Source organism: Rhipicephalus microplus, chromosome 3, assembly GCF_043290135.1.
Source record: "Rhipicephalus microplus isolate Deutch F79 chromosome 3, USDA_Rmic, whole genome shotgun sequence".
Lineage (NCBI taxonomy): Eukaryota > Metazoa > Arthropoda > Arachnida > Ixodida > Ixodidae > Rhipicephalus > Rhipicephalus microplus.
The window spans coordinates 24,321,562-24,465,740 of NC_134702.1; the positions used below are offsets into that span (position 1 = coordinate 24,321,562).

At 46.2% G+C, this 144,179-nt stretch overlaps 3 protein-coding genes and 3 long non-coding RNA genes across 9 annotated transcripts; 4 read left to right on the top strand and 2 right to left on the bottom strand.

Annotated features, from left to right (window-relative positions):
• Nucleotides 1-7,187: 7,187 nt before the first annotated feature.
• Nucleotides 7,188-14,819, top strand: LOC142803640 (uncharacterized). The gene is made up of 2 exons (XR_012894212.1): nucleotides 7,188-13,067; nucleotides 13,236-14,819. It is a non-coding gene; the product is annotated as an uncharacterized LOC142803640 (long non-coding RNA).
• Nucleotides 14,820-15,362: 543 nt separating this feature from the next.
• LOC142803639 (uncharacterized) lies at nucleotides 15,363-17,487 on the bottom strand. The gene is made up of 3 exons (XR_012894211.1): nucleotides 17,113-17,487; nucleotides 16,116-16,267; nucleotides 15,363-15,851 (listed from the first exon to the last, which is right to left on the bottom strand). It is a non-coding gene; the product is annotated as an uncharacterized LOC142803639 (long non-coding RNA).
• Nucleotides 17,488-21,257: 3,770 nt separating this feature from the next.
• On the top strand, nucleotides 21,258-21,581 carry LOC119163348 (uncharacterized). The gene has a single exon (XM_037415331.2). The coding sequence runs from the start codon at nucleotides 21,258-21,260 to the stop codon at nucleotides 21,579-21,581; it is 324 nt and encodes a 107-aa protein (XP_037271228.2).
• A 4,049-nt stretch (nucleotides 21,582-25,630) lies between these two features.
• Nucleotides 25,631-36,942, bottom strand: LOC119180335 (sin3 histone deacetylase corepressor complex component SDS3). Of its 4 annotated transcripts, none has more exons than XM_037431525.2 (11): nucleotides 36,672-36,942; nucleotides 35,134-35,203; nucleotides 33,059-33,206; nucleotides 32,335-32,491; nucleotides 30,801-30,836; nucleotides 28,470-28,565; nucleotides 27,963-28,024; nucleotides 26,996-27,029; nucleotides 26,818-26,902; nucleotides 26,668-26,752; nucleotides 25,631-25,826 (listed from the first exon to the last, which is right to left on the bottom strand). In XM_037431525.2, the coding sequence occupies exons 1-11, from the start codon at nucleotides 36,796-36,798 to the stop codon at nucleotides 25,728-25,730; spliced, it is 999 nt and encodes a 332-aa protein (XP_037287422.1). In that variant the 5' UTR covers nucleotides 36,799-36,942; the 3' UTR covers nucleotides 25,631-25,727. The 4 variants fall into 4 exon arrangements, with proteins under 4 accessions (XP_037287422.1, XP_037287417.1, XP_037287438.1 ...); XM_037431520.2 differs by having other exon boundaries at nucleotides 28,470-28,589; XM_037431541.2 differs by lacking the exon at nucleotides 30,801-30,836.
• Nucleotides 36,943-37,177: 235 nt separating this feature from the next.
• LOC142803641 (serine/arginine-rich splicing factor 1A-like) lies at nucleotides 37,178-54,145 on the top strand. The gene is made up of 4 exons (XM_075889102.1): nucleotides 37,178-37,444; nucleotides 40,999-41,162; nucleotides 41,743-41,915; nucleotides 53,259-54,145. The coding sequence occupies exons 1-4, from the start codon at nucleotides 37,278-37,280 to the stop codon at nucleotides 53,424-53,426; spliced, it is 672 nt and encodes a 223-aa protein (XP_075745217.1). The 5' UTR covers nucleotides 37,178-37,277; the 3' UTR covers nucleotides 53,427-54,145.
• A 262-nt stretch (nucleotides 54,146-54,407) lies between these two features.
• On the top strand, nucleotides 54,408-55,560 carry LOC119180370 (uncharacterized). Its single transcript, XR_005111020.2, has 2 exons — nucleotides 54,408-54,546; nucleotides 55,418-55,560. It is a non-coding gene; the product is annotated as an uncharacterized LOC119180370 (long non-coding RNA).
• The last annotated feature ends 88,619 nt before the right edge of the window (nucleotides 55,561-144,179 follow it).

Here is a 144,179-nt window from a genome sequence, read left to right on the forward strand (position 1 = left end):
GATTTTCTTCTTCATATAAATTTACGTGACATTTTAGTGTACGCCGATGCTGGCAATCTTTCTGGTCATACGAAGGTGTAGGCCTGACATAAGGACACGGAATAAAAGAAGGTTGGTGGGTAAGCGCGCACATGAGCAAGTGTTTAAGATACGAAGGTCGGTGTGTACCCCCTTGCGTGATTGGCGCACCCCGAGTTTATTCCTTTATCCTGCGAACAACGAGTTCAAATTTCTGTCGTCGCAAACAATTAGGGACATTGGACTGACAACTGGAAAGACAGTAATTTGCAAGCTGTGTTGTGTTGGTGCTATGGGCCGATCGGTTTATGCTCGTACAGGAAGCCACGCTTGACGCACATGTGATGTCTGCCTTATAAACTTGAGCGAGCAGCATTGCATTCAAAAAGGAAGGAATGGTTTGGAAAGTGTAAGTGAACAGTTTCCGCTAGTCCGTATGTGTGAGTCGGTGGCCGGTTACTGAACATGACGCAAGTCTGAAGTTGCGCAATTCATTAATGTAGCATAGCTGCAATTGAATGTCCACGTGGTGACATGAAACATCTATTATTGTCTTAAGAGTAAACGCATATCTTTTCTCGCGATTATGAATTGTTGAATAAGGAATGATGCCAAATGCAAGGTTTCGACAATCAGGTGCACTATTCTTTGTCAGGACAGCAACAGCCTCCTTTAGTAGCGTGTGTGTGAACGTTTGCTCACTCTCCCACAACATCTAAACTTGTCTTGACAAGGGCAAGTCCAGTACGTAAATGTCGAATTGTTGGATGCGCCGGCATTCCCTGCTCTACGATGTTTCAGCGGGTCAAGCTTCCATTCTCCCCTGCACTTCCGCTTTCTTCCAGTATGTTATCTTGCGCGTGATTTACGCATTTCAACTGCCCTTTCATCATCAGGAAATGCTGGACGAGAACGACAAGAAGGCTGAATTTTTGAAGGAGCAATTGCAATGCCTGCGTGAGAAAAATCACCGTTGGAAAGAGGTGACCATCAGGCAGGCCATAATGTGGCAAGCTAAATCACCCTGCGGGTACGAAATGTTGCGGAGGTCTGGGTGCCTCACCCTTCCAAGTCGCATGACACTGAAGCGTTACATTGGCTACTGTACTGGAGCAGTTGTTTCGTCGCTAATGAAGCAAAGGCTGCACACGGAAAGCACACACTTGTCCGAACGGGTACGTTACTTCGATCAGAATTATTTACAATATGCACGCGAATAACGAAGGAAGCAGCGCACGCGGCAGTGTTTGACTGATCAAAATACATGCTAGTATAGCCGAATGAAAAGTGATTTAAAGTGAATAAACAGGGACCAGACCTGTGGCAAGGATTACTCGAACGTAAGATGTATTGTTTAAGAGTATACGGCAGTGCGCTATGTTTGCTCTAAACCCTAATCATTTCTGTTAAATTATGGGTCATGTACGGAACAACAAAGAAGGTTATTTATATAATTAACTGTCTCCGCCGATATATAACGCATGTCTGTTAACAGTGAATTCCCCCCCCCCCCCATTTTTTTTGTTAGGAAAAAATGGGCTCTTTGATTGTGGATGAAATGTCTTTAAAGCAAGCACTGACGTACGAAAAAAAAGGAGACAAAGTCCATGGCCTAGTCGAAATGGGAGGCCTAGAAAAAGAAGTGGGCATTCAGAACGAGCTGGCCACACACCTTCTCGCCTTTGTATTTGTAGGCTTATCAACGCACTACACGTAAGTGAATCATCACTTTGTCTATCACTATACGTTTCGCTGTGACTGAAAGACTAACCCCACCTATAGATATAAAAAGAAAACGTTGTCTTTAATTAACCAATGATGTGCTATTCCGCGACCAGGGCTGAAAGTCTGGGGAGGGGCAGGGGGAGTCGTCTTCTATTTTTTAAGGAGGGCTCCCCCCCCCCTTTCCCCCGGCAAGTCAACTTTAGCATTGTGCACTTATTTGACAAGCACTCGAGATGAGCAATTGGCTCTCCTCCTCTCTCCAACGGAGTGAGATTTTAAGCCCAGCTGACACCGACGCTACAGAATACTGCTAATTTTTATCTTTTTCAGGCTACCCGTGGGATATTATTTCACGCAGTCAGTAAAAGGAGACCACCTGCATCAACTAACACTTGAAGTAATTAAGTCCATCGAAGAAGCAGGATTCCAAGTGGTCCGACTTGTAGCTGACAACCACGCTTCGAACAAAAAGATGTTCACCATGTTAGGGAATGGTCGTATGATGCCAGTTGTGCCGTAAGTTGCTAAGTATATATTTTTGCTCTCAGCTCGCATTAAGCTGTGCGCAATGCCTAGTGTAAATATTTTTTTATATGTATTCGCAGTGTGCCCTCAATGTATGCATGGATCGAATCCCAGCTGCGGCTGCTGCTTTTCCGATGGAGGCGGAAATGTTGTAGGCCCGCGTTCTCAGATTTGGGTGCACGTTAAAGAACCCCAGGTGGTCGAAATTTCCGGAGCCCTCCACTACGGCGTCTCTCAAAATCATATGGTGGTTTTGGGACGTTAAACCCCACATATCTATCAATCAATGTATGCACGCGCATGCATGCCGTGTTTGAGTGAAAAAAAAAACAAAAGACTTGGTCGCACAAAAAAAAAAGCCTGTATCAGCATCAGAGCCCCCCCCCCCCCTTCTTTTTTTTTAATCAGCGCTGCCATATAAGAAAGCCGTGTCCATAACAAGATTGCTATCAACAGTACAATCGCTGTAAATAGCCCGTCTTTACAAATCAATTGACGTTACGCGTTTGCGTAATGTATGCGCACCTGCATGCGACTGTATGAATGGGTGAGTATACTTAAAGTTTCGGAAGATTTAAGGTGTAGGTAATCTCAATAAAACACACACACAGACCTGCAGGATCATGGCATGAGTGGAGAAATTTTATAATAAGGTAATAATTAACAACGCACACGTCCTTCGAATGGCTAACATTTACATTACTTTGGTAAAAAACAGAAAACCGTATATGCAACTAATTATTCACACCGCAAACGCCGCCTTTCTCCAATTTATTTATTCATTTTTTTTTGTTGTTGTTGCAGACATCCAATGGATATGAATCGGAGGCTCTTCCTTTCTTTTGACCACTGCCACATCCTGAAAAATCTCCGCAACCAGATGTTGTCCACCAAACGCGTTCTGTTCAACAATGGGCATTACTACAGCCCCACGTATTTGAGAAAGTTGCTGGACATAACAGAAAAACAGTCGTCGTTCAAGCTTGTTCGGAACCTTACGCAGAAGCACGTTTACCCGACGAACTTCGAGAAATTAAGCGTGAAGAGGGCCGTTGAAGTGTTCTCTCCACAGGCATGTATAAGAAAAGGTGTAAACCCATTTAGCGTTAGTGTCACACACTCCCAGATTCTCTGTATTCCTTGTAGACATCACAATGCGTGACGCACACAGGTCATGCAGGAAATGCCTTTTCGTTAGCTGTAAATTATGTATGCTTCCTGCAACCTGTATTACACAAAAAAATACATCTAATTGAGCTAGAATCATGCTCGCAGTTTTCTATCAGTAGTGACGTTTATACTTCTCAAATTCTTTGGCGCGCTCGGGCAAACTTTTATGCGCTAATATTACGCCACAACTCATTTTACATCATATTACGTCAAGTGAATGTTCATGCAGAAGCAGAAAAAATTTTGCAGCTTTTCGTTCAAATGAAGCAGTACAAAAACTGCCTTTTAATAGTAATTCACCGCAAACGATACGTGAATATTCATGTTAGTTTCTGGTTTATTTGTTTGTAGAACCCAAACGGAAGCAAATGGTGAAAATGTAATTCAATACGTATATAACTGCTAACATATTTATCAGTATGGTCACATAAAAACATGCACATGAGCTGCTGCTACTGCTGCTGCTAACAGCGCATGGTTATCTGAACATACAATTTCCCTTTCTTAACGAATGTACCTGCGCGTATTGCTTACCACACAATAATTACGTATCATTAGAGCTTCTATAAATATATGTTCACTAACACAAACTCACTTAAAAGTGCACGTTATTGATGACTGCAGTGCCACTTGTAACTCGTCTCACTTGCTGTATACGAACGTCCAAGCTTAGAAACCTCTCTCTAAATAATTCCGATCATTTTTAATATGTCGCGTCTCCTTGGTTTCTAGGTGACATCGGCCTTACGATACCTCTTACAATACGGCCGCAGATTTGGCATTTTCGGGTTTGAAGACTGCCTGCCAACCATCGAGCTGATGGAAATGATATTTAAATGGTTCACCATACACAACATAAGAAATACAACCTTCCACGTAGTAAGCCGGGACCAAAACAGGATGCCGTTCAGTTCCCCAGATGATGACAGGTACATTCCATTTATCCCGCTAGGTTTCATATTTTCTACAATAAACTGCTTTATTTTCAGGTTGATATGGCTGGAGCAGGAATTTCTGCCCTTTTTCGCAGCATGGAAAGCCGCGGCACCACATAAGAGGGCATTCATATCTCTTGAAACATACGAAGCTCTCCAACTGACCACAATGTCCACAGTACAGTGCACACAATTTCTCATCCGTTCAGGTTTCCTATACGTGTTGACTGCCAAATTCTCCAGTGACCCTGTCGAAGCACTTTTTTCCACCATCAGACAGCTTCAAGGAAGCAACGATCAGACAGACGCCCGTGCTGCGCTTTCATCACTGCAGAAAGTCCTCGTGATGGGAATGATGCACTCATCACCAAGCGGCAGTACAGAGCAAACAACGTCTCCTCTTGGATCGCCCAGTGCAAGGCAGGCGTCGTGCTCCACAGCAGTAAAGCAAGCCGGACAACCTCTGGAAATGCACTCGCTAGTAAACCAGAATCAAGGGTCGTCAGGCGAGTGCGCGGCATCGACATCTGCTACTATAACCCAGACGATGCGGCCACATCTAGAAGCCCTGCAGACTTGCCGTGGTGCGCTTTTCATATCTCGTTGATTCCGTGTAATGGAATGATTTACATTATTTAAAAATTATTACACACCGTCCAACAATTCCCCACTATACGATATTATGCATATATTATAAACTCTGCGCTGCTTACTGTGTTACATGCAAGCCGCGTGAGGCAGCGTTTGCGTCAGTGCACGATGTAGATGAAAACATGCTTCTCAATCAGTTATACTGTGTATGTATGTAACGATAAGTCCATGGTACAAGCAGGTACTATGGCTTACATTTAAAAATATAACATGCTTTCACCAGGCGCCCACACAACTCGACTAACCGACGTCCCTTTCCCGCAATCGGGGAAGAAATTTTCGGCGGTTTTGAATCGCTGTCATAACTGGCACACAGATGATGGCATGGCTCGTTTGCGTTCGCCTTACTCTCTTGAGATGCTGTCCCTTCCTAATCCCGTCGTCTTTCTCTTGCTTCTTCTCCTAGATTTTTTTTTATTTTTAAACGTTTCTCCCTCAGTTTTTTTTATGTTGTTGTTTATACTATTCTCCGGACTTCTTCCCTCCTGTCGTGACAAGCTATAAATCGACGCGGAAAATGTGTAAATATTATTATACCTTGAAAAAGACGGGGCTCTCCCGACGCAAACGTCGGCTGAATGAACAGTTATCTTGATGATATGTGGGGTTTAACGTTCCAAAACCACCATATTATTATGAGAGACACCGTAGTGAAGGGCTCCAGAAATTTCGACCACCTGGGGTTCTTTAACGTGCGCCCAAATCTGAGAACGCGGGCCTACGGCATTTTCACCTCCATCGAAAGTGCAGCCGCCGAAGCCGGGATTCGGTCCCGCGACCTGCGGGTCAGCAGCCGAGTACCTTAGCCACTAGACCACCGCGGTGGGGCAACAGTTGTTATCTGAAAGCGCATTAACATCCATATATATATATATATATATATATATATATATATATATATATATATATATATATATATATATATATATATATATATATATATATACATATATATATATATATATATATATATATATATATATATTTCTCATATTTTGTATACGGACACGTGTCGGTTTAATCATGCATGCTTATCTATATACTGATAAAATTCTTGCACACTTTTCATTTCTACCTTCCCACAGGTGCCCCACAGCCAGGCATAAGGGCCAGCACGCTTGGCCTTATAGCGGGCTTCCTGGTGAAAGCAGCTGAGGATTGCATTACTTGCGACGACTGCATCGGCAAAATCAAGGCTCCCAGCTCATCTGGACCAGCTACTGCTGTGATATTTAATTTAGACAGGGGAGGGCTTTCATACCCAACGATCTCATTTCTTTCCTTTGTGAGCACTCTAGAAAGGGCCGCGGAAGCATTTGCGCCATTGGCCATTTCCAAAAAGAGGCCGATGGCACTTTTTGTGCAAACTGTGCTACCTGCAGTGGCCTTGAACCCTCTTTTCAGCCATAAAGGCGCTACTAGCGAGCACCGAGAAGCCATGGCGCGGCTAGTGTTGCAAAAATTTAGCCGTCCTTTCTTCTCAAACTACGTGCGGGACAAAACAGCCAAAGAAGGAAAGAGAAAGAGAATAGCCGAAAAGCCAAAATCTCGCAAGATTTTAAAAGTTTAGTTGCATGCCTCCATTGTATCATGTACGCGCCCAGAACCTTGCTAGCACATTTTATTGAACTATGACCCAAATGCACGCAGCTCTGTACGCGTACATATGTTTTTCTTTATTGCAGACACAAGCCGTCACTGTGTGCCAGCAAGTAGGATATTCTTCGAAAGTGCAGAAACTTTGTTTGAAACATCAGCTTTAACTGGCATATTGTGGCACGCATAAGTAAAGCGACAAATGTGTTTTGTTTCATTTTGAAGTGCTGTAACATTGCTCGAATCACACGCATACACTCGCCAAATTCTTTTAGCAGAAACCTTGATATCACTTTGAGGGATCTGCTTTTCATTGACAAACGAGTATAATGGCACATTTTCAGCATGTGTACGCGCCCCAACTGCGGGTGTCGCCCTTGGGCGCTATCAATCAAACATAACCACTAGTACAACAAAGGCGGTACTATTCCGCCCTAAAAATAAGTCTGTTAATGAAAACATACATTTCAAGTATGGCGATACTATTATTGAGTTAGTAAATTGTATAAAAATTCTTGGAGTTACATTTTCGAGCAATATGCTTTGAAACGATCGCATTTACAGTGTGCTGGGTCAGTTATCTCGCGTAGAGGGCACGGTGTACAGTGGCAAAACTGTTCTACTATACAAGGTAAAATTCTTACTTTATAAATGACTGTTCTGTTGGCATCTTGCTTATTGTTTCTTGGTATGAAGGACTACGACTAACACGCGCTTACAAAAACTGTACCTGATGCAAAAGACGTATATTAGAATAATTTTTTACTGGTCGTATGATGCTCGCAGAAGTGAATTGTTTCAACAGGCTGGAATACCACCCCTACATCGTCTCTACGATTTTAAGTTAGCATTGGTGGTCAGGCGTCAATTTCAAGAAAGTCGACATTATTTGTACGACCTCTCGAAACTGCAGCCAAATAATTTGTTCGAAACATGACATAAAGAAACATGGAAAATAAAAACTTCGAGAACAAACTACTCCACAGATAGGTTGTTCTACACAGTTTCTACGTTAATTGATAAATATGTGAAAGCTGGCATAGATTTCTTACTCTGTACCCGAACTCAATTGCACGATATACACATGTATAGTTTTCAAGATTTCTTTGCAGTTGCTACATTGTTATCATGGTTGCTATTTTTATTTTTAGAATTTGAACTTGATATTTTTGTAATTGTTGCTTAGATAACATTGCTAACTGTTTGCCAGTGCTGTCGTGCTAAAGGCGTCTGTGGGCCTATGTCAAGCTGCCTCTTTCGAAGAGCAGCTTTTACCTGCCGCTGTCCTTCATCAAACTATTGATGAAAAATAAAACATTATTATTATTATTATTATTATTATTATTATTATTATTATTATTATTATTATTATTATTATTATTATTATTATTATTATTAACTATGCTCGACAAGATGATGATAATGATGACGATAAAAACTTTATTGGGGTCGCAATGTGTTGCCCTCGATAGGCACATCACTGCCTTTACCATATCGTCTCATCGCACGGACATATAAAATCATAGAAACGCGCATCGGCCAGCGCTCCCCGTTCCAGCAGACAAACTCCCGTAGCGAAATTTGACGCACAATTTTTGTTGTGTAGGTCACAGTAAGAGTTAAAGCTTCAATTCCTGTGTCTCTCCTTGATATGCGTCCGTGGGCGTATGTGCATTATTCTCTTCTATCAATTGACTACAAGTGTAACACCTGTCCAGGGCGAGTGTCCAAGGTAAGTGCTCAACAGGGGCACTGCGTTTCACCTGACGCGTCCTAAACAACCTAAAATCAGTTTGATATTCTATTACCAATGAGTACATTATTAGTCAAAAGCTTTATGAATACTAAATTGAAGTTTTTTTAGGCTGGAATGGCAAAAACAACCATGCAGCAAGACATTTCTACGCAAATATACAGCTTTAGAAGTCAATCAACCAGTATAGCCTAACTACTAAAATGTAACACATAGCACACGTTAGCCTTTTCAGCAAAAAACAATCACACGTATAGGCAGTTTGTCACAGAAGCAGACGCATGGTATCAGTCCGTCGCCCTCCTGCCGGCCGCACAGTAGCAGACGAACAGGTTATAGGTAGCGCCACCTACGGCGAGCGATTGAACGAGAGCGGGGACACGCGCTCCCATAGGAACCCCGCTATCTGAACAGGTCAGGAGTGTAGTAGGTCATGGGACGGAGCAGAGGTAGGCACACCGCCGGAGGGATGGCGCGCCGGCGTTCCTTGCAAGGCTGGGGAATGGTGGCCCGCTGTGGCGTCTCGTTGTTGTTGAGACGCAGACTTCGATTTCGCTTGATTGCGTTGCCACAGTCTCACCATGTCGTCGAGGTATTCGTCTTCTGATGGCATAGTGTTTACGTAGGATGAAATCTCCACAGACAGCACTTGGCTTGAGGTAGGATAATAGCCCGTAACCACGTTAGCGGCCGCCATCGCCGGGCTGAGAGCCCTTAGCGAGGCGGCGTTGTAGCCGGGAGTGAAGGATGTCCATCAAGTTGTCAAAACTCGACCCACCTGGACGAAGGTGTTGTCTAGGCGAAGCGGAGAACTTGGCGGTGACGATAAACCCAAGTTTCAGGGGTACCAAGGTGGATGTCCGCAGAAATAGCAGAACACCTACGGAGGCGATGTGGAGTGCGTCTGTCACGGATGGTTGGATGGATGGATATGGCTGTACCCTTTAAATCGGGCGGTGGCTAGCGCCACCAAGCCGTAATACTTAATGAACCCAAAACTATATTTATTTTTTCCCCTTAAAAAGTGAGTTTGAGGATTCGTACTTTGCAGTGAAGAGTTTAATTTTCACTCGTACCTTGACTTTAGCCACCAATCAGATAACCTCCTTCTAGTTAAGTCTACTTGCCCAGTGCTTTGAAAAACTCTGCGCCATCATCCTGAAGTATTGGGTGAAGCCCTTTACAGAACATTATCAAGTGTTCGGCAGTTTCTTCTTCCTCTCCACACGCACTGCATACCGTGTCTACCCCTTCGTATTTGGCTCGATATGTCTTGGTTCGCAGTACTCCCGTCCATGCCTCAAACAGTAGAGAACTACCCCGAGTATTATCATAGATCCTTTCCTTGGCAATTTGCTGCTTAAAAGTTCGATAGATCTCTAGTGCGGACTTCTTAATCATGCCCATTTTTCACATGTCAGTCTCCGTTTCCTTCACTTTCTTCTTAACCGATAGTTCTTTTTGGTTTGGCCACCTGCTGTTTTCTAAGTATTTACCAGTCAATTTCCTGGTTCGCTTCCTCCATATTGTATCGACATTCTTCGTGTACAAGTAGCTGAAAACCTTCCTAGCCCAACGCTCCTCCTTCATTTTTCTCAATCGCTTCTCAAATTTTATCTTGCTGCTAGCTTCCCTGCCCTCAAATGATGTCCATCCCATATCACCTTGTACTCCCTGATTTGGGGTATTCCCGTGAGCTCCTAAAGCAAGCCTACCTATTACACGTTGCTTAATTTCTAATCTTGCTTGAACTTCTGATCTCATGCACAAGACCGCATTGCCGAACGTCAGCCCAGGAACCATGACCCCTTTCCATATTCCTCTCACAACATCATACCTATTGTAATTCCACAGTGCCCTATTTTTCATCACTGCTGCATTCCTGTTACCTTTAGTCGTCACGTATATTTCGTGTTCCCTCAGGTACTCGGTCCCATTGCTTATCCATACGCCCAGATATTTGTATTTATCTGTTATCTCTAGCGTGACCTCCTGTATCCTAAGCTCACTACCTTCGTTGTCATTGAAAATCATGACTGCTGATTTTTCCTTACTGAATCTAAAATCTAACCTATCTCCCTCATTACCGCAGATGTCCATCAATCCCTGCAAATCTTCCTTGTTGTTGGCCATTAGCACTATATCATCTGCGTACATTAATGCTGGTAGTGCCTGATCAATATGTTTTCATTGTTTGACTAAAGAGAGGTTGAAGCCCAGCCCACTTCCCTCTAATTTTGCCTCTAATCCTTGTAGGTACATCATGAATAATAAGGGTGACAGGGGGCACCCCTGCCTAAGCCCCCGTTTTACCTCTGCAGGCTTGGATACCTGTTTTTCCCACTTTATAACTACCTTGTTACCTCTATAGATACCCTTTAAAAGATTAGTGACTACATGTTCCACGCCTAGTGTGTGCAGTATTCCCCACAATTCCTCTTGAACCACGCTATCGTACGCTCCCTTGATATCCAAGAATGCTAGCCACAGGGACCTGTGTTCCTTTTCTGCTATTTCGATGCACTGCGTCAGTGAGAACAGATTGTCTTCCAACCTCCTGTGTTTCCGAAATCCATTCTGCAGTTCCCCCAGCACCCCCTCATCTTCTATCCATGCCTGCAGTCTTTCCTTTATAATCTGCATCGCCAGCCTGTAGACCACTGATGTCACTGTTATAGGACGTACGGTAGTTGTTTATGTCAGCTTTGTCCCCCTTTCCTTTATAGATCATGCTCATCCTGCTAAGTTTCCATTCATCGGGAACTTCACCATCGATTATTATTTTGCTCACTGCCACTCTCAAAGCCTGCTTAGATTTCGGACCTAATGTCTTTATTAGCCTAATTGGAATGCCATCTCGGCCTGTTGATGTACTACTAGGAACCCTTTTCTCAGCCCTTTCCCACCCTCGTTGTGAAAATGGAGCCATTGCACCACTTGATTCGTCCTTGTCTATTGTGTTGCATAAAGTACTTCTTTGTTGAAATTTTTCTGTCACCCTTGTTCTTATATGTCCCCTTCTAGCCTGGCACCTTGGGCTGTAGTTATAAAACTCTGCTCTAGGCTCGTCTCATTTCTTAGGGAGTTTAGATGGTTCCAAAATTTCGCAGCTGCCTTTCTATCTTTTATATGCACTTTTGCCAGCCACTGAGCTCCCTTTCTTCTAATCTTTTCATTGATCAGAAGGGATGCATGCAGCCCTTCTACAGCTTAAAAAAGTTTCCCATTTTCTTTCAACATCATCCGTCGGTTCACCCCGCTGCTTAGCATGTCTGTGTTCCCTAGAGGCTTCCTGACGTTTTGCTATGGCTCTCTTAACTTCCTCATCCCACCAACTTTTGGGTTTGTGTCTTCTTTTCCGGGGTGACTTGTTACGCGTCTTATCAAGCTCTAGCTCAAAGAGTCTAATTAGATTCGTGTATGTCCACACTGTCTTATTATCCTCCGTGATTACTTTCTCAATTTATTTAGTGGCTCTTTCAATTTGCCTTTCTGAATAAAAATTTTCCTGTAGTTGCTCATCTTGTCTCCTTCCCACTTTCACTGCTCTTCCAAAACTTAGTTTGATACGTTTGTGATCACTACCCAGACTTCTGGAGCCACCTTCATCTATGTGCATTCCCCTGAGCTTATCATACATCCTATGTGACATCAGTGCATAATCTATCGTCGACTGCAGCCTTCCTACCTCCCATGTTATTTGCCCTTCACACTTCTCGGTACTGTTGCAAATGATCAAATCAAGCCTTTCACACATATCCATGATCATTTTGCCTGTCGGGTCGGTATACCCATCTATATCTTCTATGTGCGCATTCTTGTCTCCTAGTATAATTATCTACCACCCCCTTTCTGCTGCCTTCTGTTCTATTACAATAGATGCTGCCTTCTGTTCTATTACACCATCGAGCGCTCGCAGCGCCCCCACAGAACACCTACCCCCCCGCGTATTACGCTGTCCTAAGTTTTAGTTTCTTGCTTTGTTTTACAACGTTGCAGCCTGCCTAAGCCAACACTAGTCAGATCCAAATGGCGCCTGTCGCATCTCTCAGAAGATGTTCGCAGAGTTCGTTTTTTCACGGCAGCACTTGTGTGTTTCCGTGCAAAGCATCGTGCTCAAGAGCGAATAATTTTGGAGAAGAGACGAGTTATTATGCGCCAGCTTCAGGACATTGAACTTCAATTAATATCAAACCATTTCAACCTGATCGCTGCAGCGTCTTTGCTGAGCTCAACGCCTCGATCTCGGTGGTGTTTCCGTCGTAGTCAGCACTGGTTTAAAGAAACGCTACCAAATAATGGGGAAGCATACTTCAAAAGGTGCTTTCGCGTCTCGGCTGCCACGTTTCGTTACATTGTGGAGTCGTGTCGTACCGACATGCAGCGGGTGGACACAACGATGAGAAAGGCAATATCAGTGGAAAAAAGAGTAGCCGTCTCACTCTACCGCTTGTTCTCTGCTGCCGAAGACCGCACCATCGCTGAATTGTTCGCGATTGGCCGCTCTACTGTGAACTTGCTCTACAAAGAGTTCTGTACGGCCGTACTGAAAAGCCAACCGACATGGAGGAGCATATGAGGGAATTTTTTGCAGTCACTGGATTCCCACAAGGTGTTGGGGTGCTCGACGGCTGCCACTTTTCAGTGTCACCGCCAAAGAAATATGCTTCGGACTACTACAATTACAAAGGCTGGTAAGTTGGGAAGGCCTGTTTATTGTTCATTAAATTGTCTTTACGTTTCGTGCATTCGTTTATTAACAGTCGATGCTACGTGTTTCAAATGAAATATGTTGGCGTGTGACTGGAAAGTTTTCTGGATAATTAGCAGTACTGACTGCAATATTGCTGTTATATTTGCAGGTATAGCATGATCTTGCTGGCTCTAGTGGACCACCGGTACCGCTTCAGGTGCACAAACGTCGGCTCCCCAGGGCGGTGCCACGACTCGTTTGTGTACGGAAGATCCGTACTCTGCAAAGCTATTGAAAGCGGATCTTTCAAACGCCCAACAGCAACAATCGAAGGAGTTTGTGTGCCTCCAATAGTGCTGTGTGACCAGGCATTTGCTCTATCGCCAAACCTGCAGAAACCATATGCGAATGCACAGCCTGACACACAAGAAAGGGCGTACAACTATAATCTGTCAAAGGACAGAAGGATTGTAGAAAATTCATTTGGCCGTTTGAAAGCCAGGTTTCGTTTCGTTATGAAACGCATGGAGTGCAAGCTCGCCACCACTACCCTGGTTATTAAGGCATGTTGCGTTCTTCATAACATCTGTGAAGGTTTTCAGAAACACGTAGAACCACATTGGGAACAAGAAGTAGCATTGTGGAATGCTGCTTACGAGCAGCCAACTTGTACATCGGACGCGTCTAGCAAAAACGGTGAAGACGTAAGGAAAGCGTTAGCGAAATACTTCTTTGCTAGAACTCAGCAGTGAGTCACAGTCTCGGGTAGCTGAGGTAATCTCGTGCCTGCAGCAGTGAAACTGTTTTTGAAGAATATATGCACCATTTACGGCCTTCATACACTGCATCAAAGCTGTAGTATGTTTGTGTTTGGTACAAAATAATACCTGGAGTTTAATGCCCCAAAACCACGATATGATCGTGAAGAATGCCGTAGTGAAGGGCTCCGAAAATTTAGACCACTTGGTCTGTTGTCAGCTGTTAAAGTGTTTTTTTTAATAACGGCAAGCACATTGCTCACCTGTACTTGCTTCACTGATTTCAAAGCATCACCAAGCACCCCATGTTTTTATTGTTTGCTATTTATGGCACGTTTTTTTACTTCACAAAAGCGTTGAAAGTGTGAGATTAGGCCTTTGTCAGAGGGTGTTTTTTTAATTGCTCCAAATACTCTTCAACCAACTTGTATACCATGCATAATTGTTTTGCTCATAATTTTGTATTTTATAAGGCAAGGTGATTTATCATTATTGTGCTTCAAAAGAAATAAGTAACACAGCAAACTCTATAAGCTTTTACCATTCAAATGGCTTTTTTAAAGTGACACCTATATCCCCTGCACATTTTGGCAGGCGCCTGTGCATTGTATTTTATTTCTCTGTAATATTGTATTCTTTACAGATTATCTTTACAATAATGTGTTATTGTACTATTTCAACAGTTAATGTAAATATATTTTATAGCGAAGTGTGCATTTTTTAAATCCTTGTATATATTTTAATGGTTTATCTCGAACCTTTGTTTTCATTTAGTATACAACCGTTTCCTGTCTTTTAGTCACGTTTGATGCACATTTAGTCCATGTGCATGACCTCAGTGTTCGGTTACTTGCTGCACATATTTATTATGTTTATTCTGACTCACTTGCCAAACGTTAGTCAATCTGCACTTTGTGGCTTTTTTAGTCATTCTCATAGTTCTTATAAAGAAGTGAAAGTTTGATTAGTTGAGTTAATAAAGAGTTGCACAATCACGTGATGTTTTCAGAGTTGTTAAATGTGTTTTATACTGTTTATAGAAATAAAAATGCACAAATTTGTGCATTACAACTTCAATTTAGTGTTGCCCAGTGAGAACTCTCCAGAAGCATACATAAGCGCATTGGTTTCAATATGCCAAGCCTTCGGTTTCTGCACCAGGACATCTTAATTTCTCGGAGGGAAAAGTGCATACTAAACTGCAGTCAGCAAAGCGGTATTTGCTATCAAATGTCAGGGTAACAGCATTAGTGTAGGTGTGAAGGCACCATTAAAAGCACGGTAGGACGACTCTTGGTTATTGCGACATGCAAGGAATCGGTGTGCGAATTTGTCACCGCTTTTATTTCGATTTCTTAAGCTTGATAGATCTCGTTTGCCTACAACAATTTTTTTTGCATTCACTTAGTGATGTAACGTGTAAGTTGCGATTCAGAAGTTTGGAGACTATTAAAACATAGTAGCAGGGCTCTTTTATTAGGCTGCACGGAAATCAGTGCTGCCTAATACTCGTACTGTATCCCTTAAGAAATGCACAATTACAAAGGCAAACTAGTATTTATTGAATAAATCTTTCTTTAAGGCCTCCATTATTCAAGGAACTTCTGAAGAATATCAATCAGCTTTTCTTCTCTTTTAGCTGCTTCCTTCTGAAGCTTCAACTGTTCATTTCGTAGCTCGAGCTCTCGTGCTTTGCACTCTTGCCACATTCCTCTGAACATCTTTTGCTCTTTAACCATTTCCATGATTGCAGAATCGGGGCCAGCTCGTGTCCTTTTTTTTGATGCAGCTGGCTGTGCCGCAGTTGCTCCAGCTTCCGCTGGTGCCGATTCACTGCATTGCGGAAGGCTTTCCACGGCAGGTGCAGCTGTCTCCGCCGGTCCAGTTGCTGCAGTTTGATCTAAATTAGCAGTACTTGAGGCAACGGTGGCACTTGAAGATTCTGGAACTTCTGTCAGCTGCTGCATGTCGGCCTCACTGCCAAGAAGCTCGCTCAATTCATTCCCCGTTTCCATAGTGCGTATGATCTGCGAAAAGTTACATAAGTATTAATAGTAGTGTCACAAAGGCTGGACACACATTAGAGACACCACATTCGTTGCAACTTGCACCAGTGCTCAGGGGAATGAATGTACATGCTGACGAAACAGCAGACAAATACACATTTACGCACATAAAGCAATGCAAACACTGCAATTTTATGTGTGTGATGGTGTCCGTTTGTGCAATGCTTTTTGAAATCGTCGTGGCTCACCAAGTAACCCATCGGCACATATAAGGTAGATACCAACCTGTGAAACGGAGAGGCTTTCGCAGTTGCTTACAACAGCAAGTATAGCGTCATTTACCAGCAGACTCCCAAGGAACTGGTGTATTCGCCAATAAAATGGCCATGTGACCGCACCAGAACCTGTGGTTTTTTTTTTTTTTTTTTGAGAATAATCTGTAATAAACGAAAGTGCAAGCTTAGTAGCAGTGACAGAAGGAAGTTGAAACGATTCTCTGGGCTTGTGTACGACACCACCTTATGACACCAGGCTTTGAACAGTGGAATAGGTTGAATTGTGCATACTGCGTGTGATAATCCAATTCGATAACAGTATCCAATGGCAAGACGACTGCACCAACTTGCACAGAGTCCATTCTTGGTAGTCGCACTATAGAGATAAAAAATCCTAGGTACACAAGGTATGTCTAGAGTTAATGTTTTCACAAGTGGACTTGTATTCTGTAGGATTTTAATTCCTGAGGACAAGTCCGTTTGTTAAAGTGTTGGCTTCAGGAACATCCTGTCTTCCAAGGGGTTTTTTTTTTTTTTCATTGCTTCAAAATTTTATCTCCGACTGAACTTGCCAATAAAGGCACCTGAGAGAGGCCATGAGGACGAGCTATTAACTTATCTATAATGTTGCCCCGGAAAGGCAATACAATCAACGCGGGTACAAATTTGTTTAAGTTGACCACTAAATAGGCATAGCAAGTGTTTTTATGTGGGACACCTAGCCAAATCACACCGAAATGGTCGTAAGGGGCAGAGTTTTTTCGCGCCGTTTTCCGCAAACATTTGGTTGGTTAGAAGTGTGGCAGCTTGGGCTAGTTGGTATGGCATGACGATAGTTATAACGCGAGAACAAAACGACGACACAGGGACAGGGAGTGTCCTTGTCTCTGTGTCGTCGTTTTGTTTTCGCGCTATAACTATCGTCATTTGATTGGTGGCAGCATTGACATGCACGGCGTAAGCTCCTCGGCAGTACACAGGCAGGATATTCAAGTCAAAATGCTCACCTGTACTTGCTTCGCAGATTTTCGATCTTAGTATGTACTTGGGCTCGCGTCCTCACGATGCCGTACCTGGCCAGCGCTTCCGTAATGGCAGAGTAAATTGTGCCATTCCGCTTTTGTCCACGAAGGCCTGAGAGGTGTTCTTCCCAGAGCGTAATCAAAGTCATCGTCTTCTCTAGTCCTCTTCGGTCCAGCTCGCGCGCTCATTGGGACACGTCATCTCTTTTTTTATTTCTTTTTTGTTTAAGCAGAGCGAAATGGCGCGTACGGGTTGGCGGAAGATTGGAAAGCAAAGAATGAAAACTGATGAAAAAAGCAGAGAAAGTCACGGAGAAAGTCACCTTTTTTCTTCCTCCGTGGAGAAAGTAAACTCGATGGCGATGACGATGAAAATACCAGTGTTGCATGCTTGTTTGCCAAAGTTTCGCTAAAATTGACAAGCGTTTTATTATTAATACTTTATTTTCTTTGTATAACGTTCAAAGCACCTTTTTAAGACTTTAGTGCGAATAAAAAACGAGAAATTTTATTTTCAGCTTAATACAATTTGTTTTATATACTTTCAGGTAAATCGCATTTCGCGAGCTGTGTCGTCGAGAGTAGGCATTTCTCAGTCAACCACCTTCCTCCGTGCAGTCAACTGAGTAGCGAAGGCATTTGGTGGCGAATGGCACTCGGATTTTGTTCGCCCGTGTGGCACCGCGCGAATGGCAATAAATCTGAAGGCATTCGGGGGTAAATGCCATTTTTTCTGCCCGTGTGGCATGGGTATTAGTTTTCAGCGGGTACCACTCCGTTCCGTCTGAAGACTCGTATTGGAACACTGCAGATCTTTGTGTGCCTATAGTCGCGACAGTGATGGCCCGCAATAGGTTCTGGCAGATGAAAAGGTTCTTTCATGTTGTTGACAACACTCAGTTGAACGCAGGCGAAAAACTGGGCGAAATTCAGCCGTTTTACAACGAAATCTCCAAGTGTTTCCGCCAGTTAGGAGTGTTCAATGAAAGCCTCAGCATCGACGAGTCAATGGTGCCCTATTATGGCCACCACTCGTGCAAAATGTTTATTCGCAGTAAACCCATTCGATTTGAGTACAAAATATGAATGATGTGCTCTTCGAACTGGGTACCCTATGCGATGGAAATATATTGTGGTAGGAACGAGAAGGACGACAAGACACCTCTCGGGATCAATATGGTATCGATCCAATATGGTATCGATCCTGGAAGCGCCTGAACAGCACGAAGTCTACTTTGACAACTTCTTCACTTCGCACGGCCTCTTGACGAAACTGGCTGACCAGGGCATTCGGGCGACAGGGACTGTGCGAGATACAAGAACCGGTGGTTGTCCACTGAAGAGCTTGAAAAAAATCGAAAAGGAAGAAAGAAGAGTTTTCCACTACAACTAAACACAGTAAATTATTCGTTAAAATATGCCTGGATTCCGTATGAGTGGAAATTAGCTAAAATAGTGCCGATACAAAAAAGACAAGGATTCGGATATGTCATAGAAAACATTCGACCCATTTCTCTTACATCTAATATGGTGAAGCTCATCGAAAGAGTGCTCAATAAAAGAATTCTAATATGGATGGAGGAAAATTCGATATTAAATCCAAATCAAATTGGCTTCAGAACAGATTGTTCAATCTGGTGTGCACACGCAGATTTAGAAAGCCGCATTCAGCTTGCTCGCAAAAAAAGACAACATGCGGCACTAGTGACATTGGATATAGCTAAGGCATACGATAGTGTAGAACATTCAGTATTATTAGACATATTAGAGAGCCACAATCTCCCAAAATATATATTGGCGTGGGTGAGGGAATTTTTGAGAGGAAGAGAGTTCTATTGCTTTAAGGATGGTTGCGCATCGTCAAAGTGCAAACAAACACGTGGTGTCCCCCAAGGCGCTGTATTATCGCCAGTTCTATTTAACATCTTAATGAGCACTATACCGCATTGCCAGGACGTGAAGGTGTTTGTATATGCTGATGATATTGCATTTTTCACGGCACATAGTGACATATATTCTTTATATCAAACGCTACAGAGATATGTCAATATGCTGGAGAGATGGCTAGATGCAGTCTGCATGCCCTTAAATGTAAATAAGAGTGCAGTATTGATATTCCCGTTATCCGATCCCATCTCAATTTCAATATGTTATAAACAAGAGCCCATTCCACAGGTGGAATCTCTTAAATATTTGGGAGTAACTTATAATGCCAACCTAAACTGGACTCCTCACATAGAAAGCATGGCATCTAAAGCACAACGCGCCTTAGGAATTCTTCGTAGACTGAGCAGCCGCCGATATGGTCTACGCAGAAGCACAATGGTGATGATCTATAAAATGTATATGCGACCAATCCTAGAATTCAGGTGCGTATTGTTCTCAGGTGGCCCTGCCTATAAAATAAAGCCTCTGGTTATGCTGGAACGAGAAGCCTTGAGATTGTGTTTAGGACTTCCGAGGTTTGTAAGAAACAATGTTTTGTATCTGGAAGCACGATTACCTACATTACATTGCCGTTTTCGTATCCTAACGGTTCAGACGTTTCTGAAATTTTATAGCTATGCGCCAAGACGATCTGAGTATGATTTTATAAATGACCCAGACAGCTTTTTTCTTGCCCATTGGCCACGCTTTCGAACACCTCAAATTGCTTTTGTCCAGAAACAACTAGATAGGTTAAATGTAAAAATTCGAGATGTGATTGCTGCGCAGGATACAAATCAAATTCTTAAGATTGAATTCGATGAGATTTTTCCCTCTAAGTCCAAATTACAATCCTATAGGGTCTTAAATAGCCGACTGCAGGATTATCTTGCACACGCGGAAACGAATAATATTATAGCCACAGATGCTTCAGTATTGGATGAAAAGACAGGTGTAGGTATATACTCACATTCGCTTGACTGGTCTTTTTCATTAAGATTACCGGATTTCCCCCCAGTTTTCGAAGCTGAGCTGTTGGCAAAAGTTCTAGCGCTGCGAAAGCTACCTTTGAATGCCGCTAATGCGATCATAATAACGGATTCCCTGTCAGTACGTACGTCGATTACGGCGTCAACAAAATCGATGGCCTTAAAGACGCTCCTTATGCTAGTTCCTCCTCAGCTGCAGCTACTGAAATTAGTATGGGTACCCGGTCATTGCGGCTTAGAAGTAAATGAAATCGCCGACTCTCTAGCGCGAGCAGCATTGGAAGGGCCAGTACTATCAGTCCTTCCCGAAGTGGCCACTATAACGGCGACAAGATACAGAAAGCTTGCGCTCAGTGCAGACGCTATGGAAGCAATATTGTCAACACCAGAATTTACTCACTTAAGATTTCCATGGAAAAGTCATTGGTGTCCTACAAAACAGTTGGAAACCATAATAACCAGATTTCGATGTCGTGTCCCCCCGTTAAATTTCTATTCACATAGGGCTGGTCTGGCGATATCACCACTATGCAACTTTTGTTCAGAATTGGAAACAATAGAGCGCTATTTTTTATCATGTCGCCGATACAAATTGCTCAGGAAAACATTCTTAGCCCTCCCATACGCTAGCCTGGGGTTGAATTTCATTATAGAAAACATACTTTCCTTTGGTGCTTACGATCTGGGCTTCAGCCACGAGAACGTTTTCTACGCAGTTTGCAAGTACCTGAATGAAAGTAAAAGAATTAAGCTTTTAATTGCGTGATTTTTAATCATGCAAAAAAAATAATTCCAACGAACACAAGAGCATTGTTTAACCATGCTGATTCTTATTCAAAGTAATGAATAATTGTCTTATCTGCACGAGTGACAAGCAACTATTGCACTCCTTTCATTCTGATTAGGGTGTCTTTTCTTTTTTCTCTTTTTTCTGGTGGGTGGTTTCGATATTAAAAAAAAACCTATTTAATTAAGTCATCGATTCTTGGACAATCCCCCGGAGTGGGTACGAGCCATGTCTGTGGATTCATCATCATCATCATCAAGTGTGATGGGGTAGTCTACGCATGCAGGTGGAATGACAATGCAGTCGTCACAGTTTCTTCTAACCACCTCAGCCGCGAGCCTGTTGGAAGTGCGAAACGCTTCTCACGACGCTCAAACAAAAAGGTGGACATTCCTCAACCATATTTGATAAAAAAATACAATGAGGGCATGGGCGGAGTAGATGTGATGGACCGCCTCCTCGGAAGCTATCGACCGAGACTGAGGAGCAAGAAATGGTGGTGGAACCTTTTCAGCAATGGTTTGAACATGGCTGTCGTCGCAGGATGGCTCCTCCACTGCGAACTTCACAAGGGTAGTGATGCCGCCATGACGCACATCGCCTTTTGGCGGGACGTCACCCTGTCCTTGCTGCAGCTCAAGCAGAAACTCACTGCAAGACCTGGACCCCGGGTTCATCCGAGACATGAGGACAGAAAAACTGATGGCCACTACATCATCTCAACGACTCGGGGAAGGTGCGCGGAATGCTAGAAGAATACAACGAATCAGTGCCAGCAGTGCAAAAAGCGGCTGCACATGCTTTGCCACTTGCCACGGTTTGCGATTTGCTCACTGTAGTACAGCCAGTAGTATGAAAGAAGAAATTTTCGTAAAGTGTTGTTATGAATATTTATACTTTTCAGAGACATCGTATGACGCTAAATATTATTCTTCAGTCATCCTGAATAAGGAAACCCGACTGAAAAGCCAATAAAAGTTGTTCCAAAGAAAATGTGTGTTTTGCATATGGGAAATGCCAACATTCCAAAAATGGAACATGCGAAAAAACATGCTTAGTCATTGTGAATATGGCTGTATTTTTGATCATAGGTAATTTAGAAGGCCAATGCAAATTATCAACATAAATTTTAGTTTGTTTTTTACCGCTCCATAGTGCGGCGTTTAAAAGTTTAACTTGTGCCACCAAGCCTATCACTTATGTTGTCCACACACAATGCAGCAGGCAACCCATGAGGTTAGCAATCATACAAACTTGCAATTATTCTTTAAAGCTTTGCAAACAGCAGCAATAAACTTCTTTGCCACAGCGCTTGAAACTGGAATGAGCAACTGCCTCAATATCTATTGCTGAGCTAGATACATTGATATCCAGAAACTTGGAAAGCCGCAGCACCTTCACTGAAACGGGTTGCCCACGCACATCTCCTGTTGACTTTATTTTTCTTTGTTGTTTTCCATGCACCTTTTATATATAAAATTTCACCAATTTACTGCTATTCTCGTGCTTTCATTCCATGCATACTCCAGTGCTTTTGTGGTATTCACAATTACTGCAAATACTGCGTAGCAAACTGTGCACAGTGCTAACTTTAAGCCAGCCCTCTTTTTATCAATATTTTGCCATTGCCTTACGAGCTATACAGTATACTCTCAGTAAAGGGAACCTGAAAGTACCGGGAAAATATGTTCCATTCAACAGGAGTTCCGTTTACTGAGAGGTAAACCAAGCATTGCAGAGGCAATAGTTCCTTTAAGCAGTAGCTCCGTTTAACAGATTTCAGTCTACTGTATATCTTTCATATGAAAAGGCTGCTTGAATGGCTGTCTCAGTAAATATGTTTATTTACTATTTTTTCGTTCGAAATGTCTTCCCAAACAAAGCATCTGTTGTAATCTAGACCAACAAAGCAGAGTTTGAAGATTGACTTGGCTTGGGTTTCATTACTATATAGGAATAGTGCACGGCACTAATAAATTGTTTTCTAATCCAGATGTATGTGTGGTGTTACATACAAAATATATGCAATTAACTTTTCCAGGAACTATAGATTGCTATAGATTGCACGTAGCATGGTTCCACCTTCAATTCCATGATGTGCTGCCATTATTTGCCTTCCTCTAGTGCCTTTTATCTTAAGGTGCCATTGCCATGTCAAGTAATGCAGCTATTCCAAGTTGAAGCGTGTGATAACACCTATAGAAGGTAGTCAGCAAGTGCTGGTAAAGTACCTGTGTCCTAGTTTGCGTGTTGTCCAAATATGTTGTTGCCTTGATCTGACTTATCCTTTGTATCAGTGCCACACACGTAAACATGTGAACTGTCTGTATCGAGAGACAATAAACTAGATATGTTGGAGAGGTTCTCGGCATGCTTATTTTTATGGTTAAAAAAGTTTTTATCTTATGTTTTCAGAAGTTCACCAATCATTATGAATTGAAGTAGTGTCAATTTTCTAGCACCCAATGAGACTGATTTGCTGTGCCACATTATCAGCTTGACGACACCTGGTACACTTATTGAATTATCTGTATTCGACTTAAATATACATATTCAACTACCTAATATATATATATATATATATATATATATATATATATATATATATATATATGGCACAAATGAAATCATTCATTGCTATTATCGAAATTTGAAAGTTTACTTGTGCAAGGTTTATTGCAGCAATTAACATTCATAAAAAAATAATTTTTATAATTGGGGCTCCTAGGGTTTGCGAACTGATGCCTGGAATGTTACATACAATATTGCTTCTCCCAGTCACTCTCCCGGCACAATATGCAGAGACGGAGAGGAGACTTTATGCATGTATTACGTTTCATTCGGAGATGAAATCTGGCTGAATCGCTGGAAAAGGCTTGCGATCAACCTAGACTTGAGAATAAGCAGGCCGTGGTGAAAATTTAGGGTTGAGAAAGCTTCAATGGAAAACACAGTTTCTAAGCTTAACACTTTGCCATCTTGAAGGTTACACAACTTGACACATCTTGATAAAATATTACAATTGATCTCAATGTGTGGCACTTCAGGTTGTCTAGATTACTGAAGTGTAATGATGCATGCCCAGAACTTGCTTTGCCGAGGAAGGGTGTTGCCAGAAATTTTTTTTCGAGGGTTTCAACCATACCAAACACATTGAACCATGTTTGTGTCTATGTCTGTATGTGTGGATCTGTATATAACATGTGCAAAATTAAAAACTTTTGGGTGTTTTAAGCTCCTAACCACACCTTCCCACTTGGTACAGCACTGTTGTTGATATCGACCTTACCTGGCTCCTGCTCCCCCCCCCCCCCCCTCGTGCTCCTTTCTACATGAAAGCCTCTTGGACAACCCCTGTTACTGATTCGTACTGGTGTCACTGCCGTTGGTTGTTTATGAAAAATCGAAGTCGTCTGTGAGTGAAAATTTGAGATCTAGATGCAAATAAATACAGATAAACTTGCTTATAACGAACTTCCGTATTATGAATTTTTTGATAGAACAACGTTTTTATTTCCTAATGTGCATTTGCACGTGTATTTGCGACCTCTATGTAACAAAGTAACAGTGGGAGACATCCTTGACATAACAAATTTTCACCATGGATTCTAGGAATTTTACCCTGGACTTCGTAATTTTGGCCCGAGCATGCTTCTTCCGCGGTTGCCCCGCCGCGGACAAAGCGCGGGGCGGTGGGGACTCCCACACGAGAGCGAGCACTCATTATTGCATGTGTGGCGGGCAGGCAGGCCTGCATCAGTGATGTTCCGTGCAGGGAATTTTCCCTTTTTCAAGGAATTTTCGCCTGTCATTTTGGCCGAAGGGAAAAGGGGAATCTGTGATATTGCAGGGAATTTAAGGAATAGTTAAAATTCTCCTATGACCACCAATAATTAGCGGTCACAGCGTGCTTTCACCTGCTCTAGTAGGCTCTGGCACATGCACCACGCAAGCATAGCCTTGGAAATTTGTTTCTGATATTTACACGGAGCAAATTCTAGTTCACTATTGGCGTTAGACTTGAAGCCCACAATGTGCAATGTACTCACAGAATACAAAATAATAAAGTCATGCTTTTGGTGAGCGGCAGTGGAGGGGCTAGGCACGATTTCTAAAGTCGCCAGTACGTTAGACACGTGTAAGTATAGTAGGTGTGTGCGTGGATGGGTGAGAAAATAGTACTGTTATGTAGGAAAATATGCTGTAAATTTCATGAACGTTTGCAAGGAAAAATCCCCGAAGTAAGGAATTTCCGTGTCTCTGAATGGTAATTCTTTGACGTAGTACGGAAACACTGCAGGAGTCCTAGAACTTTTTCTAAACAGCAATAAATCTTGTGTCAACTTTGAAATTTTTTATCACAACAATGGTTTACCTTTTTGTGCCTGTCCGGACACGTGAAATGGCTAGTTTGACCTCCATCAACTCCCCCTGCCCCGAATCTTTTCTACTCAGCAAATAGGAAAGCTACACCTCTGAAAGCATCTATGATGCCACTGTAACGAAAGTCTGAGCAAGAGCATCACGTTTCTTTTCAGCCAATCCATGGTGTGCGACATAAAAAGAAATTATTTCAAAGAGACACGCAGGAGGATGTGTGTGACCAGTTAGTACTAAGATAAGTAACAAGTTATGTGACTGGGCCATTGGTGTGAATAGTACATGATGTATTGCATAACAGGCGCTTGTCTTCATTCGTCGCTCCTTTTCTCTTCTCTGTTGTGCAAAGTGCACATTGAAATGAATCGAGCTCTGTTGCTAATGTTGGCATCTGCAAAAAAGACTGACACGGTGACAGTGATTTCTTAAAATGGCAATGTACACTGGTGTTTTATTTTTTGAAATAGGTAAACATATGTGCTATGTACATGAATTTCCATCTGCACCTACACATGATGTCAGCATGCAGACTTCCTTCGCAAGATGACCTTTCCTTTCAGAAGCTGAGACAGATGAATCTTGACCTTGCCGCTGTCGCTTGTTTTCTTCACCCAAAACTGCGCAGTAGAAAGAAAGGAAGCAGTTGGAAGTTAGCATTCCATCCTTTAGTCTTACCGGCTATGCCGTTTCTTTTACAGTGATGCATTGTACCAGTTTAAGCACATGGTCAGTTAATTACAGCAAACGTTCGAGCAGAGCACGGGAATAAAAATAGTACTACCAAAAAAAATTAGAATGAAATATATACGTGCTACAATATAAAAAAACTACCACAAAACAAGCTAAGTAGTGCAGCCTATGCAGCATAGAAACTCTCAATGTTACTACACTTTAGCTGTTCATGTGCAGTAAAGCAATTTTTTTTCTTCAGCATCTAGGGCACAAATCAAAAGGTGTGCACTTCATGAACCCTATGCTGGAGTATATATTTATTTTGCGCAAACTCTATACTGCTCCATCAAACTGCAGGCTGTGTTTATGTATAGTAATAGATAGTATTCACAATAATTAGTTTATTCACAATTAATTTATTCACAATAATGTAGTCAAACCTCGTCAGAGCGAAGTCATGTCCCTCCCCCTGAAAATGCCAACCATGCATCAACATACAGCGTAAAGTATGTAAAATAACATTCTCCTAGATATAAAACAATGCATTTTGTACTATGATTTCCCTAAACAAAGCTGTTGTTTCGGGGGAAGAGAGCACAATCCATGCTGTCTGAAGTCCTTAATGTCACATGAAAACTCGTTGCACTACTGCCAGTGTACGAGCTAAGGCGTATGCAGTGTTTTGGGCAATTAGTCGAAATTAAGTGATGCTAGACTATAGCACATCGTACGAGACAAGATAAAGTGAAAGAAATGACCAAAAACCAGCAGTGTGCCACTACTCACTTCTGACGTGCCCACCCCTGAGATGACACCGAAGAAACGGCCCATATCTTTCGAATCCACGCAAACGGATTGGCCCCTTTGGTAGCTGAAACAAAAAAACAGAGACTGCATTGCAGCTTCATGTTGCTGAATCGTGATTCGAGGTCTCACCATTTCCGCTCGTAAAACAATTTGCCGTCCTCTATTCGGGCTTCAATTGCGTGTGAGCCATGGTCCATGTTTCCGTATTCTTCACCTGCGAAAACAGGCAGAAAAAAAAAAGGCAAGATTAGACATGCTAGCCCAAAGGGACAACGCAGCTGAGAAGCTGCTTGATTTCACAACTCACAATCCAGTCTCTTGCTAAGCGATGGAGCCTTTCCCTGAAAGAAAGCATAAAAATCAACAATTTGTGACAAGCAAATCCCAATTGTGTCAACACTCTACTTTGCTGAACCATACTCCCCCCACCCCTGCCAAGAAGCAAGAAAATTTTGCAAACCCTTCAGCGTGCCACTTAAGAAACAAGGCTCACAAAAGAAAAGTAACTGCTACGGCATTGGTAGGATCACGACTTAGTTCTAGAATCACCTCTAGCATCTCTCACCACTGGTTGCCCCGGAGTATGCACATACTAATACAGATAACAGCAGTCTTGTTGGCATAATGCGAGCAATACTGTTGGAAATTAGCTGACATATCTCTTGCCAAGCCACACAAAACCCTGTCAAAGTGATCGTATCTCCCGATACGACTTCTCAAAGAAAAAAAACCAGCCCAGGAGCTGTTCCAACTAGGTACCATGATCAAGAAGCTGTGGGCTTACCCCCAACCCCGTATTACGCTCCACTCAACACTCTGTCTCGACTCGACAGAAAGTCAATGGCAGCGCCGCCCCTCAACGGAAGTGGCTCCGGCACTTCATTGGCATCCCAGAGCAATTCCTGGGAAGTGTAGAGTTTTCTCCTGTCAAGGGGTGAAGCAGCATTTTACTCGATGGAGTGAAGGAGGCGCTCAACAATATGCGAGCTAGTGTAGGACAGGAATGGAGAAATGCTTGACAAGATCTGTTACAATAACGAAGACTTGATAGCATGGATGAATGTGTGTGAAATTAAAGCTGGCTTTCATGATGGAAGGTTTAAATAGACACTTCTTCAGACTGTGTGCATCGTGTAGATGTAGTAGGTGTAACTGGCTGCAACACATCAACTTGAAGGCAGCAATGACACCATCCCAACAGTATTAGGCAGGGTTGTAAGCCAACGGGAAGAAAGTGTGAGGGTAGCATGAAAGAGAGCTATCACTTTGCATACCTTGCTTAAAATCTTTAGGTCGTCAACTATTTCACCATCGTCCAAGAGGAAGTTAAGCTGAGGTGCCAGCGTTAAGGAGCAATACCACATCATAATAGCACTCAATATAGCACACAGTGATTAACTAAGGATGTGTCTGGCCACCACATATTGATAAAAGCAACACTTTATGAAAAACACCCAAAAGAAGAGAAAGTTGTCATCAAGCAATTGATTAGCAGTACAGCAACTGAAAAGTAGCAATTGAGTATAACTGCAGTACAATATTTCTAGCAGTAATTACTCTGCTGTTGAAACCTATACAAACTTTATAGTAATTTAAGTGAAATGATTGTAACGAACATAGCTCACACGATGACTGCATCATGAACAAGTTAAAATCATGGTCACTATGAAACTTTCTCTCGTACAGCTCGTGCTGTAAAAAGCGCGTGACACAGTTGCATCAATTGAAAAACTGGAAAAATAAAACGAAAACATGTCTAATTAAAGTATTTTAAAGGATATTAGGTGAAGTCTTTCGCCTCTTTTCAGGCATTGGAAGCGGATCGTTAGGTCTTCTGCGTAGTTTTCTCGTTGTCACAGATTTCACCTCCATGGAATCTGCGCACCACGGCAAGCTGGAACCTTAAATGAGACAATTTTAGTGCAGCTGGCAAAGAAATGGCAAGCAAGCAGGCAAACAGAAACAAAAGAAAAGCAAAACTCACAATGCAAAATAATTGAAAGCAAAATTCATGCACTACAAAACCGATATAACATGCACTAAATGGTAACAAGAGCATGAAGCTGGATGTCTTGGTAATACATAACTAATCACTGAATGGTGGACTGAATGGTTACAATAGCAGTGGTGCAGTGCTTAGACAAGCACAAGCTCGACAAGCAGAAAGCATACCATTCGGCACTGGCATAACAACTCATTTTCGCTACAGTTTCAACCAGTTAAAATGCCATGCATAGGTAGTCTTGCATAGAGGTGACAGCAGAGAGCTCAATGTTTGTAACAACTTATGGCTTAGCCAACTTGTACTGTGCGTCTTTTGGACAAGGGCAAAGTCTGGTACGCATTCGATATTGATTAAATTTTCTAGAGCTTTTCCGCATCACACGTTTATGGCCAGACAGCAGCAGTCGTCAACGAATCATTATCTTATGTTCGATTCAGCAAATAGAATGCAAACGTTCGAAAACTAAACAAGAATCTAATATGCACTACTGCTTCAGATATCAGCCCAAAGATAACACTGTAACCACCAGAACAAAATGCAGCCCTACTTATCACACTCCAACATACTCCAAAAATTATTATGACAGCAACTGTAGCACCCAAGTTGATGTCCGTTAAAGGGGTACTGACACAAAATTTCGCGGCTGAGATGGCCTGCGAGATCTATTCTCATGAACATGCATACATCATCTGCAAAATATCAACAGCAAATATAGCTTGGAAGGTATTTTAAATTAATTTTGAAGATTGTGCGAGCGATCGACTCTATCGTACTATTGACACCCTCAAAAGGGACTCTTGAAAAAACTCTACTTCCCTCACGTGACCGCGCTGCTGCAAGTTATGACGTCAGAGCCTCCACTTTTTTATTTGGTCGCGTTTGCTCCAGCAGACTATTACTCGGCAGTTGCTCGCGAGTCCGCGGCACAAGGGTTGGAGGTTCCGTGTTTGCCGACGTTGCCACCTCGTTTGCTTTTCGAAAAACCTTGTTGATGCGAGCCGCGGGAAAGTGCGTTACAGTTATGTGTGCTGACATGGTCGAGCGTTGCACCCAGTGGCTTATTGTTTTTGAAACCCAAACTGACACTGCTCAATAATAACGAGCCTGTAATTAACTATCTGTCACATGCCGCAGAAAACGATGTGCCGGGTTATGGCTGACAGACCCCGAGGAACTTACTGGAGCAAAAAAATGCGAGGCCGAAATTTTTGTGTCAGTACTCCTTTATTATTAACATAGTATCCACCCTCCTTTAGAGAAGACTAACCGCATGAACAGTCATTTCTTTTCAGTCAGATGAGAACACATCGCTCGCATATATAAAATGATTCATCAGTGCCCAGAAGTGCCTGATGGATGAGTTCTGTGGCTGTAAGAATTTTCTTTCGTTCTCATAAAAGTAAAGGTCAACCAAAACCACATAATGAATACTTTAGCACAGTGGATTCTAGCATTCAGTTCACCTACATTCACAGCTGTTCACATACATGTAAATATTTAAAATTACTGAGAAAACCACCAGGCTCAAGTTGTACAATTTTGCTTGTAATGTGGCATATATATTGACGGTGCCAAGTTCAGGTGGGCATTTCAAGGAGAATTGTGCAGATACTCAAGGGGCATTGACAATCGCATTGTCTGACACTTGAAATTTTAGAAATTAGTATGTTGCCAGCGCAACCTGGTGACAATACCATTTTATATTTGCCCTAGCTGCGTCTTTCATAGGTTTAAGGGAACACTAGAGGCAAATATTAAGTCAAAGTTTGATGAAATAGTGATCCAAGAACCTCGCATTGTTACTTTTATGCCAAGAAAGTGCTTACTTTCCAATAAAATCATGTTTTACTTATCCAAAACTCGTTAGCACACTTCAAATTATCCGAATTAGTACTGTCTTTCTGACGTCACTGTTGCCGTGCCTAACGTTGCCCGCATTTACTACGCGGTTGCCAACACTAGAAGCAGCAGAACAAAAGTAGCGGGAGTGACAGCAACAACAATGGCCATTGAAACATTTTCTGCTTGCTTGGTTCAACCGGGCACCGCAAGATGGCACCACCTATCCAGCCTAACCAGGCGAAAACAGAACTTTCGAGCCACTCACGCCATTCCCCATAGCAACGCCAGGAGGTTCTTTTTTCTATGGATCAAACAGAAACAGACAAGCAGCATTTTATTACATATTGCAATGCACGGAATGATCTTTTTTTTTACTGTAGCTAGATTGATTACCAGTGATGTATTGTAGTCGGTCGCTCTCACGTCATTGGTGTCATTTTAAAAATGTCCTACTCGTGGTGCATGTGATGTCATTCATTTATTTTATTTCTCGATTAGTAGAGCACTGCTATTCATTACATTAACATTTTAGACATTTGCAAACATTGATATCTCACTCTGACCAAACATTGATATTTCACTCTGACTTAAATCGTTATTTGCCTATAGTGTCCCTTTAAAGTGCACTCATTGGTGTATGACATGACATAATTTTGTTTCAGATCATGTCTTGTTTATCTTCAGATAGATGAACCTAAACCTGCGATCCCAGTGAGTTTTAGATAATGCAACTATTTAGCAGTACAGCAACAACACTTTTGGCTTTTGTGCATCTCTCAGTGAGTCTCTATTTAGTCATGGTTGTGCTAAATGCATGCAAATGTTGTGGTACAGTCGTACAGTATCTGTTATTACTGCATGCGATAATTATGCTTCACTCAAATGCGCATAAGGACATCATGCTGGGGTAATCAACGCTTTTGGTGTGCACATCGGCCAAGTCACCTGCTCGCACGACGATCGCACCGGCCTACATACCAATGGCACTGGCTTTTAAAAGAGCCCTGCAACACCTTTTTTAAGTTACCACTCAACGACCTTACTGCTGTATGTTGCCTACCACCTAACATCCACAAAAGGTTCTCTAGTTTTAATCAGCCCCGTACATCACAATAAACATTCTCATACTAATCAGAGAGCATAGTTCCTATGCACACCAACTAATGCTAACACTTCTCTTTCGATGACCACAAACACTGACTATGCTGGCGTGATTGATAGTGCAAACAGTAGTCGAATGCACAAAGTGTCTTCTAGCTTCATTGAGGTTTCACAATGTTCAGATGCCACTTCAGGTGCAATAAGACCAGGGATGCCGGTTGTGAGCACCCCATAAAGCAACAAGCTACCTCAGCTTGCGCAACCTTTGCAACTGCCACGATTTAGTTGCTGGACTTGCACAGATTGCGTGTGCGTGCCACCTCTAAGCAGGCCATTTAGAGGAAGAGATTCACATTTCACCCTCTCTCTTATTGGACTCACCGCATTCCTTTTTTACTCAGACGCACTCACTGCGTGATTTCTCTCAACCTTGTAGGCTACCTCCAGCACTGTTGCTATTGCAAGAATGACTGGCTCGAATGTCCACAGTAGCCATGGCTACAGGTCGGCAACATTTTTCTAACTCTGTTCAAACAGTGTTGCGGGGTCCATTTCAAGAGCCAAAGTGCATTGTCACAGCTTTTTGAATCATGCCAGGGAGGCTACATTTCTTTTCAGGCAACATGACAATGACACAGTATACATGCCACTGCCATCGCCTAAATGACAATGACACACAGTGCAGGATGCAAGCCTACCTCCAGTGAGCTCGACGGTGCTCCTCTCCGCTTCTATCGCGCGCCGCTTCTCTTCCAGATCCATTATGAGCGATTCACGCAGGTCTATCTTCTTCTCTTCAAATTCACGAACAGCTGCTTTCTTCTCATGCAAGTATTCTCGCTCCACGCGCTCAACCTAAGATGGAGGATTGCAAGAAAACAAAAGAGAACATTGAAGAGCCAAAGAGTAGATCTAACAATAATTGAGACAAAAGTTTATTTTATGCTTAATTTCCAAGACAGGTTCGTACAAGTGTGCTACTTTTTGCACTGGATCCTGTCAAATTGTGGTACGAAGAGACCATACTTGATATAAGGAGTCACTGAATGCACAAAGTAAACCTGAAATTTTCCCCACCTGTACTAGTGCACAACAAATATGTCATTAAGCTAGTACCACATTTTGTGAAAGCGTAACTACGTAAGACTCCATAATAAAAGTGGCATGATTGCGTACAATAACAACAAAAAAGACAGATTACTGCGTTTCTTCTCGCTACTTCAGGAAATAGCTGTTATCAGAAAATGTATCAAGACGTCCCATGTAGAACTTATTAAACTTAGATCGTGCATTATGCAGTACATCCTTCCAATTTTCTGTGCACTATCCTCAGTACTCGGCAGATCAGAAGACAACAATGTCCAAATCCCGGAAAACACTGCTGCTTGACAAAGGGCACGGTGGCGGCAGACACTGACGCACCTCGTGAGACTGGAACACCTCGTTCAGAAAAAGCCGCTCTTGGTAGAGTTGCTCAATCTTGCGCAAGCGTTTGAGGTACTCGGGGTGTGTTTCCTCCTTGAGCTGTGTTAGCTGTTTCTTCAGCATGGCGAGCTTGTCCCTGTACATTCTGAAAGTAAAATCAGGTCGTCCCAGATCAAACAACTGTCGGGTGTTCAAGCTAGGCATTGCATCAGAAGAACCATGTCACTTGTGATTCAAACGACTTTGCTTGTTCGCCTTAAACAGGGCTAAACAGCCCTGCGAACCCACAACTGTACAACAACATGGACAGACAGCACACAGGTAAGAATGGTAGGACGAGTGCTCGTCCTCAGTGCATTTTAAGACTAATGTGCACAAGCGCTTATAAATGGCTAATAAAAAGAATATTCAAGAGATTTTGCCTGATTCGTGAAATAAGGGTAAGAGAAGCTTGGTGTGTGTGCGCCCAATGTACTGATTTTCTTTCTTAATATATCATTGCACAATGCTCTCTCCTAAATGTTTTGCTGCTCAATGGATTTTTATCTGCACACATAGCAGTACAACATTTCAATTGCTACAGGCAACAACGATGGTCACGCATTCACACCCAGGCATGCGCAGGGTTACGACTCAGAAGGGGGCAATAGTTCACTGCGATGAATTTTCAGCTCCTTTGGTGGGGAACCCTGCAGACGCTTTTGCTCGGTCATTAACAAACACGTTATTAATGAATGACAAATGTGCACTGGGAAACGTGATGATCACTAAAAAACAAGCTACATTTGCTAGAAAAATGCAAATGAGCTCAAACAAAATGCAAAAAGTGACAGGAATATTTTACAAGTGAGTTGGCGAAAAAATAAGCCCAAATCTGCTTACTATAAGTGTAACTGGCCACTCCTATTGAGACCAACATTGACATCAAACTCAAATGTATCGCAGGCATTTCCCAACATTCTCATCAACCAAATGTCCTCTTTCGGTATGCCAGAATAAACAACTTTTAAAAAGATCATTGAACATAAATCACCACTTATAAACTCTTTGTTTTCTTTCCAAACTTCACAGAATTTCTTTAGCAATTTATGATGTTAGGGCACAGCACAGCAACAAAGATAAACGCAAATATGCTTCAAGTTCACCACCTAACGAGAACAAAGCAACTTTCGAGGTGAAAAGCAATACATTAATATATAATACAACAACACGGCCTTCTGTGGAATCACTGTACAAATAATCAGGAACAAAAACGGAAAGCGATGCACTCTGTAAAGTAGCTAAGTAGAAAAAACAAGCCCCGCCGCGATGGTCTAGTGGCTAAGGTACTCGGCTGCTGACCCGCAGGGCGCGGGTTCGAATCCCGGCTGCGGCGGCTGCATTTCCGATGGAGGCGGAAATGTTGTAGGCCCGTGTGCTCAGATTTGGGTGCACGTTAAAGAACCCCAGGTGGTCTGAATTTCCGGAGCCCTCCACTACGGCGTCTCTCATAATCATATAGTGGTTTTGGGACGTTAAACCCCACATATCAATCAAATCAAGTAGAAAAAACAATCGCTCCAATGGACAGGGACCCCTATTGGGAATAATGCAGAATATAAAGCTTTGTGATCTTCCCAACATTTTCTTTTTAGGAAACAAAGATTAATTTACATAAAAGCACAACACTTGCTTGGTTGACTTCTCAAATAAAAATAAGCAGATACTATGGAAAAATGGTGCGTTGCATCTGCAAGGTACTACGAGAAGTAAAAAAATACAAAAAAAACCAAACTGACATATTACATTCATTTTAGTCCACGCAAGCGGTTCTTTCGTGCGCGAACAACCAGCTGACGTTACGCACAGCAACGGCAGCGCCGCGCACGGCGTAAAGTGGCCGACAGTAATGTAGATGCTATGACGTCATCAGCCACGCTCGGCATTTGCGCAGCTGTAAAGAAGCTTCACAGTGTCAAACAGCTGCTCACACCGTCTCGCGTGAGTGCGCTGCGCAATAAAACGGTCGCAGTTAGCACGAGAAACCGTCTCAGCGTTACGAATTTTCTCAAGATGGACACATGCGAGCTTACTGCTCCTTGATTTCGGTGCACTCCTCTTCGCGCTGCTTGACCATGTCCGTCTCGCTTGCATCTTCAGTGTCTGCGGAGGGAAAACAACACGAACCACAATTACACGTCGTCACACCACGAAGTGCTCTGCGGGTCAGACACTGCACGAACGTACTGGACCCTAGCATGCTCAGAAGTTAAAGCTGTCGAGTGAGTGCCGCCGAGTCCACTGGGTTATCGGCTCGATTCTACCTGCAGTCAAATGTTTTACACCGAAGCGTTCGCCAAGTCCTAAACACACTGGTCGACGATTGGAAGCGCAACAATGCACACAAAACTATTAGCCGCCGCGCCTTCCACCAACAGCATGAGTTAGAAAAAACGAAAGTTGAAACCATTTCAAAATTTTTCGACATGGCTCCCGCGGCCACGCTTAGACTGCTTTTTTTTTTTCCTTCGAAGTCGAGATGCATCGGCACTCGGTCAGGCCTGCACATGGGTTGCTGTAATCTCGCGTACCCGGGAAGTAAAAGAGAAGGAAGAATAGACGCGCATGAGGGCGGTCCGTATATTTAGTAATATTTTCCATAATATCCGTATAAATAGCCCATTTTCTATATCTGATCGACACTATGTGTTCCGATTCTGGTAGTACCGAGATCACAGGGCCATCAAGTGTGGCTCGAGATAGTGAATCGGCTATTTCATTCAACCGTATGCCACAGTGTCCCGGGACCCAGACTAACTTCAGGAACTTCACATGAGGTGGAACTAATGTTTGTAATGTCGCTAGAGCTCTTGATTGTTCTGAAGCTGTGAGAGTAGTACAGCACCTAACATACCCCTGGAAACCTCAGTGGAGTCAATCTAAAAAGTTAGAAGTTATTTTAACCAAATTTCGATGCCGTGTCCCTCCATTAAACTTTTACTTGCACAGAGCTGGTCTGGCGATATCCCCCCTGTGTCCATTCTGTGAAGAAACGGAAACAATAGAGCATTACTTTATAACATGTAAAAACTATTCATTAATTAGGAAAAGACTTTTAATTGTTCCTTTTCAAGCAGTAGGTTTAAATTTAACTGCAGATAATGTTCTAAGTTTCGGTGCCTTTAGCTTGGGACATTGCCACAGGAGCGTATTCGATGCTGTATGCAATTTCATTCGAGAATCAAAGCGCATGTCATAATAATGCCTGCTTAAATATATTTCTGACGACACTTGTCTAATTTTGAATGAAATTTGCATATTCATTTGATTGTGACCGGGTGAGATAAGCTCGATTGTCTGGTCTACTCAAAATTTCTGTCTTCCACTGTAGTATTACCTCACCTTTTCTCTTCTTGATTCAATCTTCAATTATTTGTTTAGTTTAATATTCCTTTTTAGTTAATTATTATTTTCTATTTCATCATTAGTTTTTTCATTAAGGATAAACCTTTTAATATATCTCATTTAGGATACTTCTAGATTTCATGGCCAATCCCCCATAGTGGGTATGTGCCAGTGCGAAGGGGCAACAACAACAACAACAACGAGGGCGGTCATTTTGTTTACCCACCTTCGTCCGAATCCCTATCGTCGTGATCGAGTAAGTCGTCGCAGTCGATGCTGTTGTCATCGTAGTCGACGTCGTTGCCGCTTTCTTTATGCATGGATGCGAAATCTGCCAGGTCTTGCAGGTACATTACAACGAGATCACTCCGGGTTTCTAGCTATGTTATTGTTTCGCGGATAGAAACAACCCGTTGCGCAAGAGAACTGATATGCACATGAAGACGAGAAAAAATTAGCAAACTCGCCCGAAACGCTGACCGAAGATCCAAGTTCGACCACGGAACGACAACAAATGCTATCATTGGCTGAAGCAAACTGCGGCACGCAAAAGGTCTGGTGACGTCAATAATCTCAATTTTCCGTTATACGTTAATTAATAAAATGTTTCACTTCAAATTATAACTATTTTTAGCTTTTCTAAAATTGATGTTTAATAGCGAAAGCGTTCATCCGCAGTTTTGTTTTGATTCTAAAGATAATTTTGTTGACAAAGCTCGCGCGTTCTCGTTTATCGCGAGAAAACGCGACGGGGAGGCGACAGTCTTGCGATTGCGCAGCAAAAAACGTCTTCGTGTACTTAGCGTTCCATCGGTGGCAATCCTTCGACATCATGTCTTTCCGAGGAAACGAATGCAGGATCTACGTCGGAAATTTGCCCCCGGACATCAGGAGCAAGGATATTGAGGATTTGTTTTACAAATTCGGCAAGATAACTTTCATCGACTTGAAGAACCGCAGGGGTCCGCCATTCGCTTTTGTTGAATTCGACGACCCCAGGTAAGCGTCCTACGTAATTTTGTAGGCGCGCGCTAGTGCATTAGAATTTGCTTGACTTGGAAGACTGCAGTAAGTGGTAATTAACAGCTTTGTTTTTGCTGCGGGGCGGCACTCGCGCTCATTGAGCTGTTTCAAGGTTTCGGCCCGGGCACCACCCTTGCCCTATTGTTTTGGTGCTCTGGTCTAGCGCTGTTGTCCTAGATATCCATTTATATATTTTGTTTTCCGTGTTGCATTGCTTGGGTAGCTGCCTCTTGTGACTCGCCTTGCTGTCGCAATCTTTACCGCGAATGCGGGGGCTTGCGCGCGTTTACTTCAGAAATGTCGGAACTGTGCCATGACGAAGCTCGTGGAGCACACACAGGCATTTGACTGCTATGTGTGCATTGTAGAAGAACATTGTTTACTGCAGATGTAAGCATATTTTTCGGTTGTAACGCAATTTTGCGCGTCGTCAGACTTGCAGCAGCCTCTAGCGTAACTTTCGCCAGTTCAGACAGATAAAGCGACTGCGTACCACCCCCTTCTATTTGCTATCAGTAGTGGTAGGAGAGCAGTCTTTTTTTCTTTCTGTCTATCGATATAGCTGGACAGCCGCTTTTTGCTGGCTGCAATTACGGAAGATGCCATCGCGGCATTGTTCGCACTGCAAAGAGCGTGGACGGAAGCGCCTTTTATAAAATGAGGGACCCGACATGACTGAGTTGCAGCTGTTGCATTGGACAGCTGGTTTGTTTGGTGTTGGACAACGTGGACAACGGTGATTCGCAACACGAATGACGGCGCATCGAATAGGTGTGGGTCGAGAAAACTAAATTAAGGAGCCGCTCGCTGGGAATGATTCCGACATGCGAAGTGGGGGGGGGGGGGGTATTCTGGGCGAATAAATTTCATTCAATTGCATATTCTAGACCTTGAAGGGCGTAACGAGAAGCTCGTCGCTCCAGTCAATTTGTGCATTTTAGTGACTGGATTACCCAAGGGCGTCACGCGAATAATGCGCGCTTACGAAATCGGTGGGACGCTGGGACTGTACCACATTCTGCTTTGTGAAATACTTTGCAAATACTTTTTCGTCTCAAATGAGAGCCACGATTTGCTGTCTTAAATGGAAATCTCTTCGCAGCTGACCTGTGCATGCGTGCTTGGAAATGGTATGCAATATCGTTGAGAGGCAATGTCTTATGTATCATTAAAGGACGAGTAATCGGCAGCACTGCAGCCCATAGAGTGGTTTTGAACATTCAAGTAGATGTGTTGGCCCATATCAGTTTCCTACATTCTTTGCCGAATGGCATTCTCCTATGACCGTGGGCCTAGGTGTGTCCGAACTATACTGTTCCAGAAGTTCTATCAGCACTGTGGAGGCTACAGGGCGCCCCAGCCAATAGGAAAGGCAATTAGCCCCTCCGCATGTATTCATCTGTGCCGTGTCATCTGCTCGCCTAATTGTCCTTGCGCGCTCATTGCATGTAACATGGATGGTTTATTAACTTTTAAAATATAAGTAAAACTGCCAACCAAGCCATTACACTTCAACTTCAGGAAGTTAGGCATCTCAACTACTTGTGGCTCTACTGAACATCGGTAGATGCTCATGCCAGAAGATAACTTCACTTTGACACTCTTCGTGGCTCTGGCATGACTGCTTCTCCATCGAAGCATTTTCTCAGATCTCTCGCAGCAATGCTTCTTTTGTATCTTTTTTTTGTTTCACCGAAGGAGCATCCGACACGTGTGGAACGCTGCGCGAGGTCGCATGTCTGATAATTGGAGATGCAGCGTTGGTCTGGCGACACAGCCCAAGCCCTGGCCTCTGCGCATTGGGCTTCTCAGATACGGCTACGCAAGCAGCATATCTCGCTAATAACGACCAAACGTACCTGATGCTTCATCCTCAGAGCAAGATGAAACAAATCGATGGCTGATTTCACAATTTATTTGTTGCTGTCAGTGCTGTGGAGATTTAGTGGGAGCAAGTTCAGATAGAATTGGGTGGTCGCTTCTGCATAGGGGCTGCCATGTTGATTTGTAACCATAGTTCCTGCAGGTAAACAGACACAAGTAAATAAATGTGTAGCAACTAAATGCGATGAAGAAAAAAACATATATGTATTGATTTAGCGCAACACACACACCAAGCAAATGCAAATTTTAAACAACCCTGCCATTTTCTAGGCACTTATATATGGAACTACGTTTCACTGTGCATTCGTGTGGCTTTCTTACACCTTGGAGCTTTAGTAGTGCTGAACCAAAGTGGTGAAACGGTAGAGCTGGGTTTTCGATGAAGTGTGTGCATTGCTGACTGAAAGTAGATTATGATCACTTGCCACTGGCAGCGACCACGGCGTTTCTTCATACCACCGAATGTCCCGCATAACGGGCCTGTTTGCAAATAAGTCATATCCATATCCGCACGCAACATAATTGCTCTGGAAGCGCATTGTTGTGTTCCCTTTCATATAGCTGGAAACTATTTTTTTTAGGTACTCGCACTGTTTATCATACATGGACAAACTGAACACACCACAAACATGTAACAGATGTAATGCCAACTTGCTCCTGTATCTGCTCTTGGTAGGTACATTTTGTGGCATTGCACGGAACGGACCCCTTAGCCAAACAAATTATCGTTATAAATTTGCAGTAATGATTACATCACTTTCTGTTGTAACAGTGTTGCCTGATTTGGTAGGGTGTTTCTTATAGGGACAGGAAAGGCAACTAGTCTACGATTGTTGAAAATAGCGGTCCAGAAACCTTGCAGTGTTACATTTGTGCCAAGGAAGGGCTTATTTTGAAACAAAATCTCGTTTCGGTGTCCGCAACGAACTGACTCGCTTCAATTACACGCCTCAATGTAACGTCTCGCGTCGCTGTTGTGCACATTGCCCAGCTGTAATGCACGGCCGCTGACACTATAGTAAAAGGGAAAGTAGCGGGAGCCACAGCATCAACTGTCATTGAACAATTTTTAGCCATGGCCTTCATAATGGCAGGCGTGCTTGGTTTAACTGGGCTCCGCTAGATAGCACAAGCTCTCCAGTTTAACCGGGCGAAAGTTGTACTTTTAAATCAGTCGTGCCATTCCCCATAGTAACGTCTGGCGGTTCTCTTTTTCATGAATCAGAGACGAACAGGCAGCATTTTATTTACATCTCTTGATGCTCGGAAGGTTTTTTATTTAGTCTTTATTCAGTGCAGCTAGATAGATTACTAGTGATTAATTTTATGTGGTTGTCTGAAGTCGTCGAGATCATTTTGAAATTTTCCTACTGCGACGCATGTATCTCGGGCATTTACCTGATTTTATCGGTAAGTAGGGCACTGTGATAACAGTGAGCTTTACCGACGTGAATTATTTGACTTTATTGTCTCTTTAATTTGCGTCTGCTAATATTCTGCACGTCAAGTTAGCACTTCTTTCTCTATCCTTAAACCATGCTTCTTCATTATTGTGCAGTATATCGGTGACATTTTAAGGTGGTCGCACAAACTTCCAGAATACAATCTGATTTTACTTGACCACTTTGCTTATTTTTCTGTGACAGAGATGCAGAGGATGCGGTGCAAGCCCGAGATGGCTATGACTATGATGGCTACCGCTTGCGTGTGGAATTCCCCCGGGGCTCTGCACCCGGGCGAGGCAGCATGGGACCCGGCAGGGGCAGAGGTCCTCCTGCCCGGAGGTCCCAGTACAGAGTTCTTGTTTCAGGTACGTAGGGTTCCTAAGTGCAGCAGTCGTCACACTCAAGTTCCAGGGCCCTCATCTGGCAATCACACCAGATTTCGCCTACGTTTTAGCGTGCTAGCCAGATTTTAAAAATTGGGGCAGTATTTTTTTGCTCTGCCATCCAGTATCTCAAATGTGTTGCTATTTGGAGACTGCAGCTGTGCTGCATTTTACATTATCTGGGCAAGTTGGCTTACTGTACACGCATGATCTAAAATCTGAATAAGTGTTTCATATGTGATGGCGTCAAACTGAATAAACTGTGCGGAAGATTTGAGAAGAGCTTGTTTCATGAACTTGGCTTGCTTGGAATTCCTGCTTAATTTGCCATTTCTGCCTTATAACCTGGTCTATGACCACTAACTGGCTAGGATTTCATTCAGTTCTCTTGAGCAACATTTTTTTTTTACTTGTTACATTGACTCCAAGTTGTAAATGCACCTCATAGTTTCATTTAGTGAGCCTTGACAGTGCTGTTTTGTAGTACTCAACAGGCTTCATACCCGATGCAGTTTTTTTTTTTAGCTGTATGTGAGGAATCTGTATCTGCTTATTTGTGTAGGTTTGCCCCCTAGTGGCAGCTGGCAGGACCTGAAGGATCACATGCGGGAGGCTGGTGATGTTTGCTATGCTGATGTGTTCAAGGATGGTACTGGTGTCGTGGAGTTCCTCCGATATGAGGACATGAAATATGCTGTCAAGAAGCTGGATGACTCGCGCTTTCGGTCCCATGAGGTGAGATAGACTTGTTGGGTTATCAAATGGAGATTCTGTTTGAGTAAAATGCCATTTATAGCAGTTCGGGCTTCTATAGGGACTATTTGTCGCAGAACGGATTATCTTTACAATTGGCTATAGTTGTAAGGGTATTAGTCAACTTGGGAACCACCAGTGCAAAATTTTCATTGTGATAGCCACGAGTAGCATGCAGACATGGCATCAGTAATTAGTAAACTAACTGTACCTAGGTTGAGCTATAGAATAAGACAAGTTCTGGGAAGATAGTCCTGGAGAGAAAAAAAAAAAAAAAATCTTTGAACGGGAGGTGTCGCTGGAGTCAACGTTTTGACTAGTGGTCTTGTTTTTGTCAAGAAACTGGCTCCAGCAACACCCCCTGTTCAAGGTCCTTTCATTTTTCCAAGCTAATGTAATGGACTCCCATTAAACGAGCCCTGCCGCGGTGGTCTAGTGGCTAATGTACTCGGCTGCTGACCCGCAGGTCGCGGAATTGAATCCCGGCTGTGGCGGCTGCATTTCCGATGGAGGTGGAAATGTTGTAGGCCTATGTGCTCGGATTTGGGAACCCCAGGTGGTCGAAATTTCCCGAGCCCTCCACTGCAGCGTCTCTCATATGGTGGTTTTGGGATGTTAAACCTCGCATATCAATCAAATCAATCCCATTAAACGAAACTCGGTTAAACGGAAACGTTGCATAAACGAAACTATCTAGGCACATTTGGTTGGTCTCCTATATATTTATTAAGTTTCAGGTAATCGGAAAATTTTTTATGCTTACATCGGTTAAAAATGGAACTAAAACGGGCAAAAATCCATGAACGGCGAAAGTGCCCACGGCAGTCTTGCAACCATGTAACATAGGCCGAAGATAGCCTAGCCAAGCCAATCCAGCGATCGACGTATCGTCGTAAACTTGAGATGGAACCGAAAAAACAGCAGCACAATGCACTTTCACTCGCAATGATAATAAAAATGATCCAAGAACTTGACCGCAATGGCCTTTTGAAGACGAATATTGCGAAAAAGTTCAATATTCCCAAGTCCACTTTGTCGAGGATACTCAAGAACAATGGGAAGATTGAAGAAGCTGTAAAACTTGGGAACTTTGCTTACGACAGAATGCGGATGAGAACGACAGCATAGAAGGAAATTGAAGATGTTCTTTTCCTCTGGTCCAAGCGAGCGCACAGTGCGAACTTCCCGATCCGCGGCCCTAATTCGGAAGCAAAGGCCAAAAAGATGGCTACTCGGATGATGATCGAGGACTTCTGGTTGAGTGATGCTGGCTGAGCCGTTGTAAAAAGCAGCACGGTTTTGTCTTTCAGACAGTTCCTGGAGAAAGTGCGGCTGTAAACAGAGATTTGTAGCCACTGGCAACAGGGGAGGTTGCAAGAAATTTTGAAAGCCTACGATCAACAGGACGTGTTTAATGTTGATGAAATGAGGTTGTTTTATAAAGCTCTCCCTACTGAGACTCTTGCTTACAAGGGCGAAACCTGTAGGGAGGAAAGCAAAGCAAAGATCGTATTACGGTGCTAGTAGCTGCCAACATAGGTAGCGAAAAGTTGAAGATGTTAGTTGTGGGGAAAGCAAAGCACCCACGCTGCTGCAAAGTTGTGTGCACGCTGCCTGTCACGTACCACGTGAACGGGAAATCTTGGATGACACAAGCAATCTTGGAGACATACATGGTTGCGCGAAGAGGATAGAAGATTTACTCAGCAGAACAGGAAGGTTATTTTTATCGTTGATGAATGCCCTACTCACGGTCAACCGATAGACTCAAATCGATCAGCCTAGAGTTCCTGCCATTAAATGCAACCGCAATCGTTCAATTGTTGGACCAGGGCATAATTCAAAAGCTGAAGGTTCTCTACCACTGCCAAGTCCTTCAGCGAATGCTTCTTTGTGCAGACAACAAAAAGATTACAATGTGGACTCGCTCTCAGCTCATCATTCTAACCAATGCCTATGAATGTGTGAAAGTATCAACTGTGCAAAGGTGCTTCCACCATGCAGGATTTTCTAGACAAGACCTTCCAGATGACAAAGACAACATTGCCGAGGCTGAGGAGGCTGATTATCTCTTCAGTCAGGTGACAGTCATCTTTCACGCGGGTGGACTATGAAACACTTGATGAAAACTTCGCCGCATGCCGCGAGGTTAGTCTTCAGGAACTTGCTGCTGAAGTTCGAGATGAGGACCTGTGCTGAAGTGGTGATGAGATGGTGTGTGTGATCCTGAGCCCATTGTAATGGCGGACAGTGCAGCAAGAGATGCTGTCATCTTGTTGCAGCGCTACTTTGAACACGACGGTGGCACGGATTTCCTGCCCAGCCTTTCGGCCATACAGTCTTACTTTGTGAAAAAATGCTTGAACAAAGCCAACAAAACTGTCATCACTTCTTTTTTTCTGAGTCGGTAATCTTAGCAAAGCTTTTTTTTTTTTTTTTTCTAATCAGCTGTAGTAGTATTGTATACTTCTGTTTTTTTTTTTTTTTTCAGTCAGCAACAGTTGGTGCTTTTGAAATAGTCATGTTTCATTCATTTTGTGGGCTTTGCCTAAATGAAACTTCTCATCAATGGAACAAATTTTCTTGCCCCATCGAGTTCCGTTTAAGAGGAGTCCACTGTATGTACAAAAAGAAATGCAAGATGAAAAGCACCCCCTGACCTGAATGTTGAGCATTTGATCCGTGCTGCAGTGGTCGCATTTTGATGTTGGCCGAATGCTAGAGGCCCGGGCGTCGTCGTCAGTACATGAAGAACAGCAGATCACATTTCTGGAGCCCTCCGCCACATCGTTTCTCATAATTGTATCGTGGTTTTGGCATGTAAAACCCCAAATATGTGTATTATTACTATTATTATTAGTGCTGGATCTACCACAGAATTTCTGTTGTCTTGCCACCATGGGAGAAGCACACTGGCACTGATATTTTTATCGCAAACTTTTTTTTGCCCCGGTCTAAGGCACAGTATTGGCATGTCTTGTGTTCTCTGGGTGACTGTTCACTGGGACAGATCAGATGCCTGGAGGAGATCCTCATCGGATGGGGCAGCCTGCGAAACAGTCTGAAAAACTGGAAACTACTTGCGAAGGGACTTTATCAAAAAGAGTAATTTCCGACTTGTAACTCCAGGACAGCCTCATCAGCAGTCTGTTGCGATTGCTGCGCATGCACCTCAGATGTCCAGTGTGTGCCGCTGACTACACGAGAAGTGGCCCAGTCCTGTGCGATGAATGCCGGTGATTAGGAGGCCTGTTGTTTTTAATGACTGCTTTGGCATTTATTTTAATTTATAAATTATTCATTTTAAAATAAGTTTTTGAAGAACACTTCGACTTAGTGGCCGTTGTGCACCTCTGTGCTTGAGTTCTTGATGTGTAAGTGATATGTTAAAAGAGCATGCTAACAATGTGTAAAATGTACAATTTGGGAAATTATTTTGAAGAAACTTTAGTTATGGCATTATATGGATTGCTCACTCGAAGACTTAAGTAATCAATAAAAACCGTACTAGTGCAACTCGAGGAGCCACAGGGTTCGTACAGGTCCTTGAAATCCTTGAAAACCCTTGAATTTGAAGAATGCATTTTCAAGGCCCTTGAGAAGGTCCCGGATTTTTTCGCCATCCTTGAATATCTTTGAATTTCCTGAGCAGTGCACTCTCACATCGACATTGCGACCTCCTAAATGTGGTACATCAGTGTCAGAACCTGCCAAATTCCCCATTTCTGAAGCACTACGGGCGTTGGTGCACATGATCTCATTTTGCAAAAGTGCATGTGAAAGAAAAAGTTGGTTTGTGGTGAGGGTGAAGCAGTGAATGTGATAGCGAAAAATTACAATGTCACACGAAGAAGGGCAAGCAACCCCATACATGCAACGTGCCGCTCAAGCACGAAGGACGAATGTAAACAAAGCGCACAGGACGAGTGCTGATGAACGACTGCTGTAGCTCGACACTCGAAGCGTGCTGCTTAAACAAACCAAGAACTGTGCTAGAAAAGAACACACATATATCCACAGGATGAGTGTAAATTAACCACTGTCACACTTGTTACTTCTTGGTTGTTGAGCAATGAGCTGCGAGTGTCAACTGCGCACAAGCCGGCACTCTTGATGGGGTGGTGCCATCAAATTTCAAGGTTATAGCGAACATAAGAATATATATTAAGTCACTTCCCTGTTGTACCTAATTGCTCATTCTTCTAATTGAGCCCCATCATGAGTGCGTCCAACACTGACATAGCTCTACAGCAAGGGCAATAAAAGTTCTAGTGACGTCACTCCAGATCTGTAGTCTGCTGAGTGACTTCTGCCCCATACATATCAGCAAAGCATCGCGGCTTCTGCAGGTAGCGGCGTAATTGTTTTGCAGGTGCTTCTGTGGCACATGTGTGTGAGAGCTGACAATACTCAGCATGACGCATGCAAAGCCTTGTGATCACGTGACTAAGTCGGATACACTGCTTTGTACCTGCACAACTTCGTCCCCACAAACAGGAATTGAAAATTGTCCATATTAAAAAGGTGACAAATTATATAGCGAGAATAAATGAATCTTGGTGCGTGTATCGTGCTTATTGGAGCTATAATTTAAGTTTGCAGCAAAGAGCACACAAGCCACTAATATTGTGGCACGACCCTTTAAGGCCTGACTACACATGCGGGTTGAAGGCCATAACTTTTCGACATGACATAGTGCTCTCTCCCCATGGAGAGAGTACGAGAAGTTGTTAATACTATGCTCTTCTTTTTATAATTGTGATATCCATATATTGTAAGTGTAATGAAATTTATCATTTTTGAAAATTTTTAGAGTGAAGAATTCCAGCTTAGCATGCCGCTTTGAGTCCTTGAAGAACTTGCAACAAGTCCTTGAATAGCCTTGAATTTTCGCTTTAGAAACCTGTACGTACCTTGAGCCAGTACAAAAAGCCAAGCTGATCTTCAGTTTCGGAGAGGATTGCATTGTTGGCTCCATAATGCTTCCCCATACAAAGTGGGCATTTTTACGCATGTTGCGAGATGACCTACTCTACTGTACTGTGCACATCCGCAAAATTTTGAGTTCGGACCCTGTCTCTGGTCGGGATATTTCGACAAAGCCATGAGATTATATGCCGTATTTACGCGCTAAATGAACCCCCCCCCCCCCCCCCTTTTTTTTTTTCAGAAAAGTGGACATCAATTTCGGGGGAGGGTTCATTACATGAGAGAGTCCCAAGAGTTAGCAAAAACCTCGCACAACGGTCTTGCTTGTTTTGGCCCACCAAATGCGTGACGAATCTTTTTGTAGCCAGAAGCTCTTGTTTTCTACTGTAACAAACGCACATGGATCGATGCAGATTTGTCCAGCCGCTCTGTTTGCATGCTCGGCCAACTGCAAAACTAAAACTAGATCTGTAGCTAGCGTACCGGCCAAACGTGCACTGCACAGCAGGTGTTTCTGACTTGGTTCCCAACAACAAACCCGAGAACAACGCAGTGTCGGATGGCGGCACACAAATGTCGCTGCATGCACCATCGTTGCGGTGGTGCTTTGCATGGCCCCTAAGGTGTAGGTGCATAGCTTGTTTCTACGCCGCGCGCCCACCATCACGTAGGTCATGCATGTGTTTTTCCTTTGTTCTTGTGCTGCTGTGCTTGCGTAGCGCTATAAACAGAGGTTTCGCCTGCATTTGACAGATGGCGCTCTACCGAAAAAGGCGCGACTTTTAACTTTTGTCGTCCGCATTCACACTACTCTGAACTTTTATTCAACTTTTATTGCATCATTATTTTGGGATACAGTCGAACTCCACTACAACTGAAAATTTGCGATAACCCGTCAGCGGCTCATGGGAGTCAACGCATAAATATTGTCACCGCAACACACTTTTTCTTCAATCGTTCCGCTTCAATGAAATTTTATGATGCAATTATAGGCTCAGCTACTTATTGCTACGCATTAAACCCAATCTTTTATGCGTTCACGAAGTCCAAAATACGCGTTTGCACCACCAGAAACCACCACTGCTCAGCAAGCATCAGAGTTACTGTATATGCTATCTTTAAGTAGCAGAGTTGCGCCACCATCTTCAGAGCGCCGCTCTCTCTGCCTACAGGCAGTCAACACCCCTATTTGCAGAGCGCCATCACGTGGTCATAGGTGGTTTATTTGCACTCTGGAGAAGCCAACGCTGGGTATATTAGGCGGGGTTGGCAATGGCTGTTATTTTCACCGGGCTTCACTAATGTAGCCATCTGAATAGAAATACGGCAGCAAATGCATTCAGTGTTGAATCGTGCTATGTAGAGCCCATGTGATTAGCCTCGTGTGCAGCGGGTGTTGCTATAGAAAGATTAGTGTTCAGTCGGAAGGAATAAACGCTTGGCCATGGTCGTCGGCAGTATTTTCTCTTGGGAATGCAAACCATTGTTGAATCTCGGCTTAGCGAGAATGAGAGCACTGGTCTAGCTTAAATGAGATTAAGTGCTGCTGTGGCTTTAGTGGGGCAAGTGCCTCTTTTTTCTCTGCTGACGCTCATGCACTTTCCTCTCTTTTTTTTTTTAATCTACGGCACTGCAAAACTTGCTCGCTATGAATTAAGCACACATGCAGTAGTGAATACGTTATACATGCGTAGTTGGTCAACGTGTGTCAGCTGCATCTGTCTAAATTTGTCTGGCGGCTGAAACGCTAAAATTAAAGAGAAAATTGAAACTAGAACTATTTGAATCGGCAAGGTGTTGCTGCTAGCGCGTGAATTGAATGCAGCTTTGAAACCTTAAGGAGAAAAAATGTTGGACATGACAGGGTTGTTGAACAACAATTCACATCCATTGTCGTGAGCCGCGATTGTAATACGAGTGTAATATCAGAGCCATGCGTAACGCGGGCGTCGCACGGCCACGCTCGATCGCTATCCAGCTCGCTCTAGTTGAAAACTACAAAGCTTTGACTGGTTAACTCGCACAGTGAACGAATGAACCCAATGCGATGAAAATATTTTATTCCTAAGTGGCTCAATAGCAATCAAGAGTAAAAAATAGTTTTATATTAGGCAATTGGGAAAAACGGCGCTAAAGAAGCCGAAGTAATGTGTGGCCTACTATAAATATACATATGTATCACTAGTTCAAAGAGCTGACACACTTTTTTTATTATTACATATCATGAACGTAAACATAAAATCAAGACTTCCAGGCGTGACGAGAGCAACTGAGTTTTTCTCGTACCTTCATAAGAATCTGAAGGAAAAGAGCGAAGAAAATGAATAAAGCAACGCTAGTACTCAGAAGTGCAAGCACTGCGCCTACGCCGGTGGTGAGTGGCTTTCCCGCAAAACTTTTTTAGATGCCTTTTCAGATTCCGATACTTATCATTATGTTCGCGCTTGGCCAGTGTGGTAGCTAATCAGAGTGGCTATTCATCCACATCATCAACCAAATCAGCTAGCCGTGAGCGATGGATGATAAGAATGGCATAGAATAAAGCAAAAGTCTCCGTTTCACGATACTATGCCTTTATCTCGGCGTTGACACTTTGACGGCGGACAGCTGCTGGTGTTAACGTGTTAAGGGGGGAGGCTACCATCGGATACCAACTTTTTTGTTTATTGAGATATCTTAATGAAATTTTCAGGAAATTTTATAGCAAAAGCATTAGAAGAACTACAAAATTTCATCAAGTTATGTTCACTGGTTTTCAAGTTACAGCAGAATATCAGGGTAGTGCACATGGTTCTCTTATTCCAGGCCTGGAGAACTTTCAAAAGGTGCTGGAACTGTGAAATTAACTATGATTCCCAGATTGATACTCCAGGGGGTAACACTCCAGGGGGTAACAGAGCCCTTTTTTTGAATTTCCTTGCTGAAAAGTTTTAGCAGACCATCAAACTTTGTGTTCGTGATTAGGATATTATCAATCAAATTTTGATTAAATGTAATAAATAACACACACAATATATTGAAAAAATGGGCTTGTCACCCCCTCAGAAATTTATTCATGTACATAATAAAAAAAGACTTATGGAAATCCAATGAGTGGTTCCAGAGATATGGCTGGAATAAGCAGCCTCACTAGCCAAAAAAGTCATTTTGAGAAAACGACGTTTGAAAGTTTTGAGCGCATAGGCAGTTCTAAAATGAACCTGCAGCGTAACTGGAGGTGTCCTTTGGCACTCTCTTTCTTTGCCGCCTTTCCATCTTCTCTAGGGATCGCTTCTTAGCCTTTTTCAAGCGCAGAGAATCTTTCTCGGCTGCCCGTTGAATGGCCAGGTGGCCAGGTGTTAGCCCCACTGATGAAGCTAGCTCTTGGGTGGCCCTGTAGCAGCCAGCATTGTATCTTAGCACTGCATCATGCAGTGCTGTCTCCACAGCAACCAGTGACGCATGCTGCTCTTTGGGCATGAGGGACCACAGCACAGAGTGAGACGACTCTGATGCATTCTGCGTCTTTGCTCCCAGGCAGCGTTGCAGAAGAGAAGCCTGTGAGAGCCTCTCATAAATGGGTAGAAGTGCATCTGCAACATAGCGTGGCAGCTTGTACGAATGCTTCGGAGGTGGAACACCGGTAATCTTGCTGGCATTGTGACGACACCAGGAGTCTGCACCCTCTGGGCACAAGTCGTGGTGCGGCTCCTCATCCGTCGACGTCACATGGTGGTACGATGCCATCACTGCCCGCCGCATTGCAGCCACATCATCGGAATTGTTCCGTAGGGCCCAGCCATAATAATCTGTCAGCTTGTCGATGAGGGCCTTTGTCAGCCTGCCCTTCCCTCCCAAAGCCTTGTCACTTTTCTGCACAAGGTTGCGAAGTGCAGTCCCCATCCTCTTCTGAACGTGGTTCAGGCATTCCTCTTTTGAAATGGGGGACCAGTCCATAAACATTTTCTTGTACAAGGGCAGAGAAGGTGGCACAATCTCCATCAGACACGAGCGTTGTGTAACGGAGGTTGTGCTTCGACAGTGAGCGTGAAAAGAGGATGATAGCTGCCTCAACCTCCATTCTCCTTGATTTAGAGTCGGTGTTTTTCTGGCACACATGATTCTCCAGCCAGCATGCATAGTCTGCGTCTCCAGGCTTTGGCCCTACTTGGCAACCAAGGCACTGATTAGACAGAACAACGGCGTCCAAGATAAGGCCCGTATGGTATTCGATAATTGCCCCGACTCCAATATGGGACGTGTGCCCATGCTTGTGCCATGTTCCATCATAACAAACTGTTATATCCTTGGTGAAATATTGATCCATTTCTTTGTAAGTGGCTTTTACAGCAGAAGCAGATTCTGCATAGAAATTTTCTATGCATTGTGTCTGCGGTTCCCTGAATTTCTTCAGGTGCTTCTGACAGGTCTTGTGATGGAGGCCACGATGGGACACGTTCATCGCTGCCCAAAAGTCGTTGAGAGCTGTTTGTCCCTTGCCTATTTTTGTTGCCATAATGGCTCTTACATTCGCATCAAAGGCCTTTGTGTCATCCTGACGAGATGAACTCCATGAGCTTGAAACTACTCCACAATGCAAGCATACTAGCTCAAGCTTTGCAGCAAGTCCAAGTTGGGTGCCTCCTCGTACCTTCATCCCAATCGCGGTGCACCGGTGGCACGGGGTCCGAGATAGCAGGTCGTCTAGGGCATCCATTTGCACAAGGAAAAATTTTTCGCCTTCACTTGTAGCGGTGGCAGCTTCATGATCGCGCTCCATTGCCTGAAATTTCCGCTCCGTCGCTGGCATAGCGCCAAGTTCTCTTTGCACAGCAGCGCGTTGTTGATCCGGCGCCTCTTTCTCCTCGCACGTCAGGAAACTTGTTCACAAATGCACAGTTGACGACGCGATCGCACTCGAGGCCGACGAAAGAGAAGATGCGGAAGCCACTGTCGATGAGCACGAGACACCAGACGCACTTGTAACGACAAATTCTTGCACCGGCGGAGCAGGAGTCCCGTTGCTAGGCGCGTCGATGCGACCACTCTCTTGCGTAGATGAAGCAGAAGCTGCCCCACAGGTACCGTCGGCGCATGTGCGAGCGGAGAGCCTCGCCGCGCGGACAAGCTTCATAGCTCGCTTCCTTGCACCGAACGATTGTAGCGTCTTCTTTTTCGTTGGGCGCATCGTGAGCAAACACAACAACGGTCTCGTAAAGACGGTTGAAAATCGTCTCGTAAAGACGGTTGAAAATCGTCTCGTAAAGACGGTTGAAAATCGTCTCGTAAAGAAGGTTGAAAATCGTTTCGAAGACAGTTGAATCGTGGAGAGTATGCGAACGGCTGCAACGATACACGGAAGCAAGCGGAACACAAAGACGCCGGACAGAGGAGCAGCAGACGAGCGGCCGCATCGGCCGCATTATGCGCAAGAGCGCTACGTCATCGCGCGCAGCAGCCAATGGCAGTCGCGGGCTCCCCCGCGTCCTTGGGGAGCGCGCGCTTCGCCCAATCCCAGCTGCGCGCCTCAGCCGCGGGAAACTTGAAAGCTCTCGCGAGCCCTCCAATCATGAGCGGCTTGCTCCTCTCCTGCGCTGCCGCCGGCGACGCAGGTGCCGGTGAAAGAGCAAGAATTCACAAACAAAACACCAAAATGGCGGCGCTCCGTCGAGCGGTCGAGAAACTGCGATCACGCCAAGTTGGGGTATTTTGAGCGCTCGCGCGCCGCTTGAGGGCCGCCGCGGCATGTTCTAAACTTTATTTCAAATGGTTTCGCGACGAATTAGACGTTGATATTTACAAAAAAGGTAGTTTATGACACATACTGCCCGAATATGTGGTTTGCCAAAAATCGACTTTTTCGCGATTTTTCGGTTTTCAAAGGCCGCGTCCCCCCTTAATGCAACTGTTTGGTACGTTTATGAATGCGATTGTAGGCGTTGTTTCGGCGTGCTTTTTTGCATCGTGACGCTGCTGGGAAAGATAGGAAGCAGTGGACATTTTTTTGGATTTTGAGAATAAACGTTCCTTTGTTTTGTCAGCTCAGATCAGCTATATATATATATATATATATATATATATATATATATATATATTTATTTATTTATTTATTTCCCTACAACGAAATTTTTTCTGCACCCCATTTGTTTCGTTGTAGCAGGGTTCGACTGTATAATGACTTGAGTTAATGTTTCGATTGTCAATGGCACTGGTGCAAGTGGGTTCATTACGCGAGTAAATACGGTACTTCGGAGAAACATCAGCTGCTTAGAGTAATCTGGAGACCTTTGCTTGCCTAATGACAGCACTGCAGCTAGTGCTACGGCAGTCTACAAGTCTAAGGGAGTTTGTAAGGTGCTGCGACTTACTTGGGCCTGTGTGTGGCGATGTTTTGATGAGCTCCTCAATTCATTTCAGGGTGAAGTGTCGTACATCAGGGTGCGTGAAGACTACAGCAGCCGCTCGCGCAGCCGAAGCCGCAGCTACTCTCCACGCCGCTCTCGTGGTTCTCCCACGTACTCTCCAGCCCGCCGGTCTGGGTCACGAACACCATCACGCTCCCGCTCCTGCTCGCACTCCAACTGAACTGGGAACATTTTGAGGTCTGATGTACGATGGACAGCATTGTGCGCTCCACAGGCAACCTTTCCGACCAGGGTTTTTTTTTTTTTTTTTTTGTGAATCATTGTAGCTTCATTACTTTTGTTTTCTTGCATTGCTGTGGTTGATCCAAAGTGTTGTTGCACTGTGTTAATTTCGGGCCGTAGCATTGGGTACCATCCCATCATTGTTCAAAATCCGGAAGGTCAGCTGTCCGCTGTTAGAAATTTTTTTACTCCAAAGTAGAGTTCCCAGGCAATCATTGATGCTGAGCATTAGCAACTGGCTTCCAGCTTTATTAGAGTAGTCAGAATTAGCACCTGTCATACTAATTCTATGTCCAAATGATTTTCGTGCATATGCATAGATTAATTTTTGTTCTTTATTCAAGTACTGCTTAAATTGTCGCTTTTGTAGTGTGGGAATGTCATTTTTGCATCACCATTTCATTAGCCCACCGTTTTGTGACAAGCCATGTACAGATTGTTTTTCACCTTTATTCTTGTCACCAGAGTAGCGCACATGTAGAAATCGTATGCATACACATGCACTTTCAGCCTGTTCATTTGTATGTTGGCACATCATGCAATCTTAATCGGGTAGCACTTAAGCTTACACCAGCTGCAGCAAAAAGCACATTTCGATATGAGTGTTTGTGGTGTGTTGTTTGCAAAGCAAAAAAAAAAAAAAACTTGTCTTGTGAATGGCGATGCCCATCTCTTGTCTCAATCTGTTTGTCTGTCTAGATGCCACAAAACGGGAGGATGGCACACGTCGCTGAGGATCACTAAAGTGGATATGTTTGCAGACACTCACATTTGGATCGGAGGAGCTTAGCGGGTGGATTGTGAAAAAAAGGTGTGGTGCTGCCCTACCGAGGATTTGGCAAGGCGCACGCGGCAGGAAGGGGAGAAAAACAAAAAACGTTTTGTTCAGTAGAGCAAGCGCTGGTTCGGGGAGCGCAAGAGGAATACGGCGCTGGGAGAAGTGGCTTGCACACAATGGCAGGAGGAGAACACGCCGCGTAGCGCATAGGAAGGAGCAGCACGCATCCTGCACACGGGAGACGGAATTGGCCATCAGGAATTCGGAGCCTCATTTCAGGGTAGGCCCCTCCCTAAACCAACCCCACATTGACGCTCGCCGTCGCGTTGGCTCGTGCGCTCTCACTTGCTCCCCCCTCTTTTTGGAAGGCATCTTACGGCTCTGCCGGGCCAGGCTTGCTTCACTTTGTAATCTGCCATCCTTCATGCTTGTTTTGCCAGAAGACTCGGTAGCCTTATAAAAGATACATGCCCAGGGTGCGAGCGTTCACTAACCTCCTGTTCTCTTTTTCACTGTCTATGCTTATCTAACGAGCCCTGTTGTGCCCTTTTGAAATTGCAAACATCAAGGTGCACTTTCTAGATTAAGGCACAGTATGGTAGTTGACACTAGCTCATTTTCTTATTCAAATAAAGTGTAAGGGTGGCTCAAAGCCCGGCAAAGATCCTGGATTTGAAAAAACAGGCGACTCCTTTGAAGATGAACGACGAGAGTCTGTGGCTCTCTCCTCCCAAGGCTTGGAACAAAGTCCGATGATGTAGTCATTCGGGTGTGAAATGCACATTTTGTTCATCTACAGGGGAGTCGCTGATTTTCATTTTACTTGTTATTAAGGCAGCAATATTATCTTGGGACACATTGCGACAACTTATTTGCAGAGTGCAGTGTTTTAAACATCCGCAGGGTGGTCTCGCTAGCTTACAATTTCCCCCATGCTGCTGTATTAAAACATTTTGTGGCTTTTTGCTGTATCGTGCAAGTGGTGCCTACTGTAGAGCTGTTGTCCCCTACCCAAGCAGTGCAGGAAAGGGAGTTGTACCCCTTTTGTTTTTTATGCACAATTGTGTGAATTTGTTGCGAGGATAGGGGTGGTGGGAGCCGTTCATGCCACTCTGCTTTGCTAACCGTCCTGTCCTGTTTTCTTGCCAAAGGTCTCACTCCTGACGAGGAGGAGGACTGACACGCAGGGGTTCAGGACCTGTTTACACGTGTGTGTGGAATCTGGATCAATAGGAATGGATGGAATTCAGGATTGGATCCACACATGGCAGGATGCAAACAGGTGCCGTAAGAGTTGCGCACAACTGTGGGATGGAATGGTGGGGTGGGCTGTTGTGGCTAGGACTAGATGCAGCTTTGGGATGGTTGGTGGGCTCTTTTTCTGCAGCTTTTTACAGAGAAGTACTGGTATTATAAAGCAGTACTTATAGCATTAGCAGTGTACTCTCACTTAACATTGGGCAATCAAATTTAGGTATACAATCAAGCCTCATAACAGTTACATCTTATGTGAAAACAAGTTCGTGATACCTGAAAATTCGTTATAAAATCTATGTTCCTAACATTATATTTCGAGGCTAGTAGTTTGCATTTGCTCGGTTGTAATCGAGGTTTGAGTGTAGCTTAGAGCTGTTTCTAAACAATCGATGGTCTTGCTTCAGGACGCAGTTTTTTCAGGACTTGTCAGAGGTGAGTATGAACAATGGGGCAGCGTGGGATCAGTGGCAACTTGGAGGTATAGCAATCTAGCCTGTAGACCTTGTGTTATCAGTCGAGCTCATGATTTTGAGGTGGCATTAAAATTGACATCTGGTTTGACTCCTGGCTTCTGTGTTATTTACATGCATACTGTTCACTTCTCTCGAATTTCCCCTTGTGGGTTCGATCCTGGTGGAAATGGTTGCAATTTGATATATGAGTGAAATGCTCGAAGGCGATGTGCCGTCTAATGCTGGTGCAAGTTGGCGAATCGCAGGAGCTTGAATTTATCGGAAGCTCTCCTTGGCAGTGTCTGTGGGTGCGGTGCCTAAGTTGCATTTGAACCAACCAATCTAGAAATATCTGCAGAAGACAGTAGCAATGGCGGCTGCTGCTGCATTTTCGATGGAGGTGAAAATGCTGCAGGCCGGTGTGTTCAGATTTGGGTGCACGTTAAAGAACCCCTGTAGGTCTAAATTTCTGGAGTTCACGATGGTGTCTCGTAAACGTATGGTGGTTTTGGAACGTTAAAGTCCACATATCAATCTGAAGGTAGTGGCAACAAACCAATAGGAGGCAGCAAGGTGTTAATGGCAGAAACAAGGCTGTTATAAATTCTGGCATGTCAACACATTGGAGGCGGGGGGTGCACAATTTGTCTCGCTGGCTGGTTGCCACTGCTACAATAATGAAAGTGGGAACTTGGGCTAATTTCTACCGCGCACTTAGAAATAAGACGAAAGAGCATTCAAAAATTACTTCGTAAATTTTTCATAGTTTTGTCTGTTTATTCCTTGCAGATGTAATGCTGTGGTGGTTGATTCTTGCCATCAAGAAAGTAGGACATCACAATTGCTTTTAATTAGGGAATGTTCTGTGGATAGCATTCAAGGTGCTTGGTATTTTGTCAGTTTTGTGTTTGAGACCAGAGAGGTTACAATGGAGACAGGCACGGGTCATTATCGAACGGTTGCGCATGTGTTGGTGCCAATAGCCTTTTCAAATGATGTTCTAATAGCGTATTTACTTGCATCATTTGCACACTTTTTTCCCGACTTCAAGGCCGTGTGCAAATTACATGTGTATTTCGTAGCACATACGCATTATTGTCATAGTCCTAACGTGTAGTATATACTTTTACAAAAAAAAAATTAATTGGCACTTAAAGGAAGTGTACTTAAAGGATCATCGCTTGCTTTAACCAGTCAGATCCGGTCACGCACGGTCTAGTGGGAATCGCTTTTTGCGAAGTCCGATTGGGAATCGTCGCGGCCGCTGCCACCGCTTTCCCGAAGCGCATGACCCTCGGTTCTGTTCAGCATGTTCGCACGCCCCATTTTCTTGAAGCTCTGTTGACGATGCTGGGAGAAACTTGGTCCCGTGACACGGTGATGCCAGAAGAACTAAGCATCCGCACATAATTGCAAAGGCCTCCTTTAATGGCAGAAAACTTGCATTGGCATGTGCGCACTCTTCTTTCTCGTGCACCGATTGCGCCGGTCGTCACGGTGAAGTACGTCCCCTTCAAGTGCTTTGCGGCGGCACGCTTCCAGTTTTCTTCGACAAAATTTACAACAGCGAGCTTCAGTTTCGCTGTATAAGTAATTACTGTAGCACATCGCAAGGGAACAGTGAAAATGCGTCGGCCAATGGTAAAACCTAAACTTCCGAAATCGACGAAGCGTGCGTTGCAGCACAGACGCAGAGAGCGAGGGGAACACTTGGTGCGACAGGCCCTCGCACGCCTCCGATGCAGAAAGTTGTCCGTGCCTTGACGTGAGCATGCATTCTCGCCTTTGTCACGATGGTAGAGATTGGCAGATGGGTAGGCAAACGCTCGAGCAGTTTCGGCGACCCGTGTAGAATTCTTTTTTCTGCAAGAGCGTGAGCGGACAAAGGAAAGACGAGGATCAGCTGCAGCGTTCGCCATGAACATTGTCAGTGCAAGAGTATGCTCTAATGTGAATATATCCTTATCACTCTCAATTGGTCTGGTTTATTCAAGTTGTGCTGAAACTCGGGATTTCCACGTGCCAGGACTCTGTCTACTGGAAGACAGCATCCCTGAAAGCAGACGGAGGATATTTCCCGTGACAGAGATGTCAGCGATGCAACGGAAAGCCAGGCTGGGACTGAGTTATGCCGACTCATCGAAAGTGTCACTTTCAATGAAGGTGAGCGTTGGAACTCGCAACCACGAGAGGGATCACGAACAGTCTTAAAGAAAAGTGCACGTCATGTCGACAAATGAACACGAGCCTCAATAATGAAGCTAAAAGCACTTTAGAAAGTAACATCACCACTGTAGTGTCACTTACCGAAATGCTGGAAGCGAACAACGCAGAATTGGACAAGCTGAACGAGATGATAGAAGAGTACTTTACTGATGAAAAGTTTGCGGCGGAGTTTGAGGCAGTCGTGAGATACCAAGACGCAGCTAGAGGACCGCTTGGAGAATTAAAGGCTAGAGAGGCACTACTGATACTTGACCAGTATTTGTCCGTGACAGTGCAACCGGCTGCAACACCCATTGTTCAGAAGCTTGACGAGACTCGTGCCTAACATTCCATAAGACTCTCAACACTTCAGCTGCAGACATTCTCTGGAGAAATTTGTAAGTGGCTTGTATTCTAGGAACAATTTAAGGCATCAGTTCACCAGCATGAAGGTCACAAAAAGTGAAATTTCAGTACTTACGGAACTTACTAAGTGGTGTGGCTGCAAAAGCGATCAAGGGCCTACAGGCGACTGAAGAGTTGTGATGATGCCATCGACACCCTCTCAAGCCGTTTCGGGAACAAGCATCTCGTTGTTCAAGAGCACCTACGACGCTTACGAAAGCTGCCGAATATAACGCCCTCCAATGACGTCCTGGGCCCAAGAACTTCATACGATTTCGTCCAATGCCACATAACGCGGATTGAAAAGCCTCAACATTAGTTCGGCTACTTGTGCCGCGATGACAGCCGACATATTGCTCAGGGTTTTACCGGCAGACATCGTGATTGGATACCACCGTGATCGAGCCAGTGGTACGCCAGCTTCCAATGAAGCCCATGATAGCAGCCATGAAATTTCTGCAAGCGAGGACTTGCAAGGTTTGCCCAAGTACCTTCGAAAGGAAGTAGAAAGCCGGGAGTGAAGCGATGAAAGTATTGAAAAGAAATGCAACCGACCTGGAGTCGAATACCTTAGTCTTTTCATCCATTAACAGGAGCAGCACTGTGCACGTCCTCAAAGACAGAACAAGGCGCGTTTCTTGTGTGGTTCAGCGAACCATATTTCAGATGGCTGTACCTACTAAAACAGCAAAGAAGGTACATTGAAGAAGCAGACTTCTGACAATCGCTGTTTTCGTTGTACCGTAGCAGGTCACTGTGCCAAAACGTGTCAAAAGGTAAAATGCCAAGGTCGACATGTGTCTTCAATGTGACCTTACATGGAAGCCCAAATTATCTGAAAATACAAGTAACTCAAGTACAGTCACCACAAACAGCCTTCAAGGAAGTTCATACGCCAGTCTTTGAACAGGGAACACTAAGTGCACCTACATCCGAGGCATAGCAGGCTGTGGTAGCCAATGCACTATCATACAAGATGTGTCTAAGACGCTTGGTTTGAAAGAAATGGTGAAGATTAGCCTGAGCCTCGATCTTTGGACAGACAGGATCTTGCACTGCATCGTGGAACTTTGATAGTGTAGTTAGTACAACAGCACGGAACACTTTATTCAAGCGATTGAGATTCCCTTCATTTGCAATGAAGTAGTAAGGTACCAGTGAATTCATAAGGGAAATCGAACACAGTGACTGCCCCATTGCTGACAAGCTATTTTCCCCAGGAATGGCCACTGCACCTGAAATAAGGTTCTTGGAGCAGATTACTTGTGGAAGTTTGACGGCAGAGATTTGACGCCGCTTCGGTAACAGACTTTCTCTCTTGGTTCTACCTTCGAGTGAATGTTTCAAGGGCCACCCTTCTTCAGTACATAAGTCAATGTAGCCTCACAAGTGAGCGTACGTGTGAACACCTCCAGTGAGGCGACCGATAAGGTTCTATGAAAGTTCTGGGAACTTGAAAGCATTGGAATATTGCCAGAAGACGGCAGCGCAGCCAAACGCAATGCTTTGGTCCTAGAAGAGTTTCACAGAAAACTCATTTGTTGACGGTCGATATGAAGTTGCTCTCTCATGCAAAGCTGACGGCAGAACATTTGACAGTAATAGAGTGGAAGCTTTAAAGAGATGGTTGTGTTTCAAAAAGAAAATGAAGCGTAATAGTGATTTCGCACTGTAATATGAGTCGACCATCAGCACTTTTGTCAAGATGGGACATGCTGAACGGGGGTCCGAAGAACCAGAAGGAGCTAGCTGCCATTGTACGAAGTGAGTCTACAACTACAAGAGTATGTGCGGTGTTCAACACGTCAGCACATGTTCCTAACTACTCTTCACTGAACCAATGCTTAGAAAAAGGTCCCTTTTTTCTGACTCGGTGACTCTTCTCATACGATTCCGGATGAACCGGATGTTTTAACAGCCGATATAGACAAGGCCTTTCTACAGATCGGTATTGGAAAGGAAGGCCAAGATGCTCTGCAGTTTCTCTGGTTCAAAGACGTAAACTACAGCAAATCCTGAACCTGAACTTGAAAAGTGGAGGATGACCAGAGTTCCCTTTGGAACTGCAGCAAGCCCATTTCTACTGAATGCCACTTTGCGACAACACCTGACGTCCATCCAAGGCCTACACTACATTTTAACTACGGCCTACAGCCTAGACTTTAACAGAATCGTACGTGGGTGACCTTCTCATCGGAGCTCCAACAGAGCTTGGAAAATCGACCGAGAAGCTAATGAGATGATGGAATCGGCAGGTATGCATCTCTAAAAATGGGCATCAAACTCAAACTTGCGTACCTCAGCTGTTTGCTGCTACTGAGGAAACCGTTTCTTCATACTGCGTGAAAGTGCTCGGACTTGTATGGAACCCGTCAACAGATGTTATGATGGTTGCAAAGTCGGAGCTTGGCTTCTTGTAGACAGAGCAAAAACCATGCAAGAGGTCTGTGCTGCAACTGGTATTAAGAATATTTGAGCCGATGGGGTTGATAGCACCTTTCATCGTTTAAGCGAAGCTGCTATTTCAAGAGCTGTGGAAAATGAAAGTTGATTGGGACGAGGACCTTCCAGAAGACCTTGGTTTACAGTGTAAAAAATGGTCCTCAGAATTTCATCAAATTCAAGAGACCGCAACAAAATCATTTGGTAGATGCTTTTCCAGGAGATGGAACTGTGCAACTGCACCTGTTTTGCCAAGCCTTTCAGAAAGCTTATGGAGCCTGCGCTTTCTTGAGGTATGTTGGAAAGAACAAAAACGTCTCTACGGCCCTCCTATTGGCTAAATAAAGAGTAGCACCTTTGCAGGAAGTTACGCTGCCTGAACTCGAACTACAGAGGAGGGGTGATTGCAACTAGGTTGGCGACGTTTCTTATGAAGTCCCTTGAGACATACGGACAACATATAAACGTTACCTTGTGGAACGATTCCACCGTCGTGCTACATTGTATCCGAGGAGCGCCATCGCAACGGCGACAGAGTGGCAGAAATTCGGCGCAGCTTTGACGAAAGCCGATGGCGACATTGTCCTGGCACTAATGATCCCGCGGAATATCTTACACGGGGTACATCGTTGGAATCGGTCCTGAAGGTAACGTTTATATTTTGTTCAACAGGTTTGTGTTCGGGTGCTGTATTCTAGGCCCCCTAGTTCGGGGGGAAGTACTCGGAAGAAGGGACTTCGTACTCGCAGCCTGTTGAGCTGCGCTCGCCTGCTCGACGAGACGCGCACCAGGCTAAAGCTTATGTCGAAAGGTGAGCGCGTCGGCGAGCTGGCTAGGGTGAGTCGGAGAGTGCAAAATACGCGATCTGAAAAGCTGGCAAAATATTAGGGGTGTGCAAATTATGCGCACATATACGGTATCTGGGTGTGTTCCCATGCAAGGGGAGGTGTAAAGTCTATACAGTAACGAGACCCTCGCTATGTATGCAGCATGGTGTAAGAAATTTTTATTACGCGGTCGTTTGAACGAAATTTCAGGGCACGTTTTCTCTGTTAGACACAATATTAAGATTTGTAAAACAACGATGCCAACAAGTATATGGGATGATCTGTGTACTTGTAGCTAACAAATGTCCGCACTACAGTCCCATGCATCAGGCTACTGATAGGAGGGAATGCAGTTAGCATGCAGCTGTGAACATCTAACCCGCGCATGCCTTCCCGGTGAACTGTGGAAACAAGTTAATATTCAGTCGGTATATTAACTGTCTGGAAAGGCTCATTTTCGATTCCGATGCTATACGCCTCGAAGCTATGGAGCTATTGTGCACTCTTAGTCCTGGAGCTTTGACAGTTTGTGGGCAGTTTCAGAGAACCGTACACAAACGTTTTAGTGCTGTAAGTTGAGAGAGAGTAACCTGTATTGATTGAACGTGGCCTCGGGAATGTTGTCGCACTCTCGGAGGACTCGGGCGGTTGCTTTTTGCCATAGCCTCCTGGATTTCCCTTGCCTGCCAATTGAGCGCGAAACGCCCGTCATCTATGGCGGCGCTACCTACGTAGGAATAAGCGTTTTTTGTACTTGGCCTTTGAGATGAGCAGTTTTGGCATTTGTTAATTTCAGAGGCTATGCCTTGTTATGCAAGGATTGCCTGTTGAATGAACGCAAAATGCCTGTCATCTATAGCGGCGTCACTTACTTAGGGTTAATTATAATGAGATTTACGCCTTTTTTAAAGATTTTTTACGTTGTTTTTGTTGCATATAAGCTCCAAAGACGTGAAAACTTATTTGAAGCCATCCCTACTTAAGTGGCACCACCACTACAGTTCTGACGACGGCCGCTTCCCAAGTGACCGCCGATAATCCGGCAGGCAAGAAAAATCTAGGAGGCTGCACAAGTCTAGGAAAGTTAGCAGTATGGTGATCAGCGATTGGTCCAAGCAAAGTACATGAGACTTGGTGCATTGTTGCAGCAGTTTAAGCTTTTGAAGTAAACGCCAGCGTATTCTCGATTTCTTGCATGCGCAAATGCGGCTGCTAACGCCGCATTCGGGCTACCCGGCCCGCGTAGCCCGAATTCACCCCATTTGTGCGCGTCAAATTTGGTCGTACGTATGCCAAATCTCGTTTTTGTAATCTCGCCTTTCTGATGTGGTCTACGCCATCCGGTAATCCGCTGCACCATTTAGCTAAGACATGAAAACGCTTGTCTGGTCCGGCAACTCCGGCCAGGCCACAACGAGCGGTCGTCTGCGGCTAATCCAGACGCCCTCTTCGCTCCAGTTCGCACTAAATTGCCTTCTCACTATAAAAAGATACGCCAGCCGAACCACAAAGCTACAGTAGTATTGTGCTTCAAGTATGACTTGCATCGCACCGGGGCATTGGCCAAGTTACTGGTAAGTTTGGATAGTTTCACATATTAAACGTGGCGTCTTTTCTGACTTTTTAAACTTTGCACCGAGTCTACGAAGGTTATCAATGCTAAAGCTTGTCGTCCCTCTAATTGGAGCAAGAAATGGATCCCTAAATGCTTAATTTGAATGAAGAAATGTGCCGAAGCAGATGTTTGAGTGTGGAAAGCGGTGCGTGTTGGATTAGTACATTTTGACGTGAGGAGGAATAACTTTACTGAACGAGTACCAGATTTTCAAAAAAAAAAAAATCATTTCTAAATGTTCTTTTTATTCACGGACATGAAACAAGTTACCGTGGCGCCGCTGAGCGGTGGCGGCCGGAAAGTGTTGAGATAATAGTTTTAGCCATGCTTCAAGTAGCAGATGTTGCTGCTTGTTTTCCCGCGTCTGTGGTCGTGTTGCAACGTTGTCAAGGGCCTCGATATTATCGTAAGCCTTTCATCAAACACACCAGTGGTAAGTGCGCATCGGCCTATACCTGAAACATAAAAACAGCTTAGAGAAAATATACTTTGACCTTCATTATAAAAACTGTGTATTATAAGCCGCACAACAACGCCTCACTACTGTATTGCAAGCCATCGACTGCATTATTATTCTGCCCCTTGTGACAAACAAGCAGTTGCATTAAATTCTGTCCTTTTGTGGTACAAGGGGGAAGATACTGCCCCATATTGACGTTATATACAGCAGTATGACTGAAACAAGTGCCAAAGAGTTGTATGCCATACATTATTCCCTGCCGAAAGGCCCCCGCTGCCACCTCGCGCTTACGTGCTATGCAGTGAAGTTAAGGCAAAGGCAGGCATCCTACTATGCTGTGATCGTTCAGTTGGAAATTCTTTTTCTCCCTTCAAACAAAAACTACTCTTTTGAAACTTTCTGCTTACCTTGCCGACAAACTGTACTATGCAACAATATAAAATCCATATTTTTACTTGGGCCTCTATATTGCGACAATCAAGCCGAAGTATGAGTAAAGATGCTGTTTTTCCCAACTCTATCACATTATTTCGGCAATATTTTTGATTCGTTATCTCCCAATGCACTTAATTCATTTAATATAGGAACATGTAGATCAGGAAATGTAAGCATATTACTGGTCAAAAAAAAACGTGCTTTTTATTTTTATAAAATGCTGAGCACGCAGCATATTGCAACTTTTTGACAAAGCGAAAAATGAAGAAATTAAAAAAATGCATAAGCTATATAGTCATAAAATAGTATTTCCTTGAGAATCGTGCGAAAATTGTTTCGTATTCATGACTCAAAGCAGTAATGTATAAATTATTTAGCATGGCCCAGTTTCACTGAGATGTCCAAAGTATGAGGCGTCCTGTAACCAACACCACGGTGTAAGAATAGTTTCTTACACCGCGGCCAACCCCAAATCTTTTTTTTCCAAAATATAATGGCTCAATAACTACATCTTACATTCACATATATCTCCACAATTTTTCTACATGATCGGACATGGTCGAAAATTGACCGGATTAAACAGTGAAAAGACTGTCTGAAGTTCGAATCATGGTCTGCTGCGTGCCAGCCCCAGTGTTCTACCACTGAGCCCCGTCAGTGCACTTGGTGACTGAAGCTTGCTCGATCTTTCTCGCTCCTCGAAAGTGGGCCGTGGCGCTGTCGTAGTCCGTGGTCGACACTCGCGTGATAACTAGAGACCGGGTTTATGGCGACTGCCTATTTTGTTCCTTGCGTTCCTATCGCGCCATTTTGATACGTGAGCATGAATTCGACGTTAAGGAGGGCTTTGACAGTGTTTTTATAGTCCCTATTCACGATTACGACTGAGCGTTCGCCACGTAGCGGCCGCGCCTGGAAACGGCGCGAACAGGCTGCCGCGCGATACATGGGCGACCCCTCGCGGTGGATTGAGCCATTGCTCTTGGATCCAATTAACCAAACCTGCAGCAAAGACGTTTCCGAGTCTCATTCATTACAATGGCGCAGTCGACGAAGAACTGCCTATTTTGTTCCTTGCGTTCCTATCGCACTATTTTGATACATAAGCATGAATTCGACGTTAAGGAGGGCTTTGATAGTGTTTTTATAGTCCCTATTCACGATTACGACCGAGCGCTCGCCACGTAGCGGCCGCTCCTGGAAACGACGCTAACAGGCTCAACCTTGAAAGGAGATGGGTCGTTTAGCGCGTTGAGAAGCGGCCGCATAGTTCAGTTATTTTCGCCATTCCGCACGCGCGAGCCCGCAAAAGAAGAAAGTGATGCGCAAATACCGTTGCAGTTGCGTTGCCGCAATGCGTGGCACTGCGGTGTAAATATGGCGACGTATCGTTTTATCACTTCCCGAAAGACGCAGACGACGCGCGACGGAGAACGGCGTTTATCAGAAACCTGCTCATTGGAAGGACGGGGACAGATACTGCGGTGGTTTGTTCTAATCAATTTGCTCGCGGCCATTTCATTCTCCGGTGTATTATTTTGCGTGTGTGTATTCTTTTCAATGTTTTCATTTCTTTAGGTGGCGAGTACAGTTTCGTTTATGTAAGCAAGTGATTTAAAAAAAATTGTTGTGTTACGTGTGCGACTGTATTTTTGCGCGTGTGTTGTCTGCGCAAGTAGTACTGCTACCCAAGCTCAAATTAACCTGCTGTGATCCTTCAAACCGAGAATTTGATTTCGTACACGTGCACAAACGCATGCGCGAATGTACATAAATGATTGGTGTACCTCACCGAAAAAAAAAAAAAATTCTCCCTATGCTCCTGTCACTGACGTACGTTTCTTCCGCGTGGTTTGTGTGTATAGTAGAGAAACCTGAAATATATTTATTATGAGCAAACGTACACTGTTAATGCCTGGCCCCGCCGCTGTAGTCTAACGTATACATACTCGGCTGCTGACCCGCAGGTCGCGGGATCGAATCCCTGCTGCGGCGGCTGCATTTCCGATGGAGGCGGCAATGCTGTAGGTCCGTGTGCTCAGATTAGGGTGCACGTTGAAGAATCTCAGGTGGTCGAAATTTCCGGAGCCCTCCACTACGGCGTCTCTCATAATAATGTGGTGGTTTTGGGACGTTAAACCCTACAAATCAATGAATCAGCTGTTAATGCCTGCGTTTGCTCTGCGGTGTCTATTACAGGCAGAACTGCGTCCTCATTAAACGCGGCGCGCTGGCAGTTTAGGTTTGTCCGCAAGTGTTGAATATTGGGCGACAACGGTGAAGAATATAACGGGCTGAGCAGACCGACACGAGAGCACAGCTGTCCGCTCGTGTTGGTCTCCTCGGCCTTTTCTTCTTTACCGTAATGCACTATGCCAGTTCAATTGGGTGCGTCAGCTCGTAAGATAATCAAAACAAACTGCAAAAAGCGATTTTTGCAGCTTTTCGAGCGTTCGACTCGCGGGCACGTGACTCGATCGGTTCCTTACCGACACAGTGCAGCGCTACTTTCGTTGGATCAGGCTTGTTTCCAAGAGACGTACTCATCACCATTTCACTGATTGATATGTGGGGTTTAACGTCCCAAAACCATCATATAATCATGAGAGACGCCGTAGTGGAGGGCTCCGGAAATTTCGACCACCTGGGGTTCTTTAACGTGCACCCAAATCTGAGCACACGGGCCTTCAACATTTCCGCCTCCATCAGAAATGCAGCCGCCGCAGCCGGGATTCGAACCCGTGACCTGCGGGTCAGCAGCCGAGTACCTTAGCCACTAGACCACCGCGGCGGGGCATCACCATTTCACTGATTAACCGATCGCCAGTTTCCCGAAACCTAACGAGGTTAATTAAAAGTTATTTACTTTGCTGAGTTACGAGTTGTTTATATTTAATAATACTTTCGCCGTGGTCGTACGGCTCGCAATTTTCGGGGGTGGGGTGGCGTTCAGCTATACCCTGTACGCATAAGTTCGCGCGCTCGTAGTGTGCGCGCATATATCTGCTTTGAAAGTCAAGTGTTGCCAACGCGAACTGGCGAGTGTTCGGAAACACACGGCCTTATTTATTGGAAATCTAATGACACAGATCGGCGAACGAACACTCCCATTACAATCGAAACTACGATGCCTTATCTCGAAATACACCGACTCAGGCACAGCTCCGTTCTGCAATCAAGTGAACGGCGTGCGTATTCAGCTTTTGATGAGACAACGGAACTCAATGGGATAAGTATGCACTCGACGAGACGAGTCGCAGCGCAGTTACCTCGAAAACAATGAACTCCTTGCCTGTAGCAGCGGCGTAGCGCCCAAGGGCTTTAGTCTCACTATGCAGCGGCCTTCCTCGGGGCTCGCTGGATAGGTTCTTTCATTCGAAGTAAATCTTATGCGGTTTGCCGACGAGGCTCGATTTGCACGGATAGCGCAAGTCTTTCCGTTTTGTTTTTTTTTTACCAGTGAAATCTTTCATGCCGGTGAGAGTGAGACGGTCTGCGGCCAGCACTCTTTCGCTTTCGACAAATAAGAGTAACTACAGACAACAAGAACCTTCAGCGGAGCGCCAGGCGAAAGTGCCGCTTTGGCCCTGTTAAGCGTAGCCATCTTAGGTTTTTCGACCAGTGTTTCCATCACATGCACCGTTTTGTGCAGTTGCGAATAAATGCCTATTTTTAGCGTTCGTGCCTTAATCCCCCCCCACATACACAGAAATTTTTTTGCGAGTTATATATTTGCAGGTTGGACTACTGTTTCTCGAGATGGTGGCCTCTCCATTCCTCCATCTTCCACCGCTCCCCTTTCCATCTCCCACAGAAAGAAGGGGGGGATACTAGCGATATTTCTCAGCGTGATATTGTCCAAGTCCGCATTTGAGACCCCCGACCCTATAGGTGGTGGTGTGTGCGCCTCCGGGATCATTTATGTTCTTTATGTGTCTATGAAGAATGACACCGATATTCGATCGAACTTTAAAAGGTGTGGAAATTGGGGTACATTCCGTGGAATTCGCATAGCACGTAATGCATTCGGGTATTCGTCAATCGTCTGCAGCGTTAGCTTGAATGTAACTTAGGTAGAATTCACTGAGTAATCTGTTCCCGGTAAAGCCGTCTTCATATGCGTGCTCTTTGTTTTGTTTTTCTTTTTTATGGGGAAACGTTGGCTGGGGTTAGCAGGTCGTAGTGCGAAGGTGAACTTGATTTATGTAGAAGTTGTGAAAGTGGCCGAATGAGAGGTATGCACCCTTGGTAAGCCGTTTGGGGTATCCTATAGGGCTGCGACTGTATGTTTTGATTTGTCTTGTCACCTTAAGGAAACTGGGTCATACTCACGAGGGAGATCAGCCACACCGCTGATTATAAGGGTTGGTTGGCCGTTTCTTGAAGTCCTGGTGCAACCTAGGGGATTGGCTATGAAACGTATAGTATATACTTTATATACGTATAGTATAGAAATTATGGGACCATTATGGGAGGCCACTAGCGCATTTTCTTGTTCATTGAGGGTTAAACTTTGGTGACCTGGTAGCCTTACAGGCAGTCTGCAAGAATGACAGCATCTGTTAATAATAGGGGCAATATGCGTAATTCTAAGACAATTGCAAGCAATCCCGCTTGATAAATCGGTGCAAGAAACAGGTGAACGAAAAAAAAAAGACCAATCCAAAACCGACGATTAAATTCCCACTTCTGCCTTTTCTTCACAAAGGCGTCAGTTGCTATTACAACGTTTAATTCTAAGCTTGCCAAGTAATCTTTCAAAATGGCATTTAGATACCTACTGCGAAAAACTTTGCAATTTTTATAAATTGTCGAATTCTATTAAAATTGTTTGAGCAGCATTAGAACCAGTACTTAAAGAATGCTTGTAATATTTCCAAGAGCTTCTGTACGACGAGGACCTGGGGGCACCTTAATCCACTGTTGGTTAAAAAGGGACGTCGGTTCATTAACGAAAACATTCTGCGACCTCCTGTGTGGTGATGCATATGTTTTTAGGAAGGTACGAGCTTTTGGAACCCATAAGAGAAAGCAGGTGCACTTCTTTATGCAGGATATTATTTGCGACAAATTCAAGGAGCCCGAGACATAACCGTAACAATTTTTTCCGTTGGTTTATAACATGAAGGCACATAGATTGGGAGCAATATAATTCTCTGTCTTTTAAAAGGAAGTAAACCCAAGCAACGAAGCAATTTGGTGAACCTACGTGCGTAAGCGAAAATGCCGCATAAAGGCATAAAAGAAAAAAAGGTAGAAGAAGTTGCACGTTCCTGTCAGCCGCAGTTCCGCCTTGCTTCGGAAACAAGATAACCCCGCAAGTCGCCTTTTATATCTGAGCCCAATCGCTTTTCTCATCTTTAACGTGAAGTCTACCACGCAAACGGACCGCGACAGCAGAACGGCGATGCGCCGGTCCAGGCCGAACAAAAGTAGCTCACCGGGTACCAAAACGCCGCGGAGTTCTCTCGGCGAGCAGCTTCCTGGCTACCTTCCTAAGGGTCGCATCTCGCCCAAGAGCTACGTTCCTCCCAGGCCACGCACCACAGCTGGCCAAGCGGCGTACTTAGGCGAATCGCCGTTGGGCAGCGATCATTCGCCCAGGTTGGATTCGCCGAGGAAGCAGCCGGATCTGTCCAGCTGTCGTGAGTCGCGCAGCGGACTGGCTCCATCCGGCGGTGGCGGCAACAAGAGACCTCCGTCGCATCACCGGCGCCTACCGTCGCCGAAAACCTCGCACAGCATGCCGCTCACGGCGTCACCCGACCTATCGCCAGCGCTATCGATGGAGTCGTTGAGAGAGTCGCCCATACTGACGCTTATGGAATCCGCCTCACCACCTGCGGGTGGTTCCATGTCTCCCTGCAGGGTGGAGGCGAGATCGTCGAAGGCTCTCGCGACAAGCGGTCCAGGCACGCCCGAGAGTCGCGCTTCTTCCAGAAAGCGCGGTGTATCTGGTCGCGTGAGTTGGCAACAAAGGCACCTTCGTGCGGAAGCCACGGCCAAGCGTCATGCGGGCCCACCGTCGCTGTACCGTTGGCTGGTCAGTCGCCTGCTCTCGAGGCACGGACGCGAGCGTGTGGTCCAGGAGCGTGGTCCGGACGCCGAAGCTACAACGCTCGATCACACGTGCCGCACAAGCGAGATCTGCAGCACTCGGCCATTCTGGAAGGGCACGAGCAGCGTCTCCGGCCCAGACGCTCCGGCCGCGGCCCGGTCTTCGCTGCGGTCCGACCTGTGCACCGCAGTTCTCGCGGCCGTGGTAGTGGTCTTGGTCACCTCCGTAATGTGGGTGCTGTTCATGGGAGGTGGTGACCAGACGTCTGCAGCCGTAACAGCACCGCACTGCATCACAGACACCTGCATCAAGTACGAGAGGGTGCTTTCCTTGACCATGGACCCAAATTCTCCACCGTGCGACGACTTCTACCACTACGTCTGCGGAACGTGGCTTCGTACGGGCAACAGACCCATCTACGAGCTAAACTGGGGCAGGTTTCTGAACGAAGTCGGTAAGCGCGTCACGGAGCTCGACGCGAGCGTTAACGATGGCTACTCGGCAGGACCCCGGCAGAGCAACGGGAAAGACAGGGCTGCAGGGGAGGACAAGGCTTTAACCAGCATCCGCGCTTGCCTTTCTCCCTTGAAGCGTGACAATGTGGAGGAAGTGAAAGAGGTGTTGGCGGCTGCAGGTCTTCCATGGCCCGATCGCAGTGCTCGACCCGATGTCATCGACTCCTTATTCTTTATGTCGCAGCGCGTGTACCATGCACTTTTCGTGGACATTGTGGAGAGCGGAAAGAGTGACGCAGATGATCAGCCGAGCCTGACGTTCGCCAGCGACGTCCAGTTTCAACGGGTGTACGAGAAGATCGGCGAGCACGTGATTAGCGTGCGTATCAGGAGCCACTTTCGTACCTGCTACGAGAGCTTCGCCGATGCCAGCGCCGTGCACGACGAGCAGCGCCAAGAGCGACTATATCGCAGGTTTATGGAGATGAAGACGTTTCTAGACTCTAATATGGTTGGCGTGGCGGCCAAGTCGAGCAGGTCAAACTATTCGACATTCTTGTCGATGACACTGCCAGTGCCGGAATCTCGCTGGGACGTCGCCTTGCGACGATATTTCAACGCCTCGCTGCGCTCTTTCAACTTCACCTACATCGAGAATGAGGGCCAATTTAGCGCCCTGTTTCGCGCGTGGGACGTGTACGGAGAGGACAGCATGACTGACTTCTTCGGCTGGTTCGCTGTCCAGGCCCTGTTGCCGTACACAAACCGACGCCTCTTGGCGAGCTACTTTTGGTCGGAATCCATGGGCGGCGACGAAATGCGTGAGAGCTGCGTCTTTACCGCTTACATGGTCTTTCCCGTCGCCCTGGACAGCTTTCTGTTGCGCGACGTTCTCGAAGCCATAGAGTACGCGAAGGATCTCGTACACACGATTTCGGGCTCCCTCCACAAGCTGCTTAGAGGAAACCTTTCCTCGCTGATTGGTGACGCGCTCCCGCAACCGAACGCGACCCGCGTGGCTGACGCGTTCGAAATAGTGAACGCGTACAGCGAGGACATCGTCCTTCACTTGTACAAGGACTTTCCCGACGTGCACCCCGAGCAGCCACTTCGGAACGCGATAAAGCTCAAGCGCTATCTGTACAACCGGAAACAGCCAACCGCAACGTATAGGGCCGTTGACGCCAATATGTTCGACGGTTTCCATCTCAACCCGCAGCTGCTCAGCTTTCCCTGGTACGCGAGCGACGCCCGACCCGCCGTTCTGATGGGAGGACTTGGTAGCCGGCTGGCGGGGACGTTGTACCTCGACTTCGTGGAACGGCGCCCCGACGCGGTAGCCGTTTACCGCGAGAACTGGGGCTGCCTCGGACTGCAGAACGCCGATGACGACAGCCACGTCGACCTGGTGGCGGCTACCGCTGCCGTCAACGTCGTCTGGGACGTTTTCTGGAACGGCGACTTGCCTCGTCGCGTCCAGACGACGTCCCGAGATGGCAATGCGTCACGGACCACGTCCGAGCACGAAGTGCCGGCGAATTACTCGGACCCCGCGCTGCTGTTTGTTTTCTACTGCTGGCTGACATGTGGCGACCAGTGGGGTCCGAGCATGTGCAACGTGCCTCTCAAGCACAGCCCTCACTTTGCTGGCGTGTTCGGGTGCCCTCCGGAAGTTCCCATGAACCCGACCAAGAAATGCCGCATGATCGTCTGAAGACTAGAATGTCATGTGCGTGTGAGGTGGTGGTATGCAACGTACTTTATATAGTTCATTAAAGAGTGTTTATGAACTCCTGCGATATGCTCGTATCGTCGCGTGTGCAAGAACACGCTGTTACAATATAAGCGAAACTCCCTTACCGCCTATCAGAGCTCGGTCTGGTGCCTGTTCCGGACAAAATGTTTATTTCTTCCTATGTGGCCAATTTTACCCAGCTCTTCATTACCAACACTGCTCAAGCGGCCGAGCATTCCGGGTGGATCCTTTCTACAGTTTATGGAGCTGCCCTGAGCACTTGTTGGTGGACTCTTTCAATGGTCCCCCTTCTTCGTGGGAGGCCGCTCTTCGAGCCATAGGCTCGGATGACCAACGGTCCAAGCCTGCCTAGAGACGCCGGCCAACAGGCTCCCGGACGTTTATAGGCCTCACCATTCACTTAGAATATTTCAAATGAAGCTTTATTAAGTCATTCATGTGTCCTTTTTTGTTTTTTTTAATGAAGTTGGACGGTCATTTTTTGAAACAAATTTGTAGTGCCAGTTACGGCGACAACCCTGCCGCATGGTTACGACTGGAACCCTATGGCATGGTTACGCCATTACGCTCGTGTTCCAGCTATACCTGTAAGCTACACGGTGTTTTCTCGCATATAACCTGCGCTCTCGCCAACGAGTCGCGGAAAACTTTCTAAAAATAATCCCGATGCATTGTTGTGAAGCTAGCTTCTCTTCATACCTGGGAAGCACAGCCGTGAAACTACCTTCGCGTATCGAAATTTGCGTTTTGTTGGCACTTGGTAAAACACGCTGCGTCCCTACATTCCCTACGTCCATCCATTCATTTTTATATATTACATTACATTACATTATATTACAGTGCAACTTTTTACGAAGACAGAATAAAGAAGTACGTGGCTGGATGGGCGCAGAATCCAAGTATGGGGTCAGTCAACATGTAAGTAGCGTCTAGCAACCACGTAGATAATTTTCCTTCATGAAATGCGCTCGTGAGTTTCTTTTATCCTTCCGCTGTACTTTCCGGGGGTGAGGTCGACCTACATTTTATTGGACTGAAAAATCGTGTAAATACGGTATGTGTGAACGCTACTATAGCGTCACCTGTTCGCTGTGGTCGCTTTCGCGTGCGCGAATGACCACGCCTGCTATTAATTTAACTGCGATAGGTAAGTCATTTCGCAAACAGCAGTTTCCGCGTAAAAACGCAACACGCGTCTACTATGGTTATTGAGAACAACGCTAAAAGACGTGTCCCATCGCTTCTTGCGCGATTTATGCGTAACGTGAAATGCGGCACTGCATCCGCAAAAGGCGCATTCGTAAACGTGACGTTCGTGACCTTGTGTCCAGACGGCTCACGGCAATCGCTCCAGAGTCACCGCGTGCGCATGTCTGCGCGCGCATGTACTCCGACTCGCATGCCGGTTGACCGGGGACGCGCGTGCGTACAATGGCAAGTTATAACATGGAACAACTGCGCATGTCAGACATATCAGGAGCCGCGTCCACGTGTTGTAATACGTACTGTGCACGCTCTGCCGCGCATGTGCATGCAGTGCTCTCGCACGAGCGAACGGCCAAAATCTTCGTGAGTACACAGTAGTGCTAATGCGAAAGACCTCGCAGCAGATCGCGCGGGTCAGGTCACGCACGTCCGCCACCGTGGCGCGTCGGTCGCTCGCTCCATTGGCGGCACGGGGTCCCGTTGCTCGCCGTGCTCCGCATGAAGGAATCGTGAAGGACTGGGCTGCGAGAAATCGGTCGAAGGGCGGCGATCGCTTCCGCAAATATGCTGCTAACTGAGTGACGCGTCCGGAAGCCCGGGGTGCCGTCGGCCGTTTGCTCAAGACGTGCCGAGCACGCGAGGCACGTCCTGAGTGTATACGCGCGAAACCCACTCGTACGCACTCATGCATGCCTGCGATGTTGCGTGTATACGATCTTACGCTGCAGATGGTTCTCGTGGCTGAAGTATCGGTGGTTGAGATGGCTCTTGGCGTAGATTCTGCGCCATATTCGCTTCCTTTCTGATATGTGACGCTTCTTGGAGCCTTCTCTTTGAGCCTTCTCTTGAGGCGCGCGCTTTGGGAGGGTTGGTAACTTGAACGCACTAAAAACCAAGCCGTGGTACCCATTGGTGTAGTGCGTGGTGCTGACCCAAAGTTCCATTGCAAAATCATAACCACGCGTATATATTGTAAACGATGACTGACGGAGAATCAGAGGAAGATATTCTCAACAATTTTTATTGATATTCCTCATAGCAGCTTGCGGACGTGCGGGAGCGGGGAGGCGTTGCCACTATGCTCGAATGCGTTGCGGTAAAAACAACGCGCGGGTCTGGGTAACGCTGTTTGTGTAGTTTTAGTCAAGTGTCGAGATAAAGTTGGGACATTAGCTCATAAGTGTGAAGTAGGGAAGCTCAAAGGACCGGACTTCGACAAACGGAAGGCACGTTTTTCTACATGGTTTTCCGAGAATACTCGGTGATTTGGTGCGCATAAAGCCAACGTGTGCTGCTGATATTGATGATTCCTAATTAGTATGCACTCGCGGTGTGTGGACATGGATTATAAGATATACTCGGATTATAAGATAGGGTGACTGGATAGAATATTTGGGTGAGTAATCGATGAATGAGAAAGATAAATCAGTTGTTATGGCTCTAAGATGGATGGGTGGATCGATAGATGCAAGCAATGAAACGGCTAGGTGAAGTGAAATGACTGGACGAATAGATGGAAGCATGAATGGGAATAAATAATTGAGTAAATGAATATGGCGGTACGAATGCCATGGGGGGAGAAAGAAAGAATGAATGTAAGTAAGGTAGGGAGGTTAACCAGGATACGTCCAGCTTGTTACGAATAGTTGTAATGATGGTCGGCTGAATGATTGGTGGGATGGATGGTTATACGGATGCTTGGGAACTGTAGAAATACGGGGGAGGGGCTTGGACGCAGATCGGCGGCGTTTTTGTCGCCACCGTGCCCATTAGGCGGCAAAACTTGACCGTTCTTTTTGACCAGTCGACAAGTATTCGTAGCGATAATTCCATAAAGAAATCCCTGCATTTCAAGCTGCTTGAAGGTAATTATGGGGCGAAGCTTTCGGCGGTAATTATTGTGATTAAAGTCGAGATAGTACTGAGACTGAAAGTGGTTGTGATAGTTATAGATTTTTTTTATTCAAAGAGATAGTGCTGCGACCGATTGTGATATAGCGGTGATTCTTCTTTATAGCTGATATGAGGTTCCGAGTTCCGGGTTACGTTTTGACTTGATAATCACAGCTTCATTAGTTATCGTCTCTGGTGTAGAATTTTGTTGTCGGTATTGCCGCCTTGCATCCGCTTCAAGTTGTCTCAACTGCGCGTCAGCTTGGCGTTTTTCCCGCTTAGCCTTTGCTTCCTTAGCCCTAGGCCCGTATTCACAAACGCTCCTTCGCTCAAGGGCTCCCCTCGACTTGACGAAGTCAAGGTGGAGCGTGCTCCTCCACTCAAGGGGCCACTGCGTTTCATGAACGCTCCTCCACACTTCCTTCGCCAAGGGAGGCCTTGGAAATGCTCCCTTCACTTGAGTGAACTGCATGCGCCGAGAAAAGTGCCTGTAAACGAGAGTATTCGCAATTGTGGTCTAGAATTACCTATCTATGTACATTAAGAGAACGCCTTTTCTCGTTATTCTTTTTTCTAAATTGACATTACAGCAAAATACGTGCATTTAGAGTGGTAGTGTTGTTTCCCTAAGCCTTGTGCTGATAGAGTTAGCGAAACCCTCCTTCAAGTCTGGCAACAGTCGAACCCAGGCAGCTGAACGAACAGCTGATGGCATTTCGTCTGCTGCTGAACGTGTCTAACTGCTTAGTTTATTTTGTCTTGTATGCGTCTATTAATTACAGTTTATATTTACGGTAGTGTCTGCGTGTGTGTTGTTTGAGAGCCTACTTTCGCCGGGGTGACTAACGAACTACGTGAGTGATGACAGGAAGCGCAATAGATGGTTTGTTGCTTTGTTTACTTTCGCTTTACTGAGAACCTTCTGATCACTAATGTAGCCACCGAATGTATAACGCGGTGGAATGAGTATTTTTTACTATATATCACAGTATGTTGGCGTGCTTTTAGCATTCACCACCGCATTATGTATAAGGAATACTCGTACGTAAATTCGTTCTCGCTACGGGAGTACGTGCACAGTTCCTAATTTCAGGGGTCTGTGCAATGTTTATTTTTCTCATTTACTGCGAATTTCACCAGGGCGCTTTTGTAGTTGCTCCTCTGCGTATATTAGGAAATTTGAAAGACATTTCTCGCAACTGATATCCAAGGTTATACCAGGGTAGCTTTAAAAACTAGGCATGTTGTACTCGTGACTGAGCGTTCGAATCAGACTGCTACGCAAGTTAAGAAAAGCGATCGTCTGCCTTTCTTTCACTATTGGCGAAAAATACATTTTAAAGTTGTTTTCTTCATTTAGTAACATATATAGTCGGTTAACAGGGACTGGTGTGTGTGTGTGTGTGTGTGTGTGTGTGTGTGTGTGTGTGTGTGTGTGTGTGTGTGTGTGTGTGTGTGTGTGTGTGTGTGTCAACTTTAACATTTTAAACTTCCAAGGAATAAGTTATTGTTTTTGCATTGTTTTTCTATTTGCCCTGCATTTGTGGATGCGTCTAATTTGACAGATTCGCATAGAAGTAACCTTTAAATTTGTGTAGCTTCCGTCTCCAAGTTCACATTTTTTCCCGTCTCCTTCATCTGCATGCTCAGAAGCACAATCGTTAGTGCATGAATGACCTTCGCACTAATGTTTTGGATTTTATTTGCAATATAACTACTAGAAATACCTGTTGAAAAGGATCGTGGTGTCTGTGCTGCATTTCAAAGCCCTGACACAACATAAATTATAGGGGATGTTTTATTTTTTTGGAAATCATAAAATTGAAGCCGCGTCTGACTTTTGGCGCTGTTCTGTTTTAAAAACTATCCTGTGGGTTCTCTCAACTTTCGAGAAAGTGTCGTCAAGAGCAGCGTATATTATTCTGCTGATTTATTGATTTATTGAAGACCAGTGCAACAAAGCGGTGAAAAATTCTCAAGAGTATTGCAGTCATCGCGGATACATCTGGTCAGAACCCTGTACATAAAATATCCGCTATTGCTGCATCATTAGCAAGTCTACCAGTTAGAACCATGCCATCTCAGTTCCGTGGAAGAGGAGTGGTGCTGCTTTATATAAAACAAGTTTAATTTTCCTAGAACTGCTTTCCTGTAGAATCGGAGAAGTGGTTTTTGCAGTCCTGTCTCATCATGAAAAGACAAACACGACGATATTTATGTATTGGTAAATGAAGAAAACAGAAGTTGTGAATGGCAAATGGACCTTTATTACATGTGGCTGATGAGGAGCAACGTAGAAAACATAAGAATGCAAATGAAAAGTGTTCATCAATCAAACATACGCAACCTACACACTGTAAAGATAAAGTACGAGCTCGGAGGACATCATAAATAAGAGTAAGGAAGTAGACACCATAGCGCGCCTAATGCAGTGTAGCTGCACGCATTCACTGCTGTTTTTGTGCTTTTGTATACAGTCGTGCAAACTCTGCAATGCATTGATAATACGGCAGATTCTAGGAGGCCTTTTCTCTGTGTTCTTCTGTCGGCAGCTGGTCCCCTGCACAAAAAAGGCAAGAAATAATATTAGAAAAACGTAATAGCTTGGATACAAAAGCCGCATTTTTCTTTAATTCTAGCTGTGCACACATTCATTAGTATGTCTCGCGTTCAAGAACAGACATGGTTGAAGTATTGAGCTTTGACTATTTTGACACATGTTTGGCTCAGGCACTTGGGCAGCTGACCAGGCATATGGGTATATAATTTCATTATCTAATTGCACGAATCAGTGCCATAGCCAGCAATTCTTCTTCGGGGGGTAGGAATGGGGTTAAATTAAAAAAAACAATCTCATTATGTATCTACTGTATTTATATTTCATATGTTTGCGTTTTCATACGACACTCGACGCACTTTTGCGTACATGCAGGTTTCACAGAGCATTATTATCTGCTTGATCCCCTAAATGTGTACTTGGTTGTTCATTGGTATTGTGAGCTGCATAGACACTGTATAAAGAAGCTATGTTTCACGCGTAGTAGCTACAGCAGCACACTTATTGCGCCCAATGTGTTGTGTTGTGCTTTTCTTAAACTGTCTTTAATAGTAATCTGACCGAAGCAGGAAAAAAAATAAAAAAACACAGGAGAACTTACCTTCTCATTGGTACAGATGGTCGTCTAACGGAGGTGTGCTTCGTCGTAAATTTCGGCTAGGGCAGCAAAGGTTCACCGGAGAGGAAGCCACTCTAAAGTACGGTGAAACCAGTGCATCAAAAGTTTGCTATGCCGCTTGCTTGTCAAGCTTTCGCACCACGCTTGAACTGATGTGGTGTGCGAGCTTCATCAAAACACTTCAAAGCCCTGGAATCCGCAGTGAGTCATGGAGCACTCACACGAAGAGTATACGCACACCCGAAGGCAGGTAATCCACTGGCTCATGCACAGAACGCAACACATCACGGCACCGGTGAGTGCTCCTTTTGACACCACGCCCGCTTGTCCCGGCGCCACAGTAGCCGTTGCTGAACCGTTCGAAGACAGCTCCGTAGTAAACGCGCATCGTCATTGTCGAAAGAACGCGGCGGTGGCAGCCTACTTGATCGAGAAACGCCGTCAAAGTGAGACGGGCTCCGCCATGGACGCGATGCTGGCGCAAATATTTACCTCGAGGGACGATTCAAGGTAGCTCGATCGCTTCCTTGACAATCTCGAGGAAACACTCAAGATTTTTTCAAGTGAAGGAGGCGTTTCAAGTGAAGGGTGGTTTGTGAATGGGAAAACGCCACTTAAGGGGCGTTTCGAGTGAAGGGTCGAGTGGAGGAGCGTTTGTGAATACGGGCCGTCTGTGGTGCAGAACTTTGTTGTCGCCGTCGCCGCTTTGCATCCGCTTCCTTCTCTTTTGTCTCCGCGGTACCTTCCCGTCGACGGCGACGCTGATACTCAGCACGTCGCGCTTTCCTTCCTGCGTTCGTCTTTGTTCATGTGAGAGAAGATAATGTGTGGTATGGAACGTGGTTATATATATATATATAACCACGTTATATATATATATATATATATATATATATATATATATATATATATATATATATATATATATATATATATATATATATATATATATATAGCGTTGACAGCGGCGCCATCACATTTACAATTAACCAAAGCGTCTTCTGTTGCTTATAAGTTGAAGGTTACATGCAAAACGGTTACCACCAACGCCCTCTGTTGCTTAATGTTGAAGGCTACATGGTGTTACGGACAGACGGGAGACGGCGGACATCGTGAGGTCTTAAGGAGCTTCGCCCCTAAAAAATCCCCGTTTACGAGTCACTATTCGTATTTATCTAATCCTGTAAGTACCGCCCATAGGGAAGCCCAATCCCTTCGGTGGAGTCGCAGACACATTTCCTCCACAGATCATACGTTTGTGGAGCCTCTTTGGCGTAACTGCTTCGAGTGCTTTCTTCAAGGACGCTCTTTCTCTCAGTGCATGCCCAAAACGGATGACGCGTGTCATCGCCAACGCAAATGGCTTTGCGCTATGTCGTTCACAGAGAGAGTGCAAGTGCGTTCTTTCCCATCATCCTGTCTCAAAGAGAGAGAGAGAGAGAGAGAGATTTAAAAAAAAAATGTTCAGCCAGTTCCACGCCGAGTGAACTGTCGGATAGTGAGGCTGTAATGATGATGATGGAGACTTCGTTTCCATGCCAGAAAGTCATCATCATCTTCGTTTCGAGCATCATCACCATCAGCGTGATTTTGTTTGACTTATTTCTTTATTTACGCATCCGTCTGGTCAAGTGACCTACGTGACGCTTCCTCCTCCTCTTACTACAACTATGACTACCAGTATTAGCTCTACAACCACCACCACCTGCCACTACTACTACTACTACTACTACTACTACTACTACTACTACTACTACTCGTCCTCCTCCTCCTCCTACTACTACTAGTACTCCTCCTCCTCCTCCTCCTCCTCCTCCTCCTCCTCCTACTACTACTACTACTACTACTACTACTACTACTACTACTACTACTACTACTACTATGACGACTGCAAAAGCACAGGTGGACTTAGACAACCTCTCTTTGAAGTAATTGTAGATGGGAGAAAACGTCGCACTGTTCAGTCGAACTTTCCAGCGATCGCTCCGGCATGCTTCGCTTGATGAAAGAAAGTTGCGTAAGAAGTGGCGGACTCGCGTATACAGCTTCCTGGTTCCGCCCGTCTCTCGAAAAGCACCGTTCCCTCTGCGCGGCCGTCGCGGCTGATCGAGCAAGGCGGCCTTTCTTCTCCCCGGTGTGATGAAAAGGAGTTACGGAAATCAAGATGGCGGCGGCGGAGGAGGGTCACGTTCACGTAGAGCGCATCTTGACGCCGCATGCAGGAAGCGGCTCCGCAAACCTTTCGTCTCGTGCGAGCGCGCTGACCGTGAAATTCTTTTCAAGTTTGAGAGAGTTTGCGAGCCCGGCAGCGCCTACAGCTCTCTCTGTTCGCTTTGTATCTACACGTTGTCTTTCTGTGTTCATTCTCGAGTTTTTTATACGTTTGCTTCTATCTGTTCGTTTTGTCGATGTTTCGTGTTGGGGCGCTGTCTCTATTTTCCACCCACTCACGTTTCCGCCTTTCGAAATCTTCTTTTTTTTTGGGTGGGTGTCGATAGGTGGCCGTCGGTCATCGAAAGACGCTGAGGCTTTAGACGGAGCGAACCCCCAAGTGTGCGAGGCAGTGCCCTTTTATCATTCTTGTTCGTCTCCATTTTGATGGAAAAATCGAACGGTGGAATGCGATTCTGAGCTGCCGAAGGTGTGTATCTATCTCTTCTGTGTATGACACACGCGTGTACTTGGAGTTTAAGCTTGAAAAAGAAAGTAAAAAAAAAAAGAAGCACTAACTTACGCGGGGCATTCAGCTAAACGCGAAACGCACTGGTTCTATGATTCTTTGTTGGAAGTGTTTTTCTTATCTGGTCGCTAACCGCAGTTTAGGTGCGCCTTTTGAAAAGCTGTATGAGGTTCCGAATTGTAGCGGTCTGAGAGCTTTCACCGTTTTTGCTCACAGTCGGGGAAGCTGCAAAGGAGAACGTATACACATGAATGATTGATACAAGAATGGGCGCTTGAATGAACCCCGATGTATACAGTCATTGTCAAAGGTCTCGGATCCGAGCGGCGCCCGTGACCTCGGAGCTCTCTTGTTCCCAAAGGTCAAGAGGTCGTGAATACACCTTACACTGATACTTTCCTGGACTTCCAACAGCACTGTTAAAGCTCGGCGAACGAAAGGGGGGGGGGGAGAATGCTGCTTTTTGGCCAATATTCGCCCCCACACCGACCACCCCTTGCCCACGGGAGAATTCTGCGCACACGCTATCTGCATGTCTACCAGGCATCGCAGGTGCGTATACTGTGTTTAGGTTTTTCGTATTGTATTCCGAGTCGTATATCGACAAGCCCAACGTGCAAACACAGTCTGTGTGGCCCCACCGGGGCCGTATTTTCGTATGCGAGGGAGCAACACGTGCGTGATCGTTGTGCTTGAATGGTTAATGCTCTGTATACGTTGTGATGACTATACAATACCAAACTTCGGGCTGTTCAGTCCCGTGCAATTCGGGGGAAACAGCGCGATTTGTTAAGACGAATCGAGACAAAAAAAAAATAATAATAACACACTATGGCAGCTTCTCTACGAAACATGCAGGGTCCGTATTTACAAGCACTTCCTGCGCTACAAAGTGTTCGTAGACCCGAATTCGAGCAGCTCTGAATTAGGGAAACACATCACTAGCGAAGGCTGTCGGCCAACTTATGGGATTGGATTGGATAAACTTTTATTTTTTTGATAAACTTTTATTTTTTTGATAAACTTTTATTCAACTTATGGGAGAGCTTTCTGAATAATTCAGCTCCAGTTCTGGTTTCGCTTCTCACTGGTCGTGCACGTCTGACGTTGGGAGCCGGAAGGTCGCGTGGTATCACTACATATTACAGCGTTTGAGCACCCACATAGCTCTTGCTTGCTTCGTGCCGTCGTCTGTGGTGCTAGTATCAGCGGTGTTGTCAGAGGGAGGCGGGGGGGGGGGGGGGTGTCACTCACTTTCTATACTCCGTAGTTCCTTAGCATACAAACAAAGCTTGTTGATGGACTGACTGTCTGGCTAGTCATTGACCCTTCCAAGTTTTTTTTTTTAATTTCGCATGCATATATATGCACGCACAAATATAGACGCACACGCGAATTAACCCGCAGAAAGTCTGGTAGACCCCCCCCCCCCCCTTTCCATTCTGTTGCTGCGGGCTGCCAGTACAGTATCGCGTTTCGATGTAGCATCATTAGAAACGATCAACCGGACCGAAGCCAGCGCTAAACGTCGCCTATTTTTTGTCTTATGTGACCGCACAGTGGTTAGTGACGGTTTTACGACTCATGAGAGGTCGCCCCCCCCCCCCCTCCTCTATTTTTCTTATCCTACTATCCTTCCCTTCTGAGTTGCAGCCAAGCATGAAAAAAGCCTGTTTAACCTCCATGCTCCGTTTTTTTTTACATTCTCATCGCCCTGTTTCTTTTTTGATTCAATTCTAAATTCAGGGCTTCTATTGTTTAGAGGCGTCAACTTTCGCTGGCTGAATGGGGCTGGAGGACAAGGTGGCCTCTGCGATGGACGACCTCCGCGCGGATCTCGCTCGCGCAGGCGACAGATTCTGAATACATCCCTCAGATGGCGCCACCATCGCACGTTGCAGCTGGCCGATTCCACTCGCCGATCTAATCGCGCTGAAAATCGAACACACGTTTTATTATCTCTGGCCGCTAACTAACCTCCGTGCATTCTGGCGTTCTCCGCACGGTCCTCCGCCTACACCCGGCACATTTGACGGCACTTGAGATATTGAAGTGCATCAGCAATGCACGCCCTGCGCGGACCATGCGCGCTGGGCGATCAGACCGACGAATTATTATTCTCTGGCCACTCGTTTGGGCAATTCAGCTATCATGGGTTGGGTTTACTAAAGGAAGACAAGTTGATCAATTTTCTGTTTTTGAATTTCGCGTGGAAACTTCAGCACCACACTCTAAAAAAAGAGCGAGTAAAAAGAGTCTTTTTGTCCCACAACAATAATCGTCATCTATATTGGGTTCCATCCTTGCGCTATCGCCCCGCGCCCGGTACATTCCGGTTACGATCGACATGCCCATTATCAGGGTTACATTGCATTCTCGATAGGAAAGAGGCCAGCGCCGAGTTTTCAAGAAAGGAAGCGCACGCAAGCCTGATGACGATTATTGTTGTGGGAGAAAAAGACACCCTTTTTGCTCGATATATTTTTAGAGTGCAGGATGTCCATATCGCAGACGTTAGCGGGATTCTTCATCGGGGAATTAAGTCTCACCACAGTGTCTGTCCCCCCCCCCCCCCCCTGCCTTGCCTCCTTGTTTTTCAGATTTGGGAAAAAAGAAAACAAAATGGTGCGCTTCTCATAACGGCGTGCTATACCCCGTCCCCCGCCTTTCCCGGCAAAGGCGCAGTTAGGGGGTATTCAATTGCACTCCCCCCCCCCCCCCTGAAATTTTCCGATTTTGCTTGCGCATACAAACGCACACACGAGCATACACGCACCCTCCCCCCCCCCCCCCCCCCGCTAAAGCTGTTCTGACTACGCTTTTGTTTCCTGGGCTAAAGGTATGATTTATAGTACAGGTAGGAAGTAAACTATTTTTTCAATTCACCACAAAGAGTCCCCGGTCGCCATCACTGTCAAGAAGCATGCGTAAAAATAAGAGTAAGAGGCAGAATTTCAGTTAATTCAGAGCCCCCCTCTTTCTCCTCATGCAACCACGCGAGCTAGCGCCTATGACAAGTCAAATACACATTTCGAGGCAGTTGGTTATTTATCATAACACGTGAAATAGCATGTTTCACGAGGACAGATACAAAGAACGGATATACGGGCACAGCGCGAGGCACCACTAGCCACCATAATGCGGCGCTGTTCCTTTCGTCTGTCTTCGTGAAGTGTACGCTGCAGTAGCCTTGAGACGACGTCGATATGCCGTCAGTGTTTTTCAGCGTTTTTTTTTTTTTTTGAGCATTCGGGCCGCAATAATTGTCCGCCGCCTTGAGGGTAAATGTAGTTAACATTTTCTGAAAAAGAAGTATACCTGTGCCCCGGCAGACGCAGTACAAAGCAGTGACGTCATGGTAAATTGGCGGGAACTTCAAGGTTGCGTGGCCACCTTTGCGTACTCGGGCGTTGGGAACGCCAACAATTGTGTTAGGCGCCTCGCTGCAGACTGAAAGCAACTTGGAGAGAGAGCGGAGAGAAACCTCACAGCGTCCCTAAATGTAGTGCGCTCGCCTAACATGACTGAAAAGCAAAGCTAGGCCACCCTCTTGACATATACGAGCGCGTAATAGGACACAAACGCGTCTTAGTTGATCGATTGATATGTGGGGTTTAACGTCCCCAAACCACCATGTGATTATGAGAGACGCCGTAGTGGAGGGCTCCGGAAATTTCGACCACCTGTGGTTCTTTAACGCTCACCCAAATCTGAGCACACGGGCCTACAACATTTCCGCCTCCATCGGAAATGCAGCAGCCGCAGCCGGGATTCGATCCCGCGACCTGCGGGTCAACAGCCGAGTACCTTAGCCACTAGAACACCGCGGCGGGGAAGCGCGTCTTAGTTGGTACTTGTCTACGTTACACGCTCGTATTTCAACCAATTATGAATCAGCTCGCCCAATCAGCCATTTTGACAAGCCACCTTCTTGTTGTTCTTTGTCAAAGTATTAACCCTTGCTCTCCACCCTACGAACGCTTTCTGAACCTAACGTGGTGGTGCACTGCCTTCAAGATCAGAGGCACCCCACCTGGGTTCGCATTGCCTCTGTGAGCGCGGACCACATCTGACCAATCTTCGTGTGATGTCGTCATAATGAGACGTTACATCAGGCGACGCCACTATGATGTTATGAATTGTGGCGATCTGTGACGTCACGATGACGTAGTATGTCATCACGTGTTGATTTTTTTTTTGCATACGTCGCGTTCATATATAGAAAGTGGAGCTACGGAAAGCCTACGCCAATGCCGACGCGCCCGTATGAGATGTGCGAACGCTTGGTTTCAGAGCAAATTTATTTCTCTTGAGCTTAGATAACCGTGTTGTGTCTGTGACTGCCTGCGGTTTAACTCGAACCTCTAGAAACCTCGTTGGGTGGGGCCAGGAACAACTTATAGCATCACCCGATGACGTAAAAGCAACCTAGAAACAATCTATAAAAGTAACCGCTTCGTTCTTCAAAATCATCCGTTTTGCTGTTTCAGGCCTTTTTTTGCGTCGTGGTGCAAACTTCGTGTTCTTCTTTTTTCGGCAAGCCTTGCAGTGGTCACTCGCCACTTATTAACATCAGAGAAAACGTCGTTAAGTGGGGGCCGTAATCGCGTTTATGAACCATAATTTGGCGTCACGTCGTTTGCACTAGTGTCTGCAGTCGGCATTTAACCAGTACACAGGAGTTACGCATATAGGGCGGCGCACTCTTTGATGTATGTCTGTGACGTGTAAAAGGATGTTGGACCGGGCGAGGTTCGTACCTAAAGCAGCGCCGAAGACAGAACCACAAGGGAAAGGAGATCCAACAGACAAGGCTTTTTTTTTTCTCTCGACGTAAACTATTTACCTACGGGTTCCTCTACACGAATATTTCTCGCTTCACGCAGCAGAGAAAAAAATGAAAGGGCAAAAACAAGAAACCAAACATTTAGGGGAGCAAATGCCACACCTTCGGCGTGAATTAATGGCTCTTATATGCTTTAGAAAGAAAAAAAAAACTGCGGCACTGGGCTAGGAGGTTAATCAGACATGGCAACGAACCGCTCCGACCAAACGAACCGCCTTGGACAGCGGGGACCAAGATGTATATCTGTACAGTGTGGTCAAAGCCGGCAGCAGCGGGGCATAACCACGCGAGTATGCCCTGCATGCATGCGGGCACCTCCAATTAATAACGATGCCGTCTTGGTCGCCCTCCTTTATTAGCCTCACATATTGGCCAGAGCCCGACTGACCGACCGACCCACCGAACGGCAGGCAGGCGGGGCAGCTCCTGCCGACGTATACACTCTAATTTTTCAAAACCGTGCCACCCACCAACACAGGCCGGCGAGACCAGAAACACCGGTGGGCGAAGAGGCTAATAAACGCGTTTAGGGCAACGCGATATAGCGTCTCCCTCTGCGCGCGACTAAATTAGCCCCCCGCGTGTTAGTACGTGCACGCTTATATCTTCCCTCCTCCCCCCTTAATGCCCCACTACTATATAATGTACTATAGAAGCTTACACTCGACCCAGCGGGCTCGTAAGTTATGAAGGTTATCATCGAGGGCTTGTTCCTCGGAAAGGCGTCACCAACAACCAAAGGGGTGAACGGATGAGTGTGTCGTTCTCAAAGAGAAAAGCTAAAACACGGTGCACGCAGTGAGCTGGAACGTAAGGGTGAAAATGACTTTAGCCCTTTCTCGTAAGCTTGTGTTCGCTTTTGCTACGGTCATGCAACCCTTTTACAGGGAGAGTCGGTTGTAAGCGAATTTCTCACTTGCGAGGGGAAGGCGGTACTAATGGGAATTCGAAGGAAAGCCCGCACAAGCGTAGCACAGCTTGCTCGACTCTTTGGGTCTTCTTTACACGCTGCATGGGCTGTCTTCCTATATGGCTCGAAGCCTTTTTTTTTCCTTTGTGCTTTCTTCGGACGACCGCAGGAGCTCTCAGCGGCTCTGTCCTGTCTCGTTTCCCACCGTCGCGACGTTAATTAGTACCTTGGTCCTTATCCTGATTTAATTTATTGGAGAAGGCAGTTTGTCAGCCTGTTAGCGCCGTTGTAATGAATGCACATGTTGTGGACGCGTGGTGTATACCCGTAGAATTATAGCCTTCCGTGCAAATAGCGTCGGTGACCATTAGCTCTTGTGGCATTCGCGGGGCTTCTCTTCTTTTGAGGATGTAGTAAGGTCCTGAAAGTGCGTTCTGCCACCCACGTTCAGTGGTTGCTTGCTTGAGTTTGCCTCAAGGTGTCGGTGATGCCATGCATGTTTTAAGCATTCCATTGCTACGTCAGCATGCTTAACGTTAAATTGATGACACATGTAGATGAGTGCCAGCAAAATTCGCATGTGTTAATTACCACATGCTGACCGCACATGTCTGTAACACCCATGCCACGGATATATCTATGGCACGTCTGCATGGCACACCTGCGATATGTGGCGCGTTAATTCGAGAACGCACAACTCAGTTTCATCGGAAAGGTGAAATGCATATTGATTTCTGTTGACCCTCGCTCGTCTACGACACACACACGCATACCACACGTTGGTTAATAGACGTGTGTAAAATATTCCACATTGGCGTGTAGGTCACGTCGCCTACACGTGGCAAATTCATTCAATTAGGCTGTAGTTGCACCAGAAAGGAGAAAATCTTCGAACTGAGATCTCCGTTCAATCCCTGCAGTTACTTTTATCGTGGAAGCGTGTGTGTATAGGCTGTTTGCATAAAATTTAAGATGGAGTAATCAGCCAGACAAAGGTTCAGGCGACAAAGGTTCCAACCGTATACGGTTCAACATTAAGATAGCAAAGGTTAAAACGTAATAAATTCCAGGTGACTGTGCGACTGAGGAGCGAGCGTGTAAGGTAAGGAGGAGGAGAGGTTACGATGGAAATTGGTGAGCGACGGTGAGTGTCAAATCGGCCCCCGATAATCGCTTCAGTGTGCATAACGGAAGGTGATCTCCGTGGCTATAACCGCTATCTCAGCGCAAGATGATATATAATTTGCGAGACGCGTTGTGTACACCGAGAGAAAGCGGTGCGGTGAGGCGGGCTGCCTAACCGTTACTCGGGATACGGGCAGACGATCAACAATCGCCCAGTGAAAAGTGCAATGCAGCCACCCCCCCACCTCTATCAGCCGACATCATTCTTCACAACAAAACTGGCATGCCGGAAGACCCCGCACGCTGTCATCACGCGGTGGCGCCACTTTAATTACGCGCGCCGAAGAACAATGCTACCCCATCCGCCACTCACAACGAGGCTTGTAACGGTACGACTCTTGTTGCGTATGTACCCGAAGAAGCAACAAGGAAGGGGCAAAGACGCAATCGCCATTATAACGGGGAGTGCGACCCCGGTGGTTTATAGAGTATAGGTAGACTGTAGACCTGGCTCGCCGAATGCAAACAACGCGGGATATGATCACGCGTGCATCGAGTTTCTAACGTCGACCTTCGGGTGCGGGGAGCGATCAACTCAACCCGCCGGTTGTTCGTTATCTATCGTGGGACGGCATCTCGGGCCCCGTTGCCCTGCTCTCCTTCGAGCTTCCTTTATGCGATCAACAAATAGCTTGGCCCGATCGAAGCAGGACCGTGAACTCTATATCGCAAGCGTATGGGTATGTTCCTTTTCTATCTTGCGGATATCTGAGCGTGATCGGCTGCCAGGGAGGGACCGAGAGGAAGAACGTTCTTCGTACTGAGTGGTGTGGACCGATTGTGGAAAAAGCGCTTTGGAGAAGAGGCCTGCTAGAAGGCTCACGTACAGTCGCGTTCAATATATGAGTTTCAACACGCTGACTGTGGTTAAAGTGACCACAAGCCTGAATAATGACACAGACAATAATTAATTCGGTTCAGATGTACCGCCAATTGAGAAAGTTTGATTCACCATATATATATATATATATAAAGGGAAAGAACTGTATACCTAAGGACTTGTTTTTCCGTGTTTTGACAAAATATTATTGAGATAACAGACAATAATGCCAAGGAATGTATAGGGGAAGTTATTAGAACCAATGTAATGTAAATTAGAAGAAAGAAAAGTAGAGAAAAAATAACTTGCCGTGAGCAGGAATCGAACCTACGACCTCCGAATCACGCTTTATATATTCGAATCACTATATATATTCGTTTGATAAGAGGCCCCGTACTTATGTTCTGTAACACCGGTAAACGTGAAATTTTCTTTAGAGATACCAGTATACTTCAAACGGTGTTTGCGTCACCGGTTGTTTCCTATGTGGGCGCCACCGTGCAGTGCTGGCGTCACTTTGACGATGTCACCGGATTTCAAGCCATATATGGTGCGCTAGCACTGAGAGAGAAAGTACAGGAATGCAGAGTCTCGCTTCAGAACAGGTACTCGGCTCTTAGTGAGGAAACCAACCTTAGTGTAGATACAATGAATGATAATCTGACGAGTATCATTACGGAGTGTGCAGTGCAAGTTGGAGGCAGGGTAGTTAGACAGGACACTGGCAAGCTTTCCCAGGAAACGAAGAATCTCATTAGGAAGCGTCAAATCATGAAAGTCTCAAGTACAACAGACAAAATAGAACTGACAGAGCTTTCGAAGTTGATTAATAGACGTAAGTTATGCGATGTAAGAAGGTATAACATGGAGAGAATTGAACACGCTCTGAAAAACGGAGGAAGTGTCAAAGCATTGAAGAGGAAACTTGGGATAGGCAAAAGTCGGATGTATGCACTAAGGGACAAAGAAGGCAAAATAACTACCAATATGGATAGGATAGTTAAGATAGCGGAGGAGTTTTACAGGGATCTGTACAGTAGCCGAGACAACCACGACCTTAATACTATAAGAACTAGCAGTAACCCAGGTTACACCCCACCAGTAATGATAGAAGAAGTCAGAAAAGCTTTGGAGAGCATGCAAAGAGGCAAAGCTACTGGTGAGGATCAGATAACATCAGATCTGCTGAAAGATGGAGGACAGATTGTGTTAAAAAAACTAGCCCCATTTTTTACGAGGTCTCTCCTGAGGGGAAGAGTACCAGAGTCTTGGAAGAATGCTAACATCATCCTTGTACATAAGAAAGGAGATGACAAGGACTTGAAGAATTACAGGCTGATCAGCTTGATCTCCGTAGTATACACGCTATTTACAAAGGTAATTGCTAACAGAGTTAAGGAAACATTAGAATTCAATCAACCATAGGAACAAGCAGGATTTCGAACAGGCTACTCAACAATCGGCCACATTCATACCATCAATCAGGTAATAAAGAAATGCTCAGAATACAGCCAGCCACTATACATAGCCTTCATTGATTACGAAAAGGCGTTTGATTTACTAGAAATATCAGCGGTCATGCAGACACTGCGGAGTCAGGGTGTCGATGAAGCATGTACAAACATCCTGGAAGAAATCTACAAGGGATCAACTGCTACCACAGTGCTTCATAAAGAAAGCAACAGAATACCAATCAAGAAGAGCGTAAGGCAGGGGGATACAATCTCCCCAATGCTATTTACCACGTGCTTGCAGGAGGTTTTCAGAGCCCTAAAATGGGAACAGTTAGGGATAAGAGTTCATGGAGAGTACCTTACTAACCGGCGCTTCGCCGATGACATTGCATTGCTAAGTAACTCAGGGGATGAATTGCAACTCATGATTATGGAGTTAGACAAGGAGAGCAGAAAGGTGGGCCTTAAAATTATTCTGCAGAAAACGAAAGTAATGTACAACAACATCAGAAGGGAGCAGCGCTTCGAAATAGGTAATAGTGTACTTCAAGTTGTAAAAGACTATGTCTACTTAGGACAAGTATAGTAACCGCGGAGCCGAACTACGAGATTAAAGTAACTAAAAGAATAAGAATGGGGTGGAGGACAGTTGGCTAGAACTCGCAAATTATGGCTGGTAGATTGCCACTAACCCTCAAGAGGAAGGTATATAACAGCTGTATCTTGCCGGCACTTAGCTACGGAGCAGAAACCTGGAGACTTACAAAGAGGGTTCAGCTTATATTGGGGATGACGCAGCGAGCAATGGAAAGAAAAATGGTAGGTGTAACCTTAAGAGACAAGAAGAGAGCATTGTGGATTAGGGAACGAACGGGGGTTAAGGATATCGTAGTTGAAATCAAGAAGAGGAAATGGACAGGGGCCGGGCATGTAGCGCGTAGACAGGATAACCGCTGGTCGTTAAAAGTAACTAACTGGATTCCCAGAGAAGACAAGTGGGTTAGGGGGAGACAGAAGGTTAGGTGGACAGATGAGATTAAGAAGTTTGCTGGTATAAATTGGCAGCAGCAAGCACAGGACGGAGTTAACTGGCGGAACATGGGAGAGGCCTTTGTCTTGCAGTGGACGTAGTCAGGATGATGATGATGATGATGATGATGATGATGATGATGATGCGCATGTACAGGTTGGTCTACTGTTAGAGGGAACACGCGAGCGCGTGGCCTGCGCTCTGCGGCGAATGCCTACAGCTCCATCAACCGACAGTTGAAAAGAAAAAAAAAACACGTTCGCTTTCGGCGTCATCTATTGCCGAACAAGATAGCTAGTCACGGCCGGTAGGCAAGCGCTGCTTAGATTAGGCCCCCTCTCCGCTCGCGCAAAAGGCGATGCCTGCCCGAGTGCGTCGTCTTCTGCCAACAAATCGAATGTGGTGCGCGAGCACGGCGAAATCGCTAGTTGCGCGAGTGGTGAGGTAGTGTGGTCTAGCAGCGCTCGTCAACCGGCCATGAATCTTTATCTTGTCTGGCAATAGGCGATGCCGAAGGCGAACGTGTTTTGCCTTAGCTGTCAGGTGATTAGGCTATAGGCAGCCGCCGCACAGAGATACTGTATGTGCTAATACAGTAACGCTACCTCCGCAGAGCGTAGGCCACGAGCTCGCGTGTTCCCTTCCCTCCAACAGGGGACCGACCTGCACGCGCGCAAGCAAAAAGGTATGCGAACGTATACATTCTGCTGCAAAGCGTGGCAGCTTGGGCTAGTTGGCATGACATGACGATAGTTACAGCGCGAGAACAGAACGACGACACAGAGACAGCGCGCTCGTGTCCTTCTTGTCTCTGTGTCGTCGTTCTGTTCTCGCGCTATAACTATCGTCTGCTGCAGACTTCCGAACATTTCACAACCAGTGGCGTAAAAGGGAACTGTCGAGCTGCTGCTTCCTTTCGTTCTTTTCTCGACATTCTCGCACACCCTTCTTGCATCCGGAAGTCTGCTGACCGGCAGCAGCAGCACGACAGCCGTGTGGTCTCGGTGATGAGAGGCGATAAACGGCTGTCTCTCTTCCTCCGCAACCCCTTCTGCTTCACCGGCGCGGTTCCGTGTGCTCGAGTGTGTGCGCGCGTGCGACCCGCTCCCCCGCTGTTTCTGCCACTTCAAGTTAGCAGTCCCTCACCCCGTCTCTTCTTCTTCCGAAAACCTGTCGTGCGGTCTCTCGGCTATAGTTGTCGCCTTCGACGGACTTCGCGGAGCCGTCCCTTTTTGTATACGTTTCACCGGAGACGACTCTGAAGAAGGGACTACCGGCCGCCGGTGCTTCGCACGTTAGTGCCAGTTGCCTCGTCTCTTCCTCCTCTTCTTCTTTTTTTTTTTTTGCGGGCGACCGCTTTCCTTCACGCGGGTGCGAAGAAGAAGAAGAAGAAGAAGAAGAAGAAGAAGAAGAAGAAGAAGAAGAAGAAGAAGAAGAAGAAGAAGAAGAAGAAGAAGAAGAAGAAGAAGAAGGAAGGGAGAGGGCACGTTACGGCGTCCCTCTGCAAAGAAGCCGCGCGACCGACCGACCGGCCAGACATTGCTTTTTTTGGAAGGAAAAAGTGGCAGCCGCCGAAGCGGCGTCGTTATGGCGCTGAGAAAGCACGAAAAGACAGGAGAAGCGCGAAACTGCGGCTGTTTCCCTGACGCCCCCGGTTTGCCACGTAACACCAGACGCCCGAAGAAGACCTCTTATATGTGCCCTTCTCTATCTTTACGCCCACGTAACACACGTTTGTTGTCTCACGTAAGCTCTCCCACTCCCACAGGTTTCTTTTTATGTTCTTCGTTTGTGCGAACGTTATCGGCCAGTTGAGCCAATTCACCGCGAGACATTTAAGAATGGAGGCCATATTAGGGCACTTAACAAGACCCCTCAGAGACACTGTTTTGCTTTCATGTGGATTTCGGAAGTAAGCGTCTTGTTTAACCTCTAATCACTGTCTATTGTCCAGGCTGGCTTCAAGGCGTAATGATTATAAAAGTGCGCTGCAGTTACTGCAAAATACGAGACGTAATGTCTCTGTCCTATTTTATTTTGGTCTTCGCGCGATCTATAGGCACGGGCTAGTTCGAAAACTACGGAACCAGTGGATTGGCCTGACAACCGTTCGCTATAACCTCTACGGTAACCTGGAGTGTACTTCCGGGTATTCCGGTTGTCTTTTAGAGTAGCCTCGGCGTGCTCTAAGTAAACACATTATAGAAGGAAATAGCTGCATAAAAGGGGGAAAGTTGTAAACAGTGCAGGTGAAAAATGTCACATAAAACAATGTTGGCCCTGTACAGGTATACACTTCAAAAGCAATCGAATTTCGCAAATGCGATTACTTTTGCAGCTGCACAGGGCCTTGTGTGCTTTCCCAATTTTGATGATTCGTGCCTGAAGGGGTTAAGGTACTTCTTTATAGGTGCCTGTACAGTGAAAGGTGGATACCAGATTCAATTCATGAGTTGGTCCCTCACATATACGACTGCACGACCGCTTTCGCGGTGCGCATTTACTGGAACACTGCCCACCTTCCTGCAATGCATGGTAGGACTTGGGGACTATTTCGCCTAATATATATGGGCGCCGCCATACTGGCTGCTAAGCTGGTTCTTTCTTGTTTTTTTTTTGTATTGAATTCGTAAGGCCATGAAGCATCTTTCGCACTAACCCAACCGTTTTCGTGCGTTCGCTTCTACCCTAACACTATTAGTTTTGTCACTAAAGGTGGGAAACACAAAGGTCAACAGCCCGGTATGGCCGCACTGAAACCCATCCATAAAATAGTCTGCACAGCTCCACTGTGGTTGCATGGGGGTCTGCGTCTCTAATAACCATATGGTGGTTTCGGTACGTTAAACCCCACATATCAATCAGCGTGGGGGTCAACCTGTTTTAGCTATCGGCCAACCGTAGAACTGTATAGTACTATCTCTCGACTACGGTTTGTGGTATACCCACTCCCGCCCAGCAGCCCACACACGAGGTTTAGCCCAACCATACTTGGATATGTGACCCTGCGGCATTCGGTGTGATGCACCTGGGCGCATCTGTGCACTAAAGATACGTTGGGTACGCCGACTCGCTCTCTCCTCTGAGGAGAAAAAGATGCGGTGAGCCTGCGTTCCGCATAAGATCGCCCTACTAGATAAGGGTTCGGCGTTGAGCACGCACCGCGAGATATCGTGCTATACGTTGTTGTGGACGTGCTCGCTTCTGCTCGTTTTATCGCCCGGTATCATCTTTCGGCGGTGGGCGCGCACGTTTCATTTGTTCGTGCTTGCTTACGATTCCTTCGTTCTGTTCGCACCTCTTGCTTCCAAAGGCCCGCATCCTGCACGGATGCTCATTCGTGCTTCTCCCGATAACACCAGCCGGGAAGGGGCTTTCGCACAAAGGAATCATGTAATCCCGTAAGCTTGATGTCGTTTATCCTATCTTATTTTTTTTTTGATAAAACGATGGGGGGGGGGGGGGGAGAACGCGGAGGAACCCGAGTAAGAGTCGTGTTTTGTGTCCGCTGTTGTTCTTTCACCAGTTTTCTCGTTCTTTGAGACTATGCGCTTGCTGATCCGCTCTCGACACCCGAAGCTTCCGCCGTTCACGATATACGGACCAATGCATGCAGTGCCTATAAAGAGGTCGTTAGCACGAGCAGCACGGTACCTCACCGGGTGCATTTGGCCGTGGACGAAATAGACTCGGAAAGGCACGTGCCTTTGTTACCTTTGAGCCTGTCGAGAGTGTATACTCCATAAATAGGCATTTTATGTGCGAACACTCTTTGATTTCGATACGCCCCCATACAGGTCATCTGTAAAGTCACGGTCTACAATATCTCCTCGTGACCCGGCGAGACCTTGATGATATGACAGAATCAAACCACATGACCGGGGCACGTAATCGGTTAGCTTCAACGCGACAGCGTTGAAGAGATCGTTTCGCAGAAATTTCGGTGGTTGTGAGTGAAATATATCCTCTCATGCATTACCGAAAACTCGATAAGGATGCACATAAAGAAATAAAGATGAAAAATCCTGGGTCCGAGTGGCGATCGAACCCGGGTAATCGCCTGGCAAGCGGATGGTCTGCCACCCGGCCACACGTCTTTTTTTCTTTAATTTACTGTGTACGTACAACATTCACAGTCAAGTTTACATCAAACAAAGGACAAACATGAACAAAAGAAACGAAGTAAAAAGCGTCAAAGTTAACAGGCTTTTTTAAAATTCCTGCATCTGTAGAAGGTTTTCTGCTTGATGAAGCCATTCGGGCACCTCTTGTTGAACCTTTTGTGATTCCACGAACGAACAGACAGATTTAAAGGAGTATTGCCGAACCGGACGTGCATCAACATCCATCACAACGCAACGTGAAACATTGCGGCAATAATGCGTGCTACAAGCACCCATTGCCAGCGGGCGTCACAACATGCGATTGTCATAATGACTCCGTGGTTGAAAGCTGGTACCCCACTACAAAAGGCACGCGCGCTATAGAATGCGCCTGTTACTTTAAGACCATGTCCATTGCAAGTTCGAAAAAGTTTCATGCACTAAGTGTTTGAAGTGCGCACTATGGGAACAGGACATCGCCATCGCGTTCAACTCTTTTTTTTCAACACTTTTTTTTTTCTTAAGTAGTTGTGCGCAAGACCTCTGAAGGAAACTGGCGGGACAGGCTTTTGTTGATTTGTGATATCTGCCAATCTGTAGCGCCCCTCCTCCCAATCCCTCCCCTCTTCACCTTGCTCGTTTTCGTTGAAATTTTAGCATTCTCTATGTAGTTCGTAACAAGGTGCGGATTCACCGAACCCCCCCCCCCCCCCCCCCGCATGACAATGGCAACATGTTGCCATTGTCATGAGGGGGGGGGGGGGAGTTATATAGGACAAACCGGGCGGTGCTTTAACGTAAGGCCAAGGGAACACTTGACCTCTTTAGCGGCTGCTGGCGGGTTTCACCTGCCAACTCACTGTAGGGAGTGTGGCTGACAGCCATTGGCAGATAAAGCCACTTGTTTGTTTGGACATCGGGACAAGTGCACTAGGGAAGTGATGGAGGCTTTTTTCATTGAAAGGGAGGGGGAAAAGTGTGTAAGTAAATCGTCTGTGGCCCTTGGGGAAAAGGAAGTTCGGTAGCTGGGTTCAGTGCTGCCATGTTAAAGTGATTATTAGTTTGTTATGAACTGTTGCGTATGTTTTTGGCAAGTATGAAGGTGTGTTTTTTTTTGCTTTTTCACGGTTGTTACACACGTGTTGCTGTTCAATATGATTAGGCATGTTTCGTACCTTGTTTGCTATGATGGTTTGCCGCGTGACCGGGTCGAATGCTTGATATATGTGCGTGTCTCTTCTAATAAAGTTTAGTTGCGAGTTCAGCACGGTGTCGTCTCTTCCTCTGTCCTTGTCTGTATCTTTTTGCACTGTTTTTACATCCCAAGCACGAACCACCAACTACCCCAACTTTCGCTATTATTGGTTTATATCAACACACTTTAGACCAACTTTCGTCCTTTGACACCGTTGATATTGGTTACAGCTCAACCATTTCTCTGCTGCCGTCTCACACGAGCAAGGGCAGCCAGTGATCCCATGCCGGCCATAGGTGATCAAACGAAGGCCGAAGTAAACGCCCGAGATTTCCACGTGCGCGAGTACATTCCCAGTCGAAGACAGATCTAATCCTGTCTTTCTTAACCGATGAGAGGCGTGCCGCAGCTATATACGCATTCGGCTTAGGTCCATTACTTATTCACCGCGTTAAGCGATCTTTAGTGTCTTTGTCGCAGCACCCCACTGCTCTTTTCCTCGTACCATAAAGAAGGAACTCACTCGAGGTATGAGAGATCGAAATCGGCTGAATATATATGCGTCCGTATAAACTCGAGACCGACCGTTTTCGTTTGCGGTGAAAGAGATCCTGACGTGGGCGGAAGTGCAACAGGACTTCTGGACGTATACGGCTGCCAGTGGTGAATAACGACGGAACGGGTTCAACGGCTCTTCCCTGCCACCCCGTGCAACGGCAACTGGGATCTGAGTAGGAAGGGGGGGCGGGGGGGGGGTATGGAAGCTAAACGTTGACACGGCGGTCTTTTTTCTTGTTTTCCTTCTTGGGACAAGTGAAAGCGCGCGCTCGCGCGACGCATACCAACGATGGAGAGGCGATGCACGGAGAGTCCATAGAAACCCGCTCGTTGGCCCGCAGTTATATGCAAAGTAGTCCCTCGCCAGCGTTATCACCACGTGCCTGAACCCTTTTCGGCGTCCCGTTCGATGCACCGGTGGAGAAAGCGATGAACTCGTGCATCTCTTCTTTCTATAGTACTGTTCGATACTGCAGAGAGAGAGAGAGAGAGAGAGAGAGAGAGAGAGAGAGAGAGAGAGATACCTTACATGGCTTTCAGCGCAGGGGTATATACTGGAATTCGGGATCATTGCTTGCTTCACTGGAAAGTACGGATCGGAGGCTTGACCTCCCGATCCCAGTAGGGGACTATGTCCACTATAACAGCCAGGCAAGTGGCAATGCCCTGCGCAGCAGCTCAATAGAGTTTTCAAGTGCAGATAACTCTAGGGGCCCAGTGCGTCGTACATCGTATGCTGTCGCTCGTAACTTGGCGTAACGCAGGCAATGCCACGAATAGCATGGGCGTATCCGTCATAGTGACCGCTCGCTCGCGCCAGGAAGTCTTCTTCCACTTGTTTCTCGAGCGCATTGATGATGATAAGTGAGCGCGCGCTGGCGCCATAGAGATAAATCTGCTTCCTTCTGCTACTTGAGTGCTTTCATGGTGACAACTTATCATCAGGAAAACAACTAGAGCGCTTGGTGTAACGAAGGCAAAACCAGAGGCAGTAATAAAAACAAAAAAAGGCAGAAAAAATACCGGAAAGGAGGAAGAGAAAGGGAGAGGAAAGAGACAGAAATCCGAAGAGAAAGAAGGCTGCCCAGCTTGGTACTTAGGGCACCCTTGTCGCGAAGCGACCTTTTTGCTGTTGATACAACTCGGCGACACGCAGTGTTGCATTTAGCGATCGTACCGCTGTTACTGCTTCTACTGTTGCCACTGTTGCCGGCACTAGTACTGTACCACCACTGTTCCCGTCCTTGTTGCTATTTTTGATACTTACTACTACCACCGCCACCACAACTGTACCGTGATCGCTATACGAATCCCGACGATGATCCGCGGCCTGCGCGAAGAGCAAGCTAGACTTTCCCACCGCGTAGCATCATGCCTCTAATCGATAATGAACTCGCTAATCAATCAATTATCGACACGGACGCCGACACCTCGTTCTGGAAAAAAAAAAAAAACGGGGGGCTCGTACACGACAGCCGTGGTGGTGGTAGTGGTTAGAAGAGGAGAAAGGCACCTAATTTCTGCAGCCCGGTCGGGAGCACGGCACGGTGCCTCTAGTAGAAAGTGCACCCTCCGTATACCTCTTCCTGTAACGGCTCTCTCCGGGAAACCGGCTACACTGCAGCCATCGTGCCGTGCTCCCTTCTCCGGATTCCACCGCTGGCGGCGCTCGCTGACGCGCCGGCGTCGAGCGCAGCGTGAGGCGCCAGACGGGCCCTGCATGTCCACGGAGGACCTTGACCTTGCCACGCGGCCCTCGAAGGACGCGGCCCCGCAGACCGCTGCTGCGCCTGCTTCTTCTCCGCTTTGCGCCGGACATTTAAAATGCCGCCTGATGCTGAAAAATGTGGCAGTTCGGGACACGGAGCGGCTCCCATCCATCCACCTCCTTTCTTTCTTTCTTTCTTTCTTTCTTTCTTTCTTTCTTTCTTTCTTTCTTTCTTTCTTTCTTTCTTTCTTTCTTTCTTTCTTTCTTTCTTTCTTTCTTTCCTTCTTTCTTTCTTTCTTTCTTTCTTTCTTTCTTTGACCTATTCTCTCCTATCCACCCACCTCTTTATGCTTTTTGATTGATTTATCGTGGTTTATCTTTCATTTATCGTTACTGTAACTTATGGACATCGTCGAAGAGTGGATTGGTACGGTGCTCGGCTGCTGACAGCGAAAGTCGTGAGTTCGACCCCCGCCGCGGCGACTTCAATGAAGGCGAAACGCCGTAATGTGCGACGTCAGTGAACGCTGGAGAACACCAGGTGGTCGATAATTCCGGAGCCTTCCACTCCATAATCACGCCGTAGTTCCCGTCTCGTGAAACTCCGGAATCGTTCCGTCTTTCTTTGATTCATTGTTGTAGTTATTATTCTTACACTGATGCACCCGTGTTGAGGCACCCGCGCCTCTATCGCCACCCCGCTGCTCCTACCTACGTTGTTTATTATTCCGTGTTACGCACAACACTTTGTCATTGCACAAGGGGCTGTTGTCTCCACTCGCGCGTCGTGACGTCTCCTTCCGCGTTCCTTCGTTTTTCACCCCGGCGCTCTTTCAACCGCGGGGTATCTTCCTTTTCCTTTCTATACCGTCTCTCTTTCGATTCCGACTCGCTCTCCTCGAAATTCAAGTTATTCTGGCCCCGTATCTTCTTCTTACGTTTGATTTTTTTCCTTCGCAGCTTCCCCTTACATTCCTCGTCCACTTTCGCGCGCCTATATGACTACGTCTGTGGTTGTTTTTTGTTGCTACCCTATCTGTCGCAGTTTTGCGTCGAATTCGCAACAAAAAAAACGAAAACTTTTTTTTTTTTGCCAACCTTTGCGACCGCATATACAACCACAGCGCAGACACAGGCTCTGTTGGTGCTTCGTGGCTCTCCTGTCACGACTGCCTCCTTGTCAACCTCAGCCTTTTCTCGATTCGGACTGACTGCTCGACGTCACATAATGAACCAAACGCCTTCCGAGTGCTTTGATTGCTTTTGGACATGCATGAATGTCTGGATATATATATATATATATATATATATATATATATATATATATATATATATATATATATATATATATATATATATATATATATATATATATATATATATATATATATATATATATATATATATATATATATATATATATATATATATATATATATCCCACGACATTCTCACGTTTAATTCACATATAAACCTAATAAAGTGGCTGGGGGATAGCCGTCGTGGTAGCTCAGTGGTTGGAGCATCGAACGCGTCATTCGAAGGTCGCAGGTTCGGATCCTGCCCACGGCAAATTATCTTTTCACCCACTTTTCTTCACATTTACGTTATAATTCGGTCTAATATCTTCCCCTATACTTTCCTTGGCATTATTGTCCGTTAGATCTCATTAATATTGTGTAAAGCACATAAAAACGAGCCCTTGGGTATACACTTCTTTCCTATATATATATATATATATATATATATATATATATATACATATATATATATATATATATATATATATATATATATATATATATATATATATATAGAGAGAGAGAGAGAGAGAGAGAGAGAGAGAGAGAGAGAGATGAAAAATTGTGCGCGAATTAGCATCTTAATCGTTGGAGTTCACTCATGAAATATGCGTGCGAAATTCGGGGGTGGCGTAACGACTTACAGGAGAAGCATTATTATGTGTGTAAAGGAAACAAAGCAATATGTGGAAAGATATGAAAAAAGGTGACTTGAAAGGAAAGATTATCACTTGTACGTATACGCACAGTGTGCACGAACACGTGTATCGTTTAGCGTTCTTATGCGCATTCTTCTCCGTGCGGAAGATCCATTAATTAGTTACTTAGTTAATTTAGGCAGAAGCCTTCGATACCTCATCAAACGCAAAAACTGACCGGCGTCCCGTATTGGCGTCTCCCGTCGGTGGTGTCAACGTGAGTGACGCAAAAATAATCACGCTATGAGGTCACCACATGACATCATAGCCAGCCAAAATCTGCGGTCATAATGACGTCATCGTGACGCGTGGCGGTTTGGGCTAGTCGGTATGACATAAAGATTGTTATAGCGCGAGAACAGAACGACGACAAAGGCACTCGTCTTCTTCTCGTCCCTTGTTGGCGTCGTTCTGTTCTCGCGCTGTAACAATCGTAATGTAAGCGTGACGTAACGTGACGTGTTGTCGCTTGGTGACGTCTTCATGTGACGTCGTAACGTGGTTAAAGTGAGCCAATCACGGAGGCAATGCAAGATTGTCTTACGTGCTGAAATCTTTCGGGGAAGGACCAATACGTCGACTGGCAAGAAAACGGGTGGCTTTCGCCTTCCAGTCGTCTCAGGTGTGGACATAAGGGATGCTGTCAGTTTTTATTTGTATGCTTATTAATTAATTAATTAGTTTGTTTGTTTGTTTGTTTGTCATCCAGTGACGGTACATACCAAGACCATTGCTTTAGTTGCCCCAAGTTTGACATCACAAATTTAGGAGTACTTGTCGCTTATTTAGATCGTTTCAATGCCGCAATGGGCTCTAAAATTCTATAGCCTGACCCTTATCCCTGTATAATTGTGGTACAAGCCTCGCTCACCCATCGAAGAGCAGTCGAGCACATCTCACTAGATTGGAATGCCGAAACGATTTACGTCATAGCGAGCCGGTCAGGAAAGTACAATTGCTTCATCCCTTACCGTCTTTCATTAATGCGCTTCTCTTGACTTTCCCCAATCCCCAAATCATGGTAAAGACTGCTTTCTCGATGTTTGCGTACGAAGAGTGGTGCGCTCTCATTTAGCGCGTGTTTTCACTGGTCACCTATAACGGCGCAACAATGACGAGTGAAACTGGGCTAGCTAAGTGGACGTTCCAAACAAACAAAAAAAAAAACGCTCAAATAAGGCACATACAGTATTCATGTACAAGTGACATACTGCATATGTACAAATAGAATGCATACACAAACGTGTTGCGATATTACTCTAAGATTCTGTATATTAGCTAAATTCATTGTTCTTTTCCTGTCGCGAAGTAGCTGCGTACGTGGCTGTAGTGGCTCGTAAACTGTTTTGCTGGCTGGATGATATCTGGTTGGAATGGATAGAACGCTTCGACGGCCGCGGGCCTGTGTGCACGGTGCTTATTTTGTGAGGAAGCACGTTCATCGTCCTAAAAACGATTTCGCGATGAAATTCATCGTGAACGAACTAAAGACCAAGCCTTGCCGTATAGATATATTGCAGCAGGAACTGTTTGGGATAGTATACCGACTAAATACTGACGTTGGAACACCGTACCTACGTCATCCCGTAATACAATGGACCGAGCAATGAGATGAAAGGACAATTATTCCAGGGAAAGTAGAACGTTGATTGTTTTCTTTAGCTGTGGTGTGAAACTTTTATCGTATAGATTGAGATGTTTCGAAGTGTACGAAAAACCGCACTTAGCATCGGCGCGGAACTGATCATACAACCTTCGAGAAACGCATCCGGTGCTCACTAGGAAAGAAGTAAAATAAAAGGAAAAGAACGGCAGGGAGGTTAACCAGCCTATAGGCAGCCGGTTTGCTACCCTGCACATGGGAGGGGGATGGGGGAGATGAAAGATAGAGAGCAGAGAGGGAAGAGAGATAAACACAGCACGTTCGGCAGCACACACGCGCACACTCAGTCATAGCCCAGTCTTGTCTTTCGCGGTGTGTGACATTGCTGTTACAGCCGCTTGTTCAAGTACGTGTCGCGTAGAAATTTCAACTGAGCTACGAAGCAAGGCGCTTCCCCATCTTCCTTATGCGGTATATTTCTGTGCATATGATCGTATGATCCTTGGGAGTGTTTGCCGCGTGGTTCCAAAGTTGAGGGCTCAGATTCCACCGATGGAAGGAGTGAAAGGGTGGTTTTTAGTTCAATTCATTTCAATTTGCGTCACAGTTAGAACACCACAGTTAAAAAACGCCTCTATGTTTCCTCTGGCCTCACTATCTCAAGTGGACAAAACAAAAACAAAAAAAATAGCGCTGAAAAATGGGATGAAGAAAGGACACAGACAACAGAGCTGGCTAGAAATCTGAGATTTGAGACACATTAGAGATTCATCTACTAGAGATCACGAGCTTTCCAGCCCCAAACGCGTACCTCACTGTCTGTTTCAATTTATTCGGTTGCATCTAACAAATAAACGAGCCCGTTGGTGGAAAAAGAAATCCCCTTCTTTTTGTTTCGTTCATTGAACGAAGCCGTAATAGTTCTCCTTGTCGGGAGGCTCACGTGTAAACATCGTCGAACGTTTCTTTCTTTTTCACAAGACATAGAAAGCAGTATTCTGCCTAATAATAACGACGACATCACTGTTCGTCATTCAGTCGTTGGATACGTTTTTACTGGTTAAAACAACACAATATCATGGGCCTCGGCAGGAAGCGCGAAAGGGGCACCCCTACCCGCCCTCCTCCGAATGAAACTATGATATTTCGCTGTCAAACAATGACCCAATAAGGATTTCAGAAGCAGCCTTCCTAGCACTCACTTACATCCACTTTTCTTGCATTGCGTGAAGGCTTCCTTGAACGAATTGATTGTAAAGCGGGCCTTAGTAGGTGGAAGTTCTTTTTAGAGCAAAACAAGTAACGAACTTCAAACACTCTGCCATCACAATTGCGAAATAAACTACAGATCAATAAGCAAGTTCACTCATCTTCTTCCTTATGCATGCAAACTTACATAATGTAAAACGCGTTGACGTACTCTTGCTACCGAGACAACGTCGAGTAAAAGTGCCTCTTCTGTATATAGGCAGCAACGCAAGGGTCACCTCTGTCCTGTACACAACGTCTCGGTGTACAATTACAAGGCCCGGGCCCGACAGAGGACTTAATTAAGCCGACGATGATGGTGTTGATGATGACTAATGCGACCCGCGTCGATCGACACGTTTCTTCTGCGAGGGTTTTTATATAGAAAAGGCGTGCACATTATAGACCACGCTCGAGCGCATCTCGTGCTACCACGCACAGCATGCGGGAGCTCCCGCCATCCTTCCTGGGAATCATCCTTCGTGCAGTTGTGCTGCCTAATGATGCGTGGCCGTGGCGTGCCACTCAAGGGACCGTAACTCCAGCCCGTACGGAGGGGGGTAACGCTTGCGGCCATTGGCTTCTTGCGGAGGAGTCCGCCACTATATGCGTGCGTATAGTGGCGGCCATCAAACGCGTCCCGCAGCCTGCCGGGTTTACGATCGCGCCGAACTGAACGCCGTTAATCCCGCTTTGCGGCGCGCACGTAAACGCTGCCGGGGCTATTCTTGCCGGATGCTTGGCAGGAGCGGCCGCACGCCCTCCTCCTCCTCCTCCTCCTCCTCCTCTGTTTTCAATGAACCTTGCATAGCGTGGCGACCGCCCAGTAGAGGCGCTTTTAGTGCCGCAAAAAGTGATGACGCAGCACAGCCGAAGCAACACAGTGTGGTCAAGCGGTCGTTCTCGTTTTTAATTAATTATTGTCATAACAATTTTTGGGGGTTTTACGCACCAAAACCACGATATAATTATACGAGAAATGCCGTATATAGTGTAGAGCTCCGAACAGCTTGATAATCCGGAGTTCTTTAACGTGCTCCTCCTACACAGCGGCCTCTGGCGTCTCGTCTTCATCGAAATGCACCCAACCCTGCCGGCATTCGATCCCGCGCGTCAGCAGCCGAGCGCCATAAATATTAATTAGACCACTTTGATTGATGGAGGGACGAAGTGCGTATAGCTTGAGCGCACTGTGAATTGTTAGCATGTATTTCCGGTCACTTGCGTGTTTTCAGTGCTTTCGTCCGTGTCTCGTGCTTTCTTGTACCTATAGGCATTTTTTTTATTTTCGTGACAGTTGTTGCAAAGCACGGTCTGTTGCAAAGCTCAGTGAGTGTTCCGTGGTCACCTCGATCAACTCTATACCGTAAATTCGTGGACGTTTCGTGTGAATGAACACTTATTACGTGTAAAATTGTCGTTGCGAATTAATACTGCTTTACCGGAATTAGGAACGTAAATGTCTATTCGTGTGCAGATATTTTGTCCTGTCTTTCCGGTTATCGACGACTTCACGACAAGAGAAGAGGAGATAGCCGGAATCACACCGAAGTACTAACCTTGCCTTAAATAGATTTAACAACAACAACAAAAAAGAAAGACGGGCACCTCGCGCGGAGGCTTCCAGGCAGAGAAATGAAAACGGAAGGAATACAATGGACATCCACCGTGCCAATTAAAATCGCTTAGCATGAGGGAAAGTTCCAATGCCTAAAGATTATCGTACACGAGCCCGGAAAGTCTAAATAACGCGGTTAAGTCGCGATAAAAAAGCGTGAGTATAACTAAACTTGACCTTTCCGAAGCTCAGCGCCTACTAATATCATTTTCATGTCTTCTCCATAGTTAACAGAATCGGCGGTGGCGTCGGGTTAAATGAAGGCGTTGCGGTGCATCTTGCCGGTGCGAGGTGCGTTATTGGCACATGAGATGATCAGCAGGGGTATTTGCTGATTAAGGAATATAAATTCCTAAGACTTAAGTGCGCGACCCTAGACGACTACCTCTTTCCGAGTGGTAGTGCTTCCCGACGCGACCAGGCCCACCGAGCTCTCCTTACATTTATGAACCAAATGGACCTGGGCACCCGTTTATAGATGTTTTTTTATTATTAATATTTCATTTGTTTTTTTTACTCATACTCGTCGAAGTCTTCGTCATTTTTTTTAATCCCTCATCTTCTTTCCTCTTTCTCCCCTCTAATCTTTGTTTCCTTTGTTTCTTCCCTCCTCCCGAAAGAGTGAGCAAGCATCGTGCCCCTCCAGGTGGCAGTTGCCAGCTTGCTCTCTCCCTCTTTCCTCTGTGTCCTTGTGTATCTGGGTATGCAAATAAATGAATAAATAAACAAATTATCATTGTTGAGCAGTGCATGGGGCGGTATTTGAAGTTTCAGACTATTAGGCTTAACTCAAATTTCAGACGATAGTCGCAAGCTCAGTCAAGCTGCGTAATGTCCTGCGAGCCCGTATTGAATAAAACTTTTGATTTCATTGCCGTCTGGTAATCGTAGCTCTTAAAAGGGAATAGTGCGCCCGTACTAGTACGAACACACGTAACGTGTCGGGTGTTCTGCCAACGTGTCTATATCAATAACTTCAGCGGAATTACAAAACTGCAGGACAGTTGAGGTGAATCTGTTGTCAGGACATCCGAGATGGCATTGTATAGAAACAATGTGATCACGTATCCTTGCACATCGCCCCGCCGTGGTGGTCTAGTGGCTAAGGTACTCGGTTGCTGGCCCGCAGGTCGCGGGATTGAATCCCGGCTGCGGCGGCTGCATTTCCGATGGAGGCGGATATGTTGTAGGCCCGTGTGCTCGGATTTGGGTGCACGTTAAAGAACCCCATGTGGTCGAAATTTACGGAGCCCTCCACTATGGCGTCTCTCATAATCAGATGGTGGTTTTGGGACGTTAAACCCCACATATCAATCAATCATTATCCTTGCACATCAAGTTTTACCAGGAAAACAAATATGTATGCATAGGCATTCGGCTATAGGATTAAATGTAAGCGCTGCATCGCTAAAGTCATTTGCGCACGAAATACTTATACTTGAAGCAGACAAAAAGACAGGGCTACGGCACACACGAGCGTATTTTTATTATGGAAACGTTTGAACATTGCTAGATTTTTGCATTTCGTCTTGCGCAAAAATTGTGGGACATAAAAATTGCGCAAGCTCCAGTTCTCACCTCCGGCCGCCCCACTAAAGATAAAAAAAACCTGTCTGGTTGATAGCAAGCTCCTTTAATTGATTGATTGATTGATTGATTGATATGTGGGGTTTAACATCCCAAAACCACCACATGATTATGAGAGACGCCGTAGTGGAGGACTCCGAAAATTTCGACCACCTGAGGTTCTTTCACGTGCACCCAAATCTGAGCCCACGGGCCTCCATCAAAGATGCAGCCGCCGAAGCCGGGGTTCCACCCCTCGACCTGCTGCTCAGGAGCCGAGTACCTTAGCCACTAGACCACTGCGGCGGTGCAAGTGCAAGTTCCTCGTCCTACGCAATGCACCGATCGGTATAGGGTTATTGACGAAGTGCCAATGGTTACCTCGAACCAATAAACCAACTTCTTGAGGATGAGATTGAAACTGATACAGAAACTGAAAACCCGAATTACCCGATGCAGCTTGCCCATGCTTATGAATATCGGAAGCCTAACGATGGGGCAGTCCGAGTACTATACTTGTGCGAATACTGAATACCGAAGGTTTTTACTTTACCACTCAAGATGAAGGTTAAACTTGCTGCCGGGAAAAGGAATATGTGCACTGGAGTTTGGCTACCGAATATTTTGGGCTAAAATAACTCTGTAGAAACGATTACGAATTCGTATGACGAGGAGTTGGAAAAAGTGCACGAACATGAATGGACGACCGCACTTCTCAGTGTCACATCGCTTGGCCACGGTATCTTGCTCCTCGTATGTAGATCAAGGCATCTTGCACGAAGAACGCCTCTCTTTAGCTGTCTTCTCAAATAAGGTATTGACACGGGCATGAAACGAGATTGGTCTATGTCAATGCGTGTATATATGTGGCTTTGTGGAAAAGAAAAAAAAAGGACAAAACAGAAGAGTAGACGATGATCTCGTGTCTCTGGTGATCAGTCCGGCTCGACGTCCGGTGCTCCCGAGTACAGAAGTTCTGTTCTATCCATAATCACGTGACAATACCTCTCTCTTTCCTGCGTTCAACTGTCTTACCATTATAGATACGCTCCAACTATTGCGTCAGTAAATTGTGCCGATCATTATTCATCTTTAACTTTTTTTCATTCGTTTTAAGGCACCTTGACCGATGAGTGAACAGCGTTGGCAATACATCGGAGTTTAAACATAGCGGCTCTCCGTTTTTGTTCAGCCAAGCAAGGACTTGCCCGTTTCGTGTATGAGCGTTGAACATCTCTATTTGCGCCCCATCTCATATACTATAGCGTGTCACGGACATGTTTAGCGCCGCAACCATGCACGTTCGCGCTTGGTGCGTCACACTCCAGGAGAGCGTGAAGTTTAAAAGGAATCCGGAACTGGAGTTCTCTTCGAACGAACGAACGAATGACGTGTGTGTGTGTGTGTGTGTGTGTGTGTGTGTGTGTGTGTGTGTGTGTGTGTGTGTGTGTGTGCACGCACGCACGCACGCACGCTCGCTGACGTGACCTCTGTTCCGGTAAAGACGAGAGAGAGAGTTGCCCGTGGGAGGCAGCGGCCGGTGAAAGCCAGTGATCCGGAGGAGTCGACGCCGAAAGAGGAAGGAAATTGCGTAAGGAGACGACTGCCGAAGCCTCTTCGGAGTGTGAAACGCTGTCCCGAAGGCTCTGTTTTCAATGTGACCTGCTTCTACGCGTGATCCCCGTGGGACGCGGGTTTTCAGTAAGACGTATATGTAAGCTACATTTTCGGTTCACATGGTATAGCCGCGTACGTGTGGGTTCGTACTTGCGGGTGGCTTTTTTTTTTGTAAAAGATTGTGTCAGACTTTTTCTTTCGTCGCATACGTATTGCATATTAACTCCTGCAGGTTCATGTATACCTGCAGGTTCACCTTTACTGACAAGTGACTGCCTGTGCTGCTGAAAGCCGCGATTGTGTGCACTTGCTCGGATTCTCCATTTTGCTCTTTCCTTGCCACTCTATCCCATCGCCCGTCATGCTCAGCTTAAAGTATAGTGAATCAGACATCTTTTCGGGTTGAACTCCCTGCCTTTTTGAATGGTGAAGCTGTTTAGCAAATGGTTCCTCGTCCAACGAACCGGAAAAGAAACAACTATCATCTTCATAAACGAGTATGGGCCAAAGAGTCGGTTAAATCGCAACACTTGTTCACTAAAGATGTAGAGGGAACTGTTAGTCCAGTAACGAATGGCTGCGGAGTGAGGGTGGTGAGCCGAAGACTCCGAGTACGTTACTTGGGAACGGAGAAGGAGACGGCGGCAATGCCGATGACGACATGCCCGTATAGATCTATGAGTGGGGTGAACGCTTGGTCTCAGCGCGATTTTCTGCCTCTGGAGTTTGGAAATCGCTGCGAATCTCCGAGTGCGAGTCTCTCAGTGCGAATCGCCCAGAGCGAGTCTCTCAGTACAGGTCTCTCAGTGCGAGTCTCTCTGTGCAAGTCTCTTTGTGCGAGTCTCTCAGTGTGAATCGCTCAGAGCGAGTCTCTCAGTACAGGTCTCTCAGTGCTAGTCTCTCTGTGCAAGTCTCTTTGTGCGAGTCTCTCAGTGCGAATCGCTCAGAGCGAGTCTCTCAGTACAGGTCTCTCAGTGCGAGTCTCTCTGTGCAAGTCTCTTTGTGCGAGTCTCTTAATGCGAATCGCTCAGAGCGAGTCTCTCAGTACAGGTCTCTCAGTGCGAGTCTCTCTGTGCAAGTCTCTTTGTGCGAGTCTCTCAGTGCGAATCGCTCAGAGCGAGTCTCTCAGTGCAGGTCTTTCAGTGCGAGTCTCTCTGTGCAAGTCTCTTTGTGCGAGTCTCTCAGTGCGAATCGCTCAGAGCGAGTCTCTCAGTACAGGCCTCTCAGTGCGAGTCTCTCTGTGCAAGTCTCTTTGTGCGAGTCTCTCAGTGCGAATCGCTCAGAGCGAGTCTCCCAGTGCAGGTCTTTCAGTGCGAGTCTCTCTGTGCAAGTCTCTTTGTGCGAGTCTCTCAGTGCGAATCGCTCAGAGCGAGTCTCTCAGTGCAGGTCTCTCAGTGCGAGTCTCTTAGCGCGAGTCTCTCATTCAGTGCAAGCCTTGCGTGGCTTAGTACAAGCTTTGTGCGGTTTAGTCTCTTTTTGTTTGATCCACCTGACTCTTCTTTTTCATCGCTGTCTGTATTTACAGCTAAAGAAATTGCGTGGGCTAAGTGAATGGCCTTTGAGAGAGCAGTCTCGAACCTCGTTCACATCATTATCCTGCCTGCATCTCACTGAATTTGAATTCTGCATTAGTACGGTTTATACGGGAAAGCTGGTGCCTTTAACAGCGACCGGCTACTACTTCTCGCGGTGTTCATGCCGATGGTCTAGGTAAAAATCATTTAATTGGTTCTCCTGTACCCGGACTGAAACTGAACCTTTTCAACGCATTTCCCCATGTCGAGTTTCGTCCAGGTTATCTTCGAATGCGATACTCTCTTTTTCGGGTATCAAGTGCATTCCTTCTCTCTCTCACGCTCGAGAACGTGACGAGGAAAGCGGATGCGGCGAGAACCGTTAAGAGAGCATTGCAGATTGTGCGGCCAGCGTTTCCCCCCCTCACTCGGCGTAAAAAGCAAGCCGTGCATAAACTTGTACGGGCGGTTCCGCAGTTTGATTGCGGCACGTGCATCGCATCGTCGAAAATACACGCTGAGAGCTGCGGTCGTCAAAGGAAAGTCCGGAAGTTGAAAGAAAATATATTGGAAAAGAAAAAAAAAGATGTTGGAGGAAAACAAAAGCGCGACCTTGCGTGCCTTCGCAAAAACTGATCAATGTGAGGGGAGAGAGCCAGATGGTGATGAGCCGACGTAGATAGGAGATAGAAGTGGAAGAGGGGGGGAAGGGGGGGGGGGGCGAAAAGTGGAAGTTCTCCATTACGGCGTCCCTCACGTCATGGTTTCGGAACGTTAACTAAAGCCCGAAGATTTTTATTAGCGCTGAAGGTGGGCTATAGTTAACGGCTCTGCTCGCTATTGAAACGCACAACGGAACAACAACGAAAAAGAAAAAGGAAACGCCACACGTAATATCATCACTGCGTAAAATTGTGGTCTTCAAGCGCACCGTTGGTTCGCCCTTCACTTACATCGGTCATAACCATCGGTGGTTTTGGTGCTACATACTTTTTTTTCCTTTCTCTCTTCATATTTCAGTACGCGGCGATACCTTAAACAGAGTATACTCTCATATATATTTGTGTAAACATTTGTATCTAAGTAAAGTTCTTGCTCTTAATAAAAGTTTAGTGGTTATTTTATTTCTTCATTCCATCGCACACTTAAATTTTTCTATTTAATCTTTAATACGTTATTTCGCCCCAGCTACTTCGGCCGCATTTTCGGTGGCGGCAAAAACGCTTGAGTCTTGTGTATACTAAGATATAAGTGAACTTTAACCCCAGGTGATCGAAATTCCTGGAGCCCACCACTGCGGTGTCCTTCATACCTATATCTTGGTTTCGGGGGCGTTAAACCCCAGCAATTATTGATTCGTAATTTCTGCTCTATAGAATCGAACTTTTACATTGAACTTATAAAACCACCCTATTATTTTTCGATCCCCTGCAGTGCCATCGAGCCGATGTGTTTATTTTTAGAAAAACAGCAACAGTGACAAGAACTCATTATAAACACAGCGCCTTCTTTGTATTCGTGCTCGGCCGTTAAATGAAAGCGCGTGACACGTTGTGTCACTTCGATCCAACCGCTTCGGTATTACGTGCATCGTCCGTTCGGGATCGATGACTCGCAACAGCTTCGACGATGAGCCGAACGTGAAACAGCTCGTTAGAAAAGGGAAGCTCGCACTGTTCTTACTTTTCTCCGCTAATTAGCGTGACGGCCACTTTCGACGCGTTGCCCTGTTCGTTTTTATCTATACTGCGTCTTGCTTGGCTTAGTCCGCTGCAGTGCTCCGTTATGGCCTTTATTTTCACGCCGCTTTTCACGTTATTGATTCCTCTATGTTCCTAATTATCTACTCGGTGGCCATTTACGAGGTGACCGCGTATGCGCTATAAAAATTCCTCCGAAGAACTTCCGCATTCCGAGCTATTGTTGAGAGCCATGGACTGGCGGCTAGGTGCGTTGGTGTGCAACGGGAGCGCGAGAAAGCGTTTGTTTTCGCAATTACACAAACAGGAACGTCATGCCCTAAATGCAAGTTCTGGGGTGTTTATGTACCGAAACAACGATTTCGAGGCACGCCGTAATAGGTCTACAGATTGAACTTCACTGCCTTGACTTTTTTTTTCTGTTCTAATGTCACTGGTGCCAATTCAGTTTGCACCGAGAAAGTGAGGCTGGCGTAGCCGGGTGTCGAACCGGCATCATTGAGCTGATCGTCCATATCTGGAGTTAAACCTCAGAAGAATATGTGCATAAGTAGTTATTAATCAAAAACGTGCCGATTACAAGGATGCGCGTAATGTGGTTCAGTGGTCTGCTCGATTAATTCGCCTGCCAATCACTTGCCCATCAAGCTTCATGCACGTCAAATGTAACCTTGACATTGAGCATTGTGACAACCATATTGACTGTATAATAACCCTCCTCTGTAATACAGCCTCGTGAGTCTTTATCGAAGTATTATTAATTAATTATTTAGTAATACAGCCTCGTGAGTCTTTATCGAGGTATTATTAATTAATTATTTAGTAATATTGAAAAAAGTGGATGAACATAGAATTCATTCATTCGTTCATTCAGTTTATCGTCGAAAAATAGCATACCTCGTTTAAGATAAGCGCCGGTGTGCATCAACTCCGCATCTGTGTTTACACCTCGTAAATCCCTTCATAACGTGTAAGGCTTGGTACAGCGTACTTCCTTCGTATTCCAGTGACCATCGTAATCAAGCCGCCGGTCTCAGACGCGACTTGAATCTGCAACCTGATATTCTGAAAAGCTTCCGTTTAGGGGCCCCGCCACAGTGGTCTAGTGACTAAGGTACTCGGCTGCTGACCCGCAGGTCGCGGGTTCGAATCCCGGCTGCGGCGGCTGCATTTCCGATGGAGGCGGAAATGTTGTAGGCCCGTGTGCTCAGATTTGGGTGCACGTTAAAGAACACCGGGTGGTCAAAATTTCCGGAGCCCTCCACTACGGCGTCTCTCATAATCATATGGTGGTTTTGGGACGTTAAACCCCACATATCAATCAATCAATTCTGTTTACGGGCCAGTGATTCCGTGGCAACTTAGCGTGCGATCAAGTGGGAGAGAAGCTTCTTAATGATCGTAGTTGTTATCAGGCGCTGATTTTAGTTATGCAAAACGAAATAAGCTTTAAAAAGGCATGTCTTGCGGTACATATATTCACGTTTGACTCAAAATTAATGCATGTTCGCTATTGGTAAATGTGCTGTAACGTTTCACTGTAATATGGAACGTGTTCTGCGACAACCATCGCATTAACGAAAGATAACGCACAGTGCGAGGCATCAAAGGGGATCCTTTGTTTCAGCCGGTAAAACATTGTCTCTCGATCATACCTGCAATGGAACAGAGCAAGGAGAACGCGTTTCTATAAAGAGCGTATGAAAAAACATTCACGTTTCGCGAATACAGCCACATCACTTATTGGTCACCTGGATTCGCGCTGCCTTTTGTACACTGCCAACCCGTCTTCCCGGCTTACAAAGGGGGAAAAAAAGACATAAAAGCATATATAGTGCGATATTTTTTTCTTGCGTTACTGCTCGAAGTGAAAAACCACCGCGGCATTGCAAATGTTGTTTTTACTGCGACATTCGAGATTTGAACAAAGTACTTCCGTCCAGCTTTGTTGGTTGGAGTGCATTAGTGGTCCCTGTTCATTGCGCGCTCGAATGGATTCTGCATGAAAGGCCGAAGGTCGTGCGCGACTGTGATGTCGTTAACAGCGCGTGCTGGTGGGCGGGGAATGGCTCAAGGCTGTACGCAAAGTGCGCACGCATGTGTGTATACGCTAAGGTTACGCCTCGCGTTTCGATGAGCAAAGCCCAAGGATTATTAAATTTTTTTTATTCTAATGAGGCACCAACGGGTTGCAACAGTCTATAGATTCATGCTGGTCAAGCATTCTTTCCACATTTGCAACCAGTCGGCTGGCAGGGACGGCGCCAGCAGCAGACACGATAGAGGCCAGACAATGAGCATAAATGCTGCACACTAATGCTTAATAGCACCATCGTGGGCGCTCAGTGGTGATTCGTGCTTTTTGTGAGCAAAGTACGGCATCTTATGATATTCGTATGCACTACACGGGGATGGGTTATCCAATAGAGAGCGCATGCAGCATAGGGACGCGGGTCGTACGTATTTTTCGTAAGCGGTGTCCTGCCACAGAATGGACTTGTAGGGATGAATTACGTGTGGTTAATTACTTGTTATCGATGATATATCTTGGAAGTTCAGTTCCTTCATTATTCTTTTTTTTCTTGCTTAGTAACGTTCAAATAACTATGACCAAACCTGGGGCTTTCCTCTCGCGAAAGCGCGGCGAATGACTAGCGCAGCGTGTGATCGAGTTCCCAGTTAAGCGGCAGATGGCGCCAAAATCCGGCCGGCTGGCCGGCTACTTCGTCGAGCGATGGCGCGTGTACCGCAAGGTGGTTTCACTGCTTGGTTGTATCGTCGTGTGGCGAAACTTGAGAGCTGATGCGCAGGCGGATGGTTAATAGGTAGACAGCACAAATTTGCCGTTTAACTCAAGCAAGCGTATCTATCCATTTCGCCGTTCATGGTTATTTCAAGTGCATGCGTGCGTGTGTGTGTGTGAGAGAGAGAAAGACAATCGAAATGAAGAAAAGGAAAGAGGGTAATCATTTATTAAAAGAAAAGGGAACCGTGGGCATTCAGGTCACCTTAATGAAGTTAAAAAGTTAAATCCCTTCGATGCTTTCCGAAGATAATCGTTTCATTGAGACCGGGATGTTAACTTTATCTTAGAGGTACGCTAAATTATTACTATCATTCCCTCTGTCATGAACTCAGCGTAAGCCACTGCACAGCTATAACTGGTTGTTTTGCATAGTGACGACATCGAAAAAGCATTTGGTTGGACCCGTCGTTATCTTTACGTGATCGATGTGCCTCACTTTTAGGTCTATTGAAAGCACACTCATTTTCTGCCGTGGTGGTAAGTAATTTTTTTTTTACAGAAGAACGTTCACGTCAACGGAGACACCATGCCGAGTGATAATGAAATACTGTATATATGTATGCTGCGTGTCACGTTGTGCACCCAATCACTGCTTGTAGACCAACCTCAAGAGCTTCTTCATCAATCAACGAACCAACGCCTCCGTTTGCACCTAGTTAGCTTTCCTATATTTGATCCTCGCCACATCCTCCGCCACGTTCATGCGTCATCGACTGCACGCGTCCATTAACGTGTTTTCTCTATGCCAAAAAAAAAGCTTTAGTCGCGAGCTTGGCGCTGTTGTCTGTTCCGCCTTCTGAATACCCGCGTGTTCATTCCTTCTATCTTCCATCACTTCCAGGATCCATATTTTGGGCGGCCCTAAAAACCGCTTAGCATCCGAGCCAGCCGAGGAAAGGAGGAAGCGCCACCAAGAACATCGCAGCTCGCTGAACTGACTGTCACGGCGCGTATAGGCTTCGAAATTAATGCGCTTCTCTCCCGCTGGTTCGCGCGCATCGGTATATGAACCAAACGCCACTATACCGTCGCTTCAACCACCAACCACTGACCACCACACCCAAAAACAAACCTGTTGCACCGGGGCAAGTTTCTTCTATTCGTGTCGTAATGAGCTCCCACCGCGCATTAGGAGGAGCATGTTGTAGAGGGCGCTCGATCCCGCTATGAAGACCTGCGTTACCCTGGTGGTGAATGAATGAACTAACGCTTGTTTGCGCTTGCACTTCCGTCGTTGAGAGGGCAAATAGAAATGATTTTTTCCTCTTTTCTTCTATCGGATGTACACGGAAGACGTGTGCCTTCCCCCACCCACCCCTCTAGCGTACCATTAGAAAGCTCCTTAATTACTTACCATTCGCTTGCGGTGATAAATTGATCTCGAACACGAGCAGCTTCTGTTACGTGCACGTGGTGGGTTCTGGTCGTTTTACGTATACGTTGTACACGCCAATCACGCGAAGTTGGAGAAAGAAACAGCATTGCCGATCGCAGATATAGCGAAGCTTCCGGGCTGCATCCCGAACACCTACCGCGACGTTGCATTGAATCAAGAGATGAGACTCGCTGGTATAGATCGTGAGAACCACAATGGACCGAGGGATATCGGTCTGGCCGCATTCGCTAACGATACGCGTGGCTGTTGTTACATTTAAGATAGGCTGTCGCCTTTTTATTTCAAACCGCTCCCTTGAATCCGGGACCCACGTGGTTGAAGTAAGCTGGAAAATACGTGCATTCTTCGTTTTCATAGCCATAAAGTACTCGTAACGATGATATGGCAAAGCTGAGATGCCACATCTTCAGACCGTCTCTTAACCTTGGCGTGAAGCACATAGCAGAAGATGCACCTTAGTCCCCCTTCCTCAACTCCGCAACCGTTTTTGCACAAAGCGTTTAAGTCTGCGTCGGTCGCTAAGCGCAGTTATGCTGATGGTTTGGTCTTAAAGAATTATTTCTTCTTTTTTTTCTCAAGTGTTTTTTTATCATAGAGATTCAAAGCATGATAGAATGCTGACTTGTGAATTCTGTTTGCTGATAATGAGTGCACATAATTATGTGCCCAACCGAGACTGCGGACATCGTATTGTGATTGTTTCGATGCCAGTTTCTTTCATGATTTCACCTAGCTCTTCGGCATATTCATTGTAGCAGATAGAATCTCCACTCTATAGAGTCATCAGAATTGCGGAAAATAATATCCTCCTGTGCTCACTATCGCATGGAGTGCGAAGGTAACGGTAAGAGAACGAAACAGAAGCGGATCGTCCCATGATTAGTGAGTTAACTTTAAGCGTAAATCATGCAGCGTGCAATATTTAGCTGACGACAATGAGCGCACGGCTTCGGTGGCACTGAGTCATGTGGCGAACGAGGATGACACAGAAGCGCTAAACTGCTTATCGGTCTAGTTCTCAGTCTCGTCATGCATGTTCGTAGACGAAACTCCGCATATCCTGCGATATTCGTCTTGCTCTTTTCTACTCTATTCCTTTCTGATTATTCACCACTTGCGACCGGCCAAATTTTCTGATGAGTGAGTGAACGAACGAACGAACGAACGAAGGAACGAACGAACTAGTCCTGACGCAGCATAACAGTCATTTGGGCTAGTAGGCATAGGTTCATCTTAAATGCAAATATGGAACGAACTTTTCCCCCCTTCTTTTTCTTTCGTTTTGATGCATGTGCCTTCACAATAATTGGTCTCGTGTGGAAAGTCGTTCTGAGTTTAGACGAGAGAAGCCTTACCACATGCTTCATGCGTAAACGTTAGGCGTGTTGCTTCTTCAGTAAACTTTCAGTTGCGAGTGTTCGTCTGCGTCGTCGTTCTCTCCTTTTGTCTGTGTTTTGTAGTGCGCCCTGTGTTTGCCCTTATAAGGTAGACTTAACGCACTTCACTATCCTACACCTGTGGGGAGTAAAGAAAGAGCAAAGGCACTAGTCCTGGTTATCCAGAAGCGTTGTCCAGCCTTTTTACAGCTGGATACAATTCAGTTGCAACTTAACATTGTACACGAGTGCGTATGACTTTCTGTCCTTATGGCATGCGAGGACCAGGCTGTGAAGATGCTCTCTCGAGTAGATAAGAAGTGCATGTATGTTTAGTGTTATTCATCCCGCAGCACCATATTATCGAAGTCTGAAAATGGGTGTAATTAAGACAGAGCAACTACGGCCGCACACCGGTCCAACATGATCAGTCCGTGGAATAGTGTAAGAAAAAAAAAGCTAGTCATGTCAGGCACTCGTTGCCACTCATACGCGAAAGGAGAAGCGAAGATATTTGAAAATGCTGTTGTATGCGATGGCCTTTTCGAACTCCGCGTCCGGCGCGGACTCGCAAAGGAAAACGTCGCATTCCATCGCGTGTCCTGGACGGGGAGGACACATGCGCGTCCTTTGACGCGGTCGGTGGTGGTGGGCGTGCGGCGTCCCAGGCCGGTGATGCCCGTGCACTGCCTACACTACCACCTGCATACATACTACACTTCTTGCCTTCTGGCTGCCGCCGCCGCCGTTACGTCACGCGCGCAGGGGAACCGGTTTCACCCCCCTCCTTCCCCCCCACACGCTACGCGCACTCCCCCTTGCCGGCAGGGAAAGCGGTCTGTTCGCTCCCAGCCTGCTCGACCGAAGAGGCCAAGGAGTCCGTCGAAGGAGTCGCTCCACAAACAGTCGGTGCGCTCTCGCCGCCGCTGCAAGAGCCATGGCACGCAGGCCAACGCAGCAGCCGTTGCTCTGGCGCTGCTGAACAACACCGTGCCGGCTGCTCAGTCCTTCTTCCTGGACCGCTGCGTGGCCCGGTGCCGCGCCGTGTTCTGTGCCCGCTGGCGGACCGTTCGACCGGCGGATTTGTATCGCACTGCTCCGTCCACCGCTGCTACCAAGGGTGTTTCCTTGTTAACCGTTTGCCCGAGTCTCGTGCGCGGGAAACTGGACCGTTTCTTCTGCTCCGTTTCGGCTTCGAGCCTGCCTGCGGCCCTGCGACCGGCTACCCCGTCTAGAGTCTTCTGTGGCCCACCGCCTGGTGGTTCGTTGGTTGTTTCCCACAGTTGAACCCGTGCTCTTCTTCCTGTCAGGGGTTCGCGCGGGCGCGGACTCGCTGAGGAAGTTTTTCACGGGAGGGGTGGGGTTTGACCCGAAGCTTCTTCGTCGTTCGCCAGCTTCCCCGGATTTTTGCCACGGGAGTTGTGCCTGCTGTTGCTTCCCGCGCCCCGGCGTAGCTGCTTCGTCGCCGTTGATTTCCAGGCCTGGGCTCGGCTTTGCGTGAGTACCATATACTACTTTCATTTTCTTATTCTTTCCTTTCTCCGATACTGTACACATTTATTGGCCTCCTATGCTCTCGACTGCGGTGGCTGCCGCCTGTTACACGCCTGAAGGAGCACGTCGGCCGTGCGGTGGCCGGGGGCCCGCCCTGTACCATAATCTAGGATATATGTTACACTCGCGGCGTTCCTTTGCCAGGAAGCCGCGTCTAACCGGACCGAGATTCCCGTCTCCGCAGTTGTAGTTCGTCCTTACTTTCGCAATCACTTTTTTTTCCCTGGTACTGTATAAGTTTTCAACAGCGCACGTCTGGTTGAGGCGAGCCCTTCGAACGTTTTCTCTGCGAACTAAATCGTGCGAATCGGGATTGTCGACTTACGTAAACTCTCCTTGCATCCTTCTTACCGAACGTTGATTAGCATGCACAATAATGATCGAATATTTCAAGTCCCACTGTGACTGAACGAGGGCGTCGCAGCTCTAAAGACGGCTCTTGAGAACAAGACGCTATTCGCGAAGCAGGACAACTGGTTAGGCAGCAAACATCTTTAATACAGATGCGCTGGTGCTTTGTGCGATTGCGTGACGGGTATGGCGTGACCGTATATAGGTTTTAATAGGCAAAGGTTGCCTTCCGCTCCGCTCACAGAGAACGTTTAGGGCGTGCTGTAGGCGACGGATGTGCCAGATGGTCCGTTCGGACCGCGCGAAGCAGCGTCAGCCCACGTTTTTTTTTCTTTCCTCCGTGAAAACCAGTGATAGTCGATGTTCCTCTTCGGCTCCACGTCCTCTGAGATTGCGAATGAATAAGCAAATAAGCGTCGATAGTCGAGACCGTTCGCTCTTCGAGTAGATTCCAATCTCTGCACTTGGCGATGTCCTTTCTCGCCCGTAGAAAGCGGTAAGGTGAAGCAATCGTCGGGGCTACAGAGCAACTTGTATAGTTTGCTCGTTGGAGAGAGAGCGCTTCTTGATTCTCTCGCTCGGGCTGCGATGTACGTACACGGCGAGACATTGGGGATCCAGCACTACCGGCTGCCTTGTTTAATGATGTGCATCGGACAGCCTGGCGCGCTGCGTGTTCGATGAAAAAAAAAAGTAGAAAACCTTTCGAGTGCATCTGGTCTGGTAGGCTACTTTGTATTCGCGGTGTAACGGTCGTTGCAAGGCGCAAGCTTGCGTTCGAGGTCGTAGAAAGAGGAGTAGGCTTGTTCGTGCTTTCCTCAAGTTAAGTATGATATTCGGCGGCCGGCGTGTATATGCAACAAAAAAAAAACATTATTTCAGTAGTTCTTGATTCCTCGGTTCACTCGTTGTTATAACGAGAGTTCCCGACGCTTTTGCTCAACCTTGATGCGGACATCCGCGAATAAAAAGAACGGATACGCCAGTTTCAGAGCTACACCCTTCCTTAGCGGCGCTTCCAAATTAAAAGCACGATTTCGATTCACAATGCTCTGGCAGTGCAGTCAACCGCAGATCGATTCGTCATTCCCCAGCATAACTAACCTTTACGCAGATCACCGCCATCCAGGATTTCATTTTTTTTTTGTTCTGTCAGAGGAAGGTGGTCCGGGCACCTTAAGCCTAAACGCCTCGTCGTGTCTGGACCAACTGACGCCCATATTTGCCTCGTTATGCTGGCGTCGACGAGTACGTGCCGGCTCCGCAGTGTTGAAACGCGTATACTTCCGAGACAAGGTGCGGGGGAGGCACACGTAAAATGCATACGTGCGAGTGGTTAAAGGACGTATATGCGGCATATAGTTTATGCAGGCCCGAACGGGTTACGCAGTCGTCGCCAGCGGTACACGTCAAGTGGATTCGCGTCGGCGTTTACCGCGGTCTCGTTTTCACTTGCCTTACGCAATGCGCGTTGTCGCGTTTCCAATTCTGGCAGTTGTAAAACCTTTGCCTGCCGCTCTCTCCACTCGTACACAAACGGCACAGGCAGGCAACTGTACCCTTCCCGCTGCTTGCGCCACCACTCTACTTTAGAGTATACAGTAGGCGTGAGGGAGGTGCATCCGGACCTTACATTGTATATGAACGAAAATCGTGGACATCCCACCGGTTGCGTTACCTATGGGCAGTGGCGTAGCCAGGGAATGGTACACCGCCCCCACCCTCCTCCATCCATAATAAGCTCCCCCATACCCCCCCCCCCTCCAAAAAAAAAAAAGAATTTCTACCTACGCCCCCGCTCTTAGATGGTGGGAATTCTCTCCTTGCGGTATACCTGCCCAGTAAGGACAAGGTGACGTCATCGAACTGCGCGAACATATATGTGCCCAAGTAAGGCCCTTGTATGGAAATATTCATGCGCCTCTTATTTTCAGTCCCGAAATTTTCGTTGATGCTGCGTGGAATTTTCGCACGACGTTGTTCGTTGGAACGTTCAATAGAACTTCGGTATCAGGGGTGTAGTCAATGTCTGTGCGTGAGGGAGGGGAGACATTCCCGATTTTTTTTCTTTAATTTTGCTTGCGTATACACGCAAGTGCGTATATATTTAATGTATATACAATTTATATGTTTGTTGTATATACAATTGTAAATACAATTTTTCCTGGTGAAGCCAAAAAAAAATTTCGTGGCCTCACCCTTGTTCGATAATAATCATATTATTATGGGCCGATCTAAAGGGTACAGCCATATCCATCCATCCATCCCAATATGCATCGCCGCCGTTGCTTCGTAGCAGCGCGGCTTGCACTGAGAGCACGCACGCGTGCATGTTGCAGGGTGTGGGTACGAGGCCAAGCAAAGGCTGGGACGGCCGCTTTTTGCTTCCTCGCGCTTTCTCCCCTCTCCCTTCGGGAGTCGAGACAATGGAAGCCCGGCCGTGCTCCGCCACGGCGGCGTAGGTGCCCCCGCCGCCGTTCCCGTTACTTCTCTGCCGACGTGCCGCAGAGTCCTTGCCTCCTCGCGAAGTTCACGCTCACTGCCTGGCTTTTCGTTTCGGCCACACGAGGCGTCGGTCGGTTCCAAAGCGCAGGCCTTCCTTTCTGGCGAACATGGGTTCCGCCGTCTATACCCTTCGAACCGCTCTGAGAAGTGGACGTATACGGTCGTCACCAGCTTGCCCAGTAGCACGTGAACTATAGCTGCGAAAGGGTGTATTTACGGCGGGTGTTATGCTTCAAGCGAGAGGGTGTTTTGGGCGAGGTATGTGTTCCCTTATAGGGTCTTATAAGCAGTGGTCGTGTTAAGCCTTTCGATTTCATTCCTGTTTTTCCCTCATTGCCATCTAGTTCGTCAACAGTCGAGAGAGAAAACTTTATTTGCGCATAACGCGGAGCATTCCAAATGGTCGGGCCCCCATTCCAGGGCTCCGCTGGCCCTAGCCATCATCTCTACCCGTTGGACCAGCCAGCGCTGATCAACAATGGCCGAACTGGACAGCAGTGCCTCCCAATGTTCCTCTTTGTTGTTCATGTTGTGGTGTTCTTCATTGTGATGCGTACATTTTACGCAGAATACAAACAAACACATACACGAACTTACACAGGCTGCATGTATTCTACCCCACAGCATACAGAGATATTTGTTCGTGGTGTGGGGCCACACCAACACTGTTTCGCATCACGTCCACAGTCGAGTACTGGGACAATATGCACACAACTATCTTGGTTTGTTGGTTCTTGTGCTTTCGCTGTGAACTTCTATCGTGGACTCCGAATGCCTTTTCACTTCATGTCCTCCACTCAGGTTACTGAACTCGGTCGGCAGTTTGTGAAGTTAAATTTACAAGGTAGTTTATAGTTTTTTCTTTTAATCTGCCAGTGCGAGGTACAAACCGTTATACCAACGCCAAAAAAAAAAAACAATAAGTGCTCACGAACGCGTAGAACTCTCAGGGGCACTCAACTGTTCGTTTTTCTTCCGGAGAGACCGCGCATGTTGGTTCGAGGAATCGTCGCGCATACATCTGAAATGCTTGCTAGATGATTGACGCACTTGACGCGTAAGAAGGCGCTTACTCAAGGAGGTTCCATTTTACATTAAAGACTGCCTTGTTGTAGGCAGCTCGCCTGACGTCTTTTTTAGCAGTGTTATTTTCGGGGCCATGTGGGTATACCCAGCGTTTTCCTGCGCGTTCCCTTTCTTCTTGTGCCCTTGCCTGAAACCGGCTGGAGCCCTTTACTTCTACATCACGTTTGTGTTTAAGCGAGGGAGAACGTGGGCACGTATACTGTTACGCAGAGAAGGGCGCTTAAGAATATATTTACAACGTGTTTACAGCATTCGAAGACAGGCGTACAAGATGGTGCCCAGTCTGCACGGGATACCACAGAGCATCTTCTTCTCCCCTATCGTGTTCATCTCTGGCGCCCCGAAGCAACATATTCGTTTATTGTTAATCACCATTCAGCCCTGTCTGTAAACCTGCCTGTGCATCATCGGCCCGCACAACCACCTGTGCACCTCATTTTTGCCGGTTGTGACGTTCATACGGTTTCAAAATCATCGTTGCAAAATGTGACCGTGGTGTGACGTGTACGCCTAATTAATGAGAGGCCAGCGGCAGGTCGCTCACGCGTTGTATACCACCGGTGGCTCCCTATCTGTCGCCGAAATTTCTGCACCACGCGATCCCGCGCATTGCGTTATATTGGCCGGGCTTCGCGTGAATGAATTCGCCCTGGGCGTCCGTCCCAGATCTCGGCCTTCGCGTATCGACCGCTTGCGCGTATACACACCAGCGTGTGTCGCAACGGGCCACATAACTGCAGCCGACGGCGGCCGTTTAAGCAGCGTGTTTCTTGCTCGTCGAGTGAAGTCGACCGTTGTGACACTGATTCGACTTTTTCGCCTTCTTTCGCAATGTTGCGACGCGCTTTCTCTTTATAGAATTTACTCGGGACTTCGCGTGTGAGAGTGTATAGACGATATTATACGTAAGACGCATGGGTGTCACCTCCTTCTTTTTTCTTATTTGGTACATAGCGACATGGATTGATTGATTGATTTGTGGGGTTTAACGTCCCAAAACCACTATATGATTATGAGAGACGCCGCAGTGGAGGGCTCCGGAAATTTAGACCACCTGGGGTTCTTTAACGTGCACCCAAATCTGAGCACACGGGCCTACAACATTTCCGCCTCCATCGGAAATGCAGCCGCCGCAGCCGGGATTTGATCCCGCGACCTGCGGGTCAGCAGCCGAGTACCTTAGCCACTAGACCACCGTGGCGGGGCTGTATGCAACAGAATTACCGAACCGACTAAGTCCATTGATAACGCGGCTAATAACTTTTCATCGTACGAAAATAAATGAGGATCAATTGACTGATTAGAGTGTCACTCCCTTTATTAAGCGTTTTCGTCTTAAATGATCACTGTACTAGATTAACTCGGTTTCTACCCGAAAACAATGGCGTTAAGTGCGCCGATCTGGAGCTGCTAGTGTCAGACGAAAATAGAAGAATTGTGTGTTTGCGTATGAGTGTATTTCAGCAAGTGTAATTTGGTTCGCGCGCGCGCTTCTATAAATAATATAATATCTCGAAAGTTGTTAAAAATTGCCAGAAATTGTTGCGTCACAGTAGTTCAGAAAAGTTCGCGCTATTTTCAACATAAAACCGTTGACTGAACCTGCTTTTATCATCTGCATACATATGATAGCGATTCTATCTGTGGTGATAAAACATAAAAACGTCACTTCGTAATAATGTTCGTACATTGCCTCGAACTTTACGTCAGGCAGGCTTTTTTTTTTCCTTTTTTTCAGCCTTTAAGCTTGGGGTAACAATTTTGTGGCGATTTTATAAACAAAACGCACATGCGGAATTCTTCACCACGAGCGGAAATTAATTGAAAACCTGTTGTTTTCTTGGGTCTTGTAATCGTGGAAGGCTGGCCAGAGATCTCTTGGTGGCAGGGCAGATTGCGCATTTCCCCGAGAAACGTTGAACGAGGCATGCAGCGAGCAAGAGAGAGAGAGAGAGAGAGAGAGAGAGAGAGAGAGAGAGAGAGAGAGACGATAGAAGTGCATATACGCACTGCGACGCCAGTCTAATGACTGTCATCATTCCACATTATTTACGTCGTTGGCGAGACGGCCAAATCTCGTAAACCCTATACGTTGAACCTTGCACTCTCATTTGTGTGCTTACGGTCCTATCACAGCTGTGGATTTGAGGAAAACACCGTTATAGTGCGGCTTTCTATCTTGTTGCGGATATGAACGACTGGACAAATATGCCAACTGTAACCTTAAGGGTCAAGTATGCGCTTGGTGTTGCCTGTCGGATGCGTATACATGCATGCCATCGGACTTGTCCCTCTCGTTGGGGTATTGCGTTTCTTTTTTTCTTTTTGTTTCAGCCGTGGCGTTATTGCTGCTGCTCACATTGTTGTAGGAGAGTCCTGAGCGATGGCTAGCACAATGAACGATTTGCGAACGACAAGGAAGTCGAAGGGCTCGCGATCAGGAACTGTATGTTCTCAAGGTCGCATTCCTGTATTCTACCGGCGCTATTAATGTGACGTCAACGTACGTCACACTGCAGTACGACCATGTGCTTCTGCAGACAAACAGACCAAATATAAACGCAACTTGAATTTTGTCAGTCTTGATTGTACAACAAGATTGCAGCAGGGGAAGACGTCAGTGCATACTGGCCGTTTCCCATCAGCGCTCCCGAAAAGTCCACTGTGGTCAGGTATCGTGAGAGTTCCTCTCTCGGACCTGCCCGAATTTCCGGAATTCCTTGCTGCCGTAGGCCTGTACACTGAGCGGGGCGCAAGTGTATTTCTCTCTCTCTCTCTCTCTCTCTCTGTGTGTGTGTGTGTCTCGATGTTTGCCGTTCAACCTCTGGCTGCATACTTTGGTTCCTGGGTGCTACGGAAACGCCCCTTCGAACAGACTGAAAGGCAGACGTGCATACAGGAAGGACACATACACAGTCGAACACATGCATTCACATATATACACGAACGCACAGCCAGACACGAACACACACAAGTGCAGGCACGAACACAGACCCCACACTCTCTCCCTTTCTCAAACACAAACACGCAAGTACAAGGAGAGACGCAATGCACACACATATACATGCACGCGGACACAGATATTCGCTTTTTGAGCACGCACAAGCGCATTCCTTCTCAGCACCTATTCCTTCGAGATCGGCAGCAGAAGCCATCGGCCGGAAAACCTCCCACGATCCGTTGTGCACACGAGTATCATAATTCACGCGTGCGGGTGTCAAGTCTTCGCTGTAGGCCTCGTGCCCGGCTGCCTCCCCGTTTGTGTTACTTCTTTTGCCTATAGGTGCAGGTCATACTGGCCGAAGGGGGGCGGGTCACTTTGGCGCCGTCACTTCTGCCCCGTATTGAGGGGAGGGCTCGGAAGGGGGGGGGGGGGGCGAGTCTTTTCGGCGTGGGTGAGAAGCCGCCTGTGAAAAAGGCCCGAGTCAAATCTGCTCCAGAAATAGAGGACCCAGGGTGCTGCAGCGTTGCTTCTCGCTACATTTTCCCCCCAAATAGCCGACGATATATTAAAGAAAACATAAATAGAGGAATACACCAAGGAGCTCGAACAAAGGGGCTTGGGTTATTGGAATGCGAGAGGGACGCTGGTAAGGTGTACGTGCCGGTCTACTTGGCTTCAGGTTAACGCCGCGTGGACTTCCACGTTCTTTCTTTCTTTCTTTCTTTCTTTCTTTCTTTCTTTCTTTCTTTCTTTCTTTCTTTCTTTCTTTCTTTCTTTCTTTCTTTCTTTCTTTCTTTCTTTCTTTCTTTCTTCCTTTCTTTCTTTCTTTCTTTCTTTCTTTCTTTCTTTCTTTCTTTCTTTCTTTCTTTCTGTCTTTCTTTCTTCTTTCTTTCTTTTTTTCTTTCTTTTTCTTTCTTTCTTTCTTTCTTTTTCGCTTGCTCGCTCGCTTGCTTGCTTTGACGTTGTTTTCCTTCTTTGAGGCTTTCATTTCGCAGAGCCGCATTTTTTTTTTTTTGAGCAACCGCACTCTTCCATTGTTTCTCCTCGTTGAAATTGACATCCGTCCGTTGTTTACCGCTGCGTAGACAACGTTCCCTGCAAGCCATCGCATAAAGCCGTGTTTTTTTTTTGTCTTCGTTTACCGGTTTTCGTGTCGCACATTGTAGAAATCTATCATCAATGAATTCGATTACAGTTCCTCTTAACTTATGCCGATTGTTCACTATACGATGAGGAGCCCCAAAAGTTTGAAGGAAGCCAAGGAAGACACTTATGTCGGGAAACGAGGAGAGACAATTGAAAGAGAGCCAGAGAGAGTGGATTGAGACGTAACGTACAAAAAACCTGGGAAAATAAAATATGACCTATCAAAGTGCGGGAGTGATTCGAGTCGGGCACGACTTCATTACTGTTCTTTTGTTTTCTTTTATCGCGTCGGGAGTGATCATACTTGTATATATTTACTCGTCTCTAAGCTCACACGTATACATTGAAGACAATGTCGTAAGTAGAGTTGAGTTGAGTTAGCTGTAGACAGTACTATATGGCTACTATGGAGCACTCTAGTCATTACTACCAAGCTAATTTCCATAATATATCCGTCAAAGTAATCGGTGGCATATATAGCTATGCATTTACTCATTGCTCGGGCATTACAAAAGTGCACCGTCTCATCAGTTTAGATTACGCGCAAGGAAACCGTGGGGATTCGCTTTTGTCTCCGTAGTTCTGGAACCCCATTGCACTATGCGCAGTCCAGCTATGGGCAGCCCGCGAAGTGGCGGTGTGGTTGAGCCTCCTGTCCCGACGTGGGAGGGGCCATGCCCTGATGTACCCGAACAAATATTTACAATTACATTCGCGGTGTGCCAATGGGTGACTGTCGATTTCCTTTTTCGAAAATGCAATCTGCACGTGTTCGATTTCGCGCATGTGTTTGGGCTTATACCTGTGCTTTCATATCCTCTTCATTCATCTTTCACCTTCTCTGTCTTCTTGCTGTTCGTGCTCTTCTTGAACGACAGTTATGCGACGCATTCGAAGTGAATGCGCACAGAAGCACATTCAACGCGAAGCCGGCGTTTTCTTGGCGTCGTTAGCTGCCATCGCCTGCGTTGTAATATGGCAGAGGCAGCGAGGGACAAAAGGAAACACCGCCGCGCGTTGACAAATCGCCGCAGAAACCAACGCGTTGCGCAGGCGTTTTTATCCGCGGCGCGGCCGCTGCCACGGTCACCGATGTACAGCCGAGCTCGTTAGCCGACCGAGTCGTTTGTCGCTTTGCTATCCGATCCACTGATCTCCTCTGAAGTTCGTCGTATCTCCTCTGAAGCTCTCGCCCTTGCAACTCCGATTGTTTTTCCTATTCGACCGGGTGTTGCGATCCCCCGTCTTGTTCGTCCGTTTCTTTTCGTTTCTCTTCTGGGGTGGATGAACGTTTTTCCCGTATCCCTCCCTCTCCCCCCTCTCTCTTTTCTGTCTCTCTCTCTCTCTCTCTTTCTCTCGCTATCTATCTATCTATCTATCTATCTATCTATCTATCTATCTATCTATCTATCTATCTATCTATCTATCTATCTATCTATCTATCTATCTATCTATCTATCTATCTATCTATCTATCTATCTATCTATCTATCTATCTATCTATCTATCTATCTATCTATCTATCTATCTGCCTCAACTTTCTTGTCACGTGTTTACTTTAACTGTATTTTTTGGCCTGCTTTTGAGTAAGTCCAGTGTGGTTACATGCTTCGGCTAGCTCCTTCCCTTGTAATATAATTCTTTGGCTTCGTTTTTTCTTCTCGGAATACGCTCGTTTTCGTCTGACTCGTGCGTCTGGTTCGTGGTTACGTACTTCGCCTGGCATGCTTTCTTCTCATTTTCGTTCTATTATTTTCTTTTCCTCTTTTCTCCCGCTTCTTCGCAGTCTGAAAATATTGCGACAGGAGCTGAAGAAACACCACTCCCGAGGCTATGCGGGAATATCTCTTACTTTTTTTTTAACTTTGGACGCGTAGCGCTCAGTAATAGCCCTTCTTGGAATACAGTGTTTAAAAAAAAACGGACACGAAAACCTCTCTGGCTTACGCTCGACTCGGCAGTGCGCCCGCAGTGCACTCGCTCGGGCGAGCAGTGCTGCAGGAATGCGCGCGCTTGAACTTGCACAGGCCGGAGGAGAAACTGGCTCGGCTACGCGAGTTTTGGGTCTTATATATAAGTGGTTATATCAGAAGAAAAGAAAAGAAAGGTGCCGACCCGTAACTGTCTCTCCTTACGAGGACACCTCAACAGGTCAGCAGAGGAATGGGATATGGGGAATAAAAGATATAGGGAAAAAGAAGGAGGGATAAAAAGAATAGAAGGAAAATAGACGGAGAAGAAGCCAGCCAACGAGAGGAAAAAAGAAGGAGATAGGAAAGTGGGGATCCGGTCGAAGCAGTCCAAGGGCGGGGTGCCACAATGCGAGAGCTGCACGGCTTCAGGAGACCGCGGAGGGCGAACCAGTCGGCGGGAGCTACGCTGAAGTCGGAGATCGCGAGGGCACAACCGTCCAGCTTGAAATCCTCCGAGCGAATGTTTTGGGTCTTTGCCGCCGTTAGTGTTTCGGGCTCATGTGTGTTCGCGCGCGTAAGCTTTCTTGTTTCGAGAGGACGGCATTCGCGAGGAGAGTGAAAGGAGCAGTGGTTCCCGAAGGAGCGGTTTCGCGTAATCGGTCGAGCAGTGGAGAAAATAAAGAAAAAATATTAACAATAAAATGGAAGAGCGAAAGAAGCCCTTTTCGCGGATCGTCCGTGCTTGAGTGGGTAAACCGAGATGCTCCGGAGGTCACATAGAAATCCTGTACTGCTGTCCAACTTGTGTTCTCTTTTTTCCTCTGCACTTCCTTTTCTTATTACTCTATAGTTTCGTCATTACGTGCTATACATTTCCAGCTTTTCCAGCGTGTAGTGAGTACTCGCGCGCAGTCTATATCCTCCTTCCGCTAAACACACGCACAGCTTTTCACAATGACCTGCCTCTGATTTCGGGCTTTCCATAAGATGTGAGGTAAACAACTCTACAGCAATACAAAATACAGCAATACAGCGTTAGCGGCCTTCGGCCGTCGCTATCGTCAAAAGCCTATGTCGCGATAAAACTGCTCTTTAAACGATAAATGCAAATATTGCACCCCCCCCCCTTATGTGATTAAGAGCCCCGCCCCCCATCATCACCACCACCTTTGCGCGAATCAATGGTAGGTAATACTACACAAAGGCGTGCAGTGGAGCCCGTTTTCTCTCAACTCTGATGAACCCTCTTGAACGAGTTTTCATTTGCCTTAAAAAAAAAAGGGGGGGGGGCAAAGGGAGATCAAATTGAGCATCAACAGAGGATGAAGTTGTTAGGCCACCATTGTTTCTTAGTCATGCTCCTCCTGCGAACCCCCCTTTTCCTTCGTAATGGGGTCATCATGAGTTCGTTTCCACTAAGTGTATATGTCTTTCAGGAAGAGTCATCTTCGTTTCCGTTACTTTGCAGCTGGATATATATGAACCGTCGCTTCCTGTGTGGGCCGTTGTTTATGCACGCCTCCTCTAAGCGCGACAGTGCAGCGAAACTACCCGAGGCGATTCGACGTGTTTCTTGCACCACAGATCGGCAGTTTTCTGATCGTTGCACCTCTGTGTTTGGTCTGTTTTATTTGGTTATACCTCGCAGCTTGACCTTGGATATTTTAATTCGTAATCCCTTACTATGGAAGCTCTGTATATAGTTGTACGGGAAAACTTACAGCCTGCGCTTAGCTATGGACTACACGCTCCAAAAGAACCACTCGAGCTTTAATATTTCGTAAGAAAAAATATTAAAAAAAAGTTTTAATCTAAGGAGCCTGGAGGCGAGATGGTCTACCCATCAAAATAATTCTCGCATGAACTACCGAGCTTGATAGTTTGGCTAGAGCGTAGAGATTATCATCATTGAAATGCCAGAGTGTTTCGGAGATAATTCAGGTTCTCCTGCGATGACTCGATGCCTTAATCATTCATCTAGGAGTCGTACAAGTGAATACCCACATTATTATAATAAGTCTCTTACTCGCAGAAAACACGCCGTTATATCTCTCCCCCATACGCCCCTTTCGGTCTTTCTCTCGCGGCTTTTTTTCGTTCTGTGAGCAAGTCTTCGAATCTGTGGGTCGCACACCCGATTCGGTGTGACCGTGCATTGCCTTCTCGACCGTCATGATTATTCGAGGATGCCGCCGTCTCGAGCTCGCGAAGCCGATGACACCCCTTCTCCCGCTACTCAGTGATCTCGTTCGTCTACCGCCGACGTATAACTTGCCGCATCCGCGGATAGTTCCAGCCTATACTGGCTGCCGACTAGCACCGCGTTTCGGTCACGTTAGCGCACCCGTTGTGCGTGCGTGCACAACAACTACCCCCCCCCCCCCCCCCCTCACCCCGGTTCCTTCTTGGCAGACCGGGCCCGACCGTGGATTCTCATTTCTTCCGCATGGGCAGAACGCGCTTATTTCTTTCTTATTGCATGTTTCACTTTATGCCTCCGCTTCAGTTTCTCGAAGACCGCCCCGAGACATTTTCGTGCGAACAAGATCGGACGTGCAACCCCCCGGGCCAGCAGCAGCAGCAGTGCCAGTATTGGTAAGAGTACAGCCCTGGCCCGCAAGGTGCTCATTTGTTATGTGGGATAGTGGTTGGTGTCCGGGCGGAATGATAGGTGGGAGGGCAGCTCAGTCTTCTGCTTCAACGTCCTCTCCCTTCTGTGTTCCTCAGTGCCGTGCACACACGCCGTACTTCGTGTTCTCGCGCCGGTTTCCCCCCCCTCGGGGTCTCGGAAGGCCACGCGCCACCAACCTAACCTCACTCTCTCCCCCCTCTTCCATCTTTTGATCAAGCCAGAAACCCAAAAGAAGGACAAAAACAAAACATAGCAACACAGACTGGCAAGGACGACGACGTCAAAACCGAATACTACTGCGGCGGCAGCACCGGTGGAAGAAGGGGGGAGAGAGTGTGAAAGGGTGAAGCAGGAGGAGGGGTGAGATCCTTGCGTGTGTCCATTTGTTTCTCGGAGCACTTCCGGCAGGCCAGCTTGCGATTCCAGTTCGTTGCCGCCTTGGCTGGCGGTGTAGAGCGGGCCGCCGCTTGCGCTTTTTTGGCTAACCGGCTCTTCTTTTTTGCTTCCCCCCTCCCGCCCCCCTTCGCTTCTATGGCTTTGACCGTTTTCCAATATATCTTTTCGTTTGTTTCTTTATTCGTCCTTTCGTTTCATCCCCTTCCTTCGTTCCCCTTCTCGTTGAACTCTTTTTTTATTTCTATTCTTCCCACCGTGGTCGTGTCCAGCAACCACTCCACTAACGGGCCTTTTGTTTTCGCCAGGGCGCCCTGTGTGTGCAGCCCGTTTGGCAAACACGAGCGTCCGTGTATGCGGTCCGCCGAACTGGACGCTCCGTTATTAATTCTCGGCGCCGAAAGTTACAAACCCGGAAAAAAAAGAAAGTCATTGAGAGCCGAGAAAATGCGTGCGTAACGATTCGTCTTCCGCGTGCCTTGTCCGCGTCGGTTTGCTTCGAGCACATTCCTCGGACGACGTCATTCTCGCATCGTCATCCCTCAATGTGTCCCTGGCCTCTACGGTGGAGTGTTCAGAAATTTGCGCTCGATGTTCACTGTTAGCCGTGCACCGTGCTCTAGGTACTTAGTGAGTCCGAGTAGACTCATATAGGAACGCTTCGCTTTGTGTGTTTAGGTTGTACGACCGAGTCGGGCTGTTGTTACGACTGGAGCAGGTGCGCTAATGGTGCTGCTGCCTAAGAGGTCATTAACCTTAGCAGTGCAATGTTTCGTCCTGCAGCTGAACGAAAGTGCGACGATGTTTTGCAAAGTCGGAGAAACTCGGGCTATCGGTGTCATTTGTGCTTCGATTTGTCGTCGATCGATTCTGCCTCGGTATACTTCTGCGCTATCACGCTGCTATTGGCCGCGAGGGCCTCCACTGCAGAGGCCGGCGCTGCGATCGTTTTGACGTCACAGATCGTATGCTCCTGCTACGAATTGCTCCGCATAGTTGTTGAACGCGACGTTCGCCTGTAATCGCTGTGCGCGGCTTCGGTTCTCAACGCGCGAGAAGAATGTGAGAAGGGCTATATACAGGGTTCCCACCTGCACCACTAGGGAAACGCACGTGCTATAGGGATGCAATGATGCAAAAAAAAAAAAAAAACAGCGTCTCTCTCCCGAACATCAACATAACAATATCAGGAGTTTTACGTCCCGAAACCACGATATGGTCACGAGATACGCCGTAGTGGGAGGCGCCGGAAATATCGACCATCTGGTGGCCTCTCCCATTTCGCCTCCATCGAAATGTGACCGCGGCGGCGGCCGCTATCGAACCCGCAACCTTCGGGTCAGCATCCGAGCTCAGTACCGCTACACCACCGAGGTGGATATCTATATCGTTCTCGTTAGATCACATAACAGAGTTGTTTTCCTTGCCGGTAAAACGTTGGTATATGGTACGAATCTTCTTGCAGGGCGATTCTTACAACTAAACTACAGAACCTCGTATCCGATCAACTACTGTAAGTTTTACCTGTAGATTCTCGCAACGAGTGGACACGTAGAAGAATCTTTCTCCCCCTTTGCTGAAAATGCTGCAGTGCATACATCCGACGCGAAAGTTACGTTTAGCCTTATTCTCGTTTGTTCGGAACCTCAGCGCCTTTTCCCGCCTTTGTGGTGGGCAATGAACCGCCGCCACTTCCAGTGGCCGTCGCGAGCATTACGCCGCGGAAACACAGGAGTGGTTCTTCTTTGTGCTGTTCGCACGCTTTCTTTTTTTGCGCGGTGGAGGACAACGACACTGCCTGGCGTACACGCACGCGGGCACTCACGAGAGCACGGCCAGCCTGTGGAGAGCCATGCGACGCACATCTTTTTATATTTTATTCTTTCCTCCAGGAGGAGGGCTTCTATATATGCTCGCTGCTGCGCAACTCGGCGACGTCCCCCCCTCTCTCTCTTGTGTGCCTATTTCCAGTTTCTGACAATTTTTCGTTGTTTGTTTGTTTGTGGGACGAGCTCTCGTAGTGGTGCTGTACTGCACCGTGACGTCGCAGCAGCAGCGTTGTCGGAGAAGAGGAGACGAAATGAAAGATCCGAGGCCCCGCGGCGTGCGTCGTGATCGGAGCTGACAGGGATCGTGAGCTGGCCACGAACTCTTTCCTCCTCAGCTTTTTTTCCTCTCGCATACTCTCTTTCATTGCTGCTGTTGTTGGCTGCATGTAAGCGGCGATCGCCGGAGGAAGGAAGTGAGGATGGTGCGATAAAAAGGAGGAATATGATGCGGGCTGCGGGGGAAGAGAGAATCATGGCCCTTCTTGTTTTCTTTCTTTTTTTTTTTCTTTCTTGCTTTCTTACACACGGCCTCCTTCGTTCGTACCCTTCTCTGGCGAAGGTCTCCACTCGTGGCGACCGTGGCAGCACGCAAAACCAACGACAACGTCGTCTCAACGGGCTGACATCTCGTCCCCGTCGAAAAAAAGAGAAAGGGGGAGAGTGGTATCCTCACAAGCCGATGCAGAGCCCCCGGAAGACAACGAGAGCAGCCTCCCGAAATGAGAGAAAGAGTCGGAGATAGAAAGAAATCTCAGTCACGACGGTTGCGGGATGGAAACTGCGGAGGAATGGTAGAAGCGTTCTCTGGAGCTCAGAAAGGGGAGGCGATCGAAAAGGATGAGACATGAGCGAGGTTGCGTTGCGACCACTGTTTTCTGTTCGGTTGCGCGTATCTATTTTTTCGCTGTTCCCGTCTCCTCTCCGTCTCGTCGACAGGAAGGTACCGCCACCCTTCGGATACCTCCTCCTTTTCGCTCACTCACGCTCACGACCAACTTCGCGTCTTGTCATTTCGACTCTTCTTCGTTCCGAAGGCTTTCTCTTCTCTCCGCCGACGTGAGACCCGGAGGCAGAGCCTTGCATGCGTTACGGCCGGGGGTCTAGAGAGTGACGTTGTTGATGTTCTAGTACGGCCTGCCTTTCTCTAATCCTTCTTTTGTCTTTGCGGTTGTTACCTGCGGCGCGGGAAATCGAATCGTGACGTTACTTCCACTTTCGCCGCCGCCTTGTCTGCCACCTTGTTTGAACGTTGTTGTCTATTGACAGCGGGAGGCTGGCAAGATCTAAGAATGGAGGGGTGGGGTGGGTGGGAGAAGAGCTACGTGGCAGGGAGGCGAAGGCGATCAAATCATCGGAAAGGAGAGGACCGAAACACGAATTACAATAGTGTTCTTCTTATTGCCTCTTTCGTTCACGTCTGTCCGCTTCATTCGTTCGTCGTGCTTGCGTGTGGTGCTCACGCATGCAAATACGCCTGCCATCGCGTCGAGCGCCTATGGCAGCGCGGATCAATGTTGCCTGTCACGCTATATACCCAGTATCCGTACCGCCGGACGTCGCGATCGCTTTTGGGTGGTAGGGGGTCCTCCGGATCGATTGGGAAGCCGTCTTCGATGAAGAATATTAAGCGAGAGAAAGAGAGAGGGAGGGAGGAAGGATCGTGGTCTATGCTGCGTACCTGTCGAGGTGAATCTTGTATGCACGGTTCGGTGTTGGGCCGGCGCTGGCGATCGTTTCTGTGTACCCATGGCGTGGGGGCCCTGCCACATGGCGTTTTCGTTTTGATGGCCCAGCTTGGTTGGCGCTAAATGCTTGTCATATACTGTAGCTGCTCTGTCGCCGTTCTGTCTTGTGTTGCTACAGCGCATCTTTCTTTCTTTCTTTCTTTCTTTCTTTCTTTCTTTCTTTCTTTCTTTCTTTCTTTCTTTCTTTCTTTCTTTCTTTCTTTCTTTCTTTCTTTCTTTCTTTCTTTCTTTCTTTCTTTCTTTCTTTCTTTCTTTCTCTCTTTCTTTCTTTCTTTCTTTCCTTTCTTTCTTTCTTTCTTTCTTTCTTTCTCTCTTTCTTTCTTTCTTTCTTTCTTTCCTTTCTTTCTTTCTTTCTTTCTTTCTTTCTTTTACGTGCGCCAATCGACGCACCGTGTCACTTTCTTTAATCCTTGCGTTGTTTTAGTGCGCGCTTCCCGTCCTACCGTAGAAATTGATCGCAAAGAGGAGAACGCTTGGTGGTGGGGGTGGGAAGGGGGGGGGTATGTGGAATCGTGGTCATCTAAAAGGGGCGCCAGCTCAGCAATATTGTAACTTGCCCCCTCCCCCCCCCCTTCTTCCCACCAAATGGAGAACTCCGCGCACGTTTATGCTTTCCTGCATTTACTATACATACCCCCCTGGAATGTTCAAGTGACTTCGACTCATCATTCTGGCATACACGCTCTATACCTTTTTCGGCTTACGCGGTCATATATCTCTTATACAACTGCATAGACGCAGGACGTGCGGTGTTGCGCCCTTCCGCAGTGACACGTTGCTTTTGCAGTGGAAGTATACGCGAGCGCGCTGGCCTCTCCTCCGCGATGTGAACCGCGTTCCTGTCAACTGTTTCAGCTCCTCACTTTCCAGTTTCCGGCTTCACGCTGGGCTCGCTTTCGCCGCCGCCCTGTTCGGAATGGCGAAGGCCAGGACGACAACAACGAAAGGCATTCCTTCCCGTTAGCGGAGTCCTTCGCAACGGCGCTTTATTATTTTCTTTTTGTCGTCGTCGTTGTTCGCCGGGGTTAACGCCCTCGGTGTAAACGCGATTGCTTGGAGGGTGTAAAAAGCTCACTTACCGGCCGTAGCGAGTTGTCTACCCGTCGGAGTTACGGAAAGAAAGCATTTCCCCTCTAAAGGCTCGGTTTAGATGATATAATCTCTCACTAGACGGATTGAGCTTGCTCGCTGATGGATCGCCGGTTATCAGCCCGTGATCTCCGGATATCAGCCGAGAACGCCGCTGTACTCCGCTTCTTAGTGAGGCCTCGTAATTTATTATCATTGTGTATTTATTTCAATAAAGGCAGTCTCTTCCCGCGGGCCTATTACGTCCGCCTTTTGCAACGTGACATTAAGATAATTATGATGTTGATCATATCTGACCGTATTTAACTAGAGGTCCTCCTTGACTGGTTTACCGTTCTGCATGGCATATTAGTAGCCAAATGCTGGGTATGATTGGCTGGGGAAGACAAAGCTTGACTATCGATTGTTATAATAAAAACATGGTGTTAATTCAACATGACATCGATTCGGTGGCTGAGTTGTGTACCTTTTGTTTTTAAGTGAAAGAATTTCACTCACTAGTTAAAACCGTATACATGTGTTTTGAGGTGTTATTTGTTCACACAAGTCCTACCCGTGTCATTGATCAGGTAACGCCCCATTCAAATGTTTATTGCTCGATAACGAATTAGCGCCTCTGGCTGTGCTGTGATTGCTGCCCCTGGAAACTTGCGACACGATAGATCCTACTGAGATTGAACGAGCCGCCTGATGCGGTATCGCATCATACGTAAAGAGGTGCACAGATCTCATCAAGTGTCGTTGATTACTAAGATATCTCGTTCGTTAGACGACGCAGCAGACGATGTCGTTCTACCTTTGACATCGAAAAGTGATATTCAGGTGGTATCGTGCGCCTAATTTAGAAACCTTTTACGCTTTCTCGTTTTTTATTGTTGATACTGTCGAGAAAACAATGTGGTATGACTATCTCATACTGCACGTAAGCGCTGAAACATCGGCTGCTTGTTCTTTTGGGAACTCGTATACGGCGCCCGTGTTGTCATCAGCCGCAACAAGATGCCACGTAGAGGGGTCTTTGACCTCTCGCGCAACCTCCTAGGAGTCACAATGTTGGTGCCTTACGTGCGGAACGTCGAGCCACATCTAAACAGTATGCCTCTGTCTGAATGAACCGACGTGAAAGGCATGTGTCACGCACGTTGATACCGGTCGGTGTTTTCTACATCTGCCAGGTAGTCGCGTCTATAGTGAAAGCGCTTGGCTCGGCTGGTGTGTGCGTAACACTGAAAAAGAAAATACGTTGCATATTCGTTGCGAGCCCTCCGATCTCCGCATTCTTCGCGCACCAGACGCTGCATATTAAACAGTCCGTAATCATTCGCAATGTCGCAAGTAAACTACCGTGGCGAGAGGCATATAATAAAGTCCCCGACAACGACGGCTGCTTGATCGAGAGCCGTCTCGCATTTGATGGATTGTTTAAGGTGGTAATTAACTCCGCCTCAGTGTCCCCGCCAGCCATCCGCTTTTTAATTGCCACCGTGGCGTCGATGTCTCAAGTGCATGTACGATAACGCGCCCCTTCGATATATGTACTCTCTGTGCTCCATGCCATAGAGTTCCATGCAGTACAAGTAAGGCTATGCATGGGGTTCGTGTCACCCAATCGTCGTAAAGATAGCCTGCTGCCTCTTTCTATATACTACCCCGCCGTGGTGGTCTAGTGGCTAAGGTACTCGGCTGCTGACCCGCAGGTCGCAGGATCGCATCCAGGCTGCGGCGGCTGCATTTTCGATGGAGGCGGAAATGCTGTATGCGGAAATGCCCTTGTGCCCAGATTTGGGGTGCACGTTAAAGAACCCCCGGAGGTCGAAATTTCCGGAGCCCTCCGCTACGGCGTCTCTCATAATCATATAATGGCTTTGGGACGTTAAATCCCACATAACAATCAATCAATCAATCAATCTTTCTAATACTATATATAGGCTCTGAAACGCGCATGCCTGTGCACTAAGGTGTGTGATTAACACCCTGTGACCAAAATTCTTCCCGGGCCCTTGTTAATACTCGGTGCTTCTCATAAATGTGCACTTTCAGGCAGGTTAAGCTCCACTCATTTTCCTGATTACGCGTTATATATAGCACACGAAAATTCTATAGAAATAGGAAGGGCAGGGGCAGAAGGCTTGTTTGATGTGCCGTTATTGCAATCCTTCCTGATTTTTTTTTTTACAGCGGCCCGTTACAAAAATGAGGGCAAAAGAAAACGATGCATCATTTTATAAGCGGCTTTGTTTAGAGTTAAGTGCCCAAACTTCAGTACGCCAACAAATTTCACATTCCAAAATTATTAAGTAAAAATTTGTAACTGATAGTTTTGTGTATCGTCAGCGTCTGTTTATCAACCCGCGTGTTTCTACTTTTGCGCGAGTCGCAGTTTGGCAGTGCAGAGTTTAATCAAATTATATAATAACGCCCATCATTTCGTGCAACTTTTCTTCAGTCCGGCTTCTCACGAGTTCCATCAGAGGCGGAAAATTTATAAAATAAGCCCTTCCGGTAATGCTTTTTCTTTTTTTCCTTTTCTTTATTTAAAATAACGTTACGCATAGCTTTCGCATCTACTGCACGCATTTTGTGCAATAGATTCGTGTGTGTGAGAGCTTTGCAGCTGTGCTCTGCTATCCTATAATGCGTGCCTCGTTTCCGGTCAGCCATTTCAACGCGTGGGTCTCGCAGCTCGGTGATTAGCGCGCGTCAAGGTTGTTCTCCACCGCGGCGTGGTGAGACCCAATTATCCTTCGCCCGTCGAATGGCCCTTGCGAATAAAAACGATAATGCAAAAATATGTCGATCACATTGCGTGGGCATTGTTTTCTTCCTGCATTTAGTTGGCGTATTTAGTCCGGTTCACCTCGAAGATCGACGCGATTCGGGCGAGCCCCTCGCCGAAAACGTGATGCTTGAAATTATCGAAGTTATCTCTCTCGCGTATCAGGTACGCATAGCACCCTTCTTTGGATAACCATTCGCCATAAGCAGGGGCAAAAAAGCGTGCAACAGAGCTAGAATAGTTTCCTCAGTTGTTCCAAGTTTGTGTGATGGTACATCTATTTTGGGGATCGTGCGAGGGGAGACGTAAGCGAATTAAGCTCGCTCCTTTACCTCTGCAATTTAATCATGTAGCGAACAACAAGAAAACAACAACAATGACGACGACGAATCGGAAACGAACGGATTATAACAATTTTCTTTATATGAAGCGAACGACGAGTCAGCCTGAACTCATCGCAGTATTCGCAACGCTGCGTTGTGAAACAGAGGTGGCGCATTCTTTCTTGTTTTGCTGGCTTTTCGCATCCGTTGACTATAGAGGGAGGCTCGTTCAACCAATGTCAGTCTTTTATTTTATTTCGAACATATGTGTAGCCACGAATCGTTCTGGTTTATCTCTCTCTATCTTCTAGCGAGAGCGTGTGCTGGCCTAGTCGGTACTTTAAGACTTAATTTAGCCGCGAATTAAACACACACAAAAGGCGGGAAGATGACGGGGCTAACGGCACTTTCGACTGAATTTTGGGCGTTAATACAGAAATAGACACGCGCAGTCTCATTCCAACCTATGCTCTCTAGCGATTACACACACACACACACACACACACACACACACACACACACACACACACACACACACACACACACACATATATATATATATATATATATATACATATATATATATATATATATATATATATATATATATATATATATATATATATATATATATATATATATCAGATCACGTCCTGCGTAGCCCACACCACCCGTGCCAGGAGTGCACTATATACGTTTCTCCCCGACCGACACTCCCGAGAAAGAAATCTTCTCAACATCTACTATACGACTCTGCTGGGCATCTAACGCGGCGTAAGTTGTCGCGGCCTCGACGAAAAAAAAAAAACAGATAATCTTTAACGAAGCGAAATGAGGCAAGGTGTGCAGCTTCGACTTGGAAGGTGCAGCCCACGTGGCACCGATCTGTAGTATGGCATACCACACGCGAACGGTGGCCTGCTCGATTTCTCACCCTAGAGCGCGCGACGTACAGGGTTGTAGCAGCCGGAGAGACACTCGCCGCCGACTCGGCATGCTCCACTTTTCGAAACGCCCGCGGACATCTCTGTGGCCGAGTTGTTTCCCCTTTTGGCTTTCTCTCTCCTACTCTCTCTGTATATTTGTAGTTTTCCCTCCTTCTTTAGGAACTGCTTCATACCCTCTTAACTCTCGCTTTCCCTTTAATCGCTCCCTTCATTTTGTGACACTTTCTCGAGCCATTTACTTTCATTCAGCACGGTCGCACTATTCAACGCGACCGAAGGCCTCGCTTGGTCTATTCGTCGTCTTGCCCATTCTGCGGCGGTTTTCTTCCCGGTCTGCGGGAATTGAGCGCGCTACACCCGCGACTCGCTTATCTGAGGCGGATACTTTCTTCGGTCCTGCCCCAGAGTGGGCTCTCTTATGACCTGTGTGTGTTCGTGTAAGATCTCTTCTGTGTATTTTTGTCTCTCTTGTTTTTTTAAACGTTGTTTCCGTATTTTTTTCGTGTTTTTTATGTGTTTGGTTATGTGTATGTGTCTTAGGGCGGTGAACCGTCCCCGTGCACACATCGTGCACGAAGCTCCTCTTATGTAGCTGTGAGATGCCGCGTATTTTGGAAAAAACAAAAACAGAAATACTGCATGGCCTGGTCGTGATCGTAGGCGATTTACGCTAAACGTTCTGTTTAGCTTGCTTCGTATACGAAAAAAAAAAAAAGTCAAGCGCGTCCTCGTTTTTTTTTCTTTAGTGATTATGTCCTTGCGATGGCGCAGAAGATGAGATTTGCCGAGAGGCACTTTTCCGCATTCCATGGTGCTTAAGTCCAGTATAGTTCGGCGTCGGGGGCGTCTGGCTCTTGGTGACGCGTCTCCATGGATGACTCCGCAATCAGCCTTAAGTGTTGATAATTCCCAAATTGCTAATTTAACCCTAACTGGCACCCAGCTTTCTACGAAAGTGAATTCGGGCGTGCTATTCGTATACTGCGTGGCAGCCTGTCCTCGAGTAAGATTGCTTTGCCTCATTATAAACCCGTGGTTTCAAAAGTGGGTGCATACACTTAATTGTCAAAATACCGTTAACCAGTCTACTTGATTTGGTGCGTCGCCGTCGACGAACTTCCAAGCAGCCTGCTTCCATGTTCAAGTCTCGAGAAAATCGATGATAAAAAGCATCTGCATGAAGCTTGATCTAGCTTAACTTGGTTAGCTGGTCTCTGCAGTGTCCCTCCCTTCTACACACTTCTAACCTATGCTACAGTGCCACTATAGGGCTACTTATGCTACGGTACCAATAGAAACACTTTAGTGAGTTATTAAGTCACCAGCACCCGATATGTGTCTCCGCGACCACGCTAACGTGATTTGTAGCGCGGGCTGATCATGCAGATGCGCTATTAGATCACAACGCTCAACCTCTACACAGCAAAACAATTAGAACAGAACAAAACCGTTAACATTTATTAGTAATAGCGGGCGCAGCTAACCAACAAGTGCCATCGAGTAGCGCATTTTAGCTGGTTTACCAAACTGTAGCTTAACTATAGACATCATCTTCCGATGGTACCTGCCTTCTTTTTTTTTTCCTCCCATGATGCCAGCAGCTCCACAGTGTGTGCTCGACTGACCAACAATCGGTCACCTGCTCTGCTTCATATTGACGGTATATCCAGCAGCCATATTTAATTGGCGTGACTCCTAGTAGAAGCCAAATCAATTTGGGAATGTCTGTTCTTTGTCTAGCGCGTCCACATCGTCCACATGCATGCAGGGCAAACTTATACCACATCAAGTGCGCTGACTCCATAAATGTCGTCGATCGCACACTATAAGCAAATTTCGAGATCAGACAGGCGTTTAACGGAGCATGACGGACGACCAAGAGAACTAACTGGAAGCTGGGACGGTATGAGGAATGTCCTAGTTATTGTTTGTACACCGGCGCACTTCAACGCCAGGGGCGAGCCGGCTTCTTAGCGTGGGAGCGTCCGCGGGCTATGTAATATATATAAGCACCCGCGTCTGCGTGCGTGCGCTCTCTCGAAGAGACGCGTCCTTCTTCGGCGACACAGATTTCCTCGATCGTCTCCGCCTGGCGCCCTTGTCGAACATTACATAGGTATACAGCTGTACAGTACGGGACCGTAGCACGTCTAAACCGGCATGTTGTCCTTTAGTATTTCATCGGATTTCTACGTGCGAGTGAATGTTATAATACCCGCGCGGAAATTGACACGTCGTGCTTAAGTTTCGTTATATGAGACCTCTCATCTCGTCTGGTCTTTGCGCGGCATTTTTATCGCATATTTCCTACATGGTTTTGTTCCCAAATGAGCTCCGATGAATTCTTCAAGGTGGCGGAATGGTCAAGAAAGCGGAATCAACGACCAGCTGTTTGTAGCACGCAGCCACTAGAGTATTCGTACGGATGTTTAAGGAAGAAGGCTTCTTTTTTGGCTGCCGAAACTTTCGTCCAGGTCCGGCGATCGGACCGGGGACCGTACGCATTGGCGGGGTGGTCGCTTTACCAATTGAGCTAACCAGGAAGCTAACAGTCGGCAGCGCGCGGGGGTGAATTCTCAAAACACATGGTTTCCTTACATTGCGATTCCTTCTACATAAACAATTCGATTTAAAAAATATGACAATGGTGGAAGGACCTCAAGCGCTGACGTCGTTTAGCTAACATGAGATCGATATAGGCAGCGCATGCATATTTCTTTCAATCAACTCCGTCGTTGCAGTTTTGTCTTAAATGCGCCTTTCTCAATTTTCAGTCAATCTTTTTCAACATGTGGCTTGTTAGCAGGAGGGGATAAGGAGTAAGGATAAGGTATACGGCAAAAAAAATAGGAACGCCCTAATGAACAATATTGAATAATTGCGTGTCCTAAACACGACGCGAGTCTCGCTGTCCATCTCCAGAAGAAGCGTGTGCTACGAGGTGAAGTATCGCTATTATTAATAACATTACTTTTTTTTTTTTTGCGGTACAAGGCCTAAAACAACCGGCACTCAGAAATAGCCCAAAGCTGAGCTGTATGCTAATGTACTGGGAAAGGCTGAAGGCGTAGCCAGGACATGGCTTATTGGTTCGTCTCTTAGTTTGT

Coding starts and splice junctions, on each gene's coding strand:
- LOC119163348 (XM_037415331.2), top strand. CDS start 21,258: ATGGGCGGAGTAGATGTGATGGACCGCCTCCTCGGAAGCTATCGACCG.
- LOC119180335 (XM_037431520.2), bottom strand. CDS start 36,798: ATGTACCTGCAAGACCTGGCAGATTTCGCATCCATGCATAAAGAAAGC. Junction 33,207..35,133: donor TGCACCGAAATCAAGGAGCA/GTAAGCTCGCAT, acceptor TTTTACTTTCAG/AATGTACAGGGACAAGCTCG. Junction 28,025..28,469: donor GAGGCGAAAGACTTCACCTA/ATATCCTTTAAA, acceptor TAACGCTGGCAC/CTCAGCTTAACTTCCTCTTG.
- LOC142803641 (XM_075889102.1), top strand. CDS start 37,278: ATGTCTTTCCGAGGAAACGAATGCAGGATCTACGTCGGAAATTTGCCC. Junction 37,445..40,998: donor GTTGAATTCGACGACCCCAG/GTAAGCGTCCTA, acceptor TTTCTGTGACAG/AGATGCAGAGGATGCGGTGC. Junction 41,916..53,258: donor CGCGCTTTCGGTCCCATGAG/GTGAGATAGACT, acceptor AATTCATTTCAG/GGTGAAGTGTCGTACATCAG.